This window comes from Dreissena polymorpha, chromosome 7, assembly GCF_020536995.1.
Source record: "Dreissena polymorpha isolate Duluth1 chromosome 7, UMN_Dpol_1.0, whole genome shotgun sequence".
Classification (NCBI taxonomy): domain Eukaryota; kingdom Metazoa; phylum Mollusca; class Bivalvia; order Myida; family Dreissenidae; genus Dreissena; species Dreissena polymorpha.
Genome location: NC_068361.1, coordinates 85,870,484 through 86,014,662, shown reverse-complemented (window position 1 = coordinate 86,014,662; position 144,179 = coordinate 85,870,484). Strand labels below are relative to the sequence as shown.

The 144,179-nt window shown below is 33.8% G+C and overlaps 1 protein-coding gene across 1 annotated transcript; it reads left to right on the top strand.

Moving 5' to 3' along the window:
- Positions 1–53,804: 53,804 nt before the first annotated feature.
- LOC127839894 (uncharacterized) lies at positions 53,805–123,007 on the top strand. The gene is made up of 19 exons (XM_052368287.1): positions 53,805–54,511; positions 59,993–60,224; positions 60,869–61,027; positions 69,582–69,714; positions 88,053–88,232; positions 90,703–90,818; positions 92,186–92,259; positions 92,384–92,575; positions 104,469–104,680; positions 105,498–105,601; positions 106,281–106,403; positions 108,294–108,387; positions 111,469–111,594; positions 112,548–112,671; positions 115,598–116,331; positions 116,494–116,765; positions 117,266–117,445; positions 120,756–120,906; positions 121,682–123,007. Exons 1-18 carry the CDS (start codon positions 53,805–53,807, stop codon positions 120,873–120,875), a joined length of 3,882 nt encoding a protein of 1,293 aa, XP_052224247.1. The 3' UTR covers positions 120,876–120,906; positions 121,682–123,007.
- The last annotated feature ends 21,172 nt before the right edge of the window (positions 123,008–144,179 follow it).

Below are 144,179 nucleotides of genomic sequence, written 5' to 3'. Positions count from 1 at the left end.
GACGATTGCGTAATATTGCTATTGCGTTAACATGCACAATGGTAATATTTTCCATGAAACGCGAAACAGAGCCTGTTACAAACAAACCCTTGTCATGTGTCATATTTTAACTCTAAAATTGTCAATGAATGATGTTAACGACGGCATGAATGCAAATAAGTAGTAATTGTCCCGTCATTGCATACATCGATGAAATGAAGAACTATATTATTAAATTTTTAGGTAATCGGTCATTACGACTTAAAGCTATGTCTACATGTTCGTTCTCTTTTTTGCCTTTAACATTCCGATGCAATGTAGCTTTGGAGCTCAGGAGATGTGCAGTTCATTCTCGAGACCTGAATAAACGACTTAATCCCGATATGGTGTATTGTTGATACTTTTTTTACCACATCCGCGTGCTAAGACGTTATCACATACATTAAACAGTTTGTGTTTTTTCCCCAAAATCACTGCTTGTCTGCCACACAGTTTAACTGTATTGTATCTGTCATATTTACAATTAAATTGATGATTATTGTACAGGGTTAATTATTATCTAAACGTCCTAGAATTCGGACATGTAAACCGCAGACTGAATGTTTATTATCGTCACAACCTGGTGAACTACAAACAGTCATATAAAGTCATTCATCGTATATAGCGTGCTGTCGTCTGTGAATCGAATAGTTAACACAAACTCATGCGTGGTGTGTCATTCAACGCATTTTTAAAGGATGAACATAATTTTTTATAATAGTTTCACCTACATTTTCTTTAAAAACATGATTTCTCGAAGTAAGTACAAGTATTGAAAAGTATCCTCTATCAGTGATGCACTGTAATGGCATTTTGGATAATGATCTGTATATCACACGACTAAATACGAGTTAAACATTCGCCCAGAACTATGGATAATTATTTTATAAATGAGCCGTACTGCATTATAATTTGAAGATTTTTATCATTTACATGATCGAATGAAAACCGTTTTAATCTTGAACAGTGAAAGTTATATGACTTAGCCCTTTTATTTAAAGGGAAATTTTCACGATTAGGAACTTGATAAATATTTATCTTCAAGGAATTTGTAGAATATATCCTTATAATATTAAGTTTTGCTGTTTTGGTCGCACAGTTAAGCCTTCGAAATATTTTTATTATTATTTAAAATAAACACATTTATACCCGTAGCCAGGGGGTGCGTTGGGTGCGTTCGCACCCAATGTTTTTTGACAAGTGAAAAAAATGTGTACTATAAGTTGCACCCAACTTTATTCGACGCAAAAACGGTTATCTTTTCCCTGAATCCAGTGAGTCTTCGTATTTAAGCGTACCATAACGTTGAATTCAATAGGCTACCGACAGGTCAGCACATAATTAATTTTCTCTATGAAGTCATTTCGAAGATAGACCGTGATTTTTATTTACAATTTTTAACCGCAGAATTGCTGAAATCAATAGAAGTTTTGACAGCAACATGTGAGAAGATCTATGCTGTTATAATGAATTTTAACCGTTTTAACATTTGATCATGTGGACGTTAATGTTTAATGTTCATTAATTGTGACGGATCTTGAGCATAATGGGCAAATACGTCCTTTTTTCAATGTCCTGGTATACACTGTTAAGGAATTTGAGACCAAAAGGCCAGTAGTTTGTGGTTATAGGGTCTTTATGACGCCTTAAGTTTTATATGTTTCTGAAATTCGTTTGGAAAACAGATAACGTATTTGTTAAAAATAGTTGTCAAAAGTAAAAGTAATCAGTTAAACCATTTTGTTTCTGTTTAGTATTCATGGTGCAGAATAAGCCTGGTTTGCAGGTTTTTACTCACGGGCTGGACAGAATGTAATCACACCGTTCAGAACTATATTTTTACAAATATGTCACGTTATTGAAATACATTTGCAAAAATCTTTAGTGCATAAGACAGTTTTTCTTGCAGTTTGGACCGATCCTTGAGAATACGTCTGAAATCGGTGACAAAAATTCAATTTGCGTGAAGGATATTTGTGCAGTATAAATGAAATGTTTGAAAAAAAGAACACATGCTTATTATATAAAGTAATTCTGATGTATTTCACATTGACATACGCAGCTTAAAAATATACCTTTTTATGCACTAGTTGAAATTCTTAAGAAAAATTGTTTTACAAAGTTATTTGGAAAAAAGCAGCACTTACCGGTGTGTTGACTTCCATTAACAAAGTCACGTGATCCTGCACCCTGGTGTTGATGAAAATTAGGGATGACCCAGTTTTGTTAAACATTGTTTGTTGTACAATATACTATTAGCACGTTTAGAGCAATGCTATGCCTCTGGTACTATCCATAGTAGCAGACAAACAATTGTTTTGAAAAAAGTCAAATATTTCCTTTTAATTTGCTTGACTTATGAATGGTAAAATACACTTATTTTACCAAGATTCCAAGTTAACTAAGTATGTTCGCGCAAACTAGTGTCGGATTAAACGCCGTATAATATAATGTATTTCCGTGACTGGTCGATAAAGATGATAAATGAAAAAAGTTAATGGGAAATACATGTATGTTATATCATATACATGTCGATCAGTCACTGAGTATAGTCAATGAAAGGGAAATTTCATATAAAATGCTCTATAACTTCAGTCTCTGAATACAGATATAAAGTCATCAGAATGCAGTGTTTTACGTTTCATTTTCAAAATATTTCTAGGGGAGGATCTTGGTGTCAAAATACCCAATAGATGGAAAACTGTAAAACCTTTGGAGGCTCCAGCATAAAACAAAGGTTAAGACAGACATCATCAGAGATCTGCTGTTTTACTTAAGACTGTACCCTTAACGCTGTCTGAAGAGCCGACATGCAACGCTGTGTTTAAAAGTTTCCTAGCGCCCGCGCAACCTTTTGCCTTTCCTTAGCCCGAGTCTGAAAAGCCTAACGTTGAGCCTATTATTACTGTTAAGTGAAAAATGCTCAAACAATCACTGGTTAAGTACTAGCGCTTTCACAAATCTTCAATATCAGTTGATGGCAACTATCAGCATATGCCTATATATTTAATGCAGATTGTATTAAAAACTTTACAAGCGTTGAGCAAGTCTTAAATGTTGTTATTTAGGAGCCAATTTCTTTGTACAGCTTTTCTCTAAATAGCATCATGTAATTGAGGGTTGGAGAATAATATCCTTATACTTTCTTATTTATGGGAGCACCCTAGCAAACATGGATACCAAGTAACGCTGGTGGAGTCCACGAATACGGCCTTTAAAACGTCAAGGTAACAATAAATGTAAGGTTTAAGGCGTCCGCCAATACATGTGTATACGTTATTTTTATCCATGAAAATATAATTCAGAAGATGTTTATTATCAACGTTATTATATTTGGCCAGTCAAAGCATGTAGAAATTAAATAATTTAATAATGTGGTCCATACAATAATTGCTAATACATTCCAAGAAACTCTATCGAATGACAAACAAATATCGAAATAAACTTTCAAATGATCTTTACGAACAACAAATGTCCATGTTAAATATATATAAATATATATAAATATAAATAAATAAATAAATAAATAAATAAATATATATATATATATATATATATATATATATATATATATATATATATATATATATATATATATATATATATACATGGCGCTCGCGATGTTATCGGTATCAATGAAATTGTAAAAATATTTATATAATTAAACTCTGAAAGGTATTAATATTGTTTTTTTATACAGTCATCTGAAAATCTTGCATTTTGAGGGTGTACTTAAATTCTTCAGGTGTGTTCATATGTATAACAAATACAAATTATTGTTTGACATCTGGAAAAAAAACATTACAGAATAACTGTTTGTATGTATGACAAGGCACAAAAGTGCGGTCGTTTAGCGCCTCTACCATGGTTACTGCCTTGCCTTGTGACATTGAAACTATATTGGAAATATCGTCGAACCTATTGTAATGATTTCCACAGACCATTGCGGAAAAATTCAAAGTTGAACTGAAGTAACGCAGTAGGAACTGTGATTTCTCTTGTTCGACAACGCGTCAGAATACTTCGGATATTCGATTTGGTGAAAAGCGTACTTCCGCCTGCAATATTCCTTGTCAGCGCACCTATAGGAGTTACCCAGTTTGCAAATGGCCCCGTGGTAACCTGCCCGTCACTGTTTCTAAGGAATTCTGATGAGAACACAATTTTGGTTCTTGGATGGACCATATCGATGTCAAGGGTGGTATCCCAGCATGGGATTGAAACTTTCCCGTTAATTCTTCGTATTGCCTCCTCGAACCGGTAACAATCAAAGTTGCACATTTAAAATTCATGGCCATATAAGTTATACAAACTTAATAACAATAACAATCGAATTACAATTTTGGCATTGCATGATATCGAATTTTCTGTGTTTCTTACTAAGCTAGATATACTCTCTGCCACCCGACAAAATTGGGACCTTTGTGTGCTGACGAGGTTACAATACCCCGATGAAGGTTTGCGAACGTGTTGTACTGGCCATTCTGTAGCAGACGAGTAAAAAGGTTAATAAACTGTAGTGAACTGTCATCGAATGGATTGTTTACTTTGAACCAGAAATACTTCTCACATTATATCCTTGGGTTAAACCTATGGTTTTAAAGCTACACCACAATAAACGAATGCATTTTTAGAAGGCTTCTTGGATGGAGTAGAGCTTACCCATGACGCGTGCTCGCAGAGTCGCACACTACAGGTGTTGGTATATAGAACGAAACAAAACCGAACGAAAAGGATAAGCGAAAAGATGCTAACGGTTCCAGAATGTGGTCTCGAATGATTACCGATCAGGCAGAAAGGATGCAACAATATAACATAAAGAGCTGATATGGTATCGCTTTGTTGTCGATAACACAACAAATATTGGTTGTGTTAAAGATGAAGAACTACATAATTATTAGTCATCATTTACTATGTGTACGCAAACATCTAAGTTTGATTTATGGTGATTTTGTTGACTTCCATTGCACAAGAACAATTGGATTTCTTAAGTCTCACATATAAATTGGATATGTTTTGTCATTTCAGATTGGGCATTCGAGAAGGAGTAAAGAGCTGATCAAATTTTGAGTTGTTTTTTTTAAATCGGACACACCATTATACTTTGTTTATGAGCAATGGTTGTGTTCATCCGCCATTCTGTTTATTCAAAGCAAGTATCAATTTTCCAGTAACATAATTCAAAGACATCAAACAACTTATTAAACATTAAAACAATTTAAAGCATAAAGGCCATTGAAACAATACATGTTAATTATTGGGAGTGCAAACAGATATGAAAGCATGCCATACCTGACATATCACCCACCAATTATTACTTACATATTTATGTACACAATTAGCCACATAGAAAATACATTACAGAGGGAAATACAACAAACACACTAATTATAAATGTTCATCGCATTGGAACGGTCAACACATGATCGAATATCGTGCCGAATCCCACACTAAGACCAGAACTAATCATAAACACACACGTGTAAACAGACACCCAATTAGAATTTAAAAAAAACAACAAAAGCGCAAAAAATGAATATAAATATATTTCATTGCAATGGAATAAATCGATGGTTTACTGTACATCACAACACAATAAAAAAAGTAATATGATATTTAGTAAATACAAGTAATAACACATATCTTCTTCTTTACAAGATTTGAAAACCAAGAATTAAAAAGTACTAACAAATTATCGTTATGCATGTCAGATAGAAGCGGTAATGCATTGTTTATAAGTACGATAACATAGCTTGGATGTATGTGGAAATAGTAATATACATTCGGCAATTGATTTTATGGTTTTTATACCTACTAGTTTATTTAAGATAAAAATTAAAATTAACGTGTTTTATTGAACTTGCAATTCTTGTTTTTTTTACGTATGCAATATGTAATATTTACATATTACAATATACAAAGCCCCTTCCCCATTTATTCTTCGGGTGCATATTTTAGCGCGATTGTAATGACGGCCATTTGTTTATGTAAACACTATCTTGATAAGAAGTAGTACCATGTTACTACCATTAATAGTCATACCGTTTTCATTGTTTGCAAAACTGTATGAAATGCATTTATTTTTCCGTCGGATAACCGTCTATATTCCCGTCGAGTTCGGCGACCTGTCGGTGGAGTAACGAACTGACGCTTGCTTCTTGAGTGTTCCACACCTGTCGGCGTCATCATCTAATTGGAGATATTTAAGCAAATTAATATAAATGTATTTTTGTGGCTACATATATTAGACATAAATGTGATATGGATTCATGCATACGGAGCTTCATGTTATGATATTCAACCGTAATTATAAAATATAATATAAGTTATCAATTATTCAAAAACTTCTTATGTCTTTTCTGAAAATGATAACTGTTTAGTTAATATTTTGTGGACTAAACAAAAGATAAACAATTTCTGTATTGTATATATGTTGGAACATCAGTGTCACATCGGTTGCAAAATACTGCCTTTTAAATTATCTTAGTTTAATTTTAAGTTTTTTTAGTAATCGATGTTAATGATCAAATATAAAAAATAAACAAATTCCATGTACTAGTAATCAGAATTCTGCATGTGGCATTAGCCATTTACTCTGTTGTTAATTATATGCCAATGCATTTGAATTTCTGAGTATTATTTAAGGATTTTATAGATACAAAATTAATCATGATTCATATAAATTAAATTCTGACTTCAAATCAAATATGGCTATAAATCATGCTGTTGTAGAATGAAACGATTGAGTTAACAAAACAATTTAAATGCCGTCAGAAACGTGTAAGCGTACGGATTCAAGAAGGCCGTTCATGAGGTCTTTGTCCGTCTTCGTGATGTTGTAGTTTTCCCATTAAACCATGTCCTTTTTTGCACATAAACTGCTTATACAATACATGTGTACATCCTCGGGCCCCTCCAATATGGGCACTTCGGTGCCAGCGTAGTCGATCGCTATATCTACGACAATGGGTCGTCCAACATTTTCTCGTTGTTTGATTCTACAACGGACATCGAAGCCTTTTAAATAGTGGTGTTTGTTAACGATGACAGACTGTTGACACAGTCAGCGAGCTCTGGTGCCAAGAAAGTTTCGAGCGGACAAGAATGTGCAATTGCAAATACACACACTAACGCAGTGATTTGCTGCAAAAACGAGATTGACTATTGATAACGATTTATTAACCACCGCCAATAAGCTTTCTATGTACTTGTTTCTGATTCTAATATAAGAATAGGGAAGATCGAATAACTGCTATGTAACAATTATGATATGAAAACTGCAGATATGATGATAAAATGTGATTCGGTCTGAATCAAATTACTTATGGTTTTAATTTCAATACATCAAATATCTTTCTTTGTTATGTTGATAAATAAACTTGAGGATCAAGCTGATAAACGTTACATTATTATGGTTTTATGAAAATGCCTTTATTGTAAAATATAGCATATTGCACTATCTAGCAACGCTTTAGCTTAATATAATCTTATTTGCGTTCGACTATCAAACACACCATTATATTTTTGTTTTTTTTAACAAATAATAACGTATTTCACTATAATAAAGCCTTTTGTTCGACTTATATACAGATGATAAATAAATTGAATTTAAATATTAAATGCGAATAAGAATATGATTTAAAAATACAAATTATGCAACGACCGTATTAGAGTTTTTCTCGACAAACGAACATGTTTAAATGATAAATAAACTGAATTTCATGATGAAACAAATGTCTGGATGAAAACCATAAACATAGCACAGTTATAGAAAACGTTATTCAATAGTTTAAATGAGTGTAAAAGAATGTGTGTTTTTACTAACAAGTACAGATGATAAATAAATTAGATTTTAATATTAAATGGGACAAAACGCTTCAATGTTCGTCTAACATTTATAGATGATTAATCAAATGAATTAAATTATTGAATTGTAAAGAAATGTCGGATGATGAACACCATAGACAAACAAAAACAGTCATTACTACGTTATACACGAAGAATTGGTAAGACAAAACCTTTTGATAAAATGGAATCAATCAATTAATATTGCAACAAATATATCCCACATTAGTAAAGTTGGAACATGTGTAAAGGTTCTACATATAAACATGTTCAGTTGTTTCTCTAATTATGGATTATAGTACCCATTCATTCAACAAATTTTAATATACTTGTTTTAAATGAGTACGCATTTCGCAATTAATTTAAGGCTTGGCTCGCCTTCAATATCTCTTTCAAGACTGCTTTCGCGTAATCACTGAGATCTTTCTATAGTGTTATGTCTACCTGTTTAAATGCCTAATGTGAGAGACGATAATCGAAGTTTTGAAAGACAAATTTGCAATTGTTAAGAAAATATTCAAGAAAATTTTCGAATTCAAACGTGCATTTCAATAATATCAATAATAATATCATTTAGAGGTACTATTATTTAATGAGTTGTACCAAGATTGTTAAAACACGTCTACCACAGTGGACTTTCAAGCGATATGGAAGGTCTCGAGATTTGACAGAAGAGGGATTGTACAAAACGTATGGTAAACCTAAAGAATTCAATAGTTTGTTCACATTTAAAGCCGAATTACTTGTATAATGGTTAATTCTTTTGACTCGTTCTACAATTTTGCAATTATTCTGTTTTTTTATTTGATGAGTTTACACCACAACTACAATATACGAACGTGCGTGTTTATGTAAAGTGGAAACAGTCCAAAGTGATATCTTTTACAAGCATACACATTTAAAATGCCATCACATTTAGTGTACAAAACAACGTGCTATGACGACGTTAATAAGCCTCCAATTTATGAGAAACAAAACTAGATATCCATACATTTGAGTAATAAATATCAAGACAGCTTGTACAATACTTTTTATAGTATGTTTTTGTCTAATTGTAATAATTGAAAAAAAAAACAAACAAACACGATACTACCGATTGAAGTTTCTTTCGTTGAAGCAAAAATTCGATGTGATATAGGGTTGTACCTCGTCATCATTATCAGTGCTGATCGTAATTATGTTACTTGTTCATGAGCAAGTACACGTTTTATTTATTATTGCTTTCTTGAGGAACTTTTGTTTGTTCGACATTTGTAAAATTAGGAATACTCACACTCCATAAATATTATCAGAAGAGAAAATCGTGATTATCCGATAATCTTTTTATGAAAATTGTATTATCGATTAACGATATAATCCAAAACTATAAATAATCAATTTAAACATATATAAAAGCAATAGATGAGGCCATCGCGTTTAGTAGGCCAATGCAATGCGTTTGAGGTTTGTAAATGATACTGAACGTATATAAGATACGAATGTCAACAAACTAGAATTAAAAGTATATCAATCAATGAATATATATGTGTACACGTATTTGAATTGAAATGAACAGTAAATATTACGATTTCAACGATCTGAGGTGCAGAACGGTTTTCGTTTTGTTTGTTTACCCGATAGTGCGATACCGTCCCGAACGAACAACAGCTCATGTTTGCTCTTAGTTACGAAAAGACCCAATACTATATAGCGCCCGCTGACTAGATGCGCGCGCATCTTTACCGGGCACTATTCAAAATAACGGACATGTGTAGTTTATATACGCAAAGAAGAAACAAATTAATCTGAGGTATAATATATAACTTTATAGATTTTACCATTATAACTTGTTCTCCAAATTATCTGGATTAATCATGTAGGTAAGGGTTACACAAAAATCCTTATTTAACGATAAGCACATTTCAGTATATTGGCTTAATTAGGCACAACCACATGAAGATCTGTGTCATCACGTCTGTGAAACGTTTTTCTATATTTCAAGTAAAGGAAATATACGACTTGACCATTTAAATGATTGATTGATAAACCATCTGATACCATATATGCTGTCCAAGAAGTTTCGTTTTTAAATTGGATAAAGAGGAGATACCTTATTACGTCAAACAATCACGAATTAATTTCTTATATTTTGAGTTAGTTTTATTCACTGTATCTATTTTGGAGCTAGTAAAGGAAAAAATAATGAAGCAGTTGATATATTGTAATTATATAATAATAAATAATAATATATAATTTATTTTAATATATGCTGGTAACGAAATCAATATAAAAATATTACTGGAAATATACATGATTTAAGTGAAGGAATATGCATTTTTAAATACAAGGCTCAACGATATACACTTGGGGACTTTTCTAACGCATCACTTTTTAAATTTGAATATCTATGTTATTACTTAAGATTTTAATATAAAATTGTAAATGCTATCAGTTGACCACATTCTAAGCAAGATCACAATATAATCATTCAACCGTGACGATTGGGCGTTTTAGCACGTGGGGTATGTATAGTTTCGTCTTTCTGCACGTGTAAATGGTGAAACGCAATAATTGTAATATTTATTTCAAGTTCATCATTTAAGGTGTTATGTAATACTTAAAAGAACGCGGGGCATCAGTTCCATTCAACAGTATTTTTCTGAGCTTCTGTAAATCAAAACATAAATATATTTATCGAGTTTACATAAATAATCCATATGTGGTAAAGTTTTAGATTATGAACAACCACTAGCACATCTGAAAGGATATAATTTAATAAAAATGTGTATGCTTGTAAATATGTTAAAGAAGCATAGACGTGTACTTATAACTGCTACTGTAAATGAATATTAACATAATATAATAATAGTAATGATAGTAATAATAATAATAATAATAATATTGATAATAATAATAACAATAGTAATAATAATAATAATAATAATAATAATAATAATAATAATAATAATAATAATAATAATAATAAAATCCTTTCAGATCTAGAAGGATTTTAAGTTTGTACCTTTTTATTATTTAATGCATATCCGCGTTATTTTCATCACGTAAACTTTATTAACGATGGGTAAGTAATTCATGTCAATCTCTTAAACATAGGAAAGAGCTGTTTGTCATTTGGAAGTCAAGTCCCAAAATGTGCTTAATAGGTCAATTCCCAAACGGGGGGGGGGGGGAGGGTTAACACCTTTTTAGTAATAAATTAGTTGTCAGAGATAAGCCGGCGTCGGGAAAATAAAATAATCGCGATTTTAGTTATATTTAACTGTACACGTGAGTCAAGAGTGTAAATTATAAGAAAAATAAGTGTACATCTTATTTATGTAAGTAGACATAAGATTTGTTGACGATTTTCCATCTATATATTTTTATCACGACGTCTACGATCTTGAAACAAAAATCCGAGGGAAGCACATACACCGTAGAGCCGAAAGGGCAAGTTCATTTGAAAGAAATATTAATACAAAGTAACGGGTTGAAAATATCCGCTACTCCTTCCCTTCACGAAAAACAGGAAAACAACGCCATCTTAGAAGTAAGTTCCGACTAACCTCACTTAAACCCACTAAGCTTCAGGCACACCCCCTTGAATTGATTTTGTTATATATGGTTTATAATAAAGAAAAAGAATATATTTAAAAAATACGACTTTACCTTATATAAAATAAAATAATATTCGGTGTGTAATTTCGGCATAAATATTGCAGAGCAATGCTGCAAACCAGTTATGTCTATGCGCGTAAGTTGAATGTACGACTTCTTATCATGGCGAATGCAAACTCTCTGTAAGCGGTGTGATAATTTAGACATTTTTTTCGGTGATAAGTCATGACGTGAGCATTATATGTGAACGAGTAAAGTGCATTGGAGTTTGGATGCAGCCAAAGGGTGACACCATGGGGTAAATTGTATTTTACGTAGCTGTAAACAATGTGTTTATTTTGCGGTTCGATTTCGATTGAGTTATGTGTGTAATGAAGCCCCCTATTAGCATGCATCAATACGTTTTCGCAAGGTAATTTTAGGTCGTAATTGCATTACATTAGTAATTAACCCTTGTTATTCTGCGTCTAAATCATTCTTTATCGTGGCTTATACGGTTAAATATTCAGTGAAAAAGTAATTGGCATTACTCGTCTGAGTCTTTTGTGTTGTTGGTAGCCTTAATGGTAAAACAAGCATTATAGTACTATGAAACCTTAACAATCTGCGTCGAATCAACAAATCAATGGTACTTATATGCTCTTTATTGCATCGAATAACTAATGAACGTCTATTGATCTGCGACGATACAATCTTCGCAGGTACTTGAACTGGTTTAATTACGTAAAAGAACTAATTACCCAAAATAATAATATGTCAAAAGACAAATTTGCAATAGATTATACGGTAAAATTTGGGTTTTGCTAAGTGATTAATAATTAATCTACGCTGAATTAACATTCCTCTATGCTTATATAATAATCTTAATTGCCTTATAAAAATAATGGAACCATATCAATTAGGTTTATCAACTGCTTTTATTGTGACATACAACTAATCAACCCTCTAATCTGTGAAGTGACAACCTTCAATGGGTTTAAGTTCAGTTTTGAATCCCTTCTAAGGAAGCATTCATGAAACCAAAGTAGTGCATATAAAAATACAAAACATTGGCTGACAATTTTTAACATAATGTAAAATAAAATGCACTCAACGTATATCCGATCCTGGTCAAATTTTACTGTAGATACCAGTGGGAGAACGATCAAATGGTGCAAAACCCGCAAAGAAACTGTATTTTATTTTTTAAAGAAAAACGCTGGGTTGCAGTTCAGCCTCCTAAACAAATCAGAAAAGCAAGGAAAGCGCACTACGACCTCATGCGCAATGCCAAACATTCCGTTAAAGTCTAATATTTCTGAAGTTGTGCATGTAAAAATATTTCTTATTGCGGACTCGCATAAAAGTTAAAGTTTGGTGTTGACAATGGCCAAAGTAGTCTCGTGAGCGGGAAGATTTCAACCCAAAACACGTAAAACAAGCAATGTTAATATAATACAGCGACTGGTTTGAAATATGTTTTCCCTACTTTGTCAGAAGATACAGACATGGGTAGTTAGAAAAAAATGCTTGGTTTGTTTCTAGACATTTTGATTATTTTCGATTGGTTTACAGTGGTTTAAGTTTGATACCGACCGCGAAAGGGCGAGACAGTAAAAACGTATTTTGACCTTATATATATATATATATATATATATATATATATATATATATATATATATATATACTCATACGTCCATATTTGCGAATCAATTTTAATATCAGTATATATATATATATATATATATATATATTTATACTGGACAGCAACACACAATCGAGTACCTTATGCAGTTACCAGGTTGGTCACTCAACGCAAGATACTAATATTAAAATTGATTCGCAAATATGGACGCATGAGTGCTTATAATAATGTGAATCGTTCGTATACGTGTGTTTAATTATTGTTTAATTGGAAACGATATTCAAATGATTAATGCAGTTAAATTTAGTAAATTGACAAATAACTCAATAGATAAATATAATTCTTACGACCAAACCCACAACTGAAAATATTAAGTGTATTACATGAATACAATTACAGGAAATGCAAAATGCCACGTGCACGGAAGGTTTGGTAATATTAGGACGCTCTACAGACGGACTGATGGTGAAACTATGGACCAACTGGAGGCCGTGGTGAATAAATCGTCTGAAACCAACATCACCGTGCGATACCCGGAATGGGCCTGGAGGAATTGGAAGCAGTTTATTGGAGAACATTTTAAGGCAGTACATGGAATAAGGTAGTAGCATGCATACTTATACCATTAATTTAACATCTAGTTCGGAGTTTAATTTTAAGTCATTTTAGCGTCTTTTTTTTATCAAACTATACACTGTATGGAACACAAAGAAACAAATGTGTGTATTCGTTTGCAAGCATAACCAGTGCTTCAAGTTCTCTGTAGATGGGCCAGGAATCGTTACACTAAGGGCATCACGTGATGCTATACATAGGACTGCGTGCAGCTTAAAGGATCCCGCGTTCCGCTTCAGTGATGCTACTCGGCCAGATGCTGTTGTGCCCGCGACCGGCTTGAGAACAGCAAGATAGGCCTATTTATATAAGTCTGTCCGTCCGTACGTTCGACGCGCGTACTAGGAGTCCATATGCACAGGATCATATGCAAATGTGTGAACTCGCCAAAAACGCCGTTTCCGAGGGCACAAAGGCTGTCATCAAGTACACCACCAGCAAGTTTACGAGTTGTCTGGTGCATTCAAACAAACGGCCCTTTTTAGGGTCACCCAATTTGCTTACAGAAGAGTTATCTAATTAATATAGGGTTTTAAAGAAAAAAGTGGATGCAATTCTTAAGGACACTCGAAAAAAACACACAGTGAAAGACGACTTTATTTGCAAAAACTTGATTGGTTTACAGTGGTTTAAGTTTGATACCGACCGCGAAAGGGCGAGACAGTAAAAACGTATTTTGACCTTATATATATATATATATATATATATATATATATATATATATATATATATATATACTCATACGTCCATATTTGCGAATCAATTTTAATATCAGTATATATATATATATATATATATATATATATTTATACTGGACAGCAACACACAATCGAGTACCTTATGCAGTTACCAGGTTGGTCACTCAACGCAAGATACTAATATTAAAATTGATTCGCAAATATGGACGCATGAGTGCTTATAATAATGTGAATCGTTCGTATACGTGTGTTTAATTATTGTTTAATTGGAAACGATATTCAAATGATTAATGCAGTTAAATTTAGTAAATTGACAAATAACTCAATAGATAAATATAATTCTTACGACCAAACCCACAACTGAAAATATTAAGTGTATTACATGAATACAATTACAGGAAATGCAAAATGCCACGTGCACGGAAGGTTTGGTAATATTAGGACGCTCTACAGACGGACTGATGGTGAAACTATGGACCAACTGGAGGCCGTGGTGAATAAATCGTCTGAAACCAACATCACCGTGCGATACCCGGAATGGGCCTGGAGGAATTGGAAGCAGTTTATTGGAGAACATTTTAAGGCAGTACATGGAATAAGGTAGTAGCATGCATACTTATACCATTAATTTAACATCTAGTTCGGAGTTTAATTTTAAGTCATTTTAGCGTCTTTTTTTTATCAAACTATACACTGTATGGAACACAAAGAAACAAATGTGTGTATTCGTTTGCAAGCATAACCAGTGCTTCAAGTTCTCTGTAGATGGGCCAGGAATCGTTACACTAAGGGCATCACGTGATGCTATACATAGGACTGCGTGCAGCTTAAAGGATCCCGCGTTCCGCTTCAGTGATGCTACTCGGCCAGATGCTGTTGTGCCCGCGACCGGCTTGAGAACAGCAAGATAGGCCTATTTATATAAGTCTGTCCGTCCGTACGTTCGACGCGCGTACTAGGAGTCCATATGCACAGGATCATATGCAAATGTGTGAACTCGCCAAAAACGCCGTTTCCGAGGGCACAAAGGCTGTCATCAAGTACACCACCAGCAAGTTTACGAGTTGTCTGGTGCATTCAAACAAACGGCCCTTTTTAGGGTCACCCAATTTGCTTACAGAAGAGTTATCTAATTAATATAGGGTTTTAAAGAAAAAAGTGGATGCAATTCTTAAGGACACTCGAAAAAAACACACAGTGAAAGACGACTTTATTTGCAAAAACTTGAGAATTTTTGTACATGTGACACGGTTCTAGAGTGGAATAGTGTTATTTTCAACTGTGTTCGAAGCTATTGAACTGGTAGTGGAATGTTGGTTGAAATGGAATTTAGAAAAATCTAATACTAAATCATCATGTAGAATTATCATTGGCATCATTTCTGTGGAACACTGCAATATCCAAAATAATCGTGTTTCATAGTTATGGTGCTTTTGACATAGTTCACCAACCATCAAGACAGAAATGATTCATGTACATAGATAAATTAAATAATTGAATTTATGCAGAATGATTTTTTTTACAAATAATTATTTATTATAACGAACTTATTTTATATAGATTGCAATGAAAGCCCGAAGGAAAGTCTAAAGCTTAGTAAGACACTCCAGCCTGTTTCCTGGGTAGATTTTTTTTTGTTCAGAGTATAGCAGGCTCATGCGGCCTCGGCTTTATTTTGCCTTGGCCTTTAATCTGGGGCAATTTTGCTCCATGTTTATTAGCTCCAAATCAACAAGGCTTACTCGGCACTTTCTTTACTTATTCATAGTATTTGAAGATTTTAAGAACTCTCACTCAGTGCGAGTGGGGATCAATCAGGGACCTTCTTATAGCTAGATGGACACACTATCCAATATGCCAGCAACTTTTTTTATTATCAATAAATATAATAATTGATGATTCTGACCATCTAACTACATTACCTATTTACAAAAACAATGTGAAACTAATTTTTGCTACTGTCCTCTGCACAAAACATGATGCATCTGCATGTGCATGCAACTAAATCATTAAAAGAAATGTCACTTAATTACAGTAACTATGATGCATGTTAATCTTTTGACTTTAACAGACCTTGAAAAAAAGATTTACATCAAATTAAGATTGTTTTAGTAAATTACAAGCTTTCAATTCTATTACGACACCACACATGCATGTGATTATAAAATTGTACAACTATAGGTGACATTATTATTTAGAAATTCCAATACATCACCATTTCATCTTAGATTAAAGGCACATAATCTAGTGATTTTTTACTATTACATATATTTCATTTTATGTTATGATGCTCTGATCTTGTTTCTGAATTCACCATCAATTGTGTTAAACATTTGAAGAGAGATGTTGTCTGATAAATAATGAATATATAATAACTACAAAGTGAACAAATTTTAGTTGAATACTGTTACCAACACAGATTTGCCAAAGAGCAATTCAGAGCGTGAATTAAATTAAATAAAGATAAGAGAAAACCCTGCCTCTGGGATCCCAGTTAAAACTTATTTGTTATATCTGCAAATTTGCCCTTGGCCATATAAAATTGAGACTAATTACCATCAAGTCATATAAAAATGAGCAGGATGTAGCACGCTGCTATTCATTTCTTGATCTTTCAAATGAAATTTACGGGTAATGTTCATGCAACAAAACAGAAGTGGAAGATACTTTTCTTTCTAAGCAGAACACAAGGTTCATACAAATGATATCATATAGTACGTGTAATGAAAAAGCATATGAGCACAAATTATATCTCATATTAGTGGTGACATTATATCTCATATTAGTGGTGCAAATGTCATTAAAGAGGAACATTTAAAAAAAATTGTATCAAAGGGTAGTATTAATTGTTAAAAACGTTATTAAAAGATGATTTCATTTTCACTTAAGCATTTAATTACAATAAAAAGAGCATTTAATGCCCATTGCATGCAACATTATTGGCATTGTATTTTTTCTGCATTTAATGTGCATTTTTTACACTTAAAAATGCAGACAAGGTACACTTGTAACAGAAACAAATGTATTTGTTCTGCATTTATATATATATATATATATATATATATATATATATATATATATATATATATATATATATATATATATATATATTATAATCACAAATTCACTTTGCCAGTAACTCGAAGTCTGGTCATGTTTTATTCTGTTTTTGCTCATCATTATCTTAGGTTTGGAGATGGAGCCTTAAAACGTGAATCTAGTAAGAAAGGTCTTAAATTATATATCACTCTCTAAGACACTACAAATGCAAGAAAATACGTATCTAAAGTGTACAGGGTTAACGTGCATTTTTAGTGTGTTTAAGTATATTTTCAAATGCATTAATACACTCCTTTGCAAAAAATGCAGAAAAAGTCAGAAAACATATTCAAGTGTTGTAATAAAAAAAGTTTTGTATGTGCATCAAAAACAGTGTCAAATGCATACCAGTAGTAACAGTAAGCCTTATATGGTCGACTTGTGGTAGAAATACGGTAAGACATTTTGAAAAAGTAAAACATACATTACTTAAAAATATAGCTCCCCATACAGTTCAATACAATGTTCAATGAACTACACTATACAAAGTTAGAATAAGACATCAATCTTGGAATAATCTTTTAAATAATGTATAATATGATGTTATAATTTATAAGTAAAATAGACATTGCATATAAAAACTGATTTTACACCAAAACTAAATGTTCAATTTGAGTTTTTAAATAATCAAATAATGAAACAATAATAAAATATTCAATTATTATAAATAAAAAATTCAGAGAAAAGTGCTATTTGTACTAAACAAATCAAATGAATATTACAATTATACATTCTGAATATGAAATGAACAGTTTTTTATGAGAGAATCACCAAAGTTTGATATATTAATTCAAATGCAGATAAATAATATTTCAAAAACACAAAATTACTTCAAATCCTTTCACACAATACTAAAAAAACTACACATTTTATGATTGTTATTGATTCTTAATAAATGATTACTCGTATCATTTTAATAGTGATGCATCCTCGATTGAATTATACACATGTAAATCTGTTTTAATACTTATAATATAAATATTAAAGCTTTCTCAGTAAAATAATAATCCCAGATGTCTAAAGCACCTCGAGACAAGCAAGGAATACTGCTGTGATATTAACTTAAATTGATATTAATTTGGCTCCAATAAAAAATCTCAAATCAAAACACATATATATTAGCTAAACTTTAATTGATTTATTGACAAAAAATATTATAATATATGTATATATACTTGTAGTACTAATGAAAATATGTATGTTTCTATTACATCATTTAGTATTTCAGACACAGTAGATTGAGAAGCTTAAAACGGTATCTAATTTTAACAGTAAATATTGGGAAAATCAACCTTTGAATTATTTCCTGTGTTTGTCAATGTCATAATTGGTATAAAATGCATATTACGTTGGAAGTCTTCTTTATAACATTTGCTTGGTTAGCCTTAATTTTCAAAATCCAGTGGTCTTTTTACACTGTAGTTTTCTCACTGACTGGGTTTGTCCTGAGAATGAGCCACAAAAGGTATCATTGGGGATGTAAGTTGTCAAGTTGAGGCTTATCAGTCTTTCATTATCTAGCATACCTGTAAAAAATGAACTTGTAGCTAATAATCAAGTTCAGGTAGTTGTCACTCATGTAGGGGTATACACAATTACAATTGTATGCATTTAGACTTATTAAGTACTGCACATCAATCATTTTCCAAAATTATGTAGCATCATTATATTATATAGTTCTGAAATACTAAAATAGTCAAAGGTCGCTGATGTGTAATTGATGTGGTGTCCACCTAATAACCAGGAGGTCACTGGTTTGATCCCAAGTGTGAGAGCATTCTAAAGGACTCCCAGAGACACCAAAATACTGGTTTCAGGCCCAGGAAACAAACTAAGGAGCATTTCAAATACATGTACGTAATTAGTACTTTAAACGCAAACTAAAAAAAATAGATTATGACTAAATACTAAACCCTTATTAATACATATTATTATGAATCAAGCAAATGTTGACAATCATTACACATAATGAGTGAAATTCAAAATTCCACTTTAAAATAACCAATATAATTTTAGATTTGTTTTCAATTTTTAGAAAATCTAATGATGATAATTATACAATTCTATTTTACCTAAATGATAATAATAAAACACAAACAGTAATTTATGAAAAAAAATGTTTTAATTTACCAAATTATGGTATTTACAAACAGCGAATTATATCAGACACATGCATAAATTATATTAATGATCAACCTAGACATTATTTTGATTATTCTTTTTATACATAACCTGTCATCATAGGTATTTTTTTAGTCAGTACAACAATCGGCAATGATAGTCTGTATTGCATACATATTCCATTGTCTGTGATCGATTCGCTTCCTCAAACTGAACACATATTTAGGGTTTACATCGCGAAACGTAATGCATCCAGTTTCACTTTCGGTTTGGTTTGTGTTGTAAACACTGTAAATCATTTTAACAAGTGGACAATAACGTGATTAAACAATGTTGAAAAAGTAATAATTTGGATAATAGGTCAAAATGCAACACAAATGAACGTAGAAAGTGCTCTTAACATCAACGTTTCGGTAAGAAGTTTGGCGCTAGTTCAACGCGCGTCGTAAACAGCCTTTTAACAATAGACTGATAACCTTTTGTGTAGTAAAGTAATAATACAAGGCAAGATGGCGACCATTGAGCACGAGTTACAGTAGCACTAATTGGGAACAACTCTTGAAGAAAATAGACACGGTTATATTGATAAAATATTTAAATAATAAAATTCAACTGACAGGAGCATGTTATGATATGCCGGAGTAGAGAGGTTTTTATTATTTTATCATACTAATACAATACGTTCAGTAACAATATCAGTTGAATTATGAATTTACAGCAAATACTTTTTCGTTACATTTATCCTTCTTTTGAATAAGTTTTAATAATCTTAACGAGTGTAATTTGTTTCAAATTATTATTTTGCGAAATCGTTCTGTACTGCAGTAAATTGCATTGCATTCATCTTACACTATTATTATAATTTCGAGTCAAAACAAGTATGTACGGGTAAATGCAGAACACACAGGTGTGCATTGATTCATTGAATGGTCATAGAATTGCGTAAGTTCTATTTAAAGCATTCGGCAGGAATCCTGAAGTCTTTACCCACGATGTATATTTATAACAATAGTGATCTAATTATAGTTAACTGGGATTCCCCGAAAAGCAAAAACGTAAACAATTGGCGCGATTAAATGTAAAGTAAACTTATCGATTTATAACGTCGTAAACATTTGATTATGGGAATTAGCTATCATTAAAATACAGCTTTACATGTTCAGACATAAACATCAATAGCTTGTCAATTGAACAATTAATAAATTAATCGATCGAGTGCTTAAACAAAAAAAACAGAACAAATACATCAATACATCAGTCAATTAACATTTTGAATGGAAATTTATATTAAATAAATGTGTGTTAAATTAAAATACTGACCATTCAGCTGAAAAATAAATTGCTCACCAGTATACATAATCGGCTTTCCAACGCTTCATTTGTCAATAAAATTGCATGTATACCAATTATGTTTTGAATATGTTTTGAAATACATGTTTCGTTTAAAGCTCATGAATTCAGTTCCAAATAAGAGCTTCTGTGATTATCTGATCTCTTCGGCTGTCGCTGTACGCTGTGTGGCATCGTCGTCAACCAATACCCAGTTGCAACTCTGAAGGCCGCATGTAGATAATATCTAGGCCGAGTTCGAAAGTGGGTAACGCATTCAAAAATGAGGTCAACTGGTAACATCTGAGGAAAAGCCTACTTCTGGAACCATTCCAGAGGCCATAATTATCACTCAGTGTTGATAAATCTTGGTCTACATTTGCATCTAGAAAAAATACTAGGCTGAATCTGATTCTGGGAAAGGTGCATTTAAAAACCAGGTCACCACGCCCAATACTAGAACTAGATAGTTGTAAGTAAGTTTTATTCATTGCGTTCATATACAAAGTCTTCCGGAAAATAAATATCCGCAACATTCGTTTCCTTTGGTTCATCCTTTAGATCATTGTGGACTTTACTTGTTTTCAAATAGCAACACAAAATCTTTTTTTATAGATTAATAAGTCTCAACCAGCACGGCTTGCTGAGCGTCTCAAATGCAGAAGTCATATAATATGTGACATCAACAATTCAAATATCGACGACATATACAGATTGTCATTAATACAGGATTTAGTGGAGATGGGCCCATAATTATACAGTCAGTCAGTATAGCTTCATGAATTGATAATTTTTATGCGTATGAAACAATAACATGAATACACTGTATGTTTGACCAGTTTGATATAAACCCGGCTTATGAGTTTTGTAAATGAAATTATTTTATTGTAGATGGCGAATGAATACCACTGTAAGGGTCATTACTCGGAGTCGATGTTGAAAAGACGAATCTGACATGCACAGTAATTAACATCGTGTTTATGCCTCCCATCAACGAAATCACCACTGAGCGGTGGATGTTATTTGAGCAGGTTGGCCTGCAACACCAACATTTTCACAGAAAAAGAGACCAATAACTGGTTCAAGGCTTCTATAGCACTGAATGTGACGAAGGATGGACTAGCTAACTTTCTGAACACACAATTACAGAATGTACACGCAGTTGTTGGTAAGGGTTGTGGAAACTGCCCGATCGAAAAAACTCATACCATGTCCCACAAACCCATATTGTAACAAGAGGAACCGAAATTATTGTCCTTTTCACAAATCACAGAAACCACAGGAGTGCCAAACATGTGATAATGTAAAACAGAATATCATATTACAGCACAGATACAGTAGGCCGTCCTGGAGAAACACTCGTGCGGAAAACTGGGCACAAGACTATTGGGAAATAGGAAAATGCTACCTCCCTCCAGACGGATATAACAGCGTTTCCTCGGCCTTGAAATCAGATTTCATTGGCGTGATATGCATCATGTTTAATTGCCTACATTTCCAGGCATGTCTCTCCTACTCATGTCTTTCACCTCCACCACCTGATAAGCAATGTCAACTAGAAAAGGTAATATATTGTAAAAGCACGATTAAAATGCTAAAACAGTTGTGTGTTGATTTATCAACTAAAATTCAAAAGTCATTTACAAAATCTGAAGCATAGTTTGTGTTATTTAATTGTATTTAATGAGTTTGTAACACTGCATCAACGAGTATATTGCCATCATATGCGAACTTAGATAACCTTACCACTTGTTCATTTACAATGATGTTTTTTCATAGGTCCGTCAAATCTGCCGAGATGTACGTCGTACAGCCGACTGCAAGGTTACAGATGCTGACCTGCAGGACTATTTCCTGACACTGTCCACGCTTCTGGCTGACCCAATCTGCTTACAACATGATCCCTTAGAAATGATAGCATGCACGAAACTAAGAGATGTAAGTCTAATGGATCCCCGTTTATATATTTTCATATTCAAAACAGTTTGTTATATCTTTCACAAATAAAAGTTATGTGCACATAATTTTTCAATATTAACAATTAACACAGAAAAAACTAATGCGTTATAGATGTTTAATGAAATACGTTATTTACCCACCAAACGGGAGGCATTAGAAACTGCACTGGTCTGTTTGTACGAACGTACGTACAATTTAAGGCCACCCCGTAGCTCTTCTTCTTTAGCTGATGATTTCACTTAAATATTTACAACTGAAAGACCTTAATGTTGAGATGATCTTAAAAGACTATGTTTGGCTAAATATCGGCTTATTGTATACCATAAAGTATATTATCACATGCTATACCCTGTTTCCCATATAATACAACCATTACATATTTATTTATATTACTCATGTGTAATACAACATTTTTAAGCGTTTCCATTGGCCTAGTTTTCGTTTATTGACCAATCGCATTTTGTTATTTTGCTTAAATGACGTTGCTAAGTCAAACGACGTCACGAAATGTAAACAACATTAGGGATTTATCATTATGTTAGCGTAAATATGTATTTAATTTGCTCATTTAAAAGCATGTGATAAAAAAGATCTTACACTCGTTGTCACATCATACCATATTTTATTAAACTTGTCCAGGAAATTCGTTAGTAAGCTCGCCAAAGGCTCGCTTACTAACACAATTCCTGAACTCGTTTAATAAAATATGATATGATATGACAACTCGTGCCAGATCCTATATTTATTAGAAAAGTTTATACTCTAGCTCTTTTTCTCAAGGCAGATTTCGCGAAAACATTTGCTGCAAAAAGACCCGAATGTATCAGTAATCTATATGGACTGATTGTTGCTGCAACACATTTTGTGATTAGGTGTTCATTGATAAATGTGTCGACGCAAAGTGCAAGATGCACACGAGCAAAATGTTCACAAACAATTTGCCAAAACCACAAACGGTTATCATGTAAAATTACTATAGAGGAAACATATCGACTTCGATCATTTTTCAAATGTTTTTACATTGATATTCATGTAAAATCGTATTATTGATACATATGTATATATTCAATCTGATATTTTTTACGTGGATTTTAATGTAACAAAATGCAAACATTGATATGAATGATAACTGATGATAACTGAAAAAACGCGAACCGTATGAGGTATTATATATTTCATGTTTTGCTTTTTAAACGAGTGTACAATATAAGAGAATGATCAACCTTGATCATTTCATTTTAGCTAGAGTCGGTTCATAAAGTTTGATAAGTTCACTTTAACAATAGCTAAATTACATATGTGAGTGTAACACTGTACATATTAACCAAAATATATCTTTATATAAGACAATATTAAACATTAAATAAAATTTAAGCCCTAAATGTAACTAATTTATAATTTATAATGTGTTTATTTCAGTGTAAGATCGCATTTTCTTTCATTTTTAGTCGTTTTAGAGAGAGATTTTTACCCGTGAATCAACAACACGTGAAATATATAATTAAGACAACTAATGAAATGATTACATGATCTCGCAATACACAATTAAACATCAAGCAGTATTTTGTACACTATAGTTGGGCATATTGAATATATTTTTTGCACAGGAAAAACACAACATTTTGGTATGCTTGCAGTTGCAGAATGATAGTATATCATTCGACGCATTGGGTCAACTTGTAGAACAACGCATTGGGCAGAATGTCTTTGGAGAGCGCATGAAACATGAAGCGAACGAAACTTCAAAAGCAGGCTACGAGCGAGTCGTATCAGGTTCGTAAATAGATCTTGTTTGCTAGAATGCGTGTCTCAAAATAAGAAATACATTGTATGTATGTTTATAATATAAACGAACCATATGTAGACTAAAATTTGGACAAATAATTAACAGTGTATGTATACAAAGGCGTGTCTCGTTAAATAATTAAGCTTACATGACTTGTTTCAGCTACACATTTCACATCGTTATGTTTTGCTTAAGGTATTTTGTTTGTAAAAATTCAGTATGTACGCAACTACTGATGGTATTCCTTTGGGACTTTACATATGCCCTTTGTGAGGTAATCTAAAAAGGGTCATAAATCCGTTTTGCAATAAAGCTGAAGTGTAACTTTTTCTTAAAACTAAATTAGTACTGATAAACTGTTTTTGGCAAAAAACTTTATATCGCTGTATATAGGTGTACCAATTACAAAAATACTTTATTGCAGCTTACATCCTAGTTTGGTGTTTTTGTCTAAGATCACCGACCAAATACCATACCATATGGGATAACTGTGCCCTTGTTTTGTAAATATATAGGTTACATGTTCAATATAAAGTTCGCCAAAAAATTGAAAAAAAAAACAACAACAACAAACTGTTTGTACATACTTATATGACATACATCGTATAGACTACCAATGGAAACTTCATCCTTATGACTTTAAGATGTAAGTTCGATCTCACAACATGTGCAATCTATTATAAATTCGTCAGCAGAATAATATCTGAGCCCGTTTTATAGGAATCGCTTAATGTCCGACAATTATAACCTTAAATATTTTATTGAAACGTGCAAGCTGTACTTTTAACTCTCCCGTGGTTGAAAAACTATGGTTGAGGCTTACATGCAACAACTCATAATCTCTGCAAATAATGCATGAATTTAATTAAGACTTAGCACTTTGTTCTGTGTTATAGCTGTTATTCACAAACTTCGCACTTTTATTAGTAGTAATTATGTTTTGTCCCTGTCAATTAAACAGAATCATTCCCCATTTCTTATTAACACTTTAGGTAAACGTTCGCGTGCACGAATTATGTTAGGCTAAGGTTTAAGTTCAACTAGTTGATATCCTAGTACCTTCTTCACATTTCAAAAGACTTGTCATAAATTCCAAAGCGTGTACCGCTGACTAGCAATTTAGCAGAGTTATGCCGCGTCTTATAATTTGGAGTTCAGAGTGATGTTCATATGTTAAGAACATATTGATGAAACTTCCATCGGTTGCCCCTTGGAACTTAATATACTTTTTGCCATTTATTACTTTCTACGGGGTTTGGAATCCACATTTAAGCCATTTTATCATCGCCTATAAATCTGAACTTGTTTTTAACAATTATACTGTTCGTTTGGTATGTAAGAATGTGCAAGTAATATTTACGTGCAACTCATATATAAACAGTTACATTTACTCAATGGCAACTATATTCAAGGTTATTGAAATTGGCTCATACAATAAATAACTGAGCCGACAATGTCAAAGCTGATCTTGTTCTTCTTTTATATAATTACACTTATAATTGTACAAATTTAAAGTCATGTCCAATATAGATTACTAGTATCAGAAATTGTACACCGTAAAGATACTAGCCCGATAAATTTATAAAAAAATAAAGTATTTAATAATGATAAAATTCACGTAAAAACAAGAAACGTATTTCGCGTGTATCGGTTAATTAAAACGACATCATTTCGTATTAAGATTTAATGTTACGGCAATAAACGAACGACATAAAAACAAGAAATAACGTTTGACAGCAATTCTTTTCAGCTCAATTCAACAGTGAAAATTGCCCATAAAATCACTTTAAGTCAATTAGGACTGTGTACATCTATCAGCTGTCACACATGCAGGAGGTGTGAAATGCCATTTGATTAACTGCTAACTTAGAGGTTGGCGTTTTTTTACAAAAGTAAAATCGATAGACAATTAGTAAGTAAGTCACGTTTATTAAACCAATCACGGGTCATAATGAATGGCATGTAAATCACAATGTCAACGGATAATGTACCAACATAAAAGAAATACTATAAATCAGATCAGTATATACTTAATAAAGCTTTACTTTGATGTTTATAACACAACTAAGAATGTCGTGTACCAGAATTTCCTACTTATTTTACAGCTTCAGGTTATTGACATAGTAGAAATATATAATGTACGAAGATGAATGAACCCTAAAAAACGACAATATTAATTACATCAACATCTACAATGATACTCCCATTATAGCATAATAAACTAATATCTGGTGTCTCAATGAGAAAGTTATAAATGTCGCCGTACTCGAACATCGGCCATTTAGTCGGGTCATTTTTCCAACATTCAGCATGCAATTTGTATGGACATTAATTTAGTAAAATTAGTTTTATTCACTGGTCACATCGGTCTTTCAAAGTGCAATCTCACCCTTCATAATAGTCAAAAGACATTTCAAACACCAATTACAGCACATTTAATTAACTATCAACTTCAAATAGGAATGCTATTGGCGAAATATCAGCAGAGGTAGCTCAATCAGCGTAGTTAATTGACCGTATCTAGGGCATTGTTTTATGACGTACCATTTGGGTCAAAAGTCAACAAGACCTACTAGGTAAAAAGAGAAATGTTCGTCGACGTACAATATGTACGTCGACGTACATATTTTTAAACGTCAAGTTATGACATATAATTCAGACATCAGCCGGCTGTCTAATAAAGTGTATAATATCTATTACTTAAACCGATTTTAGAATAAATACCGTCAGGTAGATACTTATTTTTAATTCTTTGTTGTTTTTTTTTCAATTTTGATATTTTTATTCATATTGTCCTCAATTAAAAAAGAGATTTAAAGCATTTATTATGAATATATCTGAAGGAAAAGCGGATCAAGACACGAGTGTTTTGATTGGCTGTTCAGAAAATTTGTACGTCGACGTACAAAAAAGTACGTCGACAAATATATACGTCAAAGTGTATTTCATAATTGTACGTCGACGTACAATTTTTGTATATCGACGTACATATTCTACGTCGACATACATTTCTCTTTTTACCTAGTAGGTATTTTTGACTTTAGACCCAAATGGTACGCCATATTGTTTTCACCGTCGCTAAGGTACTGCCCCTTTTGTGACGTCAGCGCGATAACAAGAATGTATTATATTAATACACATGTTTGTATGAATAAAATATTCACAGGTGAAAGTATTTGTCTTTTTTCTTAAAATTAAAATATATATCAAAGATTGTTTCAACATAAGTTTCAAACAGTTCAGCCTTTGCAACATCAAATGACGTCACGGGATTTATTATTATGTTTGCGTAAATATTTATTTAATTTGCTTATTTAAAAGCATGTATTAAAAAGATCTGACACTCGTTGTCATATAATACCATATTTTACTAATCGCGTCAAAGGCTCGCATACTAACAAAATTCCTCAACTCGTTAATAAAATATAGTAAGATATGACAACTCATGCCACATCCTATATGTATACCAGGCATAAACAGAGCAAATGTAAAACATTGTATAAAGCTTTACAAATTGAGGTAAAATTAGATTAATGTTCATGTAATTGGGATTATCTTAATGAAGTATCTCAATTTCTCAGTATTATTTTCACACTTATATACTACTCAACTTTGGTATTTAATTTATTGATTCATTTAATACCAAATAGCATTTTTATGCCATGTATATGTAATTTAATTGTATTCTATAAATCCTCTGTACTAAATAACAATTGTATCACATACTGCTCCAGTGAACGCTGGCGGAAGCTGACTTGGGTAAACCGCCTCTCCCCCATACAAAAGGAAGAAGGGCGTGAACTTTGTGCTGGAGTGCCGTTTAGTGTGCTGGGCAAACAGAGCTCCATCAAGGTATTCATCCCAGTTGTTTTGATTCTCATTGATCATTTTCCTCAGCACACTAAAAAGATTTTTAAATACCTGTTCACAATTCATTCAGTTATATATAATGAAAACAACATGTTTTAGGTTGAACAATTTATATTGTTTTTTCATTGGATGTTTGTGTAAATTCTTTTGATTTTTATTAGCTCGGCTGTTTTTGGAGAAAACGCGATATATTGTCATAACCAGCTCGTTGGCCATCCGCTTTTTGCTAAAACCTTAACATTGGCACTAATAAAAGACTAAAATCAAAGTGCTTCCACCTACAACTATGAAACTTTATATGTAAATGCACCTTGATGAGTTCTACATGCCACACAAATGTTTGGGTCACTAGGTCAAAGTTCAAGGTCACTGACCTCTAATATTCTTCTGACAAGCTTTCATTTATTCAAAACTGCACCCGCAGCCGAGCGTTTATCAGTACTGTACTTAATTTAATACATTAATGAATATGCGATAACTAGGTGATTCAGAATAATCAACGTATTTATCAGTTTGCCAGTGAATTGGTCACAGTTTATATGTATTCTATCATGGTCGAGTCATTTACATACTTTTTGATGGTCTGCTTTGTCTTTTCATCCAGTCCATTGGTCTGTGGATGATAGACCGAAGTTATCCGATGCTTTACATTCCACTCTTGGCAGAGTTCCTCGTCTACCTACAAAGACAAATGTCTTTGTTTTCCAATTTTATTTATTTATGCTCATATGCAAATTATTTGCCATTCACACATTATTTTTGTCTGTTTTTAGCTCAACTATTAAAAAAAGGTAAGCTATTTATCTCTTTCTTGTGTTTGTGCCAGCGCCAGCCTCCAAGCTTAGTTAATATTTTGGTAAGCTGATTGCACAGGAATGACTTGATGGATGTATTTTTCTTATCCAAATAATTACAATTTAGGCAAAGATTACTAACTAGTTTAACTATAGTAAATTGGTTAATATATTGGTCCATTGAACACTTCATATGAAATTTGGAGGCATTTTTTTTAAACATAGTTCCTAGGGAATGACTTGAGGAATTGCATTCAAACTAAAAATGTATTCCTTATAAAATTAAAATGCTCCCAAGCTTTGATAGGCCAAGGTTGGGAAAGTGTGATTGTTATTCGTCAACATGAGGATTCATGTAAAAAAAGCTTGTAAAAAGACAATCTAGTTTACAAGGGACATATTATTTCGTGTTCAAACACATTGCTATGGGAGAAGGGACATTGCTAGTTCACTTATATTGCAAATGGTTTTTATCTGTCCTTGTGACTTTTGATAGAAAGCTGCTGTAATAATTAATGCTTTAACTACCAATTAAAATACTAATAAATGTGCACTTTACCTCATTTACAAATTCTCGGCCCTGATCAGTGAGAATGGCGTTCATAGCGCCATGAGTTGCAAACAGCTTTCTAAAACATCTGTTGACATCCTTTGCAGTTTTAGATGGAATTGGATGCGCTTCAACCCACTTGGTAAAATAATCTGTTGCTGTAAAAATGACCTTGTTGCCACTAGATGTTTCTTGGAATGGGCCCATAAGATCTACACCAACCAGCTCGAATGGGCGAGAAACCTAAAATTTAAGGAACTGTTACAAACCGAACTGATCAGAAGAAAATATACTAATGGCTATGCATCGTGGACTCGCAATTTTCCTTAAAATGCAGTTTCAAAATTGATATAGAACAATCTATTTGTCAGAGTCCTATATATAGCATATTATATATTAATTGTTTGTAAGTTGTACATTCATGTTACTTATTTTGTAATAGGTATATTATACAATTGCTGAACATAGCATTTATAACATCTTTTTTCTTATTGAATGTATATGGTTCTGGTGTTGTTGTCTTCGTCTTCGTCCGCGTCGTGCTAAAACCTTAACATTTTGTCAAGGTTTTGAACATTAGCTCTAAAATCAAAGTGCTTCAACCTACAACAGCTGCACCTTGATAAGTTCTAAATGCCACACCCAATTTGGGTCACTAGGTCAAAGGTCAAGGTCACTGTGACTTTAAAAAAAAATTCTGTCAAGCTTTCATGTATTCAAAACTGCACCCGCAGCGGAGCGTGCCCGTTATGCGGTGCTCTTGTTCCTTTATTGTTAGGTTCTTATCTGTATTTACTGTACAGAGAATAGTTTGCGTATTGTAATACCTTTATTTGCTGGAGTTCGGGTTTCTTGGCTGGTTTTAAGGGGTCAGACTTCTGACAAACCTCACAGGTACTCACCTAAAATATCAGATTGTATTGTTTATTTATAATTTATTGTCTTTTTGTTTCTTTATACGTATACAGTGATCTTAAGTAAAAGATAATTATATAATCACAAGTAAAAAACCAAAATATGTAAACCAAAATTTAAAAAGCATGTGGAAATTATCAGATGCATGTCATAATAAGGCTTTATAGAGGGATAACAACTGGGAACTTTACGTTTAAATTGTTTTTGCACCTTACTCAAAAGATGTGTTTGTGACTGTTTGAAGAAATCTAAACTTACATTGTAATTAATAACCATTAATCAAGGAATTTGAAGTAAAGAAAGGATTAATTACTTTTAAACCTTTACCATTCCGACCTTTTTCCTGATTAATACTTACGTATTTCTTAATGTCCTCTGTGAGCCCTGTCCACCAATAACGCAAGCTGGTCGTCTCTCTAGTCTTGTTTATGCCAAAGCATATTGTGTACATCCTTTTTCAATACAAACTTTGTACCATCGATCTTCCCAGGTACAAATCTGTACAGATCACAACCTAAAACCAAATTTATGAAATACCTTGTTTTTAACATTATAACATATTTCATGAGTAAAAATCACAAATGTGTTTTCAGCATAAAAATTCCTTTGTATGTTAACTTTATGTTCAACAAAAAGCTTGGCTTAAATGAAATGGTTCAGGCATAAAAACGATAAAGACGATGGGTTAGAAAATAGTACTTCCGTCTATTTTATTTCATAAAATATACAAGAAAGGCTTCATATGTGCTAATTATTGACTGTTGATTTTATAAAACAAATATAGCTGAATTACAATGTAATGGGTCACAATCAGGTCTGAAATTGTTTTTTTCTTGCATACTTCAGAAAGGCTGTAACTGTGTATCTTATGCAATAAATACATTTGTATCGCTTGTTATTGTTAGGCTGTAGAATATGCAAGTCAATATTGTGACTAATTTTCTAACTATTCATCTTTTTCAATAAATATTGCTTACTTATAATGTTATTTTAACAGGCGCAAAAATGCTAAAAGCAATGTTTTTTGTATCCTTCGGGATTAGAAAATAGTGTTTTTGTTGTTCATTTTTGTCTGTAAAATATGAAAGTCAGTATTCTTATGTGCTTCATATTCTTACTGTTCATCTAATTAAACAAATATAGCTCACTTACAATGTTATTGTTTATAAACAGCACCTAAACTGTTAAAAGCAATTTTTTTTGCTTACTTTGGGATAAGAAAATAGTGATTTTCTTGTTAAAAAATTCATTTTGGGCCGTAAAATATGCAAGTCAGTATTCTTATGTGCTTCATTTTGGAAATGCTCATCTAATTAAACTATTATAGGCCACTTACAATGTTATTGTTTATAAACAGGCACAAAAATGCTAAAAGCAATGTTTTTTTGCACCCTTCAGGGTTAGAAAATAGTATTTTTATTGTTAAAAAGTTTATTTTGGGCTGTAAAATATGCAAGTCAGTATTCTTAAGTGCTTCATTTTATAATGCTCATCTAATTAAACAGATTAAGGTCACTTACATTGTTATTGTTTATAAACAGGCACAAAAATGCTAAAAGCAATGTTTTTCGCATACTCGTGGTAAGAAATGAGTGATTTTGTTGGGAAAAAATTCATTTTGGGCCATAAAATATGCAAGTCAGTATTCGTATGTGCTTAATTTTATTCCCCGCCCCTTCAAAAAGAGGGGGTATATTGTTTTGCTCATGTCGGTCCGTCCGTCCGTATGTATGTATGTCCGTCCACCAGATGGTTTCCGGATGATAACTCAAGAACGCTGAGGCCTAGGATCATGAAACTTCATAGGTACATTGATCATGACTCACAGATGACCCCTATTGATTTTCATGTCACTAGGTCAAAGATCACGGTGATCCGAAATAGTAAAATGGTTTCCGTATGATAACTCAAGAATGCTTAGGCCTAGGATCATGGTACATTGATCATGACTCGCAGATGACCCCTATTTATTTCCAGGTCACTAGGTCAACGGTCAAGGTCACGGTGAACAGAAACAGTAAAATGGTTTCCGGATGATAAGTCAAGAACGCTTACGCCTAGGATCACAAACTTGACAGGTACATTGGTCATGACTGGCAAATGACCCCTATTGATTGTCAGGTCACTAGGTCAAAGGTCAAGGTCACAGTGACTCGAAACAGTAAAATGGTTTCCTGATGATTACTCAAGAACCCTTAGGCCTAGGATCATGAAACTTCATAGGTACATCGATCATGACTGGCAGATGACGCCTGTTGATTTTCAGGTCACTAGGTCAAAGGTCAAGGTCAGTGACAAAAACATATGCACACAATGGCTGACACTACAACTGACAGCCCATATGGGGGGGGCATTGCATGTTTTACAAACAGCCCTTGTTTACTTGTTCATCAACAAATATTATTTTTATAATGTTATTATTTATGACAGGCACTCAAATTCTTAAAGCATTATACTTAGCTTTCTTTAGATTAGCTAAGCAGCGCTTAACATTAACCGAAAAACCAACTTGCCCCACCAGGCAAGTACTTAGAAAATCTACTTGCCCTGAACGTAAAGCCACTTGCTTAAACATGAAATAACACATCAACTGTAAACCTCATATTTTTTATAAACCAAAATGATTCACCTCAAAATCTTTTTTCTTTTTTGATCATTTAACACAATGATAACAGCTGAAAGTCTAATTAAAGTACCTTAATTAAATGCTCTTTGTTTTTTGCACTTTTCCGGGTGGATAACTAGATTATAAAATTACTTGCCCGCACCTAACTTTTACTTGCCAGGGACAATAGGACAACCCTGCTAAGTGAAGTTTTTTATATTTAAATGTGGACTTTATGCCGTAAAATATGCAATTCAATATTATTATGTGCGTAATGGTCATCTTATTCAACAAATATAGCTTACTTTTAATGTTATTATTTATAAACAGGCACTAAAATGCTAAAAGCAATGTTTAATGCATACTTTGGGAAAGAAAATATTTATTTCCTTGTTAAAAATGTGGATTTTAGGCAGTAAAATATGCAAGTCATTATTTTTTGTGCTTTATTTTCTAAATGTTCATCTTATTTAACAGATATAGCTTTCTTACAATTTGATTGTTTATAAGCAATGCAGTTTGATTCTCTTGGTACAATTGTCATTTATAGCCTTAAAATATGCAGGTCAATATATTTATGTTTACATTTTACAAAGAGTTACTGTTAATCGTTTTAGATCCACACGGCTTGGATTCATCAAATTGGACACAGTAGGCATAAAAAACAAGAAAGTTTTAAGCATAATAAAGTACCTTCTTTTCCTTGCTCCTGAAGTTGTCCCTTCGATTCTTGTCTGCCTTGGAGGAGTTCTCTTGCATACGTTCAGGATAGGTGTTAGATTCCAGGAAGCACACAAGTTCTTGGTAATCACTAAAATCCATTATGTTCAGTTGCTTTATTCAGCTTTTGATAACAATATTGCTATTGAATGATCAATGTGGACTCAGACCATGTGTTTGGAGCATAAATACTTGTTCCCTGAAACTTCGATTGGATCATTGGACTGTACGGTTTGGAATCCGGGTCGTTTCGCCCTAAATCCCGTTTGCCCCCGAGTCGTTTCGCCCTAAGTCCCGTTCGCCCTGGATCGTTTCGCCCTAATTATTGGGTCGTTTCGCCCTAATTTTTATACGTATAGCGATATTAAAGGATTTATCTTTGGCTTGTCAGAAGCTGAATGGGATATTGTTTAATACAGTATTATATTATCTTAATTAATGTTTATTTTGTCTTTTACTTCAGGTGCTACAATGATAGAGACGCTTTGAAATAAAACAAAGTACAAAGTTATTTATTTTGCATATATTTTGATAGCTCTAAAGTGATAATCTTACTACATATAAAATTTTATGAAAACAGCGTATTTTATAACAACGACAACATGCAGACAAAAGGCGCCGACACGAAATATAAATGAATTAGATAAGCATCTCGTACCTGTATCACATGTCCGATGTTGCCATCTGTCACATAAATCACATGTGATGACATGTTGGCGAGGTGTGACTATCCGATCACACGAAATACACAATTCGTCTGCCATAAGAACGTATCGAAATATAAATTCACGAATGACGCTGCCATAGCCAAGTTGCTTTCTATATACACTTTCGGCGAATATCTTGAGATCAAAAGATGCAAACTAGCTAAAAGTTTATAAAAACTATATAACGCCTTTATAATATCTTCTTTTAATGTTTCTGTGCTAGTAATTCGCAAATTATCTGATCACACGTCTTCCGATCTAAGTTTGTTTGATAATTGAAGTTGGTCCCGAAATTATTTTAATACTTAGTTTGTAACACAATATATCATAATGTCTCCGTTAATTGATTGCAATTAACATCAAACGCATAATTGCGCAATCATCAAATTGGTAATAATAAAATAATCTTGATTGCCCATAAATAAACAAATACTAAATTACTATTGCAATTAATAATCAAATTTGCAATAAAAATCTGAATAATTAAAGAATCATTTAAAACAACCATAAGACATTCTTTCTAAAACCTAACTCAATAAATACTCTTATAAATACCTTATTGATTTTATACACTAAAAACCTGCAAAAACGTAAGTCAGCAATAGATCTGGCCCCTCTCATGCCATGTTTACACAGGTCAAAAGACTCCACTTCCTGGCCCCGGTGAAAAAGGTCTCAACTTCATGACCCCTATATAGGAACTGTGTACTGGTAAACAGGCCCCCATTCCTGACCCCTATCACAAATGGTGTGAAATATCCAAACTGGGACTTGTCAAAATAATGGTTGATGTCCAGTCTCTCTAGGCTTCACTAAATTGCATAATATGCTTTTTTTATTAAAAAATCTTTCTTCAATAATAATTTATGTCTTCGATACCTATCTTAGATTTTATACATGTACACAATTATGTTACCCAAATACATAATGGCTAATAGTTTCATGTACACTTAAATTTAACAGACTTACATAAATAATTGTTTGTTGTAAATACTGATAAAAGTGATATTTGCATTAAATTATACAAAAGTGATATTACTATATATCCCAATGTTCATTTGATAACTGTATATGTGACCGTTGCCTCACCTCTTTTCATCTGATTTAGTTTGATTATATTTTTTATTTCAATGGCTTAAATTGCACTCATGTCATTGCATAAATATGATAAGCTTTCACTGCAAATTTAATGTGAAATTAACGAAATATGATTCTTAATACTGGTTTGTAATATTCCATAAACTGGGTTAACTAATCAATGTCATCACTATATGTATTACAACTATGATTAGAATCTTTGAGAAATAAAGTTTTACAAGTGAACACTATAATTTCCTCTGCAGTTACATATTCATTATATTTGGAGGGTCACCAATTACAGTCCAAATGTAACTTAAGTTCACCAAACCAAGTGTGCAGGTTGTTATATTAAATAATACATACACTAGTTGTTCTCACTGTCCTACATCTTCATCTCATGTATCTCATATATTTACTTTTCTCAGATTCTACCACCTCTTTTTCATACCAATTTGTGTATATTTAATGCCCAATGTTATGGTGATATGTACATGGTGGCAATCTAGGAGTGTATGACATTAGCCCTCTGGGACATTAGCCCCTAGGACAAAAACCCCTAGGACATTAGCCCTTTTGGACATTAGCCCCCTAGGACATTTGCCCCTTTGGACATTTGCCCCTTAGGACATTTGCCCCTACCTATTTTTACATTCATTTTTTAGGTATTTAATTTCATCTTTTTTAAATCAATTTAATTAATGTTTTTTGTTTTTTTTTAAACAGCAACAACAACACGTTATGTTACTTATGTATCTAATTATAAGGTAATTTTAGACTTCTGGATGGTGTCAGATAGCAAAATGTTGGTAAAATAGAATCCAAAGAAAAAAATATTAAAGAAATTGTTAAAAAACACACACAAATATTTACGTGTGTGGTACAAGCTATATATTGTTTGTTTTTAGATATGAAATTTAAAAAATGGAATAAAAATGCTTACTTAAAAAAGTTTTGAACCTAGGGGCTAATGTCCTAGGGGCTTTTGTCCTAGAGGGCTTATGTCCGTACCCCGCAATCTAGACGAAGTGCATATGTCCAAGAATGTAAACAACTGTCTTAACTAAAATTTGATGGGGGGCATATTAGACATTAGCTAAGAACAGCACAAAAACACTTGACACAAGTTATGGAGCATCCCGAGGAATTTACTGGATTAAAGCATTTTGAGGGTAAAGGGAAAGTGTTCAGCTTGAAACGTCACATTTGACTATTAAACATGAACAAGTCATATAAGAACATTAGAATATATTACTATTGCTAAAATTGCTTAATGTTATAATTGTGCATGTTCAGTATGTCTGGTGCATTGCAAATAGTGTCTAGTTTATTTTCTACATTGTCAGATACATGTTTAAATAGACAACATAAGTTTTTAAGATTTTATTAATAAATAACAACACAACTGTTACATATTTTAGGAAACAATGGTTTTTCTTTTACTATACTAAAATTCCATTACTTGAAATTGGAAATGACATGGTCAGCAATGTAAAAATGATGCAGATGGACACTACATAGATTGGCATGTTAACAAGTTCACTTGATACTTCACATGTGTATTGGCCTTGTACAGTAGATACCAATTTTATGAATTGATTTAGGTTTTAAGATTGCATTGTGATATTTTATGCTGCATACAAATTATGTTAATGTTATGTCATGGAATGAAATTAATGTTACTTGATGTTAATAAAGAAGTCATTATGATCTAGTGTTATATTTTATACAAAACCTCATATTGAGGCCCTCAACTACATGTACGTGTTATTTCTTCTTGAATGGGGTCAATAGCAATATAAAGGATTCTATTTGCTGTTTTAATCGTATTGAATTCTCGACACAAGTCTGGAAAGTCTGACCAAACAAAATTTCCTGATTTTTCCCTGATTTCAGGAACTTTTCACGAATTCCCTGACTTTTCCCTGACGGGAAAAGGTGAAAGTCTTTTTCCAGGTTTTCCCTGATTTCCAGGTTGGCTGGGAACCCTAAAATATTTTATAGACTTGGATAGCGATATAACTGATAAAATAACTTCCTATCCGATATGTGCCGAATTTGATGGGGGGGTTGATATAAGACATTAGCAAATAACAGCAAATACGTGTATCACAGTTTGCTCTATTATACCCGGTATATGAATGGTTTCCTATCTGAACATTACAATATAATGCTGTTGATAGTCTGGCAGCGTAATATTGAATAATGCATTTGCACACTTAAGTATATGGTGAATTACAAGGTTTTGCTATAGCCATATGAGGTAAACTGCCCCACCATCTGGTGGCCATGTTTTTCAACAGACCATAACCATTTTCGAACTCAGCAGAGCTATTATAAGAACAAATGTTCTGACCAAGTTTAATGAACGTTGAAGTATAAATGTGATTTCTAGAGTGTTAAGGTTTTACTTTAGCCATGTGAGCAAAGATTCCTCCTAGCGACCATGTTTTTCAACGAACCCGAAACATTTTCTTACACAGCTGAGATATCATTAAAACATATGTTTGCCCAAGTTTCAAGAAGATTGTACAATAAATGTGACCATTTTTTTCTTTATTTTGATCTAGTGACCACGTTTTGACCTGGCGTGACACAGTTTCAAACCCAACAAAGATATCATGACATTTTCTTAACATGTTTCATGGCAATCAAGCAATTAATGTTTCCTATAGTGTTAACAAGGAACAAGGGACAAAATTGTCACAACAAGGTTTTTACAAAAAATATATTTATAACAAACAAATTCGTTGAATTGATATCCCCCGCCAATATGCTTCTGAACACAAGTGTTATATTTGACACTCAAATAAGCATTTTTGAAAGATACAAAGGGCCATAACTCCGTTATTAACAGATGATGTACAATGCCATTTGGCGTGCATACTTCTCTTATCCATATAATTACTCATACCAAGTTTCAATGAAATACGCCAAAGCACTTCCAAGATATAGCGCTGGACGGACGGAAAGACGGATGGACGGAAGGACAACGCAAAAACAATATCCCTCCGCCGATGGCGGGGGATAACAAGGGCTTTATCACAGACGTGACATAATTATACCCCCATATGCTGCATTGACACAGAATATTTTGCATGTTGTCTTCACAAAACAAGAGAAGCTAATTTATGACGATTCTTAAGAATTATTATGCCATTATCATATGTGGTCATTTTGACCTTTGAACTCTTGAATTCTTTCGCATGATACGCCGTCCAATGACTGTGAACAAAATAAATGTGCATTTTCATTTTAAAATCTGACAAAGAATGACAGTTATGGCCCAAACAAGATCATTTATGGCCATCTTTGAACTCAAAGTGTGACCTTGACCTTGGAGATATTGACGTAATTCTTTAGCATGACACATCGTCCAATGTTTGTGAACACATGTACCGAGTACTTTTAAAATCTCACAATGAATGACATAGTTATGGCCCGGACAAGATCATTTATGGCCATTTTGACCTTTTAACTAAGTGTGACCTTGACCTTGGAGATACCAATACAATTCTTTCCCATGACACACCGTCCAATGATGTTGAACATATGTGCCAAACTATTTTGAAATCTCTCAATGAACGACATAGTTATGGCACGGACAAGCTCATTTATGGCCATCTTTTACCTTTGAACTCTAAGTGTGACCTTGACCTTGGAGATATTGACGTATTTCTTTCGCGTGACACACCGTCCAATGTCTAATAATGTTGAACAAAAGTGTCAATGATTTTTTAATCTCGCAATGAATGACATAGTTATGGCCTGGACAAGCTCATTTATGGCCATTTTTGACCTTTGAACTCAAAATGTGACCTTGGAAATATCGAAGTAATTCTTACGCGCGACACACAGTACAATAATGGTGAACAAATATGCCAAATGATTTTAAAATCTCACAATGAACGACATAGCTATGGCCCGGACAAGCTTGTTCCGCCCGCCAGTCCGCCGACATTCGCCAATCTAATAACCAGTTTTTTCATTCGGAAAACCTGGTTAAAAATTTTGATGACGCACAAAGGACAAATACTGATCCTAAAAGCACACTATGTGCACCTTGTGCTTAGGTGAGTTAAAAATAATGAAATAAAAAATACATGTTTTATGAAACAAATGTAATTTTTACTTAAACTTAACTAAATTTCCAGTACTTTAAATTGGTAATGTCATAGTCTGAGAGGTCAAGATTCTGCACATATACATAATATAGATTGGCGTGTTCAAAAATTCAAATATATGACTGTCAGATTAAATTATTTCTTTATCCCAGTAATTCTCAAACTGGTTCAGCTGTTTGGGGGAAATGAGGGACCACGATACAGAAATGCTCCTCCAGTCGGGTCTGTTGTGTGCAGCTTTGAGTAATTCATCCATGGAAAGGCATGTCCACTCTTTTACATTATCCATCCATCTTTTCTACAAACGGCCTTATCGTCGACATTTTTCTAGCGTACCCTGGAAAACAGCCTTGCACAGAGTCGTGCCTGGTGATGTTTCCAAACCAAGCCAGCTGTACCTTAGCACAATTATTCGTGGTCATGGTAGTGCAGTTATAAAATTGACTTAAGCAATCCATTGTTATTTGTCCACTTAACATTGAGAGCTTTATTTTTCCATTGATATGTAGAGAGAACATCAACAGAATTGATTTGCTGTTGGCATGTATGGTAAAGTCCTCTTGGACCTTGTGAAGTCTGTTCTCAGTTCTGAAATTTAAAGAAATATTAGAATACAGTTGACAATATAACAGCCATGACATTTCACCGTTGAATACACACACATACACAAATAGGCATGAAGGATTTCTTTTCCTATTACTTTTTGTAGAAAAATAAATAAATGCTGGCATCATAATAATGTTATTTTGTTTATAAAGCTATACTTCTACAAGTGTACAACCAAAAAATGCATTCCAAGCATAACAGAAGACAAGAAATACATTAAGTATATATCTATGGTAACTAAAGTAAAAATATAAATTAATAAAAACACAACTAAGAATTCATCCCAGCAAATGGAAATCGTTCAGTACTATTGTCGTGCAACTTAATATATAAATTTGATGATTGTTGTTACAAAGCCATTGAGTTGTACTGTATAGATAACTTTATACGAATTGAATATGCATCTTTTTCATCTCTAATATTTCTATTCTTTTCAACTTGTTACAAAATACCATTAATAGAGTACTGTACCGTTACTAAAATTAAAATGTATTTCTATGCCTTTTTCACCTGTTAGTGCAATTAATTCACACTTTTATTGTGTACACATGTACATACTGGAAATATGTCTTTTTTTCTTTTTGCAACTGTCATATTTTTTTAATTTGCATTATTGTTTTTCAAACTAAGAATTACAAGCAACTGAAGTCATACTTTAAATTTACATAAATTATTTATATAATTTATATATGTGGCTTATGACCTCTTTGTTAATCTCAGATTGCATTATAACATTAAAACCTGTTGGAAAAAATAAGATTGAAAGTATAGATTTTTGTAATTGGTAAAGTATTTTTTGGTGAATATGATGTTTAAGTTAACCCATAAATGACCAGTGTCTGATTAAAATTGTATCTGATAACAACATTTTCACACTCTTGACTGTGCTTTATGGTATCCGTAGAGGCACACTCCCCGGAAAACTCCCCCCCCGGAGAACTGCCCCCTTATTTTAAAGGGGGCGGAGAGGTGCCCCCCCCATCAAATCTTTATGGGCGGAGAACTGCGCTCCCATTAAATCTTTAGTGGCGCAGAACTGCTCCCCCCCCCTGTCAGAATTAAGCAGGCGGAGATCTGCCCCTCACAATAATTCATTGGGCGGAGAAGTGCCCTCCCGTGTACACTTCAATTAACATGAAATGTCGGGCATCATCATCACACCTTTTTACTCAAACATAAATGGTTTCCGAGGAAACGTAAAATGCAAATGGTGAGCATTAATTTACTTATGGCGAGTACGTAATGAAAAAAATACTTACGGGTAATTTTACGTTAAACCCGTACACATTTTATCCGGTAACAATGTAATTTCAGCACAAGTATATTTCCATTTATCGTCCGCATCACTGTACATGAATGTCATGTAAAATTCGTGTTTTAATAAGAGCGCAAAACATAGTCGGGTCCACACAGGAAACGCGTGCGTGTCAATGCAGGACATGTGTCGTAACTAAATATAGGCTTGCAACTGAGTACATATACCGCTGCAGTACTCACGAAAGAATTTAATCGGAATTAATGTTCTATATAAGATAGCATTGAAAAAAGCGAAAAAAACAACATGCTTATAAACGTTTGTAACTCAATGCGTCACTAGACTTGAATGGATTAAATTTCAATTAATGACTTACTGCAATAAATGCACTATTCTTTAATATTATAATAGCTAAAAGGGTCGTTTTGGATTCATTAAGTTATGAACTTTTCGTATACTAATACAGTTTATTTATAATTATTAATAATTAACTTACTGGATTGTAGGAAGTGACAGTTCCCTTGCAGTTCTCACTTCGTCGCCGAGAACATTCCCATCGAATCGTCGACTTGGTTTCCTTCTTTGTGTACGAGAAACCTTCATAGCATTAATTTAGCAGCGCCTCACTGACTTCTAATGAACTCCATAGTTGATGAAATGGTTATAGTGATTTGACAGTATGTGTTGCATTTTATACATTTGACGGAAAACAGTTTGCATTTTGAGCAAAGCGTGTCGTGCATTTTCAAAAACAAAATCGGTTTCAGTTTGCTTTCATTTGCGGCTAATTAGGCAGGCTGCGAACGTGTTACCGTTTACGATAAGCATCGCGATATTTTAATCTTTTAATTGGTAGACCGGGCGGACTTTAATTGTTGAGCACTTGTTACCTTTCAAGAAAGCCGCATACGAGTTTAATATATTGAACCGTCGAAATCCGTTATTGGAGAAAATAAACAAATAAATTATTGTTTTTAGCTTGCATAAGGATGTAATAAATTGCATACTAATTGTTTATTTTATTGACGGGGAAAATATCAAATAATTCAGCCGCGATAACTTTTTAATAGCAAAAAGGGGAAAATCACGTTATTATCAATATGGCGACGTCGATGCCGATGCAGGTATTATCTGCTGTTTTATACCTTTTATTAATTGCATAAATTTCGCTTACTTTCTAACCATATTAGCAAGAAAGTTATTTGCGTTTTTTGTCGTTGAAATACTCGATCTATATATTGACTTTTCTCGCCGCGCAATTTCTTTATTTAGGGGGCACTTCTCCGGGTCTTCAATTCTGACAGGAGGGCACTTCTCCGCCCCCTTTCTTTCAGCAGGAGGGCAGTTCTCCGCCCACTTAAAAACAGTGAGGGGGCAGTTCTCCGCCAATTAAAAAACAGTGAGGGGGCAGTTCTCTCCGCCCAGCAAGAAATCTTTGAGGAGCAGTTCTCCGGGGGGGCACCTATCCTAGAGCCGTGCTTTATGGCTGAACAGATTGGGGTTTAGAAACCGTATATCACTAGGGGTGTTGAAAACAACAGATAAGAATTTATGATTCCCCTAGACAGTTGATTTTTGGTACAAGTAGAATAAATTGCAGAAATGTGTACCTTGTCATAATTTATATGTGCTATTATTAATCTTAGGGATACAACTGCATCATTTTTATTATAAACTTTGGCACTTAATAAGAAATAACTATACGTACGCTGAATTCCTAACTAACATTGAAAGGAATTTCTAATAAAAAAGTATTTTAAATGCAAGTGTGGGTAGTTAAAGGTCTAGCAGTTGTCATGGTATTACTTCAAGTGGTAGTTAGTTATCCATTACTAGTAATTTAAAGCATAAATGCATCACACATGTACATTAATTTTGAATGTTATCCTTGGCAGGTACAATTAAACGTTAAATGAAGTGTTTTATTCATTCATTTTCAAACATGTTATTTAACGTTATATACATGCTGGTCACAAACACAAAGTTGGTTGTGCTATATCAAAAAGGCAGCATAAAGATCCCACTGTCTGTCCTTCCGTCACACTTTTGTGAGGATACACACTCCTAAAGAATTTTTTCCAATCTGCTCCAAGTTTAATCACAAAATGCCTTCATAACGACAAGAGCTCACTGACTTTAGAAAGTTTGCGACTCATTTATTTACAATTTGGAACTGTTCGCAGCTCATTTTTTTCACAAAATGAGGGGGACAAGGCCGCTTCACAAAAAACTGGAAGAAAAGCCGAGTACTGTCTTGTCCAAATATGCTTTTTTTGTGAGGATACACACTCCTAAAGAATTTTCTCCAAATACAAAATGCCTTCATAAGACAAGAGCTCACTGACTAATTTTAGAAAGTTTGCGACTAATTTATTTACAATTTGGAACTGTTCGCAGCTCATTTTTCACAAAATGAGGGGGACAAGGCCGCTTCACAAAAAACAGGAAGAGAAGCCATGTACTATCTTGTCCAAATATGCATTTTTTGTTGTAAAATATGCAAGTCAACGTTTTAAAGAGAGATTATACGATTTTTATATGTGTTAAATTTTAATATATTGATACAAATATGTTATAATAACACACAATATGCAAGAAAAAATAATACATTTAAGACGAATTTCATAAAATACAGCAAATACAAATTAGCGCCCCGAGTCGATTGTGACGAAGATAATTCGTACATATTTTCCTATAATAACCGATGCATTCATCTTTTTAGTAAGTGTTTTGGTGTCGTATGAACCGATATCGATGCAGGAATTTCAAATGAACCGTTAAACTAAATTCAGATTCACATCGTACATGCATGATATACATGCTGGCGAATTCGATTCAGAATTAAATATCTGGCTTATTTAGCATTTTTGCGACACATGTTCTTCTAAACTTTTATTTTAGTTTATATTGAAATATATGTATAATAAGTTTTTAACACATTTTATATTTATTAATAAATATTTGACAAGATCGTATATACCCGCTTTATGGTGCTAAATGGTTAATATTTCCCACACATATAGCTTAGTTATCATGGCGTTGTTCATTAACAGACACTCATCTGTTAGAATCCATTTTTCTGACATATTTTCACTTAAAAAATTCTTGTAAAAATATACATTTTGGGCTATAAAATTTGAAAGTTTAGCCATAAAATTTGCAAGTTTGGCCATAAAATATGCAAGTCAATATTTCTTTGTGCCTTACTTACCAACTGTTCATCTGTTTTTAAAACCAATTTAGCTCATTTATAATGTTATTTATTATAAAGGTTATCAAAGACTGAAACTTATTACTTTCATGGATACTTCAGGTTAGAATATACAGTAGTTGTTGTTTTTTTGTTTAAATGTGTATTTTAAAGGGACTGTCAACCACAAATGACGAAAAAAGAAAAGTTCTAAAATACCGTATTTTTTACAATTATTAGTTTATATTGATTAACATATCACGACCGGTATATAACATTACATGAAAAAAGTTCATATTTTCAGTATATTCGGTAATAAAATTTTGCGATGTGAAATCGTAAGTACATCGCGAAAATAGATGATATAACAATATACACACTATAAATAACGCAAGTAGATTGATCATTTTATATATATAAAATATATACAATTCATTACGCATGCACAGTTTGCATTTTCCTGGATTTACCACATGATGATGATTAATCTACTGGCGTTATTTATAGATGACTGGTAGTTACCTGGTAGACATACCCAGTAAAATGTATTACCAAGCATACTGAAAATATGAAAACTTAACAACTTTGTCAAGTAATATAATATATCATGGACGAACCATCTTTCGAACCTCTTAATATTTGACATGTCGTGATATTTTAATCAATATAATCTAATAATTATTAAAAAAATACGGTATTTTACGACTTTTCTTTTCTTCGTCGTCGTGATTGACAGTCCCTTTAAAGGTAAAGGCAAAGGTAAATTGACAAAATTGAAAAAAGTTGTTTCAGATTCGCAAATTTTCGTTTTAGTTATGCTATTTGTGAGGAAACAGTATTACTGAACATTTACCTTAGTCCAATATAGCCATTATATGTATCTGTTTACGATTTGAAAACCTAAAAATTATAAAGCGTTGCAACGCGAAACGATTGAATAATTTGGAGAGTTCTGTTGGTGTCGTTTAAATTAACGAAACTACGAAGATTGCTTATATAAGGTATACAATACTTAAACTGTGTATACCCGGCAGAATAGCCGAGAGGGCTATTGCGTTTTAACTTCAGACTAACTTTAGGACTTCGGGGGTCACTGGTTCGAGCCCTGGTAACGGCTACTTTTTTTTCCTTTTTTAAATTTTATTCTTGATTTTTTACTGGAGCTTTTAAGATTCAATGTTAACATTTATCAATATAAAGCATTTAATGACAAACTTCAAAATATGCAAAAATCTGTGAAAAGGCCCCTTTAAGGCCGCAACATATGCAAGTCAAGCATCTTGTATGCTGAATTTATTCAACGTGTACAGCTTGTCTTTAAAGTAATTTTTTTCTCCTTCATGTAGTAAATGATTACATACCATAATTGTTGCATTATTTAGGTTCGAAAAGTCATTTTTATTTAATGTTATTGTATTTTTATCGTCTACACATATATCAGGGCCTCTCAGGGGTAGCAGTCGCTTTCGGCCCCAAGCTCTTTCGGCCCAGTCCGAAATTTCAGGCTTTTTCGGCCCCAAGCTTATTCGGTCCCAAATCGACCAGGCTCATTCGGCCCCATATTTTATTACACCTATTTACTACTGTGTATGATTGAATAAAGGTGTTCAAAATGATATATATTGTGTTGTCGGTTTGTTCCTTTGTATTGCTTTTGATTATTGATGATAAAATGAAATTAATTGAAAACCATTATTGTTTTACAAACTGTTACAATTGTATGTAACAGTTTTGGTAAATTGTGCCGGCTTTTAATTGCATCGATTGTCGGTTTGTTTGTTTAATATTGCGTTTTAATAAAGGTGTAAATGATGAGCATTTGTTTGGTATGTTCCATTGTTGTTTTTTTGTCGGTTATTTAGCAATTCTTAACGAAATTATTGCAAAAACGTATAAAAGTGCTATTATTGTGTTAATTGGTATCATAAGTCATTTTGCTGTCTATTTGTTTTTTGTCTCTTGTACCTGTATTTTGACGGTACGCCGTTAACCGCGAAGCACATGTGCTTACTGCATACTTGTATGTCTGAGATATAAATAAAGTTGTGTTCTGTCTATGTTATACTTTGGTTACTAGTTCTATAATTGTGCTGTGGAATTTGGTATGATATTGGATGTTACTTGTGTTAATCGTAAATAAATTTGTAAGTGTTAGTGTTTGTGATTGTGAATTTGTGATGGACGAGGACAAGTGTTTAGTGTGTAAGAATGCCGTTCGCTCGCTGCAGCATGGCATCACATGTGACGTTTGCGACAAATGGCAGCATCGCACCTGCAATACAGGTTAGTGTTTATTCCAATACTAACAATACAAGTTAAAATACTCTCGCGAAACATTGTAAAAATGCTTTCAAATGAGAACTGAGACATTTAATGCAAACGTGAATTAATCTAATTGCCTTATTACAATTTGTTTATCTGGTAAGACACATGTATTTTACAACCTGATAAAGGTCATAAAACTGGGCATAGGTGCGGGTGCTATTCAATGGCTTCACTCGATAATGAAAGACGGGGGTCGCATTAATTAATGAATTATGATATGGATTTAATTATTATAGTCTCATCCATATTTATATTTTCATAATTTTGATTATATAAAACATTAAGATGATGATGCGATACAGGTAAGTGTCAATGCCAACTGACTAGCTAAGATTATCGACAAATAATTTATTTTCCTAAGTAAGACTGAACATGGATCTAATTTGCAAAAGTTTAAATTTATTTTATTTTCATGGTCATAATTTGCATTTTTTTTATTTTATTTTATTGTCAGTTCATTGTCAGTTCAAAGTTTACTGATTTATCAACTTAAATCTACATTTTATGTTACCTGTTAACCCGAATACACACCACACATGTATTTAACAACCTGATAAAGATCATAAAACCGGGCATTGGTGCGAGTGTGCTAGACAATGGCTTCATTCGATAATGATTGACGGGGTCGGAGTAATTAAAGAAAACAACATCTGTTTAATGCATTAACGATGTGTGAACATCGTCAAGTTAGTTATTAATCAAATAGGTTATGTTGTAAATTTATGACGAATTTTGCAAACACTTTGTAGGCATATCCGCGACAGAATAAGTTAGTGCAAAGAGGGGGGATATTGTTCTTACCTTCATCTGCAATGACTGCCGCAACCGCCCTACAACGCCTGACATCAGCCTAAACATCAGCCTAAACTTAGAAAATGTCGCGCAGTCGACTATGCTTGAGGTACTAGTTACTTCTCCGATATTATTGTTATTAATATGAAGTATATTCAGGTTTTTACAGTTTCACAAGCATAAACAAGTTCAAAGATAGTTTTCATTGGTATTATTAATCATTTTGATATCATCTATTAAACGGACTAGCTATTTATCATGCTGTGCTAAATGATTTTTCTTTGTGTTAATCGTAAATCGTAAGTAAAGTAATATAAAACAGTGGCATTATTTTTGACATTAATACATTTAAGTTGTTTATTCGTTGTATGCTCAGGCATCCGAGGATCCTGCTTTGCTTCCACGGTTCGACATTTTGCACGATTTCGGATTTTCCAACGTGTCAGCGTCAGAAGACATAGCGCTCACCCGAACGTCCGAGTTCGAGCCTTTTGATTTGACAAGAGCCGAAGTGCAACCGCCCGTTGTGATCGACGAACGGTATGTAAACTTAAAAATGGTATAATCGTGTAACTTATGAGCAATCAATATAAAATAGTTATTCTATTTAACAGTGGATACTACTGTTATATGTTAAATGCTTAACATTAGAATACTGTTTTACGTTAAATGCTTAACATTATACTAATATTAAACGTTAACTGCTTAACAGTATAAATGCTATGCCCATGTTAAACTGTTCGTTTCAGTAATCTTACAGAGCCAGCTGTATCCGACAGTGTACTAACTCAGCCCGAAACCATAGAATACACCGTTGTAGACGCAGGAACCAAAAGAGGCAAACCAAAGCTAGTATCCTCCGATGGATATTCATTCACGTTTAAGGTAATTAAGTTTTTTACATAAGCCGTAAACACCCATACGTATTATTTAATTTAAACAATGTTAAAAACTACATTATTTGTGTATCTGTGTATGCGTAAATAGTGACTTTAAATAAACTGCTTTAATATGCAAAACTACTATATCTATACATTTAAGTCGCGCTCTGTAAAAATGGGATTTAATGCATGTGCGAAAAGTATTTCTATTATTTTTTTTAACTATTTTACCTAATGAATTAAGTATTTGTATATTAGTTACCGTTATATTTTCGCGTTTACTGAAACAGACAAAGAAGCAAGCTGTGTGGCGATGCAGCGTGCGACGGAAAGCGTTCATGTGTACCGCGTCGGTCACGCAAGAGGGTGACAAATTTCAAGCGAAAGGGACACACACTCACGCTGCTGACCCTTCGATGCGGAAGAAAGTGGAATTGAAACGTAATGTAAGTTAGAATGGCGTGTTTGTATATGTACGAAGTTTTGATAAAATAAAGAAAATGAAACGTAATATAAATTATTGATATATTGATGCAAAAAGTTATTTAATCATATCTTGTTTAGTTGTATATATAAAATGTACGATGTTTTGAGAAAATAGAGAATATATGTATGTTGTAATCTTGTTCAGTTGAAGACAGCGGCCGTGGCTGATGTGTTCGCAGCCTCCCGTAGATTGGTTGATGACCATATAAAAGTTTTCGAGGCCACAGATTTTAACCTGCCCAAGCCGCAGACATTGACGAGGATCCTCAACCGTGCCCGAGAAAAGCATCGGCCAACAGATCCATCATCACTTGACTTTGAGGTAAATTTATGAGATGAATTGCTCATTTTCAATATACGTATAATATATAAACATTGTATTTATTTCTAATATACAAAAAATAATGGTTATCACATGCATATTCTCATTATAATAACAACAGGTGGACACAGACTTCATCGTAGATGGTTTTCTACGCGGTGATGTGCGTGTAGACGGGAAACGTCACCTCATCTTCGCCAGCGACGATCAGCTGAGCAGACTCCAGCAGTCAAACCGCTGGTTCGTCGACGGCACGTTCCACGTCGTCCGGAAGCCTTTTTATCAGCTTCTATCCGTGCACGCATTCCTACGACACGAGGATTGTCTGAAGCAGATGCCTTTACTCTTCGTGTTGATGTCACGCAGAAGGAAGGTAGACTACCTCGCCGTCTTCCGGCACATTTTGGGTTTGTGGCGGGAAGAACCACAAGTCCAAGGATTCGTAATGGACTCTGCGATAGGTTAGTTTTACCTTTTTTATTCCTCATCTAGCGGTTATATATATACATGTATATATATATTTTTTTTTTCAATTTGCGTTATAAGTGTAATTCAATGTGAACATGTGCACAAGATACATGTCAACTCGTTATGCAACTTTTTCATATACTATTTCAGCATTGTGGCAGGCGCTACGCGAAATCTTCCCCGCAGCCCAGATGAAAGGCTGCGTTTTTCACTGGAACCAGACTGTGCTGCGATGCATCAACGAAGTGGGCCTGAAGACCACGTATGAGAGACGGGAGGCCGTCCACGCCCTGATGAGAAAGTTGATGGCCGTTCCCTTTCTGCCGGTAACTCATATTCCGCGCGCATTCAGCAGGTACAATTTAATGTTTCAACATGTTTACACGTTCTAGTATATATAATAAGTGGACATTAAATAAACTTTTAATTTTCAAATAATTGTGGTAACACACGCTTTTTTTTATTAAGGTTGGCTGAACGCGCGACGTCCATGGAGACGGAAGCGGTGTTCTCCTACATTCAGTCCACCTGACTTGACAGTTCAATCTGGGCACCGGAAGAGTGGTCTGTGTACCGACAGACTGTCAGAACGAACAACGACACAGAAGGTTTGTAATGCATTCAGTCTGTCTGTATATTGTATGTTCACTAAATAGTTTTTGTAAGTACCTTAAAGTGTACGTAATTTTATTTTCATTGTGTTACTAAAGCGAATTACACATTATATTGCATTGTCTTATTAGTGTTTTGTTTTTAAGGGTGGCACCGTCGGTTGAGTTTGAAGGCAGCCGACCACCACAAGTACTCCTTCTATGTGTTGGTACCTCTCCTGCGGCGCGAGGCCGAGTACCTGCCAGTGCAGGCCCAGCTGGTGCGAGAGGGAACCGGGCGGGTCCGACGCAACGTCTATGTAAATCTTGACGAGCAGCTTGGTCAGCTATGGGAAGAATACGACGGGCGGGAACTGACCACCGAGGATTTCCTCACCAAGATCGGAGAGACGTATGCCTTCCGAATCGTCGCCTCTTGATGATGATGATGATGATGATGATAATGCTGAGGTATATAAACCTTTCACCACATGATGATGATTATCACGTAACGTTAATAATAATTATGATGAATATTATTATTATTATTATAAATATGCTGTAATTATTAAGTTACAAATAAATTATGCAATTATAATGATGATGATGATTATTATTAGAGTGATTCTTTTGATGCTGAAGATTATTATGCTGCTGCAGACTATGGTGTATTTATGCTGATAATAATAATGATGATTTAAATGCTGATGATAATTTTGATGATCATTATTATTATGCTGATGATTGTGACTCTTATGATGAATGATGATGATTAATATGTATATGATGATTATTATGATGATGTAGTTGCATTATTAATAAAATAAACAATTTGTGTGCAGTAAATTATGTAGTATGTAATTAGGTTAAATTAATGTATTGTGTTGTTAAGACGTATGTATTCCTTATTGTTATAACTTTAAAATTATCCAAATAAATGTAATATAAATTATTTTATAGTTTGTTTTATTTTCAAAGCCGTCTCATATACTTGTATCTATTCTTCTCATTTCGACGACGATATACCTGAAGCAAAAGACAAAGAGAATCTTTTTTCAAATGCATTAATCCTCAATAAAGATAATATATTACTGTAATAAACAATATTCCATACTTTTAAAGAGTTTCGACCAACATATTTGCAACGATTAATTCAAATAAAAATGGGGCCGAAAGAGCCTGGTACCTGGGCCGAAAGAGCCTGAAATTGGGGCCGAAAGAGCCTGAAAAAACCGGGGCCGAAAGAGCTTGGGGCCGAAAGAGCCGACAACAAGGATGTTCTCAATCATAATGGACATCTTTTATCATCGTAAAAACGTACAATACACCGTTAAATCCGTGTGACACCTATGCAATCAACAGCATGGCTTACGCGGCTGACATTACATAATGATAAGAATGTTAATTATCATCGCTTTTCGTAGATTTATTGATATATTTACATATTCAACTTGCACTTTTAACGCCGGATGTTGTGATCTTTTTGCACATACGCACTTGCATATTTTACGGGTCTTCCATATTTTACGCCACACCGGTCTGACACAGTGCTATTTGGAAAACAACGTTACCGATTTGGAACAACTCTTGAACAAAAACACGGTACGTTTATTGATAAAATACTTTAAAGTCGCTCATAAATAAATTCATCAGACAGGAACGCGTTATGAGATGCCGGATAAGGCAGGTGATAACTAGTTGTGTAATGTATACTCCGGTAATCAGTGCTCGCGGGTAAGCAATTCTCGAGGTATTTGATAAACAGCGCCATCTGCTTTGTTTACCTCGTCCACAAGGTTCCGGTTTCTGTCAACCCGTTGTCAAAGCCGATTTCAGAAGAAATAAATCATATTCTGGTGAGATTTTTATTTGAATTTGTCAAAAATTGATATATGACACGTTTTCTATCGGAAAATAAAACAAAATTTGAATTTTCTATTCAGAAACCGCTTTGTTATTGACACGTCTGCTAAACACAGGAGGTTAAAATGTAGTAAATATTATTTGGTTTCAATCAACTGAATCCATGTCAAAATTTTAAATGGGTTACAATGTAGTTAATTTATTTTCCGTTATTTTTTGTCCCACATCAAAGTTGTGCTGTTTTCTTTATTTTCAGAGATAAAAAAAGCCCTATGACAGAGATAATTTACAGAAGGCCTTCCAGGCAACCTAGTCTGGGACATCCGTATATAGGGCAGCACGAATGTATGAGGTTCCTGAGTCTGCACTGAGGGATAGGACCAGGGGGACTGTAACGCTGTACTGCACCATGGGGCCTGCTAGACTCTTCAACCCTGAAGAGGGAAATCGCCTGGCAGACCATATTATCCATATGGGTAATATTGGGTATGGATACCCATTATCTGTTGTCCTCAGTGTAGCAGCGGGATATGCCAAGTCACTCGGCAAGACCATTGCTAAGGACCAACTTAGTAAACCATGGTTTAACTCTTTCTTGAAGAGACACGAGGAGCTGAAAGTTGTAACACCACAGAAGCGCACCTCTTCAAGGGCTAAATCATCATCTGAACACACAATGGCCAAGTACTTTTCAGATTTACAATCTGTTCTCCAACAAAACGACCTATTGTACGCCCGTGAGAGAATCTTCAACATAGATGAAACGGGCTTCTCTACGGAACACACTCCCCCAATGGGTGTATGCGGAAGTGAGTGCAAGCCACAGGCCATCACATCTCCAAGGACCAGGACTGTGACAATTGTTGGTGGGGCAAACGCGATTGGAAATCTAATCCCCCCATTCTATGTGTTCTCAGGGAAGCGGTGGGTGGATCAGCTATTATAGGGTGCACTCCCAGGTTCATCTGGAGGGATGTCAGACAGTGGTTTTGTCAACAGGAGCCTGTTTGAGACCTATCTCATGGGTCATTTTGCAAAGCATGCCAGTTTAGACAGATCCTCGCAGAAACCAGTTCGGGTACTATATGAGGGACACAAGGCCCACTTGTCCTTGACCCTTGCTGACTGGGCAAAAGACCACAATGTGGTTTTATTTGTATTGCCACCCCACACTAGCCATCTAACTCAGCCCCTTGATGTTGGAGTATTTGGCCCACTGAAGAAACTCTACAACAGAGAATGCCATTCCTACATCCACAGCAACCCTGGAATATCTATCACTAGATATGAGATTGCAAAACTAACAGCCAAACCATACACAAGAGCCTTCACACCAGAAAACATATGCTCAGCATTCAAAAAGGCAGGCATCTATCCATTCAATGATTTAGTGATAACCAGCATACAAATTGCCCCCTCAACAATCTACCCGGTGAATGATGTCAGTACAAACCAATATGACAATGAACCAAGAATGACAATAGCCATAGAACAGTCAACTGCCAACACGAACAAACATGTACATACAGAGATTGATTACCTGAAAAGTAGGCTGACAACAACTGTGAAACAGAGGCCTCGAAATAAATATATTCCACCGCCAACAGTCACAGGGAACTTGCTTTCTGATTCAAGTGTGATCACACTGAGAGAGCAAGAAGAAAAAGAAAATCCAAAAATGTAGAAAAACCAACAAAATCTAAGTAGAAATCATCAGAAATTAGAGAACAACCAAGCACAAACAGCAGACAACCAAAATCTAAACCAAAACCAAGCACTTCTGGAGTCCAAACCAAACACATTATTGACCAGCAAAAAGAAGCCTCATTAGACGAAAGCCAAAACAGCACTGATACAGAAAAAGAAATGTGTTGTGTGTGTCACAAGAGATTCCCAGTAGCGTTGAGAGGATGTACATCCCTCGTTATTGTTAAATGGGGTCAGTGTGACCAGTGTGAACACTGGGTCCATCTGAGGTACTGTACATATGTGACAGTCTTAAGGAGAGACTCTGAGTTCAGGTGCATTCATTGTCCACAACCGCAGGCTGAAGAGTAAAAAATAAGAACAGATGAGTAGCACCCCTTTTCTTGATGAGGAACATAAACATTTGTGACAATAATACATATTTATTGTTGATTTTTTAACATGAAAACATATTGCATTAAATTGTGGGGTTGAATAAATGCACAGTGTAATGTAAAATGTAATTTTTAGTTAGTATAGTGTAACCCGCGCACTTAACTAACTTCCCTTAAAAAAATGGCTGTTAACTGTATAGGAATACAATCAGTTTTTTAATTAGTTTTTCGTGGTTGGAATATATTTTTAACACATATTGAAGTGATAATGATCTATTAAGCGGATGGGTATGTGAAAACAATCACATATTTTGTGTTATATGGAATAATAGCAAAATCGGCTAACTACCGCGAGCACTGCTGTCTCCATGCTACATGTTAATAATTCATTATTCAGCAACAGTAGTATCAGTTAAAAAGAATTTAAATCATGTAGTCGTGCTAGATTAGAAATGAAGACGTTTTCAAAGTAGTTTCAGAGAACTGTCTCTACTGCAGTAAATTGCATTTCATTTATATAATAATAGTTTTATAATGGCGAAACAAAACGAATATATACGGGCGAATGCAGAACTAATTGGTGTGTATTTATTCATTATATGGTTTGTTCATAAGAGGAAATAGCATAAGTGCTATAAAAAGCATTCAGCGGGAAACCTTTAGTGTTTTCCCGCGAAGTATTTTTATAACAATCGCACTCTTAATATAGTAACATGCTGGGATTATCCGCGGAGCAGGTAAACAGGTATAAAGCACGATCACATGTAAAGTAGCTTAAGCCTAATCGATTTATAATAGCGCAATACACACCTTTTGTATTCCTTCAATACAGGTAGCTTAGAATGCTTTAAAGTTTTACTATGTATGTTTATGAGCCTAACATAGTACAAGAAGTGGACTTAATATTTCGCTGAAGTTGAAAGTTATACATTAAATGACATATGGGCAATGGAATACGAGTTTTGTTCTATATATACATAAATAAGATTGTTTAACTCTTCTATTGGACTACTTAGCCAATTACCAGCTTCCATATTTACATTATATAAATTTAGAACTTCTGTCCATCCTTTGAGAAAACATCTCGAAACAAAATTCCTCGGAACGAACGTTATTGTTGTAAACAATGGCACAATGTGGATATGTTCAGTATCTTTAATTACAACACAGGTATAAAACGGGCTTACAACAGTGTCCCTTATTATGAACATTTCGACAGCTTGTTTGAATCAACATGCACATCTGCAATTAGCATTTGTGTACAGTTGTAATTATGTAAATGAAGCTTTAACCAATTGCAAATTATTTGTGAATGCCACAAGCACATTCACACTAATACATGTAATTTTCTTGCTGTCGTTCAAAGAATTATTGATCTGCTTCTTCACATTATTATTGAATTGAACACAATTTCTTATTTTGTGAAATATAATGATAGGTGGTATCAATTAATATAAAATTAGCATCGAACAATCGGGATTAAATCGTTAAAACTTAATACATTAAGTTTAAACCTGTCTAAGCAAGGTTAAGAATATAATAAAGGTTACTAATGCCACCAAATGACGGTTTGTGAACATAAACACTGAACGATATTTAAGTGGGCTGCAGTTTGTTTTATAATATAATTTTGAATCACATTTGGATTCCAGGTTCAAATTCATATCGAAGTTAAGAATTAAGGTTTTAAGTATTTTGTCGTCTGTTTTCCAAATAACCGTGTCCTAACTAATTTTATTTCCAGGCCTCTTGCTTATTCCCAAACTGGGCCGAACTAATTTTAAGCGAGGCTGTTTTCGGAGAAAACCCGAGCTATTGTCATAGCAAGCTCGTCGTCCGCCGTAGGCGTCGTGCTAAAACCTTAACATTGGCCATAACTTTTTAAATATTAAAGATAGCAACTTTATATTTGGCATGCATGTGTATCTCATGGCGCTGCAAATTTTGAGTGGTACAATTTTAAGGTGAACATCATCCTTCAAGGTCTAGGGTCGAAAAAACAAAGTCAAGGGAAATAATAAACTTTAAATGGACATAGTTATCTGACCTGCCCACGTATATATTTTGTTAAATAAATCAAAGTGGCGCAGTAGGCGGCATTGTGTTTCTGACAAACACATTGTGGTTAAAGGTCAAGGTCATCCTTTACGGTCTACGGTAAAAAATACAAATTTAAGGGAAGTAATAAGCTTTAAAGGAAAATAATTATTCAATATTGAACATAGCCACTTTATATATTTGACATGCATGTGCACGTCATGGAGCTGCACATTTTGAGTGGTGAATCTAAAGTCACGGTAGTGGCTTTTAATTATTTGCTACTAAAAATAGAGATTTGTTTCAGACAATTAGTTTAAAGGGAAGTAATTTATATAATTATAAATCATACTATATATTTACTTACCAAGAATTGAAGTTATTTTCACAGTTACTGTACAGATTTATTATTTAGATTATGTATAACCCAAATGATTTATTTGTCGAATTTTTTAAATGATATAATTTCTTTGATGTTCATAGCATACCTGTGGACTAATGTCCACAGATACATGATCAACTCTTGCTATGATCTCTTTTAAGGTAGTGCACCTCTAATGATTTCCCGCGATTTATTTTACGATCATTGTCGATCTTCAATGATCGGTTATTTCCGAGAGATGCATTTTATTTTTTTCAAAGTTCGAATTTTGTTATATGTTTACGTAATTCCTTTAGAATACATTATTTTCACAATAAATATTGACTTTGATCCAAATATCATCTGAAAAAATACGATTTCGCGATTTCTCCAAAGATTGGCGAGCCTTTTTACCTGTTTACGTATGCATATCTAATTTAAGCATGCGCAAATGTGAAGTTGTCGTGGCCTAGTGGTTAAGGCGATGGACTATAAATCTTTTGGGATCTTCCCGCGCAGGTTCGAATCCTACCGACATCGCATAGTTTTTGCGACACGTTTTATTTCTTTTCTAACGTAATTTGATTTAATGATGCATATATGCTATGTTTTGTTGTTAATATGTTGAAATTTTTATGCACATCCTTCAATTTTTTAAATTAAAACAACGTTATGGCTAAATTGGGTGATTTACTGCTGAAAATACGGATGATGCATGTTGAATTTTTATTTTTATTTCAAAAAGTAAACGGTAAATTTGTCTAATTCTTGGTATTTTTGCTGTATTTAGTGTTTCTATAAAAACTATGTTTAAAATATAACTTAAATGGTACTATTTTGAATTTGATGACACTTTGTTTTTAACCGACCCAATTTTTACTTGGCTGAAATCACTTACATTTCATGGCGCTCTTCCATAGATAAAAATTTGTAAAAAATAAATGTCTGTAAAAGAATACTTATTTAATCTTGTTTAAATTTTAAACACCTTTACTGCATCTATACACACCAACAGCATGCCCATATTTAGAAATTTGAATGAATTATGGAACTTTTATATACCCCAGGGGTGAAAATAAACTGTACAAAAGCTGAGCGTGGGGGTGGTTTTGAAAAAAACGGTATATTTTTTTAAAAAGCACGGAAAGCCTACCTACAAATTTGCATGTAGTTCAGTGAAATGATGCTGATTAAGAAAATAATTAATTAGATTATATTTGGATATGTGCCCATTAGAGGTGCACTACCTTAAACCACAGGCCTTGGTTGTTAGTCATGTCTGACATGGTCATAATTGACTGTGAGACCCTCCCCCCCCGGTTGGATTGGACACAATTTAAGGGAAGTAATAACCTTTAAAGGGAGATGATTTCTATACCTGCCAAATGATAAATATAAATTGTATTTCAATGCGGCGCAGTAGGGGGCATTGTGTTTCTGACAAACACATCTCTTGTTGGGTCACTAGGTCAAAGGTCAAGGTCACTGTGACCTAAAAAAATAAAAAAATTCTGACAAGCTTTCGCAGCCAAGCGTGGCACCCGTTATGCGGTGCTCTTGTTATAAATCATGTTGAAATCCCAAATTTCAACTTTTTAAAAAGCAAATATAGTTAAACTTTTCCAACATTTGAAAAACTTGTCAATACTGATAATTACAGACTAGCATTAAAACTTGGTTTACAATAAAACAAATACTTGTACTCACAAAAAATTTAGACATGCTTTTGGCGGAAAAAAACGTTCACATTTACCGATTTTCTACTAAACCAATACTTTTTTTTTGAAAATTAACCAAATCTACCTCGAGACTATGATACTTGCAACAAGCGACTGATTAGTGACTTAGTTTAAATCATCGTTCAAACACAAAGTCTGCCGGAAAAATTCCACGAAATCCGAAATATACGTCCTTTAGATAAGTGTGTACTTTTCTTGGTTTCAAATAGCAACACAAAGGCTTTCTTATAAATCGGCTTGATTCAAAACAGCTTTGTCTTATGAGCGTCTCAAATGCAGAGGCAATATTATATGTGGCGTCAAAAATGCCAATCTCGACTAATCTCATCGTACTGTCATGACAGGATTTCATGAAGCAGAGCTCATATACGTATACAGTCAGCCAGTATAACTGAGTGAAAAGATAAACTTTATGCTTATGCACCAATAACATGTATATAAACAATGTATGTTAAACAGTTATGATCTTAATCAAATTTATGAGTTTTGTTCATGGACGGTTTTTATTGTAGATGATGAATTCCACTCAAAAGGCCATATACTCGGAGACTATGTTGACAAGAGGAATGTAACATATCAAGGAATGTATGTCGTGTTTATGCTTGTCCATTAACAAAGTCACCAGTACATGCTAGTAGTGCAGTATGGCATCTTACACACACCTGATCGGCGACAAGGAGTTCAATAATTGGTTCAAAGCGTGCATAGGACTCAGTGTTACGAAGGAAGGACTCACTAACTTTCTTTGCGCAGAATTACAGAAAGTACACACCGTTGTTGGTAGAAGTTGTGGAAACTGCTCAATTAAAAACCTCATACAATGTCCAACAAATCCATATTGTAACAAGAGAAAACGTAATTATTGTCCTTTTCACAAAAAACAGAAACCGCAGCCATGCCCAATTTGTGATAATGTAAAACATAATATCATATTACACCACAGATATGGTGGACCTTCCTGGAGGAACACTTGTGCGGAAAAGTGGGAACTAAATGATTGGGAAATAGGCAAATGCTACCTCCCTCCGGACGGATATAGCAGCATTTCCTCGGTCCAGGAATCGGACTTCAATGGTGTGATAAGCATCATGTTGAATTGCCTACATTTCCAGACATGTCTCTCCCCCTCATGTTTATCACCTCCACCGCCTGATAAGCAATGTCCACTAGAAAAGGTAATACAAAGCACGAGTTAAGTGTTTAAACAGTAGTGTATCTATTTGTTTTACTCATATCTAAATGTGTTTGCGAACATTAAAGAGTATTTCATAAAAGCTGTTGCATATTTCATTAACTTCTATTGTATGACTTTCTAAATACTGCATTAACGCACACTTGTCATTTCAAGTATGTGTACATCAAAGCGAGTATTTACAATATTTATACTTGTTTTCAAAACTTATAAAACATCAAACACAAACACAACAATTCAGAAAAAGTAGTACCATTAAATAAATTAAGTTTAATTAAATTGCCATAATTTTTTACGTAAAAAACTCCTTCATGTGCACAAGAATTGTTCTCTATTTGGAAATGCCCATTAGCTGAAGCATCTTTGTTCACACGGCACGTAGACGCGAATTGGTTTGTAATAATAAACGTGTCGGTATCGGCGTTAATTTTGCTGTATACAGTATACTGAAGTATACTTTATTTCATTGATGGCCCTTTATTTTTCATAAACTTTATTAACATGCATACATCATATTGATAAGCTTATAAGATTGAGAGAGAGAAATGTCGACATTAACATTCTACATACTCGCTTTAAAATTCGAATATAATACTTGTTTATTTATCATGATTTGTTTTTTCTTAGGTCCGTCAGATTGGCCGAAATGTGCGACAATCATCCAACTGCAAGGTTACAGATGCTGACTTGCAGGACTATTTCAAGACACTGTCCACGCTCCTGGCTGACCCACGATACTTACAACATGATCCTTCAGCCATCATAGCACGTAGAAAACTTAGTGATGTAAGTTAAAGGGACCAGTTTATATATTTATAAATTTAGAATGGTTTGTAACGTCTGTCAAACAGCAAAGAATAGTGCAAATTATAAAACTATAATACAATTAACAACGACACATAAGGCAAAATAAATGTTTTTTAACATATCGTTGTGTTCCCAGAAATGGGTAGGCAATAAGTATTGCACTTTTCCGTCCGTGCCTACATACGTGAGACCGCCCCGAAGCTCCTTCTCTTGAATTGATTTCGCATAATATTCACATCTGAATTACCTTAATGTGGAGATGATCGTACACAATTTGGCTGCAACATTGGTTTGGAGAATTATTGTGGTTTTTCTTGGTTTCCACTATTTACAATTATATATTACATATGCATAAAATGTGTCTACTCTGATTGTCTTTAACTTCTTGGCCGATTTGGCTCAAACTTTCACAGCTTAATCATCTTAATGGGTGTTTGATCATAAAGGATGGAATTTTATCACATGCCATACCCTGTTTCCCATTTAATATAACCATTACATATAATTATATCTTACACATGGGTAATATACTTTTTAAGCGTTTTTATTGGCTTAGTTTTCGTTTATTGACCAATCGCATTTTGTTATTTTGCTGAAATGACGTTGCAACGTCAAATGACGTCACGAAATGTAAACAACATTCGGAATTTATCATTGTTTGCGTAAATATTTATTTAATTTGCTCATTTAAAAGCATGTGATAAACAAGATCTGATACTCGTTGTCATATCATACCATATTTTATTAAACTTTTCCAGGAAATTCGTTAGTAAGCTCGCCAGAAGGCTCGCTTACTAATACAATTCCTGAACTCGTTTAATAAAATATGGTATGATATGACAACTCGTGCCAGATGCTATATTTATTTAAAAAAGTTTATACTCTAGCTCTTTTCCTCAAGGCAGATTTCGCGAAAACATTTGCTGCAAAGTGACCCGAATGTATCCGTAATCTATATGGACTGATTGTAGCTGCAACGCATTTTGTGATTAGGTGTTCATTGATAAATGTGTCGACGCAAGATGCACACGAGCAAAATGTTCACAAACAATTTGCCCAAACCACAAACTGTTATCATGTAAAATTACTATAGAGGCAACATGATAAAATGTTTTTACATCGATGTTCATGTAAAATCGTATTATTGATACATATGGCTCTATATCATAAAAATGGAAACAATAACGGGCGTCACTTCAAAATTCTCATTTTGACGTTTTAGCTGTATTCCTGTGTTTTTTTAGGTAAAATAATCTTTAAACTTTAGATTAATTGCGAAAAAAGATAGTTTATCAATATCTGCATAAAAAAATTACAAAAAAATATGGACCAGTAAAAGTGCTGGACGTTATTTTGACAATCATTTTCTCAATATATAACAGTGTGTCTTTCCTTATTTTGGCAGAATACATATTCATTAAAGGGTATAAATAAACTTTTTTCTTATAAACAAAATTGCAATAAAACAGGAGTTCTCATCTTCCTTTAATCCAGCTGATTTTAAAGTAATGGACGTTATGGATTTTTCCATTACATTTTTATTCATTGCTGGTAAAAAACTGTGAATCCTACCTAAACCATCATCCTTTCTTAGGAGTTTGTATGCTTTTATTTGCATAGTGTTTTAATAAAGCGGAATAGTGCCACTTTACAAGCCATTTTCCTACCAAGTAGAAGTGGACGATATGTTTGACATTTGCGGAAAGTGACGGACGTTACATTTGACATTTCTCATGCCATTCCTTTGGTCACTTGTTTTGTTGTTGTAGTTAAATGTATATATTACAAGTTTGTTACTAGTTACAGTTAAAAATTCTTATTGTTGTTTTCAAAGTTATTTAGCAGTTTTAAACTTGTTCTGTTTTGTTCTGTTGACTCAAGTTGATGGTGTTTGGCCAACTGACCAGTCCTGGAAACACTGTATGGGTCAAAACAACATTCACGGCATGTAAAGTTTGTAACTTCTGGTGATAAGCATTATTTCAATATGACCTACTGTCAGAAAAAGATGTATGGGAACCTTTTATACCCTACTTTAAAGCAATTATTAGTCCCCTACCAGTTTCACCGGAGGGGACTTATGGTTTGCGCTCCGTCTGTCTCTCAGTCCGTCAGTCACACTTTTCAGGATCCTGCGATAACTTTAAAAGTTCTTAATATTTTTTATGAAACATGGATAGATGGCAGTATGGACATTATGCACGTCACTTCATTAAGTTCCTTCGTCAAAAATTGTGCTATGGCAACAAATAGCCAGGAAATACTGCTTAAAATGGTGTTTTTATCTGGATACTGCGATAACTTTAAAAATTCTTTATATTTTTTTCATGAAACTTGAAACATGGATAGATGGTAATATGGACATTAGGCACGCCATTTCATTTTGTTCCTACGTCAAAATTAATGGTTGCTATGGCAACAAATAGACTCAAAATACTGCTGAAAATGGTGTTTTTTTTCTGGATCCTGCGATAACTTTTAAAGTTCTTAATTTTTTTTCATGAAACTTGAAATATGGATAAATGGCAATATGGACATTATGCACTTCATTCATTTTGTTCTTAGGTCAAAAATTCTGGTTGCTATGGCAACAAATATACTAGATATACTGCTGAAATGGTGTTTTTCTGGATCATGCCATAACTTTAAAAGTTCTTAATATTTTTTCATGAAACTTGGAACATGGATAGATGACAATATGGACATTATGCACGTTATTTCATTTTGTTCCTACATCAAAAATTATGGTGGCTATGGCAACATATTTAAAAAAAATCTGACATTCGTGGAATTTCTGACAATGGTGGCGCTGGTAGGGGACTTATATTGCTCGGCAATAGTCTTGTTAATTAATGTAATTTGTTTTGCTTGAACCAAAAGTTCACAACTTTACTTTCTGTGATATTGGGACGAAACACATCAGACATTCGATCCATATTTTTCTAAATCCTGAAAAATCAACTAGTTCATACACAAATTTACCAAAGGTTTTCCAAAATTTATCAATTATAAATGTTAAATCATGAATTTGATCAGTGTCTGGTGTGTCTTGAAGGGTACTTTTTGGTCAATATGATAATAGAGCCAATGTTTGCACTAATGGTTTTATTTTCCATATGTATACACTGATTTAATTGAACACTGATCATAACTTCGTAAATCGGAACTTTTGTAACTTCCATGTCTCACAGGTCTGAAAATATTAAGAGTATAATTAATAATTTAAGAGTATTTAATGTACTATTCTCTTTTTAAAAACACAATAATTAAAGAGTCTTCAATGTCAAAATTAAGATATGACAAAGTGTGCTGTCTATCCAAGTTTGAAATGCTGAGGAGTATCTTTTAAGTATCAATGATGAGAAAGCAAACAGAGAAAGTGGTATTCTCAAACTACTTTGATCTTGTCACTTTTAATAAAAAGCAAAGCACAGCACACACCTACCAGTTATTGCTTATGCCCTATAATATTAAAGGACAACACGAAAAAAGACAAAATATTGTGATAATTTTGCATCTGTTCAAAGAATAATTATAACAGGACAAGTTGACTGGGTTTTGTTTATAAATTTTTACCTGAAAACTTACATAGAATCCTTGTTCCACACATAAGTATGTCTGGAGGAGCTGTCTTCTTCATGACATCGGTTTCAAGAACTGAGTGTTTCACAGCATTTAATGTCCACAACTTCTTGTTCCTTTTGAAGAACTTGACCCATGGCCATTCATCAACCTTTAAAGACAAATAAAAGTAGAGCTTCATAAAAAAGAGAGACTTCTGTCAAGGCACTAACTGTCTACAACACCCTCCAGCTAAGAAATCACCTAATTCATGAGCATGGTCTAGGAAACAACATAATGTGTTAAAATGATGTATTATATTTTTAGTTTTTTGGTGAAAATGCCATTACTACATTTAAGCAATACCACAATTTACTAGTTTAAAATTGAACTAAAGATTCAGGGTACAGCGAGTATCCATAGTAAACATGGAAAATTGAAATAAATGAAGTCATATTTCTATCACAGTAACATATCAATATGATACATAATAAGACCATAGTTATTTTCTAATTAATATTTAAACGAATACATGTCTGAATGTCTGCAATTATTTGAAAAAGTTAAAATCAGTGCCTAGATAGCTGTCAAGACATAACGGGCATTTTACATAACGAAGGAATATGTCCAAATATTATAAACCCATGATTGTTACTTTGTAAAGGAGGTTTTTGTGTGACGTCACAAGAGGGGTTTTCCGTTACTAAAATAGATTGGCCGTCAACTTCTCGATCGCGGCCAATTACATCGTATCAGACTCAGAGTAATGGTCGTCGGAAGACTTAATACTTATAATTTCACAAAACAAAACAATCAATACCCGTATTCTTTTTTTAAGTAAGACTTTAATAAATGATATTTCAAACATAATAAAACATATAATTATTTGAATATTACTATAAGTGGTGTGGATGCGATAGTTTTATTTTTCATCAGCGATTGAAATTTAGTGTAAGGGGTGCATCGAATCAGTTATAAAACAAAGCCCTAAAATAGCTCAATAAATTTCAATCTTGAAATGTAGTTTTAATTTTATTTTACATTGAATGAATTTTCGTTTCGTTTACATTGAATGAAAATATTAATAAATTTAAGCCTTCAAATAAAAAAAAACACCTGCATATATTGCAAATTGAAATGTCTTTGCATGTACATGTATATTGAAAACTCTTCTGTAGTGATACTGAGAGATACAAATCTAGCATTTTATGATACCATAAATCTACACATTTAATTTATTTTACGCAAGTATTTTATATCACTATGATGACCAAACGCGATTGCTTGTTTTCATGATGATGTTTCGAACACTGCAGTAACGAACGATTTTTACACATTATAGCAGAGTTTACATTTGCAGGTACCCGTTAAATACGTTAATTGTGTAGCAATAAACTTGTACAATATTTTAAATGTATAGTTATTAAACACTTTATTGTTATGTTTAAACTGGTTAATTTATATATACTTAATAGTTCCTAGCTGTTAATCCATTTCGGACAAATGTCTATTTTTTAAATATGTTCAAATATTTTATTAAAGCAACTGTTAAGTTTTTGACTTAATATGCCAAGAGATGACATGCAGGTATCATAAATTGTGTTTAATGACCAGACTCATGTGGTTTATGCAGAGACCCCATACAGACTCATACAAGCATAGGTCCCTGGGTTAATGACACACTGTTTTCTTAGTAATTGTCTGGCTCGGTCAGCAGCTGGAGCGTGCGCGTCGCGACCGAGGCGAGAGTCGCCCGCAGAAGATTTTCTCACCTGTACATATTTCCTTATGGAGGGGAACTTCTGCGGGTGGCTCTGCTAATCAAGCTGAGTCCGTCACCCTCGAGCTGGACATCTTCCACACTGCTGGGATTGCTGTCTTCTCCAAGATGCAGCGGACTTGTCACCCGCTGTTTATCGTCGAGAGATCACTGGCCCGGCCCTGCCAGAGGTCCCGTCTGTAGGGGGACGAAACAGTGGGACAGAGAGACCACCAGTGTGGGAGACATACGGGACGGACCATGGGCTGCTCCTCCCGGGGGGGCCTCGGAGCAGCCCCAAGAACATCGAGGGGGTGGCCCTATAAAGAGACCTCGGGACGGCGGTACTCAGTACGCTCAACGTGTTGGAGAAACCGTCTCGGGGATGAAGACGACGGCCGGTGACTTCGAGCGTGGCCATAAAGGCAGAGCGGCGAGCTGCAGACCCTTGGGAGCTGCGTCCAGACAGAATTTTGTCTTTGCGATTGTGGATTGTCTACCAGTGCACATTAAGGTCTCATTGGCCACCGTGCACTGGTCTATTTGGATCTAAATTATTTCTTTGGCGATTGCCCGGGAAGCCGGGGTAAATTTGACCTACTTTGGCTCTAAATTAATTTTTTTCCCCTGAAAGGTCACAGGGGCAGGTCGGGCTACTATAACCTCGTGAAGAGGCCAGTAGGACCTTTAAATAAACTCTGAAACAAAAACAAAAAACAAACAAAAAGTAATTGTCTGGACTGTATCCGATCATATCGAGATAATCGGTTTGTGATAAACAAAGGGGCAATTAAACACTGGGTTAAAATGCTGAAACAAAGAGTGTCAAAATTGGTGTGAACAATTAAATAAAAAAAAAAAATTTACATTTATAAAGAGGATTTAGTTAATCTGTAACAAGGTAAGTTTTTACAGACAAATAGGTTCAAATCAGTTTCTATATGTTGATTACATAAAATCAATCCATTTGTTGTTTGTTTTCGTCTTTATTTGTGTTCGTTCACTGGATTCAATTTAATCTGAAAGAATTTCAATTTCTGAGTATTTTTTGTTCTTCAAAAGGGTCGTGAATATGATTGTAACCGTATCACGATGCGGTTCATCAAATGCAAACAATAGCAGAATGGCCGCAGTTTTGACGGCCAAAGTTTGAGCATGCGCTAACGTGACGTCATTATTGGAATCCCCAAAACCTCCTATTTTAAGTGCAACAACATTAAAGATGACAATCTGATGATAACAAGCCACCAACGAAGACTGCATTGCTGTCTTCACTTTAAATTTGATTCGGAAGTTACGTTTGACGCTTGTTTGTATTACTATGTTGTCAAACATAAAATCTGTGACGCATAAATTCTGTCAAACAGTAACGGGCGTTTCTTAGTTGGTGAAATTTACCATTGTTTACACAATATAATTGTTCTCCGCATTAACAATTTAAGAAAAATAAGATGATATATGCAGCATTATATCAGATGACTTCGCAAGTTAGAAAGTAACAAAAATTAGCTTAAGTGACGGACGTTACCATTGTTAGTGACGGACGTTACCGTTGGAAAAAGGTTTGACCGACACTCCACTAACTTCGTTTTCTTCCATCTTAAAGCGTGAACCCAGCAATCGATGGGTGCCGATCAACTCGTACCTAAGTCAACTTGCACGGTAGTCAACTCGCACGTTTTTTGGTCAACTCGCACGGCATTTCTGGTCAACTCGCACTTTTCAAAGTCAACTCGCACGCCTCGAAAAAATATATAGAAATACATGAAGGATGTAATATGATCAGTAGTTTATAAGAAGTTCATAAGTAAAAATAATAATATTTATGTCCTTTTTCAATAATCTGAATATACGGTTGTCACATTTAATGGCTCTTTTACACTTGTGGTCGGTGTTTTTCACGGGTTATATGAATGTTTGTAATAGGTGTGAAAGGTCTTATATACAACTAACGATGACGTATGTGGCAAACGGTGTTGGTATAAAACATTAAACAGCATGATAATAGCACGGGCACTGCTATTATGTTCACGGTAGAGCGAAAGTAGCGGAGGTTACGTTATTGACCGACAGCGGACAGCGTCAAGAAAATTGTTCAATTTTAAAATGAAAAGACGTTTCTTTTCCAAATTAGTATTATAAATCAACAGTAAAGAATTGTTTAAGAGCAATGTGAATTTGAACGAATCACTTTATCATTGTTTAACCCTAAAATAACTTGACGAAAAAAAAAATGACCGACAGCATAACGGCCGCAACCAACAATTTGAACTCCAGTTTTTTTAACTTAATAGTGCTTAAAATTACATTTACATGCAAAAATAGAGCAGAAACAACATTTTTGTTTCAAAACATGACCAAAACAGCACATAGTTCTGCACCATTGAGGCACTTTAAAATGTTTTGACATGCCTTACTAGACATGCCACTTTAAGGAGGTCCTTAATTAATGACACTTTCCACAAAATATATGTGTATGTCATACTCACCTTCACTATCAAATACATTTTATTTTATGCATCTTTTTGTTAAAGGAAATAAGTCAACAAGTACAAGATTTTCAGTTTAATCACTTCAATTTGCAAAAATGAACAAAAAAGTGACGCCCGTTATTGTTTCCATTTTTCTGATATAGAGCCATATGTATATATTCAAACTTATATTTTTGACGTGGATTCTAATGTAACAAAATGCATACATTGATATGAATGATAGCTGAAAAAACCGCGAACCATATGAGGTATTATATATTTCATGTTTTGCTTTTTAAACGAGTGTACAAAATAAGAGAATGATCAACCTTTATCATTTCATTTTAGCTAGAGTAGGTTCATAAAGTTTGATAGTTCACTTTAACAATAGGTAAATTACATATGTGAGTGTAACACTGTGCATATTAACCAAAATGTATCTTTATATAAGACAACATTAAACATCAAATAAAATTTAAGCCCTAAATGTAACTAATTTATAATTTATAATGTGTTTATTTCAGTTTGGGATCGCATTTTCTTTCATTTTTAGTCGTTTTAGAGAGAGATTTTTACCTGTGAATCCGCAACACGTGAAATATATAATAAAGACAACTAATGAAATGATTACACGATCTCGCAATGAACAATTAAACATCAAGCAGTATTTTGTACACTATAGTTGGGCATATTGAATATATTTTTTGCACAGGAAAAACACAACATTTTGGTATGCTTGCAGTTGCAGAATGATAGTATATCAATCGACGCATTGGGTCAACTTGAAGAACGCATTGGGCAGAATGTCTTTGGAGAGCGCATGAAACATGAAGCGAACGAAACTTCAAAAGCAGGCTACGAGCGAGTCGTATCAGGTTCGTAAATAGATTTTGTTTGCTAGAATGCGTGTCTCAAAATAAGAAATACATTGTATGTATGTTTATAATATAAACGAACCATATTTAGACTACAATTTGGACAAATAATTTACAGTGTATGTATACAAAGGCGTGTCTCGTTACATAATTAAGCTTACATGACTTGTTTCAGCTACACATTTCACATCGTTATGTTTTGCTTAAGGTATTTTTGTTGTAAAAATTCAATATGTACGCAACTACTGATGGTATTCCTTTGGGACTTTACATATGCCCTTTGTGAGGTTATCTAAAAAGGGTCATAAATCCGTTTTGCAATAAAGCTGAAGTGTAACTTTTTCTTAAAACTAAATTAGTACTGATAAACTGTTTTTGGCAAAAAACTTTATATCGCTGCATATAGGTGTACCAATTACAAAAATACTTTATTGCAGCTTACATCCTAGTTTGGTGTTTTTGTCTAAGATCACCGACCAAATACCATACCATATGGGATAACTGTGCCCTTGTTTTGTAAATATATAGGTTACATGTTCAATATAAAGTTCGCCAAAAAATTGAAAAAAAACAACAACAACAAACTGTTTGTACATACTTATATGACATACATCGTATAGACTACCAATGGAAACTTCATCCTTATGACTTTAAGATGTAAGTTCGATCTCACAACATGTGTAATCTATTATAAATACGTCAGCAGAATAATATCTGAGCCCGTTTTATAGGAATCTCTTGATGTCCGACAATTATAACCTTGAATATTTTATTGAAACGTGCAAGCTGTACTTTTAACTCTCTCGTTGTTGAAATTCTATGGTTGAGGCTTACATGCAACAACTCATAATCTCTGCAAATAATGCATGTATTTAATTAAGACTTAGCACTTTGTTCTGTGTTGTAGCTTTTATTCACAAACTTTGCACATTTATTAGTAGTAATTATGTTATTTCCCTGTCAATTAAGCAGAATAATTCCCCATTTCTTATTAATACTTTAGGTAAACGTTCGCGTGCACGAATTGTGTTAGGCTAAGGTTTAAGTTCAACTAGTTGATATCCTCGTACCTTCTTTTCATTTCAAAAGACTTGTCATAAATTCCAAAGCGTGTACCTCTGACTAGCAATTTAGCAGAGTTATGCTGCGTCTTATACTTCGGAGCTCAGAGTGATGTTCATATGTTAAGAACATATTGATGAAACTTCCATCGGTTGCCCCTTGGAACTTAATATACTTTTTGCCATTTATTGCTAACTACAGGGTTCGGAATCCACATTTTAGGCATTTTATCATCGCCTATAAATCTGACCTTGTTTTTAACAATTATACCGTTCGCTTGGTATGTAAGAATGTGCAAGTAATATTTACGTGCAACACATATATAAACAGTTACATTTACTCAATGGCAACTATATTCAAGGTTATTATCCCCCGCCAGAGGCGGAGGGATATTGTTTTGGCGTTGTCTGTCCGTCCGTCCAGCTGTCCGTCTGTCCGGCACTTTTGTGTCCGGAGCCATATCTTGGAAGTTCTTTGGTGGATTTTATTTAAACTTGGTATGAGTATATATATGCATAAGAAGATGATGCACGCAAAATGGCATTGTACACCATCTGTTAAAAACAGACTTATGGCCCTTTGTATCTTGAAAAAATGCTTTTTAGTGTCCGGAGCCATATCTTAGAAGTTCTTTGGCGGATTTCATTGAAACTTGGTATGAGTATATATATGCATAAGAGGATGATGCACGCCAAATGGCATTGTACACCATCTGTTAAAAACAGACCTATGGCCCTTTGTATCTTGAAAAAATGCTTTTTACTATAGGCACTTTTGTGTCCGGCGCCATAACTTTGAAGTGCTTTGGCGGATTTCATTTAAACTTGGTATGAGTATATATATGCATAAGAGGATGATGCACGCCAAATGTTATTGTACACCATCTGTTAAAAACAGACTTATGGCCCTTTGTATCTTGAAAAAATGCTTTTTACTATAGGCATTTTTGTGTCCGGAGCCATATCTTGGAAGCGCTTTGGCGGATTTCTTTGAAACTTGGTATGAATATATTCCCACGACTTATTAATTTACCTAAATAAATTGTGAAGGCTTAAGAACCTTCCTTTGTCTTAGTTTTGTGTTATTGTCCTCCGTCCGTCCATCTATCGCTATGTTCATCCGTCCAATTTGCACCCATCCTCAAACAAAGCATATGTTGCGGGGGATACCTTGGGCCTTTCAGGCCCTCTTGTTGAAATTGGCTCACACAATAAATAACTGAGCCGACAATGTCAAAGCTAATCTTGTTCTTCTTTTATATAATTACACTTATAAGTCTTATATTCTTATTTTTTTAAATATCTACAATAAAATCCCAACCTTTCTTGTTTTATTTAGTTCATGTGAGCTTATAAACAGCAATTTAAACTAATATTTGAGTTTGAAATGGTCATAACGCAGGCAATAGAGACCTAGCCACGCACTAGCTTGTTTAGCTTTAATGTGTATTTTCAATTAATGCATTTAATCAATGCAATATTTTTATGAACGAACTATCTATATTTAAGGTACATGTGATTTACACTCTTTTTTGACGATGCTGCTTCAGCATCGTCTAAGTTATGATACCATGAAAAAATTCTTCACAATGGCGACCTATGTAAAAGACCGAGCCAGTCCGATTGAGATAACTGGGTTTTTCTAATCGGCATACCTCGCTGATTTTAATTTATAACATTCTCTGACAGCAGAATTGTCGTTCTTGCCTCAACATACAACAATGGCCGCGCCCATGAGAAAATATTGCACTCGTGTCAAAACTTTCTTACAGCATAAATCGGCTGGTTTCGCTATTTAGAAACTGTCATTTAGGATAAATGAGTTATTTATTCACTTAATCTCCGCTAATGACAACAATGGATGGAATTCGAAGGATATTTGTATATTCGATGTGAATGAAGGACTTTCTGGATCTTAACACGGCAAATCTTGCATACTGGTATTTTTAGTATCAATTTAAATCACATTTGCTTTATAAATTCTATTTGAGCATTTTGCGACTATTGATTGACTATGATACCCGATATCAACATATCATATGGGATTTGCAGATCACCAAACTGTCCTAAAATTCAACATTGATAACAAACTCTTTACTCGAATTACTGGTTCATATTCATTCTTCTTTCTATTTTAGTACTTGATATCATTTTCAAGTTAAATGAACTGTGTCACAGTAAAAGAGACATTAAAGGATTTCCAGTCATTACACCCCCAGACATTACACCCCTAGTCATTATACCCTCTAAGCCTGGACATTACACCTCTCAAGGTGTAGTCATTACACCCCCAAAGATATTAACACAATTGATTAGATTACTAAGGTGTGATCACACCTATAATGGGGCACACTTCAATTGATGTATGATGTTCCTGCTTTAAATATATTATATATCATATCATATATGATTTTTTTTGTGCTGGGTTCCTATGCTTTAGTCAATATTAATTTGTGTTTCAATGATAATGCATATGAATTGAATAGATTACCATAACAAATCAATTTCGAATTTAAAAAGTAATTATTATGAACCTACATTTAAATAAATATACTATGCCCCATCAGGTTTGTCTGTATGTCTATCTTAGGTATCTAGTAACTTCAGCATCTGGCTACTTCGGCACAGTAAAAAGTGCCACTTCGGCTCTCGGGTTTGATCAGTTCGGCATTCACAGTTAGTCACTTTGGCACTGGTATATTATACCATATTTAATTTATGTTCAATCAGTTTACAAAGTATATACACAAATCGCGTTGCCAATTAAAGTAGGTGTGATGTATTTTTCACAGTTGGCCAAATCAAAGTTTATAGCAATTGATAAAAAGGCCAGTTACTTGATAAATAAAAGAGTTTGGTATAATTAGATAATAGCACTTCGAAAAATTGCTTGTTGTTTGGTTTTATACTAGATTTTATATGTGATGGAATTTTTAGCTTGACTATTTTATATGAAATATATATAGTGGAGCTATCCTACTTACCCCGGCGTCGGCGTTCCGTTCCGTTAGCGTGCAAATGTTAATTTTTTTGTTAAACCCCAATTATTTTCATTGTCCCTTGACATAGTGCTTTCATATTTTGCATACTTGTTTACCAACATGACTCCAACCTATAAACAAGAGCAGACAACTCTATCAAGCATCTTGTCATAATTATGGCCCCTTTTCCACTTATTATATGCAGCAAATGTTAAAGTTTTCGTACTACCCCATTTATTTTTATTGTCCCTTGACATATTGCTTTCATATTGTGCATACTGTTTACCAACATCACCCCAACCTACAAACAAGAGCAGATAACTCTATCAAGCACTTTGTAATAATTATTGCCCCTTTTATACTTAGAATATGCGTATTATTGATAAATCTATGTTAAAGTTTGCGTACTACCCGAAATATTTCGTATATCCTTTCACATATTGCTTTTATATGTAGCATACTTGTTAACCAACATGACCCTGACCTATAAACAAGAGCAGACAACTGTATCAAGCATTTTGACATAATTATGGCCCTTTTAACACTTAGATAATTGAACATTTTGCTTAAATTGCCATAACTTCTTTATTTATGATCACATTTTATTATTACTTTGACAAAACAACACTTACCTGAACACCACAATGGATTCCACCCAAACAATACTCCACGCCCCTACCCAGAATTCATTTCCCCCCCAACCACCCCCAATTTTTTGTTAAACATCATCTTATAAATTACCACATCCCACATTATACCCCCTCTCACCCCCCTACCCCCCTACCCCCCCAAAAAAAATTATTTTTTCATTTTTTTATTTTTGAAAGATCGTCTAATAAATGACCACATCCCACATAATACCCCCTCTTAAACCCACCCCCCCCAAAAAAAAAAAAATTAATTATTTTTATTTTTTTTATTTTTGAAAGATCGTCTAATAAATTATTGAATATGATCAATTTCCCCATGATGGCTTATGTTATACTGTCAATATAAAGAAGCGAAACTTCAGCTGCTGGAGCAGTATTGAATTCTCATTATAAACAATTAGTTGGTCCTTTATTTAAGCAGGGAATAAGCTAGAATTTACTATCTATGGGTCCCTTAACTCGAAGATTTTAGACCAATGAGTCCCAGGCCAAATTTAATGAGTCCACCTTGAAAAAGAATGGGTCCCAAACTTTGAAAGATACCAAGTAGTGAAGAAAATATGTCTAAATCACACTAGCTCAGTAACTATACTTGCATTAAACTTTTAATAATCTCAAAAACTTGTTGAAACCAAAAAAACAACAAATTCAGAGTTATTACTATCTTGTTTGCCTTCACATAGGCTATAACATTATCTGTTACATGAATGTAACCTGTTATAATATTTCAACTTGATTCAAATCGATGATAATATTATTGTTAATATCCGAATTGCAAGCTTGATAATATTATTGTTTACGTCCGAATTGCGAGCCGTTTACCTACCATTATTAAAGTTAAGATTTGTTTGTTTTGGATTATTAAGCTTCAACACCTTATTTCGGAGGCATTTTTTCTGTATTATTTATGACTAAGTTACACAAAGTTAAAGCAGGTTTTCATCCGGGGACTCGAGAAAAAATCATAACACATTCTATTTTAAAGGTCGATTCTACTTGGTTCGTATTATACATCAGCGGCTCGGCTAGAGCCAATCAAAAGACTTGCTCGAGTCTTCAAGCCTCATTCGGTTAAACTTAGCGTTCATTGCTACACTTTTGACTCGTACACAAGATGGTTCATACCTATCGTGATTCGCGTATGCGTTAAAGGATACAGTTCAGCAATGCGTCTGAGTGGATGCACATATTTCAAAACGATGCGTCTATTTCGATATTTGTGCGTCATAGACGCGGGATGCACATGTAGATTATTCCCTGTTTAAGACAAGTGACCAATTGCCCAAACAGTACAAAACAGCACAATACAGCACAATACAAACCAACATAAACACAAATCATGAATAAAGCTGGGGTCACCGCCTTGGAACGGTCAATGCAAAGCATTGGGGGTTTAAACCGGTTATAGAGCGCTCATCCTCACACTTGGCCAAGCAATATTCATAATACATTTAAGTGTAAATAAAATTTAACCTCATAGCATTGTAACTCAAATTAAACAATAATACAAGGGAATTAAAACGCATTCAATTTAATTACAATTTAATTACTCAATGGTATTGAAGATACCAGAGCAGCAGAGTTACAACTTTTTGACGAACGATCGAATGAAACTACAAACAAGTGTCAACTACATTCTTCTTTATAGAAAAAGATTTAAGAATATAGCGTCATTAAGTTAATATTTCAGATAATCATCGCGCAAATACAGGAAGAAGCAGCAATAATGGGTGTAAAAATTCCATATTACATTGCTTGGTTGTTGATGTGACTGCTAAAAAATAAAAGAATAATAATTAAATCAAACAAGAAAAGCCTATCAGAGAGAAAATATAAATAAAATTGAACATTATAAACCCAATGACCTATGCACAGGGTTTTTTTTTACTAAGAAAGTGACGCCGATATTTGGCGTCTTCCCCTACCAGAATTTCCCCCCTAAAACTACCATTTCCCCTCCAAAAATATAATTTTTCACCAAAATATAATATTTTATCCTCAAAGAATTTTTTTTTCTTTTGGGAAGTCGACACTTATCCAATTTGTACCATGTACAACGATCACGCTCTCTCTCTCTCTCTCTCTCTCTCTCTCTCTCTCTCTCTCTCCCGACGAACACTCAAATCTGGGAATCCCAGTGATTCTATATATAGCTCTTAAATTACGTCATGGAAACCGGGCAACTAATCGTATTAATCATGTGACTATTTTACTGGATTCCGGTCTTGCGCGAGAAGGGTGTTTCGTCAATTAATTACCAGAAACCAGTCAAATTTTCATCCGAGTTATGTGAAAGCCAAGATATAAACGTTAAAACAGAAAAAAGCCTCACAATTGGCGTTCATACACGAACAAAATAAAACGTTCGGACTCGGAAAATATTAATTGCGTTGACGCATTTTTTAAGAATGAATCATCAAAACCGTTGAAACCCAGCAGGAGTCGGAGGTACATGTAATCAACATCGATTAATACTGTCGGATTATTGTGAAAGTGAAAGTAGACAATCGGCAGCTGCCACACCTTTCCCTTCCAATACTGTAGCAGATCTAGATGGTCAACCCATTCATCATGAAATTGAAATCACAATATTGACATCGTTCCCCGGCCCCAGTTGAAAACATTTCCCATTATTAGATCTTCCCCTGCAACTTTATTTAGGACTTTGACTGTAATATCATACTTGTTCATGTGTTTAAGAACAAAAAGGTCAGAGACATGCCTCTTTTTCTAAAAAACAAAACCCTGAAGTCTGTAGGCAACTTGTAGACATTGAAATGAACAGTTTTTATTTTTTCCCCAAATATGTCTCTTTCGCATTCGATTTTCCCCTTTTACCCAGCGTCCAGCGTCTTCCCCTTTTTCTAAAAAAACCCCTGAATGCATGTAGATTAAAACTGCAAAGTTGATCGTATGACGTCAAAAAATCCATGTACCCAGGAACAGAGAAAGAGTTATGACGTAATGACAAGCGAAGACACAATGACGTGAACAAAATCCAGGGGCAGTACTGTAAAGTAATAATAAAACTATTAATGGGGGGCTACTGCAAAATTGTACTACTAATTAAACAAGTTTAGTGGATTAAATATTAAGAATCAAATGTATAAAAATGGTAATTCCATTAAAGCGACATTATAAGCACTCGAATAGTCGAGCGTGCTGTCCTCTGACAGCTCTTGTTTTAATAAGCGTTCTATTTATTAATGTACTTTTTTGCGTTTATTTTTTTGTTATTCCATAAAATTATTTTACAATAGCTTTTTCCTTCTAACTTATTTGTGACTAGATGTGATATTATATACGAATATGTGAACTGTTTGTGGGTATGTAATCTATTGGAAGGTGTGATCACCCCTTACTAATCTAATCAATATCTTGGGGGTTTAATGACTACACCTTGAGAGGTGTAATGTCCAGGCTTAGAGGGTGTAATGACTAGGGGTGTAACGTGTGGGGGGTGTAATGACTGGATAGGCATTTAAGTGATTGAGGCCAGTTTGGACCCAGGTCAGCCTGCATTTGTTTGAAAGATGTTTGTTTAAAGTGGTTTTCTGACAATAACAAATAGTTTAATTGAATACTGATAAGACTGCCCTTTTCCTGTGACCTGGCTCAAATGTTAGAATTTTCATTAATCAAATGATTTGATTTCAAGCATTAATCCAGTGTTTTTTCTGGTCCCTCGGCATACTCGGGATCAATGACTCCAGCACTTTTGTGTTGAGAGTTGAATACTGCTTAAGGCGATGCTAGGGGGCGTGAGAGATGTTGCACCCTCCATTATATCTCATGAACAGACTCAATAAAACTGAGTCTGCAATATTTGACTTAATCGATCGAGGGATCAAATAATTTAAGAATCTACCTAAATGCCTAGTGGTAGAGTGTCGACTTTGATTGCAGGAGGTTGCGCTGCGAGTTTGATCGCCGGAAGCGGCGTTGAAAACAAGCCAACTTTGTTATCTACAAGGCTGCTAAACCTGATATACTAAGATAATGTGAATATTCTCTCAAATGAGGGTCATCAGTTATATTATATAAAAACTCACAGCAGTAGTAAACAATGGGACAATAATTTTTGAACACATCTTTCATTTGTTTTTGACACTTTGAGTTTGACATGGCCTAGATTTAAATATGTTACTTGTCTTTACCAGCACTCTTTTGACACAGCTTAAGGTAGCGCACCTCTAATGATTTCCCGCGATTTCTTCGAAGGTTGAAGAGCCTACTATTAGGTGCCGTAGCCTAGTCGTTAAGGCAATAGACTAGAAATCTTTTGGGATATTCCCGCGCAGGTTCGAATCCTGCCGACGACGTATACTTTTTTGCGACGCGTTTTATTTATTGTCTAACATAATTTGATTTAATATGGCATATAAGCTATATTTATTGTTAAATATGTTGCAATTTTTATGCACATTCTTCAATTATTAAAATTAAAACAACGTTATGGCGAAATTGGGTGATTTACTGTTGAAAATACGAACCATGCATGTTGCATTTTTATTTTTATTTCAAAAAGTAAGCGGTAAATCTGTCTAGTTTTTGGTATTTTTGCTGTATATAGTGTTTCTATAAAAACTAAGTTTAAAATATGACTTAAATGATACTATTTTGAATTTTATGACACTTTGTTTTTAACCGACCCAATTTCTACTTGGCTGAAATCACTTACATTTCATGGCGCTCTTCCATAGATAAAAATTTGTAAAAAATAAATGTATGTAAAAGAATACTTATTTCATCTTGTTTAAACTTTAAACACCTTTACAGCATCTGTACACACCAACTGCATGCCTATATTTGGAAATTTGAATGAATTATGGGATTTTTATACTCCCCAGGGGTGAAAATAAACTGGACAAAAGCCGAGCGTGGGGGTGGTTTTGAAAAAATCGGTATATGTTTTAAAAAAGCATGGAAAGCCTACCTACAAATTTGCATGTAGTTCGGTGAAATGATGCTGATTAAAAAAATAATTAATTAGATTATATTTGGATATGTGCCCATTAGAGGTGCGCTACCTTAAGTGTAAATGTACCATTGAAGATGACCTAAATCCAGATTTGCTATTATTGAGGTGTGGAAAGTTTTAAGGTTGTGACAAGTAAGCAGAAATGGGTTATTTCCGAGAGACCACAACTGATACCTGACTTTCAAAACAAGAAAAATCAGTGCCTGATTTAGAGTGCCTTTCATAGTTCAATAAAAATTAATATTAGAAGCCTGGTAACAGTTTAATGTTTATGTTATCAATGTGTCAGACCAGGGTCTTGATTTTGAAATCAAGGACATGCATGGTCAGATCATGTGATAAAAGATTATACATTTTTTCAAAGACATATAAATGTAAACATGTACCTGTTACTTATTTAGACGTTATAAATAGAAAATGCACTAAGTTAGAAGGCATTTGACTTTTCTGCTGGTGCATTGGCACACTTGATGGCTCGGTTGCAATGGTTTGATGGACTGCTTGGATATGTATTTACATTATATACAGTATATCAAACTGTATATTTTGAAAATATGTTTGCATCTAGTATACTTTTATTGATAATATTTACAAAATTAATGTATATGAATGATAAACTTGAGTGTAATCATTTAAATGATACTGAAATCATGACAGTCATTTATACTGATAATTATTTAATATATGTTGCGTGATACAATCATATACATCTATATTAAATAAGATCATACTGTTACTTCAGTGATAAATTTCTGTGAATTAAAATAAATCCAAAATGTATGTCACTCCCATCTTTCTCCCACAGCGCGCATACCTTAAGGTGTGTACCTATCCAGATCCAGATACATGTACAGATCCAAACAAATTAAACATAATTATGTATCATGTTGTTTAGAGGGGATGATTTTCCCTCTGTTGTACCAATGTATTGTTTAATTTCTTTAATCAGTGTGTTTAAATATATACAACATAGCTCCAGAGTCAAAGCTTCAGACAATGAATATTTCACCCCCTGATCTTTTTTTCTAATGGATATTTTAACTAGTTCCTACATTCAATACAGTCAAATATATGTTAAGTAGTATCTGTACACATTGGTAGATTAAATTTGTACTTTAAATATTATTTTTAGCTCCACTGGCAAAAGGCCAGCGGGGCATATGTCATGGTCCTGTGTCCGTCGTGCGTGCGTACGTCTGTGCGTGCGTGCATTAACTTTACCTTTAAACATCTTCTCCTAAACTACTGGTCCAATTCTGATGAAATTTTTCAGGAATATTTCTGGAGTGAACCTCTTTCAAATTTGTTAAAATTATGCCCCTGGGGTCAAATTTGACCCTGCCCCGGGGGTCACAAAATTGAAAATTTGCTTATATAAGGCCTATTTTGTGTAAACTTTAAAATCTTATCGTCCATAACCATTGGGCCTAGGGCTATCAAATTTGGTATGTCGAGACATCTAATAGTCCTCTACCAAATTTGTTCAAATTATGACCCTGGGGTTAAATTAGACCCTGCCCCGGGGGTCACAAAATTGAACATATGCTTATATATGGTCTATTTTGTGAAAACTATACAAACTTTTCTCGTCCATAACCATTGGGCCTAGGGCTACCAAATTTGGTATGTAGTGGCATCTTATAATCCTCTACTAAGTTTGTTCAAAATATGCCCCTAGGGTCAAGTTTGACCCTGCCCCGAGGGTCACAAAATTGAACATATTCTTATATAATGCCTTTTTGTAAAACTTTAAAAACTTCTTGTCCATAACCGTATGGCATAGGGCTACCAAATTTGGTATCTAGTGTCATGTACTAGTTCTCTTCTTAGTTTGTTCAAATCATGCCCATGGGGTCAAATTTGAAACTGCCCTAGGGTTCACAAAATTGAATATATGCTTATAAAGTGCTTATTTTGTGAAAACTTTAAAATCGACTTGTCCATATCCTTTGGGCCTAGGGATACCAAATTTGGTATATAGTGACATCTTATAGTCCTCCACCAAGTTTGCTCAAATTATGCCCCTGGTGTAAAGTTTGACCCTGCCCCGAGGGTCACAAAATTGAACATATGCTTATATAAGGCCTATTTTGTGAAAACTTTAAAAACTTCTTGTCCATAACCATCGGGCCTAGGGCTATCAAGTTTGGTATGTAGTGACATCTATTAGTCCTCTCCCAAATTTGTACAAATTATATCCCTGGGGTCGATTTTGACCCTGCCCCGGGGGTCACAAAATTAAACATATGCTTATATAAGGCCTATTTTGTGAAAACTTTAAAAATCTACTTGTCCATACCCATCCGGCTTATTGCTATCAACTTTGATATGTAGTGACATCTAATAGTCCTCTACCAAAGTTGTTCAAAATATATCCCTGGGGTCAAATTTGACCCTGCCCCGGGGGTCACAGAATTTAACGTATGCTTATATAATGTCTTTTTTGTGAAAACTTAAAAACAATTCTTGTCCATAACCATTAGGCCTGGGGCTACACAATTTGGTATGTAGTAACATTGTATATATAGTCCTCTACTTAGTTTGTTCAAATTATGTCCCAGGGGTCATATTTGACCCTGCCCTGGGGTCACAAAATCAATTATATGCTTATATAGTGCCTACCGGTATTTTATGAAAACTTAAAAAATCTTCTTGTCCTTAACCATAAGGAATAGGGCTACCAAATTTGGTATGTAGTTACATCTAATAGTTCCCTTCTCGAAAAAGTGCACTAAATGCGCATTTAATGCACATTTAATGCGCATTAAATGCGCATGTTATTGGCACCGTATTTTTTGCTTAACAAGTGCATTTTATTCTGTTAAAAAAAAATCACTTTTTACTAGTGTGTTTATACATATAAGTGTATTTTTTCCACGAAATAATACACTGAAGTGCGTTTATTATGATAATAAGTGCGCTTAAGTTTATTTTTAAGCGCATTTATACACTTGAGTGTATTTTAAGACATACAAATAATACACTTCATGGTCAAAGTAAATTTTTTAATGCGCATTAATACACTAATACAAATAATACACTTCATGGAGTATTCAAAGTGAATTTTTTAAGCGCATTAATACACTTGAGTGCATTTCCAGACATACAAATAAAACACTTCATTGAGTTTTCAAAGTGAATTTTTGTAAGCGCATTAATACATTGAGTGCATTTCCACTGATACAAATAATACACCTTACAAAATTGAAAGTGAATTTTTTTAAGCGCATTAATACACTTGAGTGCATTCCCAGTCATACAAATAATACACCTTACAGTATTAAAAGTGAATTTTTAAGCGCATTAATACACTTGAGTGCATTTTCAGTCATACAAATGATACACTTTATGAAGTGTTGGAAGTGAATTTTTTAAGCGCATTATTCGCTTAAGTGTACTTTTCATCACTTCAAATTAGTATGCTTAAAAATTTACCAAATTTTTAAAAAATCCAAGCATTTTGAAGCCAGCATTCATTCCTTAAATGAAAGGTTTGTGTAAACACATACATAAAATACAAAAAGTACAATTCAATAGATAAGTACACACTTTATTAGAATGTTAAACCTTAAAAAACAAAAACAAAGGTTACATATCTATATAAGAGAGGATTCAAACGGGCTATTGCCTATCTGGAATTATCAATTTTTAATATTAAGCTCATACCAGTGATTTTTCTCCCCTCTGATTACTGGTTACTGATTAACAGCCAAATACAGGTGGTTTCCGCTTCAAAAATATTAAAGTTTTCCCCTCCTTGAGCTGAAATGTTTTCCCTATCATTTACTAGATTTTTATATATTACATTAATTCCAAATCTCTTTTTAATATGGACAAAAGCAGCACATTCAATTCAATCATATTCTGGATCCTACTATATGATAAATGAACCGTATTCATGAAATTTATATAAATCTATACCTTAATTTTAAGATCTTCCTTTTTTGTTCATTATTGCGCTAAAATATGCCCTTCTGAGAGCCAGTATATACAGGTTGTTTTAAATTTCCAAGGAAAATCACTGCGTACATGCTGACAATATTTAGCAGCTTAGCCCCTGTCACTATATTTGTTGTTATACACTGTTCCTTACAAAGAATGCATTCATAAACCACCCTTTATAGAGCAGTTCACCAGCTGATCAGGTCTGAATACTACTGTCATGGTCTGTGAGGCGCATCTCGTGCATGATCTCATTTGAGATAAGGTCCTGAAAGATATTTTATAATGTAAGTGTTCAATATTGCTGTTATGGTAATCTTGTTCAACAGTTGCTATAAATATCATAAATTTAAATCAAAACAAGTTTGTTGGCTTGTTGTTTTTGTTTGTTTATTTTTGCAATTTTAATCTCGTGATCATATGTGACTTAACGCTTTTCATAAATAATTTAAAGAAATAACGTTTGGTAGAAAATACTGTTTATTAATGTACTAATATATGTGGTCTCCTTTGGCTGTGTGAACTGGTCGGAAGTGGGACGTCTTTAAAATGCAATAACCTTTATTATAAAGTTTTACCTCTCAACAAATCGATCTTTTCTTGGTCAAGGACAAGCTACAGGGCGCGGTTTCCCACTCCTGTTCCCCTCAAGTTGGCCTGCTCGTGCAGGGTAAAACCTGGTATAAATGTCCATACATCAGGTAGTCCCCCTTTTGCTCCCTTTTTTGGCAGGCGATGATGCACATTCAGTCCAATGGATCTTCCGATCAATGTAAATTCCACCTTGGGGTTTAACCTTCAAATATAAAATATAAAAGTTCTTATTAAATATGGGGGAAAGAATTAATGACAAGAAATAGGTATAAATAAATTTTAAGATGACAATAATTATAAAATACAGCCATAATAATTCAAATGGTGTTTTTTTCCTTAAAATTGCATTACATTTACTTATCCATTTACATTTCCCAGTGACAATACATAAATATGATAATGATCATAATTAATTAAATTAAAAAGAGATGCAGAAATGAACATACAAACCTGTTACAGCTGTTCTTCAGTATTCCAAAAAAAGGCAGTTGTTGAACTATGAGACCATATCACTTTCACCACCCACTTTGAATGTTCTTTGCAACAAACTTATTGTTGATATACACATTGTTTACAAAAAATAACTTTCTGTGCTCCAAATAACTTGCTGAGCTCCAACCAATCAAAAGTGGTTTGTTTTAAAATAGATGGTGCCAGAACCAATCAAAAGTCTATAAACACCCCTTTGTTTGGGCTAGATGGAGCACTGATAGGGATTAGTGTTTATGATGCTAATGGATCTCTTATCTAATCCTGATCTTATCTGATATTTATTGAATAATAATAATATTGAATAATACACAGCACACTGAGCACATTATATTTAATTGTGAATATTTCAATATAACATACTGAATGGTGTTAGCAAATAATAATAATATTATAAAAAATATTTAAATTGTCTTTTAAAATGTATGTTAATAGTCAATGTGGTAGACATTAATTGAATTGGGGTTAAATATCAGTGTAAGAAAGTTCAAATACTTATTTTTTATGTTGTGGAGATATAATTGATTCTGGCACGCCCACATAATATTTTTGACACTTTCATTATTTTTAATTAGTTACCCACAGCCTGATTTAGTTGTACTTTTCCCTTTAAAAGCTGCTCTACTGATTCACATATTTTATGAGCAGACAAATTGCAACAATAAGACCATAAACATAATGTGAAGATAAAAAAGAATTCAGTACAATCCTCCAATTAAACACTATATCTCTGTCCTTTAACTTCAGTTAGTTGCTATAGTGTTGCTCTTTTTTATGAAGATGCACTAAAACTTCACTTGTGCAGAAAGAATATTTTTTTTGCAAATCAGAAGATACACTATTATGCACAAAAAATGCACTTCATTAAAAAAATGCACTTATTGCATAAAAAGATGCACTTTGTCTACAGAAGATACACTAAAAGTACAGTAAAATACACTAAAAGATAATGAAAATACAGAAAAAATTCACTTAAGTTCACTTAATTTTGAAAAAAGTGCAGAAAAAATACACTTTTTGGTAAAAATGCAGAAAAAATACACCTTTTAAAGAGTATTTTGTTAAAAAGTGCATTTTATTTTGAGAAGGGTTCTCTACCAAGTTTGTTCAAATGATACCCCTGGGGTCAAATTTGACCCTGCCCGTGGGTCACACAATTGAACATACGCTTATATGGGGCCTATTTTGTGAAAACTTTAATAACTTCTTGTCCATAACTATTGGGCCAAGGGCTACCAAATTTGGTACCGGTATGTAGTGACATCTAATAAACCTCTACCAAATTTGTTCAAATAATACCTCTGGGGTCAACTTTGACCCTGCCACGGGGGGTCACACAATTGAATAAACGCTTATAAAGCGCCTTTTTTTTGAAATCTTAAAAAATCTTCTTGTCGAAAACCATTCAGACTATGGCTACCAAATTCCTCCAATTAACTAACATCAATACACGATTTTCTTCGTTATTTCAAACATTCCTGACAGGGTACTGCTTTGTTTACATATTTCGCTAACATTTTGACGCGCGTAGGTAGGAACTCATTACGAAATGTGTATTCATACTATTGCCTTCGAGGTTCTCATCCGATGTTTGACGAAAAGGGACGATATTGTGGGTCAAGTTCTCCACGCGTACTACTTCCCCGTACCCCTCAATTTTTTCCGTACCCAAACTTTTTGTGCAAATTTTTTGTTCGTACCCAATTTTTTTTTCTAACCATTATATAGCTTTATCGAACATGTTTGAGTTGCTCTTATCATATTGTCATGAAAAAAACATTCAATTAATTTTAAGTTCCGGCGTGAAGTTCTAAGTTATATAGTGCCCACTTTGCTTATAATGATGTTCATTTATAAACTGTGTATTTAAATAAAAAATTGAGCAAGAACAATATATAATGTTTTCTCTATACTGCGTTTACATTCAAAACAAATGTTTCGAAATTTATAATGTACGGAGATGAACTTTGTAAAAATAGTATAAATGCTATGTTGATAATACACTCATTAAAACTCTGTAAACAAATGCAATTTAAAAATGATAAAATCTTTCAGAACGCGCGTTCTGTGTAAAATCAAAGTACTGACAGTACTGGTGTGACGATGCTTTTGAAGAGAATGGATATTAAAGCATCAATTTAAGTTTATCTACATCAGAACAATTGTGTTTGCGGGTACGAAAAAATTGGTTATTAAAAAATTATGCCAAAAAAAAAATAATTTCAGTACGAAACAAAATTTAGGTACGAAAGAAAATTGTGAAAAGAAATAATTTGGGTACAAAAAAAAATTGGTTAAGAAAAAAAATTGGGTATTGTTTTGCGTGTTTTTTTGCTAATTTAGGGACAATTACAAATGTATTGACATGTACTCTGATTGCTGTTTTCTTTAAGTATTTGTTCATATCTAAATGTTTACGCCTCATCGACTTTCTCGCAAAGTGGGAATAGTACTGGTACTAGCCCTATTGGGAAACATAAACTAATCCCAGCTGTTGGAAAGTTCTTTAGATCTCCACCATAGACACCAAGTACTGGTTCTAGTCCCAGAAAACGGACTCGAGGGCGTTTCAAATAAGCCTTAGTCTTTTTATGCAATCGAGCTTAAATAATTAGGTTTAAACTTAATTAAACCGTAAATTGGAAAAAAATCACGAATAGAACACTCTTCCAAGTGGGTTTTATAGTATTTTTAATTGCTTGGAGCTTAATTGCACAGTCCCAATTAAATATTCTTTCACATGCATATTCTGGTGAAATGATGTTTCATTTCTCATTTGGGACATACACTTAACATTTGATACTTGATATTTTATTGTATAATAGTTAACATTTATCAGCATAAGTTTATACAACGCTGGTGTTTTTATCTCAGGATATGTTCACTGAAGCAGTAAAATGTCATGTCATGAAGAATCAGTAAAGAAGGCGAGAAGGCGTGTCTTAGGCTCATATAATTTATTTGTGATCATGAAACATATTTGTTTCAAATAGGTATTAGCATGGCCTTATCATGGTAAACAGTAAAGTTCATATACACATTTTGAAATCAACTATTCCATATAGATATATTGTTTAAGAATAATTTAAAAACCTATATTTATTAATAACTTGTTTAATAAAATCCATCGTAATAAAGCAATCAGTTTGAAACGTAGATATAGACGACGTTTGTATTTACCATCAGAAAGAAAATCTCAAAATAGCAGATGCTGGGGCAATGAAGTCGTTAAACTGGCCCGAATAAAGAGAACTTGATCATGTTAAAAAAGTATCTAGGTTTATCTTTCACAGAACATGCTAATAAGATGCTGCGAGTTGTTTGTTCGAAAGACATTTAGTCTAGTCAAGCTTTTGTTTCAATTTTACGTGTGCTTATATATCGCGAGTACCATATTTTTTTAGATGCTATTGTATATGGTCTTTGTATACAATGTTTCCAATAATGGAACTATCTGCATAAAGATTTTTTAAAGCCTATGTCAATGGCATGCAAATCGTATTTGAACGGTCAAACTGTAAACCTTTAATCAGAGTATTATGGCATTGTGCAGATTCTTAAGAAAAAAGCGTTTATTGATAGTTTACGAATGCTTTATTTGCTACATTCATGTATTTTTTCATCATCTTGTTCTTTTTAGAACTGAAACCAAAGAAGAAATGTACTCATGCGGAAATTAAACACGAAATTAAAAAGATAGGGAAATATATTCACGATGGCAGACTTGTCAAGCTAAGCCCAGAATATATTGAGCATGTAAAAGACTGCTTGAGTGACCCAAGCTCTATTGAAAAAGGGGGATATGGAACTGTTTATATAAGTAAGTCGTTTATACAAATATCAAATAATTTCGATAAAGTATATTTGTTTAGTGACATCACGCTGGGGGGATGTAGGAATGTTTTCGCATGGCAACTCAAATACAACCTTGTAACCGCTTTTGCTTGCGCGTTAAATGAAGTGATGGCGCTTGCACGTTTCGTTCGACCAGCTGCAAGCTATTGGAGAGGAGACGGGTCCTGCCAGGATAACCCAAGCTCACTGAAAGGACATGGTGAGGACAAGGACAACGAATACAAAGCCTGATAAGAAAGGGGCCCGGAATAGCAACGACCGCGCACTCCATTTCAAGTCTCCATAGAGATGCAAAACGTGAGATACTGGAAGTTAGAAATGTATAAAGTTGTCAACATGAGTAAAATCAATAGGAAGATAAAGTTGTCAACATGAGTAAAATCAATAGGAAGATTCAACGTAAGAAAACTCAATGCGTGCGACAAGCTCCATAAACTGACGCATGAGCTGAAGCGCTACCACTGTCGCAATACCGAACTAGCCGAGTACAAATTAAACCAAATAGAATTAATACTTTCTCTGCAACGGTTCAAGTTCAGCTTTAAAAAAGCGAACACAATAACGTTTCCTGTTGCAGACACCGGTAGTGACCATCACTTAGTGCTGACCACGATTAAGCGTAAGTTAACGACAGCAAGCGCATCACCAAGAACACTCGCATAACATTTGACTTGGAGAAAGCTACGTCAGAATTACAGCCATCATGAATTACAGCCTTCCAAGGAAATTCCTACTACGTATCATCATTATCCGATTTACAAGGAACGTCGGGGAACTGCTGGTGGAATAGCAGAATGGATTCAGATCTGGACGGAGGAACAAATCTTTAACTACAGAGTCATCTCTGAGAAACACAACTTCATCAACCTTAAGATATATTTTGACCGTCTGTGGCATTATGGTCTAGGGCAGGTTGTAAGAATGTTTAACATTGACAAAATGCTGGTGCATGTCATCGGAGAACTAAATGGAAACGCCAGCAGCGCAGATCCTCTCAATGAAACAATTGGTGAATTTTTCAGGGCATAAGATTTCGTTCGTCAAGGATATCTGCTCTTTTTGTCTCGTTTGTTTTGTATTCGCCGATGACATTGTTTTGATGAGTGGCATCAGCAGCGAAGTCCATGGCCTCACCAATATACTCTCTGAAATAGCAGGATCATAAGGGGCGGAGGTCAGCACTGTGAAATCGAATATCATGAGCACCGTAAGGGTTGATCAGTTTCTAATGCAAAGAGCAAGCTTGACAAAGAATGGCACCAGTATCGCTTAGGCCAGACTGAGCAGGTTGTGGACACGGTTTTATCAGCCCCCCGTTAAGTATAGGCTTACAAGTTTTTTTTTATCTCTAGCCTACTTGACGATTACGATCCCTAGACGCTCCGCGCGGACACTATATTCAAAATACCGGCCTTCAATCACTAGTGTCTCCGTATACTTTGCCGCATCTCCGACATGAATCATAAGGCAAACTTCTGGAGCAGCAGCACGTATTTGCTCACAAAACCCCTCCCTCCCATTGCAACCGTCAAACGACCAAAGCTGGCTTGGTTTTGACCCGTCATCAGGCACGAATATATTCGAAAGATTATGCTCCAGAGGACGCAAGAGGGAGGTTTCACGACGGCCAAACCGGTTAAGAGAAAAGAAAAAGAAGATGATGATGCTGATGATGATGATGATGATCTCACAAAACAGGAACCGAATCCGTATGACATGTGTGTGCTTACTTATATGATTTTCATGTAGTAGCACAACGAAAGGCAGGTTTCACGCCTCCCGGATTCGTCGAACAGATATTGGTTTAAGAAATGTAACTTAACATTTTGTCTCATGACCTGTTTTCAGTTGATAACTGTAATCATCTCCAGTAGAACGTTCGACATTGTTTCAACTGCACTTCGTATATAATCGAATCTACACATATTCTTAAGTCAAAGAAGAAATGTGTTTATATGAAATGTGCATATAAGCTCTTTTATGAGGCCCTCATAAGAATTCAATGATTGCAACTGTGATTCTGCTTTAAGCGAATATGAGGCCACGTAGATCGCTTTAATTTACTTATTGTATACATTTGGTAGCACAATTGCTGTACATCTCTTGTTTTCTTATTTATGTATAAACACGTTTATTATTACAGACTCAGTTTGACTTGTATTTATAATACTGACTTATAAAAAGGTGTTTGTAATGGCTTTAACCTGACATATAGTATTAATAATTTACGGTGATTGGTACTCATTTGATATGTCAATGATAATAATATTTATGAATTGTTTTGTAGGAGATGTAGGCAATTTCTTCCATATAGAACTTTGCTTTGGCTTATACAAGTTATATTTTCTCGCCCGTTGTATGCTCTACAACGCTTCTGAATTTCAGATTGGTTTTAGAAATGTTACTTTACTTCTTTTCTCGTGACATGGTTTCAGCTCGCGAACAAGAGGATGGTTTCCGGCAAAGAATAGTTCTTAAAGAACTCAGTGTTGATGATTCACCGGGGTCACGTCGCAAGGACAAGTTGCACAGTCTTGCCTCTGTAACAAATGTAAGTCATGCAAATTGTCCCATATGTAAGCAACATGAACTTATTCATAACTTCAATGTTTACTGGTTTAATTAGGAAAACCGGTTGGTTTATATGTGTTCGTGACTTTGTGGTTATGATTATACAACTCGTCCATATATCATAATACTAATCACTATGGAATACAATATTGGAATATAAATATAGATTTTGCAATGTCTGCTTAATAATTTATTCGAAGTCTTTATTCAAATAAAGAAAATGAAAATCTACTGCTCCAGCAGAAGAGAAATAATCGTCATTGGCATACAATTCAGATGCAAAAACAAACGTTATAAATATTGTATCATTAAATTGTTATTGAGCATAACCTCCATCGAACAATAATTTACATTTAACAACAGTAAGGTTCAATGAATTTCATGTAAGTTATCATTTAACCAGAACAATTTTTTTACTTCAAAGAAACGATGTTTTAACAGTAAAAACAAGTACATAATGTCTTTGAAACAATTGAGTTAAATACATGACATCAGTCAGAAATATTTTCAAAGCACAATAATGTAATCAAAGAAGACGCAGTTATAATGGTTCAAATTGCCAAAGTGCATAGCTTTATGTTATATACTAAGTTGAATTATTTATTGTAAAATACTCACCATAAAGAATAACACCGCATGACGGACACAATGATTTCAAAACATTCACTAACAATTATATAAATGAAACAACTAGATGTACCGCTAGATCAATCATGTTTCCAGAAAGGTGACATTATTAAAAACTTTTCACATACTAAAGCCAAATCAAAACGACGATTCACACTAAAACATTTAAAATAATATTGGAAGGACACATTTATTTCACAGGTATTAAAATGACAATCGTGTAAAAAAATATTTCAAAACTTAACAAGGTTTTAACAATTTATTTACATGTATTTCACATTTCCCACAATTCCCTACAAAGGCATATATAATGTTTGCCACTATTTTCTATTAATTTAACTATGTTCAGTTGATTTATATGTAGAGACACAAAGACGGCTTGTTTGTTAAATTCAACTTTCAAAATTAAGCAATTTGTGACAGAAAATTATGTTTTATCTATTTAACTATACACTTTTATGTTTGAAATGATAATAACTTTGCGTCAATACTGAGATTTTTTTAAATGGTTAAAGTGTAACCATATAAGAGTATATAATATTAAGACATACTTTCCCGCTCTTGATGTCCATATTTATAAACCGAGAATAATAATTGTCACACAAATTTTCGATTGTTTCTTTTGATGTGGATGAGAGCTGACATACGACACATAGAAGTCGCTTTATATATCAGAGCACATTGTATGCAGGTGAGCTCATAAAATATATTAACTTTAAGGAGAAGCTGTCGTCGCGTGTTATGCACTTCGCTATCGTGCCACTCATTGCATACCATGATGATCTTGAGAAAGGGTAAATATGCATCAATTTTACATATAACATTATACATGGAGAAGGAAACATGTATTTGTGTCTTATCCACGTGAAATGCATTTTATTACTAGTAGTTTGTTTATTAAACATTTTACTTTTAAAGGAAGTACTATTTCATCGCACCATATCTTGAGAAAGGTGATTTGTATGCAGCGATCCAATCAGACAGAACATTGTTAGAAAAATGCGCACCACCTGCGGAGTACATACCTTTACTTCATTGGAAGCACAGACTGAAAATAATATATCAGATTGCTTGCGCTATTGACTATCTTCACACTGGGAATTCATTCCGGTACGTTTCTTTTTCCTTTACTTTGTTATTTTAAAAGTATAAATGTGTAAAGATCAGTTGTGTAACGTTTAGAGAATTATTTGAACTCACATGGACCATTCGATTTTCATTGGCTAAACCAGGTCACATGCTGACCTGTAGTTTTCCGTCAGTATCCTTTCTTATATGAGATCAGTAACGTTAAATTATGTCACTGAAGTAAAACAGACGTCATTTAATACAAAAGGCGTATCGTTCTCCCGTTGTTAAGTTGATGCAGGAGAAAGAATGGTACTTGGTAAAAAAGTGGCTTAACAGCTTTTGACTGATCCTCCTCTTGATACGGGAGAAATTTTTTATATTGAGCTCGAGCCACGTTCTAACAAAATAGTATTCTTATTCTTCTTTTTATAATAATGGATATGTTCATTACTGATACATTATAGCCATGCATTGGCGGGGGGGGGGGGGGGATAAAAGAAATAGATTGATAGGTTACCCGAGTTACTCAATCCACTCAGGAAAATCCAATCAACAGTGATAAAATAGGTGCAAAAATTATTAAGTCCTTAACACTTAAATATATACATATACTGCTGTGCATGATATGAGAATATTAGTAGAGTTAAAAACAGGATAAAAGCAAAAACTATGAACTATGGATGGAAACCTGATGTAGACAGCGCTGATTGAAGTCCAGGGGGGATCGTATTAGCGCTGACTACATAGGATAGAAGTGTGTTCCATTGTACAACTGTTCTTGAAAAGAATGCAAATTTGTGGTAATCAGTTGTAATTGGTGATATTTGGTATGTCATGTGATGGTGATGGCGTGTGTGTCTATTGTATGGAGTGAGATAGTGAAGGGGATTGATATCAACATGATTATATACTATTTTATAAAACAAAAAAGCCTAGCTTGTTGTCTTCTTGATTGCAAGGTATTCCAATTTAAATCCTTAATTATTTTTGTGACTTTGCCTTGGGACTTGCTGTAATTATTCGTTACAAATCTGGCGGCTTGACGATGAACATTTTCAATTGTATGCCCCCGGTAGGGTGGCATATAGCAGTTGAACTGTCCGTCAGTCTGTCCATCTGTCCGTCCGAAAACTTTAACATTAGCCATAACTTTTGAAATATTGAAGATAGCATCTTGATATTTGGCATGCATGTGTATCTCGTGAAGCTGCACATTTTGAGTGGTGAAAGGTCAAGGTAAAGGTCATCCTTCAAGGTCGAAAGTAAAAAATATAATCCAAGTGAAGTTATAAGCTTTAAAAGGGAGATAATTTCTAAACCTGCAAAATGATATATTTAAATTTTATTTCAAAGCGGCGCAATAGGGGGCATTGTGTTTCTGACAATCACATCTCTTGTTTCAATATCCGTCTGATGGTTAGGGTCACACACACTAGAGCAACATTCCAATGATGGTCTAACATATATGCCGCTGTCTTAGTTTTCATTTTAGTAGAATGGATGTTTCGTTTTAAGCTCTGACTTGCCTTACTACTAATTTTATTTACATTTGGTGACCAGTTTAAAGTTGAGCTTATTTCAACATCAAAATAATTTGCTTGGTTTACAACAGATAGAGGTGGATTGTGAAGAGTGTAAGCTGTATTTACTGGTTTACGGTTTCTAGTAACATGCATGATATGACATTTTGCTTTGTTAAAAGACTTCTTCCATTTCTGCCCCCGCAATAACATACTGTCAAGATCTCTTTGGAACTGAATTGTGTCAGCCGGAGTTTTTATGGATCTGTAGATGACACAGTCATCCGCAAATAGACGGACGTTTGACTTCACAGATGAAGGTAGATCATTTATGTAGAGCAGAAACAGAAAAGACACAAGAACTGATCCCTGGGGTACACCATAAACTACAGGGGTCATGATGGCAGTTGCCCCATCTACAACAACCTGTCGACTAGGGTTTCCTAGAAATGCTTTAATCCAAGAATGTGTAGTGACCGTAATGTCATTATGGGCTAGTTGCAGCAGCAATCTACCGTGATGAACAAAAGGCTTTACTAAAATCTATTTTGGCAACATCCACCTGTTCTCTCTGCACGGTAGTAGCTAAGTCATTGGTAAAACCTACAAGTTGGGTTTCTCAAGACCGCCGGGCTCGAAAACCATGTTGTTTGTCCACCAGGATATTTAAGCTGTAAAGATTGTATAAGATGTTACTTACATATATGTTTCAGCAATTTACAGGCAATACATGTTGATGAGACTGGTCTATAATTACTAGCTTGGTACTTTTCACCTTTAAAAAAAATAGGGCGTAACAAAAGCCATGCACCAGTCAAATGGGACGGAACCAGAAATAAGTGATTTGTTAAAAAGAATTGTTAAAATGTGCCTTCATCTAAGTTTTAGCGCTGGATGAAGGGCATTATTGAAATAAAGCCGGAGGCTAAGCATGCATAATCTAGCATATTGTCCTGGAAATATGAAGCGTCGATCTTGCTTTTAAAATTCGAAAAAATATAGTTAAAAATGGTTTATTCGATTAAAAAACAATTGAAATCTAAATCAAGCACCGCCGTTATCAACTTCCGGAAGTGAACCCCGTACCAAATCATATTTGAAAGTAAAAGGAGTTTTGTTATAACAAAATGGGAAGTAAATAACTATTTTTATAATACAAGTTTTATCCAATGATATATATAGAAACAATTTATAACATATTATTAGCACCATGGGCGGGTTTATACATGTTTAGCCTCCGGCTTTATTCCAATAATGCCTCTCATGCAGCGCTAAAGCTTGGATGAGTGCACATTATTTTCATGAAGCCTTCGGCTTTCGCATGTATAATCTAGCATTTGTAAAGAAACAAAACACCTTGCAAATAGTACATGTAAATAAACAAAACTCATCATGTAAAAAGTTGTGTAGACTTTCTTCACACTTTAGTATTATAACATAATGTGATAATGTATGTATTTCCCATTTTGGGAAGTTTTCAACAAATTAGGAAAAATAAAGAGAATGTAACATTTTTCAGTTGTAATATAGGGATTTCTTTCCCAGAAAATGAACCAAGAATACCACTTCCTCCATGAAGATTCATATTTTTAAGTGTCCCAATTTCCCCAAATTTCCATGAGTTGATGACGATGTCAGACACTTGTCTTGGATTTTCCTTGCTTCTGAAGAAATCCGGAGACAGCTGCATCGATCAAGTCCATTTTCAATGGTGTTGTTGGCCATTGTGGGGTAAAGTCAGCAGGTCCTTGTGTCGTGGAAATCTAATCGGGAAATCAATTTAAACTTCCATTAATGAAGGAAAGCAAATTTGTGTTTTTCAAAGAGGAAATATAAGAATTGCCCTTTGTACGCCATCAACTTTTAATTTATTTATTACTTGACCGATCAAAGAGAATGGTGAATATATATAGGATAATATGTGCTCCATGATATACAAAATCATTAACACACGTAACGCCTGGTTCTGGGAACCATGAAACAAATAAATCAAGTAAGGCATTTTCCCTGGATGCAAACAAATCGATGTGTGGTTCAAACAATTGTGAACAGATCCTACAAAAAATGATTTTTTGAGCATCCACTCGGTAGCATCTGAACAATTTCTTGAATAAAAATCTGCTGTATTATTTATTCCTGGTACATGAAGTGCCGAAATAAATATATCTCTCTCAATACACCATTCCTGTATACACCTAGCCAAGTAATCCATTTGATTACTGGTCATGCCACCCATATCGTTAATATATTTAATAGCAGGCATATTATCTTATTGAATCTCAATATGCACATGTTGTTGATGCATATTAAGAGACCGTAAGGCATAAAAAGCTGCTAGGAGTTCAAGCACATTTATGGAATATAGACATTCTTCTGGATTCCATCTAACATTAGCCTGTACTCCTGTATTTAATTCAACAGAACCCCATCCGGTGAGACTTGCATCAATACGACAAGTAATATTCACACACTTTGGACTAACTCTCTTACCATTTCTTATTCGTACATTCTAAATCCACCAATCAACTTCTATTTTACTCTCATCAGACAATGAAATTATTTTATCATAATTAATTTCCTTATCTAAACCATCGATTGTGTTCCTTTTTAAAGCACGATAATGTAATCGTGCTTCCAAAACAGCATAGAAAACATTGACTAATAAGCCTATGAAAGATGCTATTTCTCTAATACTAACAAAAGGAGCGTTTAACAAATGCTGAGCAATTGTAATTATCTTATGAATTTATTCTTCGGTAAGAAAAACCATAAATGTACAGTATCTAACACAAATCAGCAAAACACCATTCTTTGTGAAGGAATCGGCACATATTTTTCCTGAATAATAGTAAGAAAGACAGAGTTTCTATGATAATCAAAGTATTAGATTTGCAAATACATTTATTTTTATTCAATTCAAAGAATCATCCAAAATAGTATGAACAACGAATACCTTGTTGTCTAAAAAATGCATAGACAGGTTTCAGTATTTTGTTAAAAAACAAATGGAGCAGACTTCAATCCAAAACACAAACACGTAAATTTATACTGCTTTCCATTCCAAATAAATTTTTAATACTTTTGATCATCTTCATGAAGAGGAATGTGAAAATATGCTTGTTCCATATCAACTGAAGTTAAATAATCTCCTTCTTGTAAAAGCTAGAGTACCATATTAAATGTCTCTTGTTTAAAATTATCATAATGTACAAACTTATTAAACAATTTTAGATTAAGAACAGGTCTATACTTTCCATTTGGTTTAGGAACAATACATAAATTTGAAATAAACTCCTGTGGCTCATGAGATGTTTGAACAATCGCTCCGATTCACTTTAACTTATTTCTGCTTCAACAATCTTTCTCTGTTAATCACTGAATGTTATTGTATTGGGCAATACTATCTGCGTTTTTGTCATAACCTTTTATTGCATTTAATACCAATTGGTCATTTGTTAACTGTTTCCAACAAGGTAAAAAATGTTCCTCCTTACCTACTTACCTACCGAAAATTCAATTGTCATTAGAGATTTTGAAGCTCCCTCTGGACGCTCTTCAAACCCAGGGCCTGCCTCGAAAGGGCCTTGTTGTCATTTGTGGTCAAAATCGTTTGGTTACATGTTGCTGATGGTAAGGAGCATAACGACCTTGACCTCTCCTCATTGGTCGCCATCTTCCACGCCATTCTTTGCTTTTTCCTATGAAAGACATCGAATCACAGGCCTTTATGTCTTTGGCCAAATCATCACCGAACAAACTTTTTGTGATTGGCATATAATAGTTACACAATCCGGAATATTTCCGATTAATGTTCGGTCGTATTGAGTAACGACTTCGCACAGACAAATTAAATTGAACTTTTGCCATCAACGTTAAGGCATCTGACACTTAAACTTAAGTTTGTTTGTAATACTTGCATCATTTCTCATAGTTTTGGCTAAATCAATAATGGGCATCATAGCTGTTTCTTTCAATGTCTGAATATCTTGAACACCTTTGTCATTCGAATGTGTACGCTTGTCTAGAAATTTCCAGATTTCTGAATTCACAGTAGCCACACATATCTACATTTTCAGGAATTTTATACTTAGAAACTATGGAATCTGTGTCATAAGCTGTTGTACATGCTTGCTTGATCAGTTTAGCTTATAAAGGAGCAACTGGTTTTCCTTTTTCCATATTTTTTTACTTTGGAGGGCGAAATCCTCATCTGAATTACTTCAAAAAAGCTTATATTGTATGTCATGGGCCACGTTTCTACCGTTATGATCATCAGAATGATTATCAAGTTCAATATGTAAATTTGGACGATTTTCCTTATTTGCTTTTGAACAAGAAGGTGCAAAATAGTCATAATCTTTGTTATCATATGTCTCTTGTACATTTTTTCCTTAGTAATCTTATCTAATTTCAATTGAGATTATGTAAATTCAAATTTAAACTGTTGTCATCATATGCCTATTGTAACGACAGTTTTTGTCTTAGTAATCTTATCTCATTTGAACTGAGATTTTCTATGTTCACATTTGAAACATTTGCATTAGATTTTTTAGATTTTTCTTTCCTTTTTGGCACAACCACAGTAGATTTTTCTTTTTTCCTGCCCTTCACTGGGCTACTTCCTTTATATTTTTTTATTGGAGAAGTTGTTCCAACTTCAATTACAATTTTGCCACATTTGGCGTGTCGACAATATCGTTTTCAAATCCAGAAAATTCCGACTCTGAGTCGGCAACTTGGAGGACATCATCCTCCTTTTTAGAGCTCATGTAAGGTAAAATGTACGGTGCTTGTGCCAATAGAAATTGACAAATAAACCTGGGCAGCGTCCTAGGTAAGCTCTCAAACAATTTTTTAACACTCACCGCGTGTTCTTCTATGTGAAATTTAATTTTCGTTTCGAACCGTTTCGTTGACGCCAGAACAAAATATGATTTGGTACGGGGTTCACTTACGGAAGTTGATAACGGCGGTGCTTGATTTAGATTTCAGCTGTTTTTAATTGATTAAACCAGGTTTAAATAAATGCATCGAATCTTTAAAGCGCGATCGACGCTTCATATTTCTAGGACAATATGCTAGATTATACATGCGAAAGCCAAAGGCTTTATGAAAATAATAGGTGCGATTTCATTTACACACTCCCGTAAGATTCTGGGTTTGATTTGATCTGGCCCTGCGACCTTGTATGGATCAGTTTGAGTAGGAGTTTCTTAACACCATTTACAGTAATATTAATTGATGGCATGTTTTAAACGGGCTATTAGAAGATCTGGATATGAGCTAGTTGTGTCATTAGTAAAAACAGCAGAATATAACTTTTTTGGGGGGTTAGATTTTTTAAGGGATTTTAAAAAGGGATGCAGTGATCACTAAAACCTGTCATGACCTTAACTGTTTGGGCTAAAGAAGGATTAGAAAAGAATAACAGATCAAGACATTTCTTGTTGTATCAGATAGTCATATTAGTTCATCAACTATTTTGTTTAATTATTGAGTATCTAAAAAGTCTAAAACTATGTAACATTCTTCTGGGTGTGAACCATTAAGAATCTACAATTTTATTTTTTTCCAATTTATTTTCCAATGTTAAAATCACCCCCAATAAGGGTTGTACTATTTAATTTATCAGTGAGACTGATGGTACGATCCAGTTCGTCTTTACAAATAAAATCCATGTCAGGTCGGTATGCACTGCAGACCAGCAGGTCCTTTTTAACATTTTGCTTTATGTTTACCCAAATAATTTCAGATGAAGATTTGAATTCCACAGGAGTATGGCTTCTTAACTTATTTGAAACCAGTACAAAAACCCCGCCTCCTGTTCTGCCTTTTCGATCATTTCTGTAAACATAGTAGTCGGATGGAAACGCTTCTGATTTTTAGCTCATCTGTTTTTTGAAAAATATTATGATATATTGTCATCACCTTGGCGTCGGCGTCGGCCTCCGGTTCACTACTTTTATGCTATCACGAGGGCACAATACCTGGCAAATTGAATTTTACCTTTACCTTTGAATGACCTTGACTCTCAAGGTCAAATTATTAAATTTTGCTAATATTGCCATAACTTCTTTATTTATGATTAGATTGTATTGATACTTTGACAAAACAACTCTTACCTGACCAACCACAATAGACTCCACCCAAACCATTCCCCCGCCTCCCGCAGAATCCCCAACAATTTCTTTTTTAAGGATCATCTAATAAATGACCACCACACCCTCACACAATATCCCCCGCGACCCCCCTCCCCCCAAAAAAACTTTGTTTTTTGAAACATGGTTAAAAAACACAAATATTTTTTATTTTTTTTTATTTTTGAAATACTGTCCAACCATCCCACCCAAGAATCCCCCACCCCCAAAAACTTTTTTTTTTTGCATTTTTTTTGCAGTTTGGAAGATAATGTAATAAATGACCACACCCCCACACTATACACCCCTCTCCACTCCACCCCTCCTTCCTTTGTGATTGAAATTGAGATAGGTCCCTTCAAAACAGATGAGCGGTCTGCACCCGCAAGGATGTGCTCTTGTTTTATTTAAGGCTTGCGCCATGATTCGTTTCCCAGAACAACATCCAGTTTTACAGTAGTCAGCATAGATTGGAAAGCTTAATTTTTATTCTTTACAGACTGACTATTTACAGTTACAATTTTAGGTGTTGTACCAACTGTGATTTGTGTGTTGGTAATTGTTTGTGTCTCAAAGATTGAGAGTTTGTAGTTGCATGTTTGTTCACTGACTGGTGTGCTTGGGTAAGGGTGCTTGCTTCTCAGAGCGTAGGGATTGAATAACGGACGAGTTCTCTGTACTGACACGTGATAATGAATGATCTGATTGTACAGACTTTGTGTGATCAAAAAGAGTAGAATCAAAATGAAATACACAGTTTGTACATTGCCACGGTTCATTAAAGTGATTGCAATGAAACTGATGTGTAAGTTATCTCATGCCCTGACATTCTGCATGAAACCATCTATTACAGTCTTCACAAAAGACTCCTCTATTTGGATGTCATTTCACTGCTGAGTTTCAAGTGCCACATAGTTGATTCTGCAATATTTCCTAAAAGAATGAGTTATACACGTAAATAGAATAAAGTTAGACGGTTCCTGCCCAAAAGTTGCCTCTTCGTTCTAGTGAACAGAACCTGAACGCAGCCCAAAATGCAACGTTTTTAAATACGTAGTATTATACTGAACCTGTATCATATTGTAAGGTGTTATTAAGCAGCCGTGCAAATTATATCGCGTCTTTAATAATTTTATGATGAGGATGTTCGTGGAAATCTACGACATCGGGGAAATACATATTAGTAATGTCCAATGTTTGAAAATATATTTACTTACGTTGCGTCGTAATGAAGTTTATCGCTTGCAACCTGATGCAATTATCAAATCGCATTCTATTTGTTTTACTTGTTTTTTTTTGCAAACATCTTACAACAAATGGATTTTTAATATATTTATTAGACATCGATTAGTGCCGATCAAACAAAGCGATCGTTATAACACACCATAATAACACATAGCGGTACATTAAGGCTTAGGATACTACTGATAATTGAACAGCTACAAAGCAAACAATATAAGGTTGAATGATATACAACTTGTTTTGCTTATATTTGCATCACAAAAGCTATTTGATGTTCTAAAACATATTTATTCAAATAATGCTAGAAAGATAAATAGCATATTCGGCTTTTATGGAAATGGAAATGATGCCAATTGACGAAAAACTGGTCATTTTTATATTTATTTATATAGAAAATCGCAATGAAAATTACTTTAAACATGTTTTTGGTTGTTGTTTTTTTAATGTAAGGCTGTTAAGCTCTATTTAAAGTATGTTTAAATCACACGCCTAATGTCACATAAAAGCTTTATGGGTGCAAATCAAATGAAATTCTAAAAAAAAAATTAGTTAAGTGAAAAAACTAAGGCCGTTTGACCCTCTTGTTAAAGGCCGTGTGAACAAAGTCTTAGGACTTTGCATCAAATCGATACCAAAGACATTTGATTTATTTTTTATTTTTTTATGTAATCAAGTTTTAGCTGTAAAGAGAAAAGTTGTTAGATAGGAATACTATGAATCATACAACAAACTAAAATGAGAAACACATGAGTAAAATTAACCACGGAGGTTATACTTGCTTTTGAAATTCGCAATTACTTAAGTTGTTTTCCTGCTATCATTTTAAATGGTCGACATTATTTGTAACAGTAAGAACACAAAAAGTAATCAACCAGCGGCTATATATGTACCTCAAAACCTCCCTGTTTTTTATATGGCCGTCTTCAGACAGAACTTATGTTGGGAATACCCTTGTTGATCAGCACGTTTTATTTGTTTGGAGATTCTACCAACGGCTAATCAATAAGAAACAAACGTAACAAAATAACTCTAAACAAGAACTATCTTTAAAAAAGATATACGGCGTTGATAGTTCAATGAATGTGATCAAGGATAGCGAATGTCTTTTTATGTGCAGTTCTTAGCTGCATCACACGCAGTACGGGATGTTACGCGGGGTTTTCGCGGCTTATTTTACATTATTACATATTGCTGGTCATAAACCTATAGATACAAAACAGAAAACAAAAAGAAGAATGGAAGTGAAATTAAAACATACGAGTCAACCGGCCACACGAGAAGTATCCGTATTTATAGGCGCGTTCTTCGAACAAACCTGTTTTAGTGGTTTGTCGGGCATTGCTATTTGATTCGATTATTAACAGTATCGATAATCATCGCGCTCATGCTTAATACATTGGTCAATATGGTGCAATAATTATTGTTAAATTAATCAAAAATGATAGTTATCATTGTAACGCATTAAGAATCTACATATTTCTGGTCTAAAGAAAATTCCAGGTCACCTAGTTCACGGATAGCGTATTTATTATATAACTATTATTTTACTGGCCGCGAACTCCGGTGATGACCTGTATATAAACTCTGACATTCATACACTGGCCGCGAATTGACCCGGGTTGAAATGCAATGTATTAAAGTGAGGCCTCGCTTCCACTGCTCTTTATACTTTTACATGTTAACATGTTGACAAGAATATGGAAGTAAGTACTAAATATGAGAACATAGCCTTTAAATATAAACGCGTTGCGCTGGTATTTATCTGAAAATAAAAGATGCACGCGCAAACTGTATTGATGTCGAGAATTGAGTGTAAAACTGTTCTATCTATTAAGCCTTTTCATTAGAAATAAAATTGTTTCATGCAGTAAGACAGTGTTACAAAGACGCGAATATGTTTCCAATGTTCTGGTGGAATACTCAAATCAGCCAATGGAATAAATGAAGTGTATTCATTCGTACCTAGCCGCGGGTAATTTTATTTGAATTTTATTGGACACTTACAAAGGTCAGGAGAGGTGAAAAGCTGGCTTAATACAGCTTACGCCAAAAAACTAAACAGCGCTCAAAATTACAAATAACATGAATAAACCAAGGGTCAGCGTATTGGAACAGTATATGCAAATCATTGGGGTTTAAAAACCGCTTTAAGTGGGCGCTTACCTGTCAAGAAATATTTACCACATAGCAACAGATTTCAAACTGAGCAGTAATATGTTCAACATAAACATGTTGAAAATTAAATTCAGGGTAACTCAAGGGTGTTATTGTGCAATCTTAACTAGAACTCACCACAGTAGGGAAAAAAGCACCCAACGCATCATATCCAACACGTTGTAATACCCATTTTGTTGAAATTCCAAAGTAACATAAATTAATTAATCACGAAGGATAAGAAAAAATGCACATGGACATCATCATTTTATAAGAATATTGCGCGTTAAGTGTACGAAAATGTCGTCAGACACGTTTGATATACATTCAGAGATACATGCAGACGGAAAGACATTCGGTGGTTAATCATGTTTTACGACGTCATAATACTCGTTTTGATTGTATTGCACGTTATATTCAATATGATGCATCTTGCAATATATGTTATTTATAAAGTTAGTTTTCTTGTGTAGCAAGCGATAGAATACAGAATACTATTCAACAGCTTCAGATTATGAAAGTCTGATTAAACTAAGTTATTATTCTCATCTGACGAAATAAACCGAATTGCCTACGCTATGTGTTTTGCTGTGTAGTTACGAAATAACATTTCTTTCTGGATCGAATACCATTGTTGAAAGAAATATCACATTTATTCTCAAAATTTGATCTATTACAAAGATTATTTTATACTCAAATTACGAGTAGTATTAAAACAAGACCAATTTAATAACTAGCTTTTATGCGATTTGAATGTATATATATATTATATGTATATATATATATATATATTTATTTATATACTTGTACTAAAGAGTACATTGACAACATACAGATTGTGATGATATGCCATCTTACAGCGCTTTAAATGTTCAACAGAGGTACAATCCTACATATGGACATCAAATCCAAGAACGTTGTAATAGACTCGGAACTGAACGCACGGCTGATTGATTTTGGTCTTGCAAGAGAGGCGAAGGAAGGTGAAGATTTGAAGACTGAGACTGCTTTATACGGTACAGAAGGCTATTTTCCAACCGTTCAACATAAAAGACTTACACCAGAACACGATTATCATAATTTTGGAATAGGTAAGATGCTATATTTCAGCATGTATTGACTAGATGAAAATAAATGAGTTAACGGTAAAGGTTTTTTAATCAAAATTGATATCTTCCAATAAATCAAAAAGCATTTTTGTAAAGAATACCATATTTTATTGAAAATGAAGTAATGTTTGTTTTTGAAACATACAATTTACTGATAACGGACAACTTGATGATTGCATTAGCATACACTTGAACTATTTAAATTATCTAAGTTTAAAAGTTATATTGAAACATCACAGTTTGACATTAAATGAAATATTTATATTACAAAAAATATACGATTTTCTGTAAATTGTGTAATAAGCATATGATTACATCTGATTATGAAGATTATTTATAATTTGGTTTAACTCCATAAAATTATATTATCAAAAGCGTTGCTGCAATCTATTTAAATATTCGACATTTAAAAGAACAAACAACAACAAACAGCCTCAGCCCTTTCTTCATGAACTTAAATGTATAACACTTTGTCTGCATGAATCATATGCAAACACATTTCGTAAGCGTATGTGTCTAACTTACAAATATTAAGACCTGCCTTGAAATGTTCACAAATGTGAAACAAATAAAGTGTTCTAAAGTTATATCTTATGATTAGTTTTTAGATCTTAAAAAATACTTAATCATTAATCATTATGTGTCTCTCTCTATAATTCAATTATGCGTATATCTTCAAATTAGTGTAATAATAAGCCATTGCTTATAAAATGTGTTGATATAATTCAATTGATACATATGGAAAATAATTATTTCTATGTACACATTTTCTTTTGCTGACATTATTGTTTATATACAGTTATCAGAGAATTACTGACAGGTGTTGATCCAACGGAATATGGGAAGGACAATAACATACAACTGCGCAAATGGGACAGTAGAAGAGTTGAGAAAAGTATACAGGTACATATAGTTAACACTCTGTTTTTATAAATGAATTTAGTCATTTGTTGTTCGTTTAAAACTTATGGAAAGGGCTATGAATTTTTTATTTTTTTCAGTTTGTTTTAAATATTATTCTCCGAGTAAAGTTTTATGATCAAGAAACATATAATGTCGTAAAGACAAGTTAAATGTATGTTTTAATCTTTCAATCTTGCACCCACACTCTTTACGAGTAGCGCGTACCGATCTTAATATCAGAGCCTAATACAACAATTAGATATGAGCGTGAGCTTTAAACGTCAATAGTGACAGAGTTTCACTGTGAGGGCAACTTTTTAGTTGGAACTCATAGATGCCTGTATATATGTAAATATTGATAATAAGCAATATCAACAAACCAATAAAAGTTACAAATGAAAAATGTAAAGTCAATTTACTAAAGTATGATTGAAATGTCTCTTATTGCATTAAGTGACGCTCTCCCGTGGGAATGTAAATATGACGATATACTGTGATTTTAACTTTTGCTATAAGATTAACAAACTTGTTAACCTTTTAATTGTTTCATAATAGTTTACAATAAGATAAGCAAACTAGTACCATAAGCTTTTTATAGCATACGTCATATAAACTGCCGAATACGTCCTTAAAAATGCTTAATATTCATGTTTATATGATTTTCATACGTATTGACTAGGATCGAGTTTGGCCAAAGGAATTCAATGGCAGACGGGAAATAATAACTTTAGCAGATACGTGCATCGAAAGCATTAAGCAGGAAGGAACATTGAAGTCAAAAAGAATCTGCGATGAATTAAAGGTTAGCAAATTACAGAGTTTTGAAAGAGATACAGACACATCGTATTTTAATTTCTCTAATCATCAAATAATTGCAGAGTAAACTCATGTAACGTAAATTTGCACTTTATTAAGTATTATTAGACGCAACATTGGCACAGTTGTAGCTGTTATAAACTGTGCTTGGTATATTATTAGTATGCCCCCCCCCTTCGAAGAGAGGGGGTATATTGTTTTGCACATGTCGGTCGGTCGCTCCGTCGGTAGGTCGGTCCGTCCACCAGATGGTTTCCGGATGATAACTCAAGAACGCTTAGGCCTTGGATCATGAAACTTCATATGTACATTGATCATGACTGGCAAATAACACCTATTGATTTTCAGGTTACTAGGTCAAAGGTCAAGATCACAGTGACTCGAAATATTAAAATGGCTTCCGGAGGATAACTCAAGAATGCTTAGGCCTAGGATCATGAAGCTTCAAAGGTATATTGATCACGACTGGCAGATGACCCCTATTGATTTTCAGGTCACTAGGTCAAAAGCCAAGGTCAGAGTGACTCGAAATAGTAAAATGGTTTCCTGATGATAACTCAAGAATGCTTATGTCTATTATCATAACACTTAATAGGTACATTGATCATGAATAGCAAATGAAGCCTATTGATTTTCAGGTCACTAGGTCAAATGTCAAGGTCACAGTGACTTAAAACAGTAAAATGGTTTCCGGATGATAACTGTCCCATTTGCGCAGTTGATGGCGGGCATGCATGTTTTACAAACAGCCCTTGTTGCTGTTTATCATGCCACTACGTAGATATCTACTTGATAAAATGGTGCCTGCTATATGTTTAAGTATCCGGTTAGTATGTATTTACACGATCAGTGAATGTTTTAAGGTGCAATAAATTTGGAGGCGATAAAGTCCTCATTTTTCGATACAAATTACTTCGACGCAACTCAATCAAAATTGTGATATTAGGGCTTTCTTAAATTTTACATTTTGAGAAGCAACAAAAACCGACGTTTAAGTACTCCTGACGTCATTCTGAACTCGTCAACTGTCATAATACATATGAATTTCTGCCACAAAATCGAATGTTGGAACGATTATTTTGTATGTTTTTGTTTCTTTAAAAAAGCTTAGAGGTGTGATAAACAAAACAACTAGTCACGGTATATTGCTTTGTAAAATAATGAGCCTTTGCACGAATAAAAAGGCACTGCAAGCATCGATGTTATTATCCCGCGCCATAGGCGGAGGGATTTATTTTTTGCATTTTCAGTCCGTCCTTCCGTCCGTCTTTCCGTCCGTTCAACTGTACATCTGAAGCCATATCTTGAACGTGCTTTTGCAGTTTTCATTCAAACTTGGTATTAGGAAACATATGGCTAAGAGGATGCCCTTTGTATCTTGAAAAAATGCTTTTTAATATAAGCTTACAGCTAACACATACGCTAGAGACACGAAACTTTCCATAGTTTTTCTCAATCATCTGGGGTTTCTTCACACTCAAAACCCATAATCCTAGGGACTAAGGTCAATGTCAAACATTGAAGTCAAAGCTCACGAATTTGATGAATTATTCATTATTTAGTTATTCCTTTACAATACCATGAAACTTGCCATAGCTGTTCTCAATAATCTGGGGGTGCTTCACATTCAACACTGAAAATCCTAGGGGCTAAGGTCAAGGTCACACATTGAGGTGACAGGGCGTTTTCCATCCGTCCTGAAAACTTTTGTGTCCAGAAGCATATTTGCGGGGTATATCAATTCAACGAATTTGCTTGTTTTATTTTAAGCCTCACCTGATATATAACAAATCGATTGCAAAGCAAGCTGGTATGCTATGTATAGCATGCATTATGTTTAAAACCCTAAATGCCTTTTTTCTTTTCGACGCATAAGAAAATTATGAGAACCAACAGCGTCTCAACCTGGACATATTGGAAAGATAAACGATGTGAAATATGTATGGTGAACGAACACGATACAGAAAGCCGTAAGTTAACATCAAGTTGTCTTTCAATAATGTGTATATCACCGAGTAAATACTAATACCCTTGATGAAATAAATGCGCTAGAAACACTAAATATGCATAGCGACAGTGAAAGCATTCATATGTTATGCGACTTCTATTTTCAAATTCTCTTTCAATACTTAGCATTAGTATTTGTTTCATTACGTCGGAAAATACTTTTCGGTATTATGCAAACATTGAAATTCGGACATATTCCATGCACGCATCAATGTTTCCCAGTCCAATTACCAACAAGTGGAATCTTAAAACAACATTAAGATAGAATTGCATATTAAGCCTACATGGCAGCAACACAACCTTGTTCTTTACAAGACTGCATGCTTCTATTAACTCTTCTCATTCTCCCAACATGTTTTCTTCAATCGTTACAGCATCAATTTAATAGGGGTTTATCGACGATTTAATAGTGACATTATTTTTCATTATTTTCCATTATTGTCCCATAAAAGTTACGTATAAAATGGTATTCTTACATGTATACATCGGTTTTAAACGCTCATTACAATATTTAAGATAAAATGTTGCCCCTGTGGAGGCTATAAGCGGGTTCGGGAAATTCAGGTTTGGTACTAAATCGTTATGAATGAAATAAACATTTACTAGCTATATCTGCGTTTATTCAAGACATTTAATTTCGATAATTGAATAACCTAGGGAACAACTTGTTATGTAAAATATTAAAGCCGATACGAAATGTAACCGCACAAACAGAAACTGTATAACCGCAATATTTAGCTCATCTATTTTTTGAAAAAAAAGAGCTATTGTCATCACCTTGGCGTCGGCCACCGGTTAAGTTTTGCGTTTAGGTCCACTTTTCTCAGAAAGTATCAATGCTATTGCATTCAAACTTGGTACACTTACTTACTATCATTAGGGGACTGGGCAGGCAAAGTAAGATAACTCTGGCGTGCATTTCGACAGAATAATGTGCCCTTTTTATACTTAGAAAATTGAAAATTTTGATTAAGTTTTGTGTTTGGGTCCATTTTATTCCTTAAGTATCAAAGCTATTGCTTTCATACTTGTAACACTTACTAACTATCATAAGGGGACTGTGCAGGCAAAGTTATGTAACTCTGACTGGCATTTTGACAGAATTATGTGCCCTTTTTATACTTAGAAAATTGAAAATTTGGTTAAGTTTTGTGTTTAGGTCCACTTTATTCCTACAGTATCAAAGCTATTGCTTTTATACTTGCAACACTTATTAACTATCATAAGGGGACTGTGCAGGCAAAGTGATGTAACTCTGACTGGCATTTGGACAGAATTATGGGCCCTTTATACTTAGAAAATTGAAAATTTGGTTAAGTTTTGTGTTTTGGTCCACTGTACCCCTAAAGTATCATAGATATTGCTTTCATACTTGGAACACTCGCAAACTTTCATAAGGGGACCGTAAAAGGACAAGTTGCATAACTCTGGTTGTCATTTTTACAGAATTATGACCCTTTTTTGACTTAGTAACTTTGAATATATGGTTAAATTTTGTGTTTCGATCCACTTTACTTATACAGTATCAAGGCTATTGCTTTCAAACTTCAAATACTTTCATGCTATCATGAGGTAACTGTATCTGGCAAGTTGAATTTTACATTGACCTTTGAATGACCTTGACTCTCAAGGTCAAATTATTAAATTTTGCTAAAACTGCCATAACTTCTTTATTTATAATTAGATTTGATTGATACTTTGACAAAACAACTCTTACCTGACATACCACAATAGACTCCATCCAAACCATCCCCCACGCCCCCCGGAATCCCCCCAAATTGTGTATGTGTTGTTTTTTTTTAAGATCATCTCACAAATGACCACCACACCCTCACACTATACCCCCCCACCGCATCACCCCCATTTTTTTGGAAACGGTTAAAAACACACACATATTTATTTTTATTATTTTATTTTTGAAATACCGTCCAACCATCGCACCCAAGAATCCCCTCCCCCCACCCCCCCCACTCCCCCCCACCCCCAAATATTTTATTTTTTTCCATTTTTTCCGCCATTTTGGAAGATAATATAATAAATAACCACACTCCCACAGTAAACACCCCTCTTCACTCCACCCCTCCCTCCTTTGTGATTGAAATTGAGAGTCCCTTCACCATTAAAAAGAAAATAGATGAGCGGTCTGCACCCGCAAGGCGATGCTCTTGTTTAATAAATACATTCCAATGACTATTAAATTCGGTCAAATCTGAAAACAATGTTTTGTTGAAAAGTGTGTGCAGTGTCAACATCCCTATCGTCTGTCGGATCGATAATTTTCACTGTTAATTTTCACTATTTGAAACAGTGAAATTATCAGTTTCATTTCACTGATATTTCTCTATAAACCACCGGAAAGCATAAAATAGAGGATATTTTTTGGATTCGGTTGATTATCGATTTTAATTCACAAGCGATCTTAGAAAATATATTTTTTCTATGATCACGAGTGAATTAAAATCGATATTCCGCCGAATCCAACAAATGTTCTTTTTATTTAATGCTTTTTTTCACAGTTTATATACATTGTTAAAGAGTAAAACTAAAGAATTTTGCTGGGATAATGATGTAATTTCGTCAAAAAAGGACGTCGTTTCACACTAAACAGTGAAAATTATCGATTATTTTTACTGTTAATTTTCGCTGTTTCAAACAGTGAAATGATCAGTGTTAATTCACTAATATAAACCACCGACAAGTATAAAATAAAAGTTAAATATTTGTTCCTTTTACTGTATACTTTCATGCGAAGAAGATGTAATATGGAGTACATCATCCATCCTTTTTTTCTGCTGGATTAAAGCCAAATTCCCCTAGGAAAATGAGCCTCTTAATCTTTTTGGTTTGTTTACGTAATGATGATATCAAATAAATTCAATTTAAAATACTCACGCTTCACCTCTGATGTTATATGTAATGACAGAATTTACTTGTGTGAAAACCATTTTGTAAAAAAAAGTATATTTATTTTTCAATAATTTCAGGATTACTTATAGAGTTCTTAATGATTGATAAATATACACAAAATGCTGTTTTTGTTATAGCCGTGGCTGAGATAAATCATAAGGACTGTTCAGGCAAAATTAAGATATGTCATGCCTGTATGCGCAATTCGTATTTTAATCCCATCAAATGCCACACATGCGATAACGACATCAAAGCACTAATTGGTAAGTAGTTTAACTCTTTTATATTAGTGTAACTTGTGTACCCAAAATAGAAGGAGCTGAAGTGCAATATCCGAGATTTGATACATACCCAACACCAGTAGAAAATAGGGTTTTAAACGTCTCAACTTCGTCAGTCTGTTGGTCGGTAAGTTTTGCCAAAAACTTGTCCAGACTCTATCAAAACACATATTAAATACTTACGCGACAATTTTAAGATTGTTTACACATGCTATTTGACAAGTGTTGGTAAATCCATTTTTTTCTGGTTTTAAATTGAAATAAAAATCTGGGGTCACCTCTGTTGTTAAACAACATGACTTTTTAAGCGTTTCACGAATATGCCATAACGTTCAAAATTAAGAAAAAGGTAAATCAGACTGTTGAGAGTAATTTAAACTTCTATATACATTTAAATTTGCAATCATTTTATAACAATGAGATTTTATATAATAAAACATCAATTATATCAACATTTTTTAAGTCTTTTTTTTAATGAATTAAAGAAACAACAGTTTTCTCTGTCATACAAAATACTAAATTTAATATAAAAACATGTTTGTATTCGTTATCTTTTGGTTCATTGATTTCATTCCAAAGTTGACACAGAGAAAAGAATAGGTCTACAGAGTTGTTAGATCACAATTACAATTCAACTAAACATATGAAAATAAGATAAAACTTGCAGTTAAACATTATCCTCAACTTAAACAGAGTTAATCACAAATGAAAAAGCACTAAATACATATCCATGTCTAGTTGCTCAGCTGTTATTTCTTTGCTGACTGTTAGGTGCATATATCTAATTGGGAATCCATGAAGTACTAGTATTCTGAATGACGGCGTTTCTCCATTCTTTATATACACCATACATTCTATCAATATAATTATTAAAGAGCACAAACCAATATTGTTCATGTATTAGCTCTTAATTAGCTCTTAATGTCTTATTGCAGGTGATGGTTGGGGAGCAGTGTTGATCGTCGGATATGATGAGCATGAAAACAACTTGTTTAAAAAAGATGTGACAGCATTTGGAGATGCTATCACTAGTACAGTATTGCCGACAATGTGTATCAGGTAATGTGTTCGCTCACAAATAAAAAACAGTCGCCAAGGTTCGGGCTTTTTGTTTTCTAAGCGTCGCATGATAAACCAGATCTATAAGTATTATTATACTATAATTATTCTCTTTTATTCTCTAGTATTGTCTATTATTCCCTCTATTATTATTATTATAATCTATTATTCTCTATGTAAACGATATTCGGGAAATGCGTATTAAACAAAGGACAGAACCTTGGATTACTCCATCATTATCAAGTGTTTTAATATTCGTGATCATGCTTTTCATTTGTATAGGAAAACCCAAAACTAAAGAGAATTTTGTCAACTTTAAAACACTTAGAAACAAAGCCAATGATTGCATTTCTAAGGCTTAAAGAATTATTTTAGTGAATCTTTTGAAAATCATAAGGATGATTCTAAACCCTCATGCAAATCCGTAAAGGAACTTAGTCTACCTTCTAAAAAGGGCAATTCATCAACTTCATGCAACATTGGTCTAAAAAATGGTGATGAAATCTGTTTTGATAAATTCAAGGTTGCTGAAAAATTTAATATGTTTTACTGTACTGTTGCATATAATCTTACAGCAAAACTACATGCAGCATTGAACAGCTTTGGCAAGCAATAATTTTTATTCATCAAAAGGCATTACACCTATTAGTTAGTCTTTTTCATTGATTTCAGAAAAAAGTATTTTAAAGTATTTAAATAAGCTAGGGGAAAATAAATCTACTGGCTTAGATTGTATTCCAGCTCGTTTTGTTAGGGATAGTGCAACTATTATTACTTTTCCTTTAACACATATTGTAAATTTGTCAATTATACAAGGTACTTGCCGGATAATTTAAAGGCTGCTAGAGTTGTTCCTCTTTATAAAAAATATGATAAAACTGAAGTAGGTAATTACCGGCCTGTGTCTATTTTGAGTATTATTTGAAAAGTTTTCGAAATAGTTGAATATGGCCAAATTTGTACTTATTTTAAAAGTGGTTTTTCCATTGACACTTGCCTTATTCATTTGTCAGACTTTATTAGGTTTTATATGGATAAAAGTCACCTTGTAGGGATGATTTAAATGGATCTTCAGAAAGCGTTTTACACAGCAAACTATTCAGTTCTTCTTATGAAACTAGAAGCCATGGGTCTCAGTCCTGATTCATACCTTTCTGACAGATAACAACTTGTTGATGTAGCTTGTTCTTTCTCTTCTAGTGGTAAGGTTACTTGCGGTGTTCCACAGGGATCCATCTTTGGGCCACTACTTTTCTTAATATATATAAATTAAATGCAGGCAGTGGTTAAAATTAAACTTATTATGTATGCTGATGATTCTGCCATTCTTGTTGCAGGTAAAAACAGGTCTTTCATTGAAAAAGAACTGACAGATGAATTGCAGTCTGTCAGTCAATGGTTAATTGACAATACACTTTCTCTTCATTTAGGTATAAACGATCCTATTTGGTTCTAAACCTAGGTTAAAGTCTGGTGCTTCTGTTAATGTTAGTTGTAATGACACTTATATTCAGTAAACTTCTATAGTCAAATATCTTGGTGCTACACTTGATCAGTCTCTGTCTGGTGATTCCATGGCTAGTTCTGTTGTTAAAAAGGCCAATACGAGGGTAAAGTTTCTGTTTAGAAAATGTGATTTTCTCTCATTCCACACTAAGAAACTTCTGATCATGGCTCCAATCCAATGTCATTTCGAATACGCATGTTGTTTTTGTATCATGGTATTACTAAAGTTTGGAAAGATAAACTTCAGGTCACACAAAATAAATTAATAAGGTGTGTTCTCAATCTCGGTCATATGTCACATATAGGTAATGAACATTTTAAGATTTTGAGCTGGTAACATGTTCAAAAGAGAGTGGAGAAAGCTACCTTTTGTCATGTTTTCAAATCAAAAATGGTTTGGCTCCTGAATATATGAATGAAAACTTTATTCCCTTTGACACACTTCATTCATACAAGACTAGGTCTAGTGAAAGTAGGTGCTATATTTTACCCAAAGTCAAAGGAATTGGTGCTAAATCTTTTTCGTATAATGCCCGTGTTCTGTGGAACAAACTACCTTCCACCTTAAGGAATATTACAAGTATTACTAATTTTAAGTTGTCAGTTAAAACTGATATTCTTAATATGTAATCATTGTAATCATTGTTTAAGTTCTATATAGTTAGTTTTTAATTGATCCACATTTTAATATATCTACCTTTTTATGCATATAATTGTCTTTCATTACTCAAATCTCTGATATTCATCCCATGCCTCTCTATGCCACTTCCATCAATATCCAAGGACCACCATGAAAATAAGAGAATAGTTCTCGTTTTTGTGTAATCCTTGGTATTATGTTATGCCATGGTTTCATTTCTCATACATGTTTATTGTTTAACTAAACTATCATGTACATGTATGTAGATATGTTTTATCATGTTGTATCATTATACTGAAATAAATCTATCTGAATCTATCTTTCATACACAAGATATTTAATGATGAAAATGACGCCAAAAGTATTATGATTCTTTACTGCCTTTGAAAAGTACTACACACATATACTTTCTTTAACCATAATGCACACTTCTATGCGTAATAAGCAATGCTTAATAGATTTTCCAAACAGCAGTAATTAACATTGTATGTATAGTACTTGTGATGTAATTTTGTAAGGTTAACAAGATGTGTTTGTGAAACACTATTTCCCCCTATATATTTGACCTTTGACCTTGAAGGATGACCTTCACATTTCACCACTCAAAATGTGCATCTTCATGAGATACACATGCATGCCAAATATCACATAATGCACATAACTTGGAAATCGATTACATTTTACATTAAAATATAACTTATGCTATGATTTAACATGTGAAGCGATGTAAACGTATTTTACAATGTCCATAATAAACATGCATATTGTGTGTCATTGTAGCAAATCCAACTTAGTTGTTGTTGACTTCAATACAAACAGCGAGGAAAGTGCATTTTCCAGAATTGAAAAGGCATTTAAAATACTCGAGTCAAATCACGTACATACCTTGGTTTTTCTGTACTCAGGACATAATTGCAACTCGGGATTTCTAATCGGAAGAACATCATCTCAAGCTGAAAGATCTAAAGACTTGTTCTTGTGCTATCATATGAACGAACTTTGTAAATGCATTGAAGAGTTTAATGGTTTAAAAAAAGTGATAGTATTTTTGGACTGTTGTTACCCAAAACCTCTTGATGTCCCTGATCGTATTTGTCTCATACAGTTCAATGCTACTGCTCCCAACGACACAACTGAATTCATAAGTACAAAAGGGAGTATATTCACACGATTTTTGGTGCAAGCCTTTACGATGAAGGCGTCGGGTGAAAAGTGTGAAATTCATGATTTTGACTGTTCCATTACTCATGACTTAATAACACTTTGGACGTTGTGGAAGTACATATTGCGTCATACACAAAATGGTGGCATGGAGAAAATGATGCCACATCTAAATGCAAAGGGTATTTGTTGGAAGACGATGTTTTTGGCATATAATTATAATTTCAAGGTGAAATTTCGTTTTGATGTAAGAGTTCCGGATTCAAACATCAATCAAATGATAGAAGTTTTACCAAGACAACTTACAGAGTTTAGAGCATTTAAGTCGGATATTCTATTTCCAGCATGTTGTGGTACGTAATACTTCAGTTATGGTTAGTAATATCAAATGCAATAGTGATTATATTAAGTATTAAATGCAATAAACAATATTTAAGAAATATTCCTCTCACAAAAATTGATATAAAGTTTTTTTCCAGTCAACAATTAACATTTAAATAAATATATACTTTTAGATATGTTAGCAAAAAACATGAACATCCAAGCAAGTATACCGCCAGATATGTCGAAGTATGCAGAGATCTTGGTCATCGAGGTTGATGGTGGTCCCAAGCACACCCAGGAGATAGACAACATGGAAAAGCTTTTGCTAGCGTGGAATTCAAAACTGTTGTTCCGATGCCGATTCCGTCAGTGTACCGAGATAGATCAAGGGCGACCAATTGGGTTTGTTTTGAGGAATGGCGATATTGTCTGCGAAATATTGTCGGATCTTAATCCAGATCAGGTAGTTCTAGAATGTCAGTTTATACAAGTTATACACGAGATATTTTATTATCGGGCTTCGTACTGTACGTCACTTGTAGACATTTGTAATTTTACTGATTAGCAGTAAATTACAATATTATTGTAATATTAACCGTTTTCATTAATATTTGTCTGAAATGCCGTGCGTATGCAGACAAACGTATCCTCGACCATATATTCAATGTTGTCATCTTTCAGTCTTCAGAGCCTATCCGCAGTAGAGCTAATCTGTGTTAGTGGATGAAACATGTTTATGATCTTTCCTATACCTAGATTGCTTGAATATGATTTGTACATGCATCGCGAACTTCATAGTTTAATTTCTTATTAATTCTTAGCATTGACCGTTCCAAGGTGATTATCCCAGATTTAATCATTTTAAACCAGAATTTCCTTTCTAATAGAGTTTTCTAGAGTTTCGTTGGTTTAGCTTCATGCAGTCAAAAATACTTCATAAATTACATTTATTGTGATGTTCAGCACCCAAATGATATAAACGGTTTGGAGGAATTGATGACGGCATTAACCAACGAGGAAGAAAAGATAAAACATAAAGAATTAGTCCAGCCGGAAAAGATAAAACATAAAGAATTAGTCCAGCCGTTGACACTCTTTAATGACAAATTGTCCGCACTGTTGCATGCCGCAAAGGAAAAAAAGGTAACCCTCACGATGCTTTAAAAGTTTGTTTATTGAAACATATATGTAAGAAGCTTGTGGATCGTACTGGAGGTCATGTCAGGACGCCATTTTCTTGTGGGTTATCTAAAGAGTATGTTTGTACTGATCGACAGAAGTTTTTATGTCAAAATAATCTTAAAAATTCAAAATCGGTGTATTTGCGGACTGAGCATTCTTATTTGGGAGCATAACTTTGTCAGACTTCAATAAATGAATTCAGTAACCATGAAAAAATGGTATCACCGTTCTGGTACAGAATCCCATATACAAGAGCTATTGTTTTAGATATTTTAGACTGAGTATAACAGGTCTTTCTCCTAGAGTAAGTATTAAAATTACAAAGTCAGATCAACAGTAAAAACCATAAATCAATCTCTTCACCAGAAAATATCAATTTTTAAATAAGCAGAGGTGATATGTATTGAAAAGTTATTGTTACTAACAAGAATCGGATGCCTAGACCTAGGGTCAAGGTCATAGTTTGAGGTCAAATAATAGAATCAGCCCCTGACAAATATACAGAGTATCACTTAATTATGTTTTTATTTTTAAATAACTTTATTTAATAAAAGGAGTGAAAAGAATTGGTCAGAGGTAACGTATAAGTAATCTATGATCAATATTTTAATCCTTACAACAAAATTACTTTATAACATCGTTTCATCCCTTACTGTCTCAAAGTGAATGGCAATTGTTTAACATTCCGTTGTAAACATACTGTTGGAAAGGAGTTAATTTAACATAGAATATTCTATTTCGGAACTTCTAACTGATTTACACAAAAGTTGGTTAAGTTGGATTCAACAGCTAACAAAAAATAAACAAAGTTTCATAGTCCTCATATTCCAATGACTAATATTAAAAACAAACGTGTAGTTATAAATTGAAACTGCACATCATTAAAACAAACATATTTGTAGTAATAATTTTATAGTATCAGATAAAGACGTCTGAACGAAGGCAAAGCTTATGTATATCGCATGTATTTTCCCATAGTAATTGATGTTTAAGTGATCATAGTAATACTTGTTATTGTTTATTCATGTCCTGTGTACTTAAAATATGTATTCCAATAATTTATCTGGCGTTAAAATTGACCATCACCTTGTGTGGAGTATGCATGATCAATAAAACATGTTTTGTTGTTTTCCCCATCGTTAAGTAGCACCAGCTTATGGTCCTCAATTAAAATTATTGAAAAGAAGAACAATGACAACACACAATGTTTCCTTGTGGCTAGCGCTGGCAAAAATCATCCTTTACTAAAATATAATGGTGTATTTTTTTAACATGTAGTTAAAAAAGATCATAAATTATCGTCGAGCCAATATTGTCGTGGAGATCATACTTATTTTGTTAGTCTAATGCCAGCCATTCCATTTTTAAGGCATATGAGCAGTTTACAATATGATTGACAAGCGGTTTATAACATTTTACTTTTGAATATGTGACGCAATCGGTTTTTGTTTTGCCATAAAATTATATTTACATTTTTAATCACTCAGGTTAAAATATGTACTTATTCCTAAACCAAATATGTGCAAACTGTGTGTTGGTATAGAATTGTGTACGATGATCAATAATAAAAAAGATTAACTACTGAGTTTTCGCGATTTTTGTAACTGATTATTTATCGCAGTATAAACATGTTTGCGTTCAAGAAGATACCGTTTGCGAACAAATTTTATTATAGACGACTGCCTAATTTCAAATTGTGATTAACATGAAATTAAGTGGTATTACCCTCGAAGCTTTATTGTAAGACTTAAAGGCGGCAAGCATGCAAAATAATATTTTTTTCACAAGAGAGACTATTGCATCGAGAATTCCGAATTTTTTTTATATATATATATTCAAAAAGTTAGCACATCAGCAGAAATACTATACAAGTACAGTAACGCGCACGACAAATTCAAATATGCATTGTTCCTAAAAAAGTAATAACTTTAATTATGTCATAAAAACAAAACAAAATGCGTACTTTTAAAGTGTTTCACTGACACATATAAATTCAAATTAATACTTTTGAACATAAGTAAGTTTGGTAAATTGACTTAAACCAGTTATAGTGTAGGGGATCTTTTTAATGCCAGACTTAACTACATTATTATAAGTAAAGATCGGCTACCGGAATACATTTTTCATGTGTTATTTAAACCGTATATACACTGATAATAGATATAGATAATATAATAGATTAACGTGTTCCTTGAGGTAACCATCTAAGCCAACTTATCAGTATATAAAACTGATTTTCCTATCATGGAAATATATTTTACCAGCAAGCACAGTTTATAGAGCCTTTTACTTAAAATCCAAGGATCGGAGGTTCCTTTCCCACATTCCTTGTCTGGGCAGTTATTCCTTCCAATAAGAACAGTTAAGTCGGTTTATAATTTTCAAGGATTTTACATTTGTTAGCTTTTTTGCACCCAAATAGTGGATTTTAAAAACTCTATCGAATTACGAAGTATGTCTTGTGTATCCCAAAGAGGTCATGTTGAGCATGTTCTTTGTGCTAGTAAATTGTTCAAAATAGCTGTCAGTTTTTATTCAACAAGCGTATTCAATTTCCAATATTTGCTAAATTTATAGCGGTTTGGGATAAAAAAGAATCAAATCAATGTTGAGTAAAACATCAATAATATTAGATTTTTTTAAATTTATGTTTTGAAATCCTATTTATTCCTAACCAGTTTTTTCAAACTCAATAATACGATTAATTGTATTGCTCATACCTAGTTCGTTATTAGCTTATTAGGAACACCGGTTCATGTAAAAAGAACGCCATTTTGTTTCATTTCGTACACGACACCTGATGTATTGCTTTGTTTATACTACTACATAATAGATTAAGGTCATTGTGTTTTAATCAAGTGTAATTGTTACTCGTACAGTATAACCATCATTTGAATTGTTCAGTGAATTACTGCAATTGAAACATAGATCATTTGGAGTATTATGATATCTTGTTTTGATGACCTACATCTAATTCTAACTTGTGAAATGTTCAACACGTATAAAAAGGTGATAAGATTTGCGATTTGATAAGTTGTTTATGGAAAAGCAATACTGCAGTGTAGGTAAAGCGTAGAACTTTATACACTATTTTAACGTTCAGTTTCATGTTTGTATCGTTATTATAACAATCTATGTGCGGTGGCTCTCCGGTGACAAACAACCTTCTATTAGTTTTGTGTAAAACATGACTTGTTTTACGTACGCAAATTAGTCAAAAGTATTATTTAAGAGTTTTACATGTTTAATGTTTATGTTTTGCTGCTTTTAGTTGAAAAACAGACAGTTGACAATCAACTGCATTGACCTCTTCGAGGACGGATCTGTCACGCTGGTGTATATGGAGTTAACAAGCCCTGAAGAACAGCTGGACCAATCCCGCTATGTTTAATTATTTTCGTCTATATGGGTACACATTGAAGGTTTGAGTTAACAACAGATCATTTTAGATGTTCCAAATAATTTAATATAAAGGTTGTTTTTTAAAGAAATCTACAGAAATATTCAAGCATAACCACTTCATCGTGTTGCAGATTTAAATATAGTTTATATCAATAAATTTTTACCATAATGCTTGTGAAAAATGACACATAATAATTAAAAGAGAACAATTACTTTAATTTCTCAAACCACACAAGGAATTAAAGTGCAAGAAACATATACACACCGACAAAATTATTGTAAAATTTGCTACCGAAATGACAGTACTAACAATTTACGCAGGCATCAATTTGAAGCAACAATCGATTGATAAATTACCTTTACAAAAGGCAGGTAGTTAAGAATGTAAACAACAAGATGTAAATGTTTTGAATTGGTATGATTAATCAATTATTTCCATCAGTCCATATCAGGTCAAAAGCAGTCTAAAAGGATATTGACCTGTCACACATTGGATTTATTACCATTACAAGGCAAATGGAGTTAATGATATTGAATTATTTTGTACTTTTAGGAGTAAACCCTTTACTTTATAAAATGCAAGTAATTGATAGCAGTCGTTCATGTGTTCACATGAACTCGGGACGGAAAAACGCCATGCATAAACATTTAATTTTTTATTTAAAAAAGCGTTAGGCTACTTTAATTATTGTTATTCGCAATTGATACATTTATACTATTTGTTTGAAAAGTCGTTTTTCGATTTGCAAAAGGAGGAGTACACGTAATTAACTCCATCGTTATTTTTCGCTGTAGGCTGATGCCGGCACTCACCGTTTGGTGCATTCAAGTGTAAACAGCTTCATTTGGCACAGTCAGGTTTACCTCATAATCCTGTAAAAATGTTTATTCTAAACTACAGGTATACTAAGTGTTGTATTGATTGCTGGCTATTTAAAAAGTGGGAAATTATGCTGTTACATACAAATTGAAAAAAAATCCCGAACGTTATACTCGATATACTGCATAACGTTGTGCATTAAATAGCCAACTGTATATAAGATTACTTGCATAATAATATTACTTTTTTCTTGAGCATTGAGTATGGCATTCCACTGATTATAACCGCATGAATGTGTATTTACGCAAAAAATACTCGCATTTTGAATTCCAATGTGTTATATGTATACCTATGTTCTTATTGTCATGGTTTATGGAGTGTTGACGATTCTTCAGATAATTAACTGAAATATAATGTGACGGGCCAATAGCAATTAATTCAGAAGATCGTTTCAGTGTTGTTATTGTCGAATATGAACGGTAACAAATTATATTACGCTAAAGAAACAATAACTAGTGTGACCTGTTTTACTTTCTTGCGTTCACATTGCGCGATAATTCATTGACCATTGTTAAAAACATATACGAGTGTTACGTTTCTAAATATATTAGTATAATATGAGTTAAGTAAGGACAAACACCCTGTGTGTATTTGGTGTATCATGTTTGCTACAGTCATAAGTTAACATTACACTCCAATATGTTTAAGACTGTCAGATTACACACACTAAGTATTGAAAGCCATACCTGGAGCTTTCGTCCGTGTACTACGGACTTCATAAGCAGAATGATTTCTACTGTTGGTAAACGTCACCCTGACGATAAGCGATGTTTACGTTTCCCAACAGTAGAAAGCATTCTGCTGATGAAGTTCTAAGTACACGGACGAAAGCTCCAGGCATGACTTTCAATACTTCGTGTGTGTAATATGACAGTCTAAAACTTATTGGATCATCATGAAAACCACAAATTAAACTTTCATCGCAGTTTACATAACGTCTACTGAATGTAATAAGTCATATAACTGACATTTTTATACATATTTACCTTTTTCCATTTTTGTGTGTATTTAGGTGACATACATCAGTTGTTAAAATATTGAGTCAACCTTTTTGGCAAAAATACTGTTTTAACCAAATTTTCAAAATTGACATTACGAACACATGTCTTTTTTTAATGTAAAAAGTAGAGTAACTGACATTTTGTTAAATTTTGAGGAGAGGCAAAAAACTGTTTTACTAAAATAATTAACATTTTTCCGGATTCAAATCGTCTGAGTATTATTATAATAAATTATGAAAAAAAAAACAATTCCAAATTGATATATCTTTTTTAAAACAATAAAAAATTAAGAAAGGAGCAGTTACCATAATTTCAACACTGCAATATTTTGAATGCAAAAAAATAACGTAAGTGCTCTGTATTTCAGAAAATGCCGGAAAATATGCATTCCTGAAAAATTCACAAAATGTCAGTTACCTTAGTTATTATATTCAGTGGATGATAACGTTGAGTCCATGCAAAAAAGGAATACACATTGAAAATGCTACAAGTAAAATAGTATGTTTTTCTTAAAATATACTTTTGCAATAGTTTTAAATTGCATTATTATAGTTCTATATGAATTGTATTCATTAAAAGTAGAATATATGTATACATTTGGGATATCGACATATAGTTTTTGTATCAGAAAAACCGAGTGCATTGTTTTATTTTACTTAAAATCAACAACGAATGTTTTGAATAATAACGTCACAAAATTGTAAGATATATAAACTGAAAATAGTTCATATGTCCATAACAGTGTATACATGTATTTGTTAACTGTGCGTTCAAAAATGTTTGTATCCCTTTTCATGTATTAATATGTTACATTTAAGTGATTTTCAATATTGCACAACCTGTTTATTGATTCCGAGAGAGACCTCTTTGTAGCTATGAGAAAAGTAGATTTACATTTTTTTCATAAGCGACAGGGACTAATGCTTGTATTGTTCTTGTTATGAAATCCTCAATGTTAATTGAATTACAAATAGCAAGGAAGAACATATATTCACAGTGTGAGTGATTTTTATTACTTTTCATAGCCCAGGGATCAACCAATTTATATAAGAATTACAAACCGTTAATTAAAATTTGTTAACTTTTTAAATTGAAGGTAAAAGGATATATTTTAATACTTAGTATCAAAATATTTTCTGATTGCGGAAATTTTAAATTTATGAAGGTTTGAAACAACTATTTTTATGGAAACATTAGAGTTAGAACCCTTCGCATTACAACAGTATCGCAACGATTGAAACAATGTTTGGCGGCTTTCTATTACGTTTCTTAAATTTAATTTTTTAATCGTCATTTTTTTTTTAAATAGTTTTGATACGCATGACTGTCATTCTTTTACTTTATGCTGATGATACTGGCATTCTGGTAGCTGGTAAACACATTTCAGAAATTGAATCCATTCTTTCTAGCGATCTCGAACTTATAAGTGAGTGGTTAGTGGACAATAAACTTTCCCTACATCTTGGTAAAACAGAATCTATATTGTTTGGCTCAAAGCCCAAACTAAGGTCAAATTCTCAGTTAAATGTCTCTTGCAATGATGTGTCAATTACTCCATCAAGTTCTGTTAAGTACCTAGGTGTTGTATTGGACCAGTTCCTGTCTGTTAAAACCATTGCTAGATCAATTATTACAAAGGCAAACTCAAGGTTAAAGTTCCTATACAGAAATAGTAAGTTCTTAACATTGCACACCAGAAAACTCCTTGTCATGTCTCTTATACAGTGCCACTTTGACTATGCCTGCTCTTTTTGGTACCCTGGTCTTATTCAGTCACTTAAAAATAGGCTTCAAACTACACAAAACAAGATGATTAGGTTTGAGCTGAATATGGATAACAGATCACATGTTGGTCAAGAACAGTTTTCACATTTAGGTTGGCTGCCTGTTTCAAAAAGAGTAGAACAGATCATACTTTGTCATGTACATAAGATTAAAAATGGCCTTGCACCAGAGTATATGGGTGAGAATTTTAAGCCAGTGTCTGGCGTACATAATCGTTGTACTAAGTCTAATATGGTAGCTCAGACAGAATCTGATCATTTTGCTGAAAATTTTACATTTGAAGACTTTGGTCGTTTTTCCAAACCAAGAGTAGGAAGTTTTGGTTCTAAAACATTTACATATAATGGTATCTGTTTATGGAACAATCTTCCTCAAAACATCAGGGATGTACCTAAACCTAACAATTTCAAGGGTGCCATCAAGAAACAGTTTTTAGAGTCTTTATAGCTTTTTATAGTATAATTTTTATTATGAATTTTATGTTCTGTTAAAATACTGTGATACATTTTTAAGTCTTATGATCAATAAGATGCAAGGATCTCATAATTATTCTTAAACTTATAGTATGCTACAAAGTGGGTTTATTAACTACATATGCAGTGTGTAACTTTCTTATGCAACTTCTGTGATAATAATGAACATGGGATTATATTTATTGATTCTTAATCAGTAATATACTTTATTAAACAGTACATATTTGAGACATTTACATTATTAAAATCTAATACATGACTGTTTCATGGTTACTGCCACCAATAACAAGGACCACAATGGAAATAAGTGAAAATCATTTTTTCTCTTTTTTGTGTTATCCTTGGTATTGTGTGTGCATTCTATGGTTTGCTATGTATATTGCTGTGAAAAAATATTTTATATTGTCTGCATTATGTAGTAACTATGTAATGTACATATGTTTACCAAATAAATCAATCAATCAATCAATCAATTCAGCTCTCTGTGTATATTCTCGCCAGCACGTTGTTAATTCATCTACCAAATAGCTTATAAAAATAGATTTTAAAGGAAGAAGTGGTGATAACTCTGATAAAAGTGTGCGATTTTCCAAAGGGACACGGGTCTTGCATGTGCCTTGCTGTCTGACGTGTTTAATTTGTATATGTTTTTTTTACAATAAAAATGTTGTATAATATTGATTTACTGAAAAATAAATTGTATACGCAATTATATTATTGTGCTAATTGTTAACCTATTTATTATGCCCCCCTTCGAAGAAGAGGGGGTATATTGCTTTGCTCAGGTCGGTCGGTAGGTCGGTAGGTCGGTCGGTCCGTCCACCAGGTAGTTTCCGGATGATAACTCAAGAACGCTTGGGACTAGGATCATGAAACTTCATAGGTACATTGATCATGACTCGCAGATGACCCCTATTGATTTTGAGGTCACTAGGTCAAAGGTCAAGGTCACAGGTGAAGGTCACAGTTACTGGAAATAGGCATTTTAAGGATTTAGCATGGTTTAAAAAACGGAAACAACTACCGTTTATGCGTGTTCTTTTTATTACCGCATTTGCCTCCCTTTACTTCATTTAAAATCTCATTTTACAGCAGAGATTCCAAATCTGACCTGTAAATGAGTCCCATATTTACTGCCAGTGCTAGGTTACCTTTTCCCATTTGATCATTCTTAAGTATTGGTATTGTAATGCTGCTGCTATGCTACTGCTACTGCTACTACTACTACTACTACTACTACTACTACTACTACTACTACTACTACTACTACTACTACTACTACTACTACTACTACTACTACTACTACTACTACTACTACTACTACTACTACTACTACTACTACCACTACCACTACTTCTACTACTACTACTACTACTACTACTACTACTACTACTACTACTACTACTACTACTACTACTAACTACTTACTACTACTACTACTACTACTACAACTACTACTACTAACTACTACTACTACTACTACTACTACTACTACTACTACTACTACTACTACTACTACTACTCCTCCTCCTCCACCTGCTTCTCCTCCTCCTCCTCCTCCTCCACCACCACCACCACAACCACCACCACCACCACCACCACCACCACCACCACCACCACCACCACCACCACCACCACCACCACCACCACCACCACCACCACCACCACTACCACCACCACCACCAACACCACCACCACCACCACCACCACCATCACCACCACCACCACCACAAAAAACGTCTTCACACAATGGCTGCTACTACAACTTATAGCCCTTATAGGGGGGCATGCATGTTTTACAAACAGTCCTTGTTTAAGCTAGATTTAATCGAAAGCATCGCGCTTATTGCAAAACTCGAGTCATTATTCTGGGTAGAACCATTACTTAAGCAACGCTCACTTATGGGGATCGAACAAGAGACTTCGTGATCGCTACGCGGACATCATATCCACAACGCCGTCGCAAATTTTGTGTTTAATATAACTTAACCAGACATTATCACGTTCTCTTTCGGTGAAACTTGGGTTGTTTAAACATGCAATGCAATTATTCAGTCGAACGATTCTCGGGTAGCATTCAAAAATATATAAAGTTTGATTGGCAATTACATTTGGAACATTAACCAGGCTTTCCGAAGGAAAAAACTGGTTATTAGATTGGCGAATGTCGGCGGGCGGGCTGGCGGGTGGGCTGGCGGGCGGAACAAGCTTGTCCGGGCCATAACTTTGTCGTTCATTGTGAGATTTTAAAATCATTTGGCACATTTGTTCACCATCATTAGACGGTGTGTTGCGCGAACGAATTACGTCAATATCTCCAAGGTCAAGGTCACACTTAGAATTCAAAGGTCAAAAATGGCCATAAATGAGCTTGTCCGGGCCATAACTATGTCATTCATTGTGAAATTTTAAAATCATTTGGCACATTTGTTCACCATTATTAGACGGTGTGTCGCATGAAAGAATCACGTCAATATCTCCAACAACAACACTCGAGCATTGATATTTTTGCTTTTACCATCTTGTTTGATCAATTAAGAGATATCGTGTGAATACGATCACATACTTTATTTTTCTAATTGCCAAACAAATTTGATATGCCGAAAGTCATAATAAATTGAGTTAAAGCTGCTGTAAGCCCACTGCATACAATGACAATTTTGTCCAAAGCCATATTTCCATCAAGACTTGACTGAAAAAAAAACATGCGGGATTCTATTTGACAGTATATTACACTTTTGTTTCAATCAATCACTCGTTTAACATAAATTCTGTAGTTAGCAATTCTCCGGGGTCCTTCAACATTTAGAACCCCCAGCTGAGATTTCCCTCGTTTGAAAGTAGGAATATAGACTTTGGCACTCACTGTCCCAACACTGTCCTAAATGTAGAAGCCTCTAACAGCCAATACTGCATCATCGGGTACAAGTTTGCCCGAAATCCCAAAAGTAACTGTGATGTGCTTGTCAGTAGCTTTTCCATGGTAGGCACTGGAAGTACATTGGACTCTTTGTGGTGTAACCGCAATCAGATACTTTGCAGTTTTTGCATGTTTGTATTTTGAATTAGTGCAACCACGTTTGACGGTTTCTCAACTTACATCTTAAAGCAATCTATAATAACTACCATCCATAGTGGGAACAGTACACATCGAAATTGTTTTTCTCAACTCCTGTCGTGTCGGCCAGTATGCTGCTGCGTGTAACGTCATGAACAATTTTTCCAGAACGTCATGGAACGTGCGCAATATTGCGCTATCCGATGCAACTAACCAATTCCCCAAACAATACTTATTGTACTTAGTCTAAATTTCATAAGTGTCACGATGAGCTGTTGGAACTTATTCAGAACATTGTCATTAGTTTCTATCAAATCGGGTTCGTACAAGGTTTCAAAAGTGGTGTTGAGCACCGAAGTTATAGTATCGCTTCGGCAGCTGTTTTATCCTTCTACTTTTCCTATCTAACTTTCAATCTCTTGTTAACAATTTGGATTTTGTCGGGGAAGGGTATTAAAGTTTAAAAAAACAATTTATTAGAGACACGCTTAGAATCTTTATGATAGAAACAGATTTAGCTTTTTACTAGCACTGTATCACGTATGCAGCTAAATATTAAGGCATTTAAGGCATTTAATAATATCAAGAAATGTTTCATATTGTTACATGTGCTTGTATTAACATTTACAATCTGGGTTTAATTCCCACTAAATAGTTAGAAAAATGAAGCTTGTATTCAATAATATTAATGCTTCCACGAATATAGTACGTTAAGGAGATAGGAATGATTGGACACTAGCCGGGCGCTTACATTATTATTGTATATTCATACGTTAGCCTCAGGCGTGTAAGACACTCGTTAGCTTTGACATATATAGACACTTTTCTGTCAATTTTAATAAACATTTGTTATAAAGATACAAAAAATACCACTTAAATGGTCTAAGCACACTCAAATATCGTCGTAGCTTGCTCGGTAAAGATCAGATCTGGCATTAATGACGAGCCCTTTTTCTTTTCAAACCTGCGAGAGCACTTTCGTAGTTTCCCGTTGATGAATACTAAGTTTTGGTAAACGATACACTGGTGTGTCCTTTTCTCCGTCATCTCTATTTAAACAAGCATATACAACGCATGTTTTGATGATAGTTTGACGCAATAATTTCGTCTTTCGTTAATGATTTAACGTGTAAGCGGTGTGCCTTTGTTCTGTTTACCAAGATTGCATAGAGTCCTGATGACAGGGAATGCGCTCTTTTTGTCAGCTTTACGAACCCATTTGAATGCAATCTGGAAGACTGTAAATTACATGTGTGAACAATTTGAAAGCACCGGTTGGTCCATGAAACATGAAACACCAACATACTCCAAAACTTTTTTCCGCAGATATGACACAGATGCAACGTGCAGATCATCTTATAGTTTATACACATGTGAAATTTCAGCAAACGAGTTCGAGCCGTTGTCATATTAGTTAAATCACGGTGTATAGCTGCTGGTTTTGGAAACTTAGCAAGCTTAGCTAGTTAAATGAGTTAAATGATTGAACAGAATAGACATTCTGTCAAAATTTCACTTATTCCAGATGTAGTTAAAATTAGTTAGTAACGAATATTAGCGTGTAATTCCTCAAAATGATACTATATTTTTTTATCATATTGTACTTTATTATTTTACATGGACACACTACCTGTATAATGCGGTTTAAGTTTGTCATAAATGTTAAAATACACTTAAATCATACTGATGATATCATATCGAGTTATTTTTAATTACAGTGATTATACTAATTAAATATTTGTGTGTGTCTGAAATACGAATGTAGAAGTTTTTCCCATGAATGTTTTTTTAAATAGATTTGTTTCTTGAAGTGTTTACAGAATAGTATTTGTGTGACGCTATATTGTGATATTCAATAAATTATTAGACTGCATTGTTCATAGTAATACCAGATAAATAAACGTTTTAATAATAAATACAATGCTTTCAGGAAAAAAACACAAACGTATTCAGAATACAAATACTAAGCAGCTATCGTCCAAAATTGTCAATAATATTTTGACGTTGCTTTCACTTCGAATGACATGCAGTCAGAAACGCGCCATTAAATAATGGAAAGTAAGTTGATTTTTTTCCAATTCCCCTATTATTTATTCTAATAAGGAAAAAGAATAGTTCCGTATGCCTTATTCAAGCAAAACGTATTTCTTATAAGCATTTTAAGAAAAAAAAAACATACCATTAGCGAAGTAAATCAAAACACAATAAATAAAACACATTGATAATATAAATCACAATACATGCAATAAAGTACATTTTAACATATGTGTTTGTATTAATAATCGATTTCCTTTTTTCGAGGCTGAATAGGAAAAAGAAACAACTTCCTTTTTCCTTAGTTATAGCGTACGATATGCCCAGGAACGTCTTCACACCGGAAGTGGACACTCCTCAGAGTTTGCCGAATCTTGTATCTGCAATAACGTCATTAACGTTAATCACTTTTGTGGAATCCAAGTGAATCACAATTTTGCCTGAATTGCATAGGCAACATTTTTAAATAATGTATAATAGTATACACGCTTAAAGGGGCCTTTTCACGTTTTGGTAAATTGACAAAATAAAAAAATGTTTCAGATTCGCAATTTTTTGTTGTAGTTATTTGTGAGGAAACAGTAATAATGAGCATTTACTATGCTAATAAATAACCATTATATTCATCTTTCGACGATTTAAAAACTTCAAAATTATAAAGCGTTGCAACGCGAAACGATTGAATATATAAAGTATAAAGGACATCGTTAATTGTATGAGCACGGATGACCGAGTGGTCTAAGCGATAAACTTTTACTCCAGGGGTCAGTGGTTTGTTCCCCGAAAAGGTTTACTTTTTTCTTTCTTCAATTGTATTTTTTGTACTGGAACTTTTTAGATCCAATGTTATATTTATCAATGTAAAGCATTAATGACAAACTTCAATACATGCCAAAATCTGTGAAAAGTCCTCTTTAAATAAAGGTCGCCATTACATTTATGCTTAGCCTAGTACAAACAATGTACCTACATTAGAACTCATGTGCAATTTTTAATCTTTAGAAGAACCATTATCTTATGTATTAACAAGGGGAGTGATTTGATAAACGAGCATTCAAACGAAGAAACTGTTAAAGCGTCAACTTTTTGCAGTAAACACAAATAAATGAAAATACTAGTGTGTAAAGTAAATGTTTGTATCGCATTCTGGGTAAATGTCTCATATGGCCATAGCCACAGAATATTGATAGTTGGAAAACGGGGGATAGTGCGAGCTACAGTAGACATCATGTTCCTACGACGACCATGTGTCGTTCAGTACTCGATGTGAAGCATCTAGAACACTGCACCCTGGTTTGACGTCTAAAGAGAGTGTTCATAGTCACAAGTCTCAGCTGCAAACATGTCATACCGGTTATTCATCAGTATTCATGTAATAATTGCATAATCTTTGTAAAGATAAAAATAAACACAATTCTCTGTCGTTCTTATTCCAGAATGATTAAACTGTGCTTATGTTAAATATTCTTTAATCGTTTTTTTTCGTGTACCGATATTTATAGTCATAGCAATGCGGTGAACCATACGAATGCTAGTTACACTCTATATTTTAGCCAAATAATAAATACTTCAACTAGAGTTAATGATATATCAACGGGTTTTATTTCATAATGCAAATATATTAAAACAATATATACTTTATTAAAAACCATAACAGTAAATAATAATAAACACTTTGAAATAAAATTGATACCTTTTCATTTAGTGCTTTAATAATTACAAGACGATTGAATAACACTAATTAAGATAATTAATTGGTTGCTCAAATGACGTTTTGTGTTGCAAGTGTATTTATAAAAAACACGATTTTCTTAGACCATATTAAAATACAAATTGTAACAGTATCACCGTATGTCCATAAGGCGTGAATTTTATTTAAAATAGAGAATTTATTGTACGTATGTAAATGTACAAACAAACACGAGAAATATTGTATTTGCATCCTACCAAAGATCTTATAAATAATTACATAAATTGTCATATTGAACTTTTCGAAAAACATTTTTTATTTTGAAGCTTCTTCATAAACAAGTTAATGTTAAAGTAATATTATTAATCATACTCTATACATTCGGCGGTTTATTAAGCTGTCATTTTTAAGTAATATAACACAATAAAGTTTTTTTTGCTAAAGGTTTTCAACCCACAAAGTCTTCTTTTGATCTTCTGTATGCTAGAATAGAAAGTGTTCTTATACAAAGTTTTTTTTCAAATCACGTTGAATTGTCACATTATTGATTAAGACTATTGTATTCCTTGAATTGGTCTACTATAAAACCGTCAAAGGTTTAATATTTGGCGTGTACTATATTATATTGTTTTACAAGCAATATTAAAATCACTCAGGTGTCAAAATTGTTCTACCTTTATTGCAAAGTCAGGATATACGCCAAAAATCCTATAAAGATATTTCTTGTTTGAATATTTATATGTGAATCATCGTGCTCATGCTTAATAAATTTGGCAATAAGGTTGAATAATTCTTATTAAATTAATCAGAAATGGTACTTATAATGGAATTGTTGAACAAAAAAAGAAAGTTTTTATTGACATACCATAATAATATCACCAAATATCTTCATTTAAAATATTTGTCAGTCTATATTCAAGTTCACATAGTTAACGCGATAGCGTTTATTTGAAACGGTCTGATCTCCCACGTCTTTTCATTGTATACTTAAGAAATTATATGTTAATGTAAATATATTAACTGTTTGTAGATTGTACGTTTTCTATTAAGGACAGTTTCTGGTTTGCAGGCGGGAAATAATATTCAAATTGTAAAGGACGCTTAAGTTAACAGCTGGGCTAAACAGCATTGCCGAAAAAAGACATATATGCAATTTCAAACAAATACTTAAATAATCAAATACCAAAGTGTTTTATAAAACAGTAATTGATGTTTGCCTTAAGAAAAAAAACACAACAGAAAGCTCTATATTGATGAAGGACTGGCGCAATCATCAAATAACTCTAAGGAAACGTCAGGAGGACTATAATAATCAATGTAAGGATCTTAAGGACATATGTGGGCGTCCGTCAGCGATGTATGCTCTCCCCGTCCTGTTTAACCTTTTCTTTTAGAAGATATCGCAGATGAACATACAAGACCACCGCAACTCCATCTCCATCGATGACTTAAAATCTAAAAATTAATCTCATGTGTTCCACCAGCAGTGAATTTCAAGACATCACTTACTTGCTCATCTGAAAGTGCAAAAGCATGCGGGATTAAGGTCAGCGCAGAGAAGTCAAAAATCATGGTGAACAACATATGTTTGCGTTCATGTTCCGAAACGAATTTGGAACCTTTCTGCACGATCGGTACTCAATTGAAATCGATTTCTCGAACTGTCGGAATAATTTTGCATCCTGTCCGGCTTATGCGGTTTTATTCATCGAATATGAATATGTCTAATTCGACTCGGGATTTGAATTAGCCTCGTAGCAAAGCTTCCCATATTTTATTTCGAAATTACTTCATTTGGGCTGTAGTTGACAGAATCCTTTGCAAAATATGGCATAGACAAATGAAACCCATGGTTACTGATTACTTGCACGGTAGATCGACAGATCCTGATCATCAAACAGGTGTTATGGGAAGAAATAGAGGTCGAACGTTCGTGAATTTAGGAGGGGGGGATCACGTTTCCGTGCCCGTCTGAACAAACTTATATAAAAGTTCCTAACCCTGGAATCACTTTTTCCCAAATTAAGCTGCTCAAAATACAATTTTGTTTTATTTCTATGCATGTTTCCAAAAATAAATTAAAATGGGCGTAACATTTAATTTCCATTGCTGCTTATAAACTGGTCATGAGGTCGCTTGAATAAGTGCATTGTGTGTGACGGTTATTCCACTCAGAGGTCTCTGGTGAACATATTTTGATTTATATTGTTCATGAACAAATTGTAAGTGTGTTGTGAGGTTTGCAGTGTACATATTTTGATGCGCACGGGGATCGAAAACTGCAACTCCGCTGTGGGATGTCTGCTGTAAAAAAATTATGTGCAAGGTGAGGAACGTTTTCTAGTGTACATACCGGTGACATGCCTTATGTGCACGGTTAGTGATAAATTTACAATTTTGCAACAATGATTCTGATGTGCATATTCTGATGTGATCGGTGAGATAAAACACTGAAATTCTTTTACGAGTTTTTATATGTGCATCATATACGTTTTTTTAATTTTGAACCGAGTTTATGTGAGTGGTCAGTGAAGAAACATTCTTACCGTGCTTGCCGTTGCATAACGCATCAAAACTAACTGTCCAGCGCCATTTGAAACCTTTGTTTACATACATTTCAACCAACTGACATTTTAAACACACGAGTGCTTTCATTGCTCCAATGCGAAGGTGTGTCATTACACTAGCAGATTTCATTCATGAATCCTGTCTGATCGCTGTCAAGTAGCATATGCGAATTGTGTATCATGTTATTTCTTAAAATTTGACCCAGCATGGGTAGAAATAAAACAAAATATATACATTTCCAGAAAGGATATTCATTTCTGCGTTGAATAAGACCGGGTTAATGAAAATCGCTGCAACATTGATGAAGTAATGGCTGTTAAAAGCGATGCATCCTGTTTTCGGGAGATTTCGAGTTGAATACCTTGTTATATATTATATATTTATGATAGTGAATGTTTTTAAAGACAAGTTCATTTTTCGTTATAATATGATTTATCATTCAAAATGATGTTTTCACTTATTAATATCATAGCCACACGCTAACCACCTATGGGTATATTCGAGATGCTAGGTAGTTATAACCCATACGTGTTTGTCCAATTTTAATAACGCAATATAGACACATGATGAAAACTACATGTAGAAAGAACAAAACAAGAACAGAACATACAATCATAACAAGAGATTAAGTGATTATAACATTCATTTCAAATACGTGATCTTATTTAAGATTCGTGATGAAGCACGCGAAACAGTGTAACAATAATAAATACAAGATGAAGTGAGTATAACATTTCTTTCAGAAATTTCATAATACAATGTGATACACTATAAATAAAAACAAATATTTCTTTAAAATAACCGAAATTTTGGACTCGCTTCCTCTAAACTGTCGCTGGAATTCCAGAATTGAATTGAGCAATTCATTAAAAGACGGTATTGGAAAATTATATTACAATACATATTATCAATTATATTTGACCAGATTTAAGGTTCTTTTGAAATGTCACTTTTATACAAATTTACCCTCGTTAAAATCAAATGGTTGCCAGCTCAATGTCCTATAATCGTCATCATAAAGCATCTGATGTGCATGCATTCTAAAACAAATTAAAATCATTAAATTGCAAAATTTGAAGTGCTGATATATTATTCTTTACTTTACTCTAACAAATCACTTAACATATATTTTATGTTATAAATTTGCACACCGTAAATGTTTAAAAAAAAATATTTCCTGAATAAATCAAGCGAATGACTGCAGTTGTTACCTGCTCGTTACCAGAATAAACAAGTTATCTCACAAAGGTAACCTATCTGATAACAGTTACTACAACCGTCACACGTCAAGTCATTTCAGCTAATAAAATATGATCAATTATGTTTCTAAAATGGAAAACATTTAATTTTCCTAAATCTAAAATATAAATTGGATCTAACATCATTTCAGCTTAAATAATATAAGCCGTTATGTTTATTAAATTCAATACATTTTAAATGTCCATAATTTAAATTTTAAAATTAGACCTTATATCACTTGAGGTCTATAATGAAACGAGGAAAGTACATAACTATTTAAAACATTAAAACTTGATAAAAACATGCATTTAGTGCCGCCGGTTGTTTTATGACAATTATTATTAAAATCGTGCTGTGCTTGTGGAGAATGGATATCTGCGCGTCCAGGTTGATATAAACTGATTTGAAAAGTGGACGCAATTCAATATATGCGAACAAGTTGGATATAGAGGTACTTGAAGTGAAACTAATCAAAGGGGCCTTTTCACAGATTTTGGCATATTTTGAAGTTTGTCATTAGATGCTTTATATTGATAAATGTAAACATTGGATCTTAAAAGCTCCAGTAAAAAATCAAGAATAAAATTTAAAAAAAATGAAAAAAGTAGCCGGTACCAGGGCTCGAACCAGTGACACCCGGAGTCCTGGAGTTAGTCTGAAGAAAAAAAGCATAAGCCCTCTCGGCTATTCCGCCGTTTATACACAATTTAAGTAATTTGTACCTTATATAAGCAATCTTCTTAGTTTCGTAAATGTAACCGACAACAACAGAACTCTCCAAATTATTCAATCGTTTCGCGTTGCAACGCTTTATATTTTTTAGGTTTTCAAATCGTCAAAAGATACATATAATGGCTATATTGGACTATGGTAAATGTATAGTTATACTGTTTCCTCACAAATATTATAACTAAAACGTAAACTTGCGAATCTGAAACAACTTTTTTCAATTTTGTCAATTTACCAAACCGTGAAAAGATCCCTTTAAGAGTGTAAAACAAATTTAATCACGACTGAGGAACCATAACTGATTTAATGAGCCATTAGCAGTCTCGCCGTGTGAATGCGTGTGCTTGGACATGCATAGCTTGGTCTTTGAGACAGGCATTTGACTACTGGCAAACAAACCAGATAGCTACTACAGCGAGATAGCTCTCGCGTTGCCGAGGGACCAGCAGCTTCGGTCTTTCGAGGGCGGGCGGCCTGTCAGCTGTTCGTCTCCCGCGTGTGTTCGCCTAGCCGTGATGCCTGCCCTGCTACTACTACGAGAAAGCTTAACCATAAACAAGCGAACGGTAAACAAACATTGGTGCTCTTCGATATAAATGTTTAATTACTGTAAATTGATTGCTTCATATTATTAAGTACATTCTTATGGTGTCTAAGAAAAAGTACAACGAACGACATGCACAATTATCGACATAAACATGTATTTGTCTTAACGAAATATTCACTGCTTTGCCCTATTAATATAAATTTTATACATGTATGCATTATATTTTGCAATAATCTGTGTCTGAAAATGCGATCAGACTTTCGGGCGTTATTAAGCAATTGTAATAATGTAATACAGTTTATTACAATTCAAGTCGTTATTACACTTCAGGTTGTAAAAGAACTACGTGTTCGGTTATAGCGAAGAAAAACCATTAATCGAGAATATCGCTCCTAAGTTCGTGATACAGATGATGCAGTCTGACCAAAATAGTCCTCGATAGGAAAACAAACCCTTGTCTGGTGGTGCTCAAATAGCCGAGAACATTTGTTTCATTGGAGACATTGACGTGGGTTTGATTTACATAAGTGTTCTATGGGACATAACCTTGATTTTCCAGCGCCTATAATCTCTTTAAACTGAATGTGTTTTTTCGCAAAAAACATACAACGCTCACGCAAGATTTACCTTTAAACTGCTGCAGCATTACGCCACTACATGAACTGTGTTCTCCGAAGTAAACGCATGAACATAACATTTTTCAGGATGTACCTACATAACGATTGCATTCGAAATGAAGGTAAATGTTAAATATAATAGTAGAAAAAATACCAAAGGTATGTTTGTTCCGACCAACACTCTGTATTATTTCCTTGTATTTTGTTCACAGGAATTTACCGTGCATAGCAGGGTTTTAACATTTTTTTCTGTAGTTACCATAAGACCATTAACTTGTCATTTTTAGCTCATCTATTTTTTGAAAAAAAAATGAGCTATTGTCATCACCTTGGCGTCGGCGTCGGCGTCTGCGTCGGCGTCGGCGTTTGCGTCCGGTTAAGTTTTGCGTTTAGGTCAACTTTTCTCAGAAAGTATCAATGCTATTGCATTCAAACTTAGTACACTTACTAACTATCATGAGGGGACTGGGCAGGCAAAGTTAGATAACTCTGGCGTGCATTTTGACAGAATTATGTGCCCTTTTTATACTTAGAAAATTGAAAATTTTGGTTCAGTTTTGTGTTTAGGTCCATTTTATTCCTTAAGTATCAAAGCTATTACTTTCATACTTGCAACACTTACTAACTATCATAAGGGGACTGTGCAGGCAAAGTAATGTAACTCTGACTGGCATTTTGACAGAATTATGTGCCCATTTTATACTTAGAAAATTGAAAAATTGGTTAAATTTTATGTTTAGGTCAACTTTTTTCCTACAGTATCAAAGCTATTGCTTTCATACTTGCAACACATATTAACTATCATAAGGGGACTGTGCAGGCAAAGTTATGTAACTCTGACTGGCATTTGGACGGAATTATGGGCCCTTAATACTTAGAAAATTGAAAATTTGGTTAAGTTTTGTGTTTTGGTCCACTTTACCCCTAATGTATCATAGATATTGCTTTCATACTTGGAACACTCGCAAACTATCATAAGGGTACAGTAAAAGGACAAGTTGCATAACTCTAATTGTCATTTTTACGGAATTATGGCCCTTTTTTGACTTAGTAACTTTGAATATATGGTTAAATTTTGTGTTTCGATCCACTTTACTTCTAAAGTATCAAGGTTATTGCTTTCAAACTTCAAATACTTTCATGCTATCATGAGGTTACTGTACCTGGCAAGTTGAATTTTACCTTGACTCTCAAGGTCAAATTATTAAATTTTGCTAAAATTGTCATAACTTCTTTATTTATCATTAGAGTTGATTGATACTTTGACAAAACTACTCTTACCTGACATACCACAATAGACTCCACCCAAACCATCCCCCGTGCCCTCCCCCCCCCTCCACCCTCCCGAATCCCCCCGTTATTTTTTTTTTAAGATCATCTCACAAATGACCACCACACTATCACACTATACCCCACACCCCACCCCCAATTTTTTTTTGAAACGGTTAAAAAACACAAATATTTATTTTTATTATTTTATGTTTGAAATACCGTCCAACCATCGCACCCAAGAATCCCCCCATCCCCCCTCCCCACTCGAACCTCCCCCTATTTTTTTTTTAAGATCATATCACAAATGACCACCATACCCTCACACTATACCCCCCCCACCCTACCCCCCAATTTTTTTTTGAAACGGTTAAAAACACAAATATTTATTTTTATCATTTTATGTTTGAAATACCGTCCAACCATCGCACCCAAGAATCCCCCCCCAACTCCCCCAACCCCCCTACCACCCCCCGAATTATATTTTTTTGCATTTTGTCCGCATTTTTGGAAGATAATGTAATAAATGTCCACACCCCACACTATACACCCCTCTTCACTCCACCCCTCCCTCCTTTGTGATTGAAAATGAGAGTCCCTTCACCTTTAAAAAGAAAATAGATGAGCGGTCTGCACCCGAAAGGCGGTGCTCTTGTTAAGTAACAGTTTTGATTGCAGTTACCTTGAATTGTGAAGTTATGAGTTCTATAACATATTTCGCACACACATTTTGTGAATAAATTTGATTCGACTGAATGTGTGGTTTGGGGGACTTTACACCGATTTTAAAGCCTCAGTGCAAGACTTTGCATTTAACCTTCCAAAGTATTGATCATGGTTTAAGTCTTTCGTGTTTGGATCTATGATGTATTTTTTTAATTATTAAGATTTTGGTCAATTGCCTTAAATAAATGATATTGGAGTGATGATAAGAAAGACCTTTTGTGATGCAACTTGATTTGGGCTGTACAGGCATTGTCCTTGTACACTTAAAAACGAAGTGTAATAATGCGAAATACATTGGATTTAAACAGGTTGTGTTGACAAAAAGCTGAAATTATATTACATTATTACTTGTTTGTGACACTTAAATGGAAATATATGCCACATATATCAACCCAATTTTAAATTTACCATTTATAATAAAATTGTTATGAGAAATCCATTGGCAATTGAAAGACAGTGTTGCATGTATTGTTTCATTGCAGTTGTATAAAGCATGGGTTACACGTATATCTTGTCTGCATTAAATGAATTGCTTTCTACTGTATTTCGATTTATATTAGTATATTTTCTTTCCGTATTTATGTGTTATGTTTGATCTGTAAACAAAATGGCCTTTAAAGTAAATTTCATTATATCTGTCCAGATTAACATTTTTAAAGCTATAGTTAACACACGTTTGTAAGATAGATATAGAGAATACAATGCTAGTGTGAGTGTGTACTTAAATTTATCCCACGAGTGAAGAAAGGTTAACATGGCGAGGCTTGCCGAGCCTTGTAAGTCTTTCTGACTCAAGTGGGATAAATTTAAGTACACAATCACACTAACATAGTATTCTATATATCCTACAATATTGTTTTATTTAATTTATTCCTAAAATAAAAGCAAAAACACATTAAATTAACTGAATCTTACATTGCGTAGTAATATTTATTGTGATCTTTCCTTTTTGCGGAAATCGAAATAGTCCTTAAGAATTCCACGCAAAAGAAAAGTAACGAGACAAAATATCGCTATACGCCTCGATTCAAATTTAATCAGCGTTCCAAATGTAACACACTCAAGTAGAACGCAGACGGTTGTGTTCAAACTACAATTCTTGTTTCACCACTGTGAAAAACCAAAAAACAAACATGGCTCCCGCCATTTTGAAATTTACAAAATGTGAAGACACATGCCGTGGCTACGTGAAGCATGATTCAGCATTTATTCCCGCCGATATTGTTAATTTTAGTCTTTAAAAACCTCTTTTTACACACTTTATACTTACTTACATAACAGTATTGTTCTACTCACCGAAGTTGTATAATAACCACGTCCATGTTTATTTTCGTAATGTTTAATTTGCTTCCATGACGAGTTAAAATTCTAGACAAATTTCTTCATCGCCATCAATCTTTTCCATTTTAAAGCACTGGATCTAAGCAGGCAATTCTTTGTGGATAGACATTCTTTGATCGACTGACAAAGGAACGACTTAACCATCAAAGAAATTACCATTTTAATTCGACATCGATTTCCTTCGAAAAGTTAAAGAACAATTCACTGACACTTTTCTTAAATTTAATCCATCAATTGTTCAACAAAACATCGCGTTATTCGAGTACATTCGACATTTTAACTAAATCGAAAATGCAGTCTCACCAGTTTCATTCCAGTTTTATATCCAGGCACTGTGTTTTTCACATTCATAATATTATAATAATCCATCGTAAACACACACACTCGTAAACTCGTTAAACGACTGCGTACCCAATGACCATAATGACGCAATTAGGGGTGAAAGGCAAAAAAAAACCTAGTCCCTACGTAATGTTCTTAAAATAAGTGTGGAAGAAACCTGATCTAAAAATAACCATGGAGAAAACCTTATCTTTTCTTTATGAGTCGTATTTGTTCTATAAAATCATTTAGCTGTAGGATAAAACACAATTGTAGTTATTGAATCTGAACGTATTACCGTCCAAAATACTCAAACACAAATCAATTAAACACAAAGTCTAGTAATCTATACTAAAATATTAAAAATATATACCATTGTAACAAATACGTTTCAAATGTTCAGACTTTAAATTTTCTATTTTCTCACTTTGATTACTCTCTGATTAGATTACATGCAAAACATGCTGTGAAATATCCGATTGTAAAAATGATTTTTTTTATCATAGGCGCTCGATGGCAATGTTTGTTTATTCATTTATGTTTTTTATTTAATTTTTTTAGTTACCCGTTGTTTATTGTAATGCATACACGTACTGAATGAATACAAATCTTCCGACAAAACGTCTTCTTAAAAAAAGATAGTTAGACTTTGAAAATAAATATTGACAAGGTAAATAACTCGCCATTTTCAAAAGCAACGGAAGTGTGTCATTACTCATAATTAAATCGTTGTCACCCCTCCCGTTTATTGAAATGCGCGCGCAGGCCGGGGACCTCTCTCTTTCTCTATCTACTTTCAGTTTCAACAGAAACATCCACAGACAATGTGATAAATCCGTGTAACTATTGTTTAACTCACTTAAAGGGGTAATCAACAAAATATGTTGTAAATTGCATACACATGAATCATTCCTTACCAATTGTTTAACCGGGAACCTCGCCCTTCCTCTACAATAACAGCCAATACACACTATGGGCGCCAGATTTAATTTTTGACGCGCTGATTTTTTTTTCTGGAAATCACAATGGCAGACAAAATCAAGTTAAACAATTGGTTTTACTTATGTACTCCAGCCTAATAACTTGACAAGGCCAATTATGTTATATCAATGCTATATGGCTTGGCACTGGTAGGCTTGTTGAAACGAGCTAAATTGACTGAACATTGATGTTCTGGTATGCGTAAGCCTACAAGGGGCACCGCTTATGGGCCTCTATGTCGCGAATCCGGCACTGTGTTTGACCCTTTTATTTCAAAAAGATGGTGTAAAAATAAACACACACCTTACAACTAACATTACAGGTGTTAGTTACAACAAAAACAGATTAAAAAGAAATGATGTGTTAATGAAAAATCGAATCTAAATATATAAACTCACCAAAATAAAATATTTTATTGTCTTATCAAATATTTTACCTCTTAACATTGCCGGACATTGCAATGTTAACACATACTGTCTTTGAACGATTTTTATCATTTAAGGGTTTAGTGGCCAAAAAATGTGCAGTTTTACTAATAAACGGACGTAAACCACTCACTTTAGGAAAGGCTATGATCAGTTTAAAGTAAAGCGGGCAACGGATTTTTACATATTTAAATATAAGTAAACAGGCTTGTGTTTTAGTGCAATACAAAAGTTGTTGCAATATTTTTGTATTCCTAAGCTGTTAAGTTTTTTTTGAATTGTGTGCGTTTATATTTTCATCGAAATATTTGGTTATTGAACGCAAATGCATGTACATTTAAGTGGTGTTTAAACTCGTAATACATTCTAATTTTAGATCTTTAATCAGATCGCCGTTGCATGTTTTTCAAGCTAACATACAGTACATGGTAGACTAGATTAAATAGATAAATTATTGCCGTAGCTCTTTTGAACAAGTTATACATTCAGTATCTATAATCACGGTGTTAAAGCGGTTCAGTTACCTCTCCTTTATTAACAACCCAAAATGAACCGCATGGCGGTCTTTGGCACTCTTATATAGGCATGATTTTACGAACGATGGCACAAAACTGGGACACAATAAGCATTATGATCTAAGTGGTTTTACAATGTACCACGCACGGAGTTTTATAATCATTAAGCCATGTAAAAACGCGGTTGTTTGTTAACACATTCAACATTGAACGCAAATTGGCCATTCATTGTTTGCGTAATAGTTTATGTAAATTTCGGTTAAGTGCAGTCCACAGTAGGAAACCTGTAAGCAAAAGTGCTTAATTAAAATGAAAATATTAACTTATTTGACAATGGTTATAGTTTTTTCTAAACCTGTCTCTAGTCCGGTGTACATTGGCATTCTCCATAAAAGCACACAACAATTCTTATCAATACATCAAGTATTATGAACATGTCAATTTTGAAGCGCGTTTTAATAGCAATATGTTGTACTAAACCATTTTAGAGTACAAATAAGCTTGAGGACTATCAAACAATACCAGTTTACCATTGAGTGATTCAAATTTACGACGAATGCATGTATTTTAGGTTTATAAAGATAATCCATTAATGGAACATAAAGCAAAAGAAACAAGTTCGTTGAACGCAGATGTACAATTCATGCAAATCGTGTTGAATCATTTGAAATGAATGAACGTTAATTGACTCCTCTGCGTATCCTCTATGTTAGTCTGTATTTCATGTGTACATTTATTATTCGCTTAAAATATACTTAGTTCACATGTTTTCACGGAATAAAGCTTCAATGGAAGTTTTAAATTAAACGTGAGTCTAATCAATCCCGTACATATTCGAGGCAGTTTGATATTATTTGAACGTTAATAAGTAATTAACATAATCCTTTTAATGAATATTTCTTGAAAAATTGAAGCGCATTCTGAAAATGATGTTTTATATTCAATAAAACGTGTTCGAGAATAAAACCTCAGACGAAACAAATTAAAACGTTTATTTTAATTATGCAACTCTCATTCTGAATATATATATATATATATATATATATATATATATATATATATATATATATATATATATATATATATATAATATC

What these genes read in the sequence shown, in the direction of transcription:
- LOC127839894 (XM_052368287.1), top strand. Translation starts at nt 53,805, where the DNA reads ATGTCAGACAGTGGTTTTGTCAACAGGAGCCTGTTTGAGACCTATCTC. An exon ending in TTATCATAATTTTGGAATAG is followed by an intron (nt 104,681 to 105,497) that starts GTAAGATGCTAT and finishes GTTTATATACAG; the next exon opens with TTATCAGAGAATTACTGACA. An exon ending in TTGCCGACAATGTGTATCAG is followed by an intron (nt 112,672 to 115,597) that starts GTAATGTGTTCG and finishes GTGTCATTGTAG; the next exon opens with CAAATCCAACTTAGTTGTTG.